General features: G+C 48.4%; 5 protein-coding genes and 1 long non-coding RNA gene across 23 annotated transcripts; 3 read left to right on the plus strand and 3 right to left on the minus strand.

Annotated features, from left to right (window-relative positions):
• Window positions 1-21016: 21016 nt before the first annotated feature.
• On the plus strand, window positions 21017-28638 carry FOXO4 (forkhead box O4). The gene is made up of 3 exons (XM_032255880.1): window positions 21017-22146; window positions 25807-26863; window positions 27197-28638. The coding sequence occupies exons 1-3, from the start codon at window positions 21694-21696 to the stop codon at window positions 27202-27204; spliced, it is 1518 nt and encodes a 505-aa protein (XP_032111771.1). The 5' UTR covers window positions 21017-21693; the 3' UTR covers window positions 27205-28638.
• A 429-nt stretch (window positions 28639-29067) lies between these two features.
• CUNHXorf65 (chromosome unknown CXorf65 homolog) lies at window positions 29068-32314 on the minus strand. Its single transcript, XM_032255881.1, has 6 exons — window positions 31913-32314; window positions 31721-31807; window positions 31381-31518; window positions 30162-30230; window positions 29392-29498; window positions 29068-29207 (listed from the first exon to the last, which is right to left on the minus strand). The coding sequence occupies exons 1-6, from the start codon at window positions 31935-31937 to the stop codon at window positions 29085-29087; spliced, it is 549 nt and encodes a 182-aa protein (XP_032111772.1). The 5' UTR covers window positions 31938-32314; the 3' UTR covers window positions 29068-29084.
• Window positions 32315-32772: 458 nt separating this feature from the next.
• Window positions 32773-39072, minus strand: IL2RG (interleukin 2 receptor subunit gamma). Of its 7 annotated transcripts, none has more exons than XM_032255892.1 (9): window positions 39045-39064; window positions 37156-37225; window positions 36625-36778; window positions 36232-36416; window positions 35554-35693; window positions 34642-34804; window positions 33993-34089; window positions 33671-33740; window positions 32773-33290 (listed from the first exon to the last, which is right to left on the minus strand). In XM_032255892.1, exons 3-9 carry the CDS (start codon window positions 36759-36761, stop codon window positions 33105-33107), a joined length of 978 nt encoding a protein of 325 aa, XP_032111783.1. In that variant the 5' UTR covers window positions 36762-36778; window positions 37156-37225; window positions 39045-39064; the 3' UTR covers window positions 32773-33104. The 7 variants fall into 7 exon arrangements, with proteins under 7 accessions (XP_032111783.1, XP_032111780.1, XP_032111781.1 ...); XM_032255889.1 differs by lacking the exon at window positions 39045-39064 and adding an exon at window positions 37951-38138 and having other exon boundaries at window positions 37132-37225; XM_032255890.1 differs by lacking the exon at window positions 39045-39064 and adding an exon at window positions 37951-38136.
• Window positions 39073-42423: 3351 nt separating this feature from the next.
• Window positions 42424-65625, plus strand: MED12 (mediator complex subunit 12). Of its 10 annotated transcripts, none has more exons than XM_032255886.1 (45): window positions 42424-42738; window positions 43245-43349; window positions 43558-43749; window positions 43886-44045; window positions 44546-44727; window positions 44915-45025; window positions 45148-45402; window positions 45786-45932; window positions 46094-46193; window positions 46325-46461; window positions 46681-46812; window positions 47180-47306; window positions 47729-47958; window positions 48331-48411; window positions 48541-48711; window positions 48918-49062; window positions 49230-49280; window positions 49611-49729; window positions 49919-50062; window positions 50510-50673; window positions 50881-51012; window positions 51431-51658; window positions 51831-51975; window positions 52138-52258; window positions 52656-52757; window positions 52858-52971; window positions 53223-53398; window positions 53578-53757; window positions 55086-55157; window positions 55603-55736; window positions 55907-56068; window positions 56384-56495; window positions 56662-56751; window positions 57582-57691; window positions 57938-58073; window positions 58315-58476; window positions 59499-59873; window positions 60097-60247; window positions 60434-60630; window positions 60805-60882; window positions 60973-61190; window positions 63838-64054; window positions 64425-64547; window positions 65058-65139; window positions 65350-65625. In XM_032255886.1, exons 1-45 carry the CDS (start codon window positions 42640-42642, stop codon window positions 65391-65393), a joined length of 6513 nt encoding a protein of 2170 aa, XP_032111777.1. In that variant the 5' UTR covers window positions 42424-42639; the 3' UTR covers window positions 65394-65625. The 10 variants fall into 10 exon arrangements, 5 of the variants coding, with proteins under 5 accessions (XP_032111777.1, XP_032111775.1, XP_032111776.1 ...); XR_004262033.1 differs by having other exon boundaries at window positions 42640-42738; window positions 60434-60639; window positions 60973-61027; window positions 61103-61190; window positions 63838-64547; XR_004262034.1 differs by having other exon boundaries at window positions 42640-42738; window positions 60973-61027; window positions 61103-61190; window positions 63838-64547.
• A 2306-nt stretch (window positions 65626-67931) lies between these two features.
• Window positions 67932-93247, plus strand: NLGN3 (neuroligin 3). Of its 3 annotated transcripts, XM_032255894.1 has the most exons (8): window positions 67932-68083; window positions 70542-71200; window positions 71842-71901; window positions 76460-76519; window positions 78184-78333; window positions 86664-86849; window positions 89572-90361; window positions 91306-93222. In XM_032255894.1, exons 2-8 carry the CDS (start codon window positions 70744-70746, stop codon window positions 92147-92149), a joined length of 2547 nt encoding a protein of 848 aa, XP_032111785.1. In that variant the 5' UTR covers window positions 67932-68083; window positions 70542-70743; the 3' UTR covers window positions 92150-93222. The 3 variants fall into 3 exon arrangements, with proteins under 3 accessions (XP_032111785.1, XP_032111787.1, XP_032111786.1); XM_032255895.1 differs by lacking the exon at window positions 71842-71901 and having other exon boundaries at window positions 67960-68083; window positions 91306-93247; XM_032255896.1 differs by lacking the exons at window positions 71842-71901; window positions 76460-76519 and having other exon boundaries at window positions 67950-68083; window positions 91306-93247.
• Window positions 87499-121693, minus strand: LOC116535087. The gene is made up of 2 exons (XR_004262036.1): window positions 121401-121693; window positions 87499-87550 (listed from the first exon to the last, which is right to left on the minus strand). It is a non-coding gene; the product is annotated as an uncharacterized LOC116535087 (long non-coding RNA).
• Between the last annotated feature and the right edge of the window lie 6189 nt (window positions 121694-127882).

Below are 127882 nucleotides of genomic sequence, written 5' to 3' on the forward strand. Positions count from 1 at the left end.
AACATATTTTTCTTGCATCTTGCATCCCTATAATTTCTAGCGTGGTGTTTTATAATAATAGGCACTCAGTAAATATTCCTTGGTTGACTGATTGGTTGAAAAAGGTAGGAAACTGCATCAAATCTCGGTTACCCTCCACATCATTTAGTGAAGAACTGTGTACTCAATAAACATGAATAATATTACAAAACCATTCAAAAAGCCTTTATGGAGTTTCTATAGTGTGCAGAGAATGGTGCTATGGGATTATGAATGAAATAAAAGCTTCTACCTTTAAAGAGCTTGGTTTGGTTCTCTTCTTCATAAAGTCTTCTCTTACTACTTCAGTGCATGTTATCTCCTTTCTGTGAATTTCTGCGGCATTCAAAGTCAAGACCAGTTATCACTCAATTGGTTTGTCTCCCTCGGTTCAATTGTGAGCCCCTTGAAGGAAATGGACAGCGCTGTGCTGGGAACATAACAGAATCACAGAACTGGAAAGGACTTTACAGCTTTCCCTATCAGCAAACTTCCTACCCAATGCAAGAATCCCTTTTGCAACACCCCTAATGCAGCTCTTATTTAACTCTATGCTTCCAGTATCAGGAGTTAACTGAAATAGGAATCACAGGAGGAAGAGTGGGTTCAGAGGCAAGATGATGAGTTGGATTTTGACTATTTGCAATTTAATGTGATTGTTAGATAATCAAGCGAGACAAACAGCTGAAATTCAAGTCTCGACCTCAGGAGAGAGGTCAGGGCTGAAGAGAGATTTGAGAGTCTTGGACACGAAAGTGGTAGTTGAAATTCTAAGATCAAGTAAGACTGCCAAGGACAAGAGAAGAAAAGTCTTGGACAAGTAAGACTGCCAAGGACAAAGTCTCTGAGAATTCCCCTGCTTGGAAATTGAGAGGAAAAATCAATGAGATGGGAGAAGACCTGGAAGGCAAAGGAAAAATTTTAAGGAGAGACTGGTCACCAGAGTTAATGGGGAATGACGCAATGAAGTTAAAGAGGATGAGATTGAGAAAAAGTTATTTCATCTGTTGATTAAGAAGCCAGACTTGGCAGGCGCAGTGCCTCACGCCTGTAATCCCAGCAGTTTGGGAGGCCGAGGTGGGCAGATCACCTGGGGTCAGGAGTTCGAGACCAGCCTGGCCAACATGGAGAAACCCTGTCTCTACTAAAACTATAAAAATTAGCCAGGCATGGTGGCAGGCGCCTATAATCCCAGCTACTTAGCCTGAACCTGGGGAAGCAGAGGTTGCAGTAAGCCAAGATCGCACCACTTTACTCCAGCCTGGGCAAAAGAGTGAAACTCTGTCTCAAAAAAAAAAAAAAAAAAGAAGCCAGACTTTTGATACCTAGAAGAGAGCAGTTTCAGTGAAGTAGGGTCTATTTTTGCTTACTCTTGTTAACCCTAACACCTAGCAGAGCGCCTGGCTTGATACATACTTGTTGAGTAAATGAATGAATGGATTGGTGAACTGTAGGTCCTGGGAACAAGTTGGCCTTTTTCTCTGAAGCAAGAGGAAAATATGGGTGATAATATGCAGAAATATTAAGGTGAAAAAGAAAGAAGTTGAGATCTATGATTTTACCCCTAAAATATGAAGTAAGCTCATCTAAGAATCTCTCACAGTTTCCAGTCTCAGTATGATGAAGTAAATTCTCAATAGATAATATCTATAAGCTCTAGACAAAATACACATGCACGGACAGATACACACACACGCGCACACACACACAAATTTGAAGACTCCAGAGAGTGAACAAAAGCAGGCAGGTTTCAGAGGGCAATTGGAAGTTGGAAGAAGAGATCAGCATGGGGCGAGTTTCCCATTTTTTATGGCCTCAGCCTGAGGTCAGGCTGCAATCACCAGCCACATCACTGAAAGTCCATTAGGAAATCCTTATCTTTCTAGCCTGAAGAACCAGAGGACAGAGCCTGGGACAACCTCAGTCTCTGGAAAGTGAGGAAATAGCTAAGAAAGGAGAGATTCTGAGAAAAGGAGCCCTAAATTATCTGTATAAATTCTTCCCCAAGGAGTATTCTGAACCATGCATGCATAGGGCCATCTAAAACTAAAAGAATGGAACTGAGATTTGAACTGTCACTTGCCACAGGCAAGGCAAAGTACAGTTTGAATCTAAACAAGTTAATTGCCTGCTAAAAGAAATACACCTACCCTCTCAGAGAATATAACAGAATCAAGAATCACCACAACATAACATACGCAATGTCCGGGAACCCCTCTAAAATTACTCAATACCATCAGTCCTCCATATTCATGGGTTCTGCATCTGTGGATTCAAGCAACTACAGATCAAAAATATTCAAAAAACAGGCTGGGTGCAGTGGCTCACGCCTGTAATCCCAGCACTCTGGGAGGCTGAGGTGGGCAGATCACTTGATATCAGGAGTTTGTGACCAGCCTGGGCAACATGGAGAAAACCTGTTTCCACCAAAAACTACAAAAATTAGCAAGGCATAGTGGCACGTGCCTGTAGTCCCCAGCTACTTGGAAGGCTGAGGCAGGAGAATTGCTTGAACCTGGGAGGCAGAGGTTGCAGTGAGCTGAGATCGTGCCACTGTACTCCAGCCTGGGTGACAGAGTGAGACTCCATCTCAAAAAAAATTCAAAAACAACAACAAAAATTGCAATACACCAACAAACACATAATAAAAATAAAGTATAAAAACTATATAGCATTTACATTGTATTGGGTATTATAAGTAATCTAAAGATGATTTTAAATATGGGAGGAGGCCAGGCATGGTGGTTCATGTCTGTAATCCTAGCACTTTGGGAGGCTGAGGTGGGTGGACCACCTGAGGTCAGGAGGTCGAAACCAGCCTGGCCAACATGGTGAAACCCTGTCTTACTAAAAATACAAAAAAAAAAAATAGCCAGGTGTAGTGGCAAATGCCTGTAATCCTAGCTACTCGGGAGGCTGAGGCAGGAGTATTGTTTGAACCTAGGAGGCGGAGGTTGCAGTGAGCTGAGATCGTGCCATTGCACTCCAGCCTGGGCAACAAGAGTGAAACTCCATCTCAAATATATGTATATGAGGAGGCTGGGTGTGATGGCTCACACCTGTGATCCCAGCACTTTGGATGGCCAAGGCAGGTGGATCACCTGAGGTCAGGAGAGTGTGAGACTAGCCTGGCCAACATGGTGAAAGCCCATCTCTACCAAAAATATATATGTATAAAATTAGTCAGGTGTGGTGGCACGCACCTGTAATCCCAGCTACTTAAGAGGCTGAGGCAGGAGGATCACTTGAACCTGGGAGGCGGAGGTTGCACTGAGCTGAGTTTGTGCCACTGCACTCCAGCCTAGGTAACAGAGCGAGACTACAGCTCAATAAATAAATTAAATAAATAAATAAATAAAATATATGAGAGGATATGTGTAGATCATATGCAAAAACTACACCATTTTATATAATGGACTTGAGTATCCTCAGATTTGGTATCCATAAGAGGGTTCCTGGAATCAATGCCCCATGAATACCAAGGGACAACTATATGTGAAGAATTAGGAAAATGTAACTCATTCTAAAGGAAAAAGACAATTCAAAGATGATATTGCTTAATGAGGAGAGAAAAATACCATGGTAACAAATGAAAAAAATAGGAAACTTCAGCAGAGAAATAGAAAATATAGAAAAGAACTAAATGGAAATTCCATAACTAAAAAAATACAATATCTGAAATTATAATTTAAGTGTATGGACTTAATAGCAGAATGAAACATAACAGAGGAATCAGTGAACTTGAAGATATCATAATAAAAATTATTCAATCTCGAAAGAGAAAGGATTGAAAAAAAAATGAACAGAGTTTCTCAGACAATATTAGAGGTCTAATATATGTGTGAAGGAGGCTGGGTGTGGTAGCTTACACATGTAATCCCAGCACTTTGGGAGGCCAAGGCAGGCAGATCACTTGAGGCCAGGCATTCAAGACCAGCCTGGCCAACATGGTAAAACCCCGCCTGTACTAAAAATACAAAAAATTAGCCAGGCCTGGTGGTGCATACCTGTAATCCCAGGTACTCAGGTAGCTGAGGCACAAGAATCGCTTGAACCCAGGAAGCAATTACAGTGAACCGAGATTGCACCACTGCACTCCAGCCTGGGCAACAGAGTGAGACCCTATCTCAAATAAAATAAAATATGGGTGAAGGAGGAGAAAGAGAGTATAAGGCAGAAGCATTATTTGAAGAAATAATGGTTGAACACTTCCCAAATTTGGCAAAGGTATACATTTACAGATTCAAGCTCACTAAAGCTCAAACAGAATAAATATGAAGGAAACTGCACCTACTTGAATCACAGTTAAAACTGCTGAGAGAAAAAAAAAATGAAAATCTTGAAAGCAGCCAGAGAAGAGCAACATTGCGTTCAGTGATTCAAATTACCATGGACTTCTCCTCAGGAACTATGGAGACTAGACAGCAGAGGGAAAACATATTTAAATTGGTGAGAAGGAAACAACTGTCAGTCCAGAATACTATATTCTGTAGAAATATCCTTTAAGAATCAAGGCAGGGCCGGGCGCAGTGGCTCACACCTGTAATTCCAGCACTTTGGGAGGCTGAGAAGGGCAGATCATCAGAGGTCCGGAGTTCAAAACCAGCCTGACCAATATGGAGGAACCCCGTCTCTACTAAAGATACAAAATTAGCCAGGCATGCCTGTAATCCCAGCTACTCAGGAGGCTGAGGCAGGAGAATCGCTTGAACCCAGGAGGCAGAGGTTGCAGTGAGCCGAGATTGTGCCACTGCACTCCAGCCTGGGCAACGAGAGCGAAACTCCATCTCAAAAAAAAAAAAAAAAAAAGAAGGCAGGCGCACTGGCTCACGCCTGTAATCCCAGAACTTTGGGAGGCTGAGGTGAACGGATCACGTGAGGCCAGGAGTTCAAGACCAGCCTGACCAGCATGGAAAAACCCCGTCTCTACTAAAAATAGAAAAATTAGCCACGCATGGTGGCACATGCCTGTAATCCCAGCTACTTGGGAGGCTGAGGCAGGAGAATTGCTTGAACCCAGGAGGTGGAGGTTGCGGTGAGCCAAGATCACGCCATTGCACTCCAGCCTAGGCAACAAGAGCGAAAGTCCATCTCAAAAAAAAAAAAAAAAGAATGAAGGCAAAATAATGGCATCTTCAGATAAAAGAGAGTCTCTCACATACTTATAAGACCTTATACTTGCTATTCCCTCTGTCTGGAACACATAGTCTGTTCCCCAGTCCCCTCTGTTTCTTTAGCTTGATAACGCCTACTCATCCTTCACATCTAAGCTCACATGCCACTTTCTCCAGGAAGCCTTCCTGATACCCCAAATTCAAATTAGATATCTTCTTTCATACACGTATAGCCCCTCTTAGCCCTTATTATGCTATATGTGATTGCTTGTTTGATTGCCTATGAACTCCACTAAACTATATGCTCCATGAGGGGAACCACTTGGGTTTTGTTTTTGTTTTTGTTTTTTTAGCTGGAGTCTCACTCTGTAGCCCAGGTTGGAGTGCAGTGGAACGATCTTGGCTCACTGGAACATTTGCCTCCTGAATTCAAGCAATCTATCCACCTCAGCCTCTCGAGTAGCTGGGACTACAGGTGCACACCACCATGCCCGGCTAATCTTTGTATTTTTGGTAGAGACAATGTTTCTCCATGTTGCCCAGGCTTGTCTTGAACTCCTGGACTCAAGCAGCCTGCCTGCCTCAATCTCCTAAAGTGCTGGGATTACAGGCATGAGCCTCTGTGCCCGGCCTGGTTTTTCTTATTAGTGTACTTATAGTCCCTGGCACATAATAGATGCTCAATCAATATTTATTGACTAAAGGAAAAAAATGTCTGATTCCAAAATATTGTTTTTCTTTCTACTACACCAGGATACCATAATAGAGAAGGAGGTCCTGACACTACTATAAAATTCACTACTCTTGGCCAGGTGTGGTGATTCACGCCTGTAATCCCAGCACTTTGGGAGGCTGAGGTGGGAGGATTGCTTGACGTCAGCAGTTCAAGACTAGCCTGGTCAATATATTGAGACCCCGTCTCATTTTTTAAAATTTAAAACAGTCCAGACACAGTGGCTCAAGCCTGTAATCTCAGCACTTTGGGAGGCCGAGGCGGGCAGATCATTTGAGGTCAGGAGTTCAAGCCTAGCCTGACCAACATGGTGAAACCCTGTCTCTACTAAAAATACCAAAAAAAAATTAGCCAGGTGTGCGGTGCATGCCTGTAGTCCCAGCTACTTGTGGGGCTGAGGCAGAAGAATCGCTTGAACCCAGGAGGTGGAGGTTGCAGTGAGCCAAAACTGCACCACTGCACTCCAGTATGGGTGACAGATAGACACTCCATCTCAAAACAAAAAATAAATAAACAAAATCCACTACTTTTAAACTTTATGGAGAAAACAATACCATTCACTAAAAAACTGCTGCTTTCATTGAACTATAATTTTCCAGCGATTACATAGGCAATTACTGTTTTGGGACAATCTATATGTGCTTAACACAGATCCTTGATAATTAATGCTTGCACAAATCCTCATTTTAATACCACTTCAAGATAAATGGGCTGGGTGTAGTGGCTCACCACCTGTAATCCCAGCACTCTGGGAGGCCAAGGTGGAGGATTGCTTGAGGCCAGAAGTTCAGGACCAGCCTGAGCAACAGAGTGAGACCCCATGTCTGTTTTTTCAAAAAAGAAGACAAATGGCTAAAAATTCAGAAATGATTAACCGATGGTATATCCAACTGATAGACTATTATAAAGGCACGAAAATTATATTTATGAAACTGTGTAATCATTTAAATACATGCATATATGTTGAGGAAAAAACCAAGAATACAAAATTGTATGTACAATGTGATTACAATTTTTTAAAATCCATGTAGGAAAAAATAATACTGGAAAGAAATATACTAAAATATTAGCTGTGGTTTTCATTGAGTGATGAGACTATGAGTACTTTGTAAATTTTTTTCTGTACTTTACCATTTTTCTTTAATAAATACATATTGCTCCTATAGTGGGTGGCTTTTTTTTTTTAAGTTAAAGATAGAAAGTCTCAGGGTAGGAAGAAGTCTCTGAGTACACCAAACCACAAGCAAAGTAAAGCAGGACGGTGTTTGGCCAGATGCGGTGGCTCACGCCTGTAATCCCAGCACTTTGGGAGGCCAAGGTGAGTGGATCATGAGATCAGGAGAGTGAGGACCATCCTGGGTAACACAGTGAAACCCCATCTCTACTAAAAATACAAAAAATTGGCCAGGCATGGTGGCACACACTTGTGGTCCCAGCTACTCAGAAGCCTGAGGCAGGAGAATCACTTGAACTCAGTAGGCAGAGGTTGCAGTGAGCTGAGATCGCGCCACTGGACTCCAGCCTGGGCGACAGAGTGAGACTCTGTCTCAAAACAAAAAACCAACAACAACAACAACAAAAACAGGATGGTGTTTAAGCCTCCTTTCTCTTAACTTATATCTTAATGGCCTGATATCATTTATAGATTAACTGAGTCCACGACCTTGTTGAAGGATGCTAAAAGACTGGCACCAGAAAAAGAAGAAAGGAGATCAGCAGTGGAAATTGCCAGAGGCAGAAGGAGAAATAGACTAAGCAAAGAGATCGGAGAAAGTAAACATAAAAGAACAGGAAATGGGAGGGGGAGGGAAAAACCAGAGCATAGGTATACTTTTATACATCGGGGCCCATATGAAAAAGAGGAGCTAGTAATGGATTTTTTTTTTTTTTTTGAAACGGAGTTTCGCTCTTGTTGCCCAGGCTAGAGTGCAATTGTGCGATCTCGGCTCACTGCAACCTCCGACTCCCGAGTTCAAGCGATTCTCCTGCCTCAGCCTCCCGAGTAGCTGGGATTACAGACATGTGCCACCATGCCCGGCTAATTTTGTATTTTTTTAGTAGAGATGGGGTTTCTCCATGTTGGTCAGGCTGCTGTCGAACTCCCGAGCTCAGGTGATCCACCCACCTCAGCTTCCCAAACTGCTGGGATTACAGGCCTGAGCCACCACACCTGGCCAAGTAATGGATTTTTAAGCAGGCATAGCTAGCATGTTTTTCATGTTATTTTACCATTGTCTGTAGAGTGTATGTATTTGTGCCTTTGAGCCTCTAACTATTCCTCCTTTCAGCTCACATGTGCTGTCATATCTGCCTGATACTACCAGGGAAGATCAACTGGACACTAGACCTGGACATTTTGGAGCCTGCTCTAGGAGCAAATTGCATAACCACGTGCCTATCTATGCGAGCTATAGATTTAGCAGGCTATATGGGGCAGTCAGGAACCTTCTGGTTGATAAAGGAGATCTACACGGGGATTCAGAGAGCCCCACAGGCATTTATGGAAAACAAGAAAGTAGATCAGTCCTCTCTGAGTCTAAACCCCATTTATTAGACATAATCCAACTAACTGAACAATACTGGCTCTTAGCCAAGACCATTTTTGTAAGATGTTTATACTCTTCTGTTGATTTTGTGTAATACTTCTGTCATCCTTAAAGCTTTTAGTGGGCTAGTGGGATGACTGATGAGGGATTTTAGTTTATTAAATGTCAAGTGAGGGTGTTGGAATTAGAAATTAATTTCTACATGGTTTGAGGATAGTTATTTCCCAGAAAGACAGACATTTTAGCAACCTTGTCTTTTCTGTATGATAATGAATCTTTTAACCCATCTTGAGGCCAGGAATAATGAGACTTAACCTTAAAACAAAAGCCTGTAAGAGGGCCAAGACAGTATCTCAGCACCACCACTTGACCTTTAGAGAATGGACTCAATTGTCTTGGAGCTTCTGATGATGTAACTTGTAATATTAAAAAAAAATTGTGGCTTTAATGACCATTTGCTAGATTACTGCACCATCCAATTTGATAGCCATTAGCTGCAAGTGACCAAATTTAAGTTAAAAACTAAATCTCAGTTGCACTGTCCATATTTCAATAGCCACATGGGGCTAGTGGCTACTTTCGAGACAGTGTAGATATAGAACAGTTCCATCATTGCAGAAAGTTCAACTTAACAGCACTGTGAATCTAGACTCACAGTATGGTAATGTAGGGACCAGTCATCTCTGCACCTGTATGCGGAGATGCAAAGTGACATATTTCATCTTACTTCAGGTTGTCTCTGCACTGGTGTGCTCAGAGTGACACCAGGGAAATTGAGCCAGTTTAGCAGACTTATTAGCACTCTTTCTCTCGCCACAATTTTTTTTAAAGATAATAATTCTTTTTTGGAGGGGTGGGGTGGAGTCTCTCTTTGTCACCCAGGCTGGAGTGCAGTGGCACGCAATCTGGGCTCACTGCAACCTCCGGGTTCAAGTGATTCTCCCACCTCAGCCTCCCAGGTAGCTGGGACTACAGGCGTGCGCCACCATGCCCAGCTAATTTTTCTGTTTTTAGTAGAGATGGGGTTTCACCATGTTAGCCAGGCTGGTCTCAAACTCCTGACCTCAAGTGATCTGCCCATCTCGGCCTCCCAAAGTGCTGGGATTATAGGGGTGAGCCACTGCACTGGCCAATTTTTGTATTTTTAGTAGAGACAGGGTTTTACCACGTTGCCCAGGTTGGTCTTGAACTCCTGAGCTTAAGCAGTCTGCCCGCCTCAGCCTCCCAAAGGGCTGAGACTACAGATATGAGCCATTGAACCCAGCCAAACATGAGAATTCTTTAGGCAATGGCTAAATCAAATGTGTCCTATTCACTAAATGGATTACAATACAGCAGTTAAAGGGAATGAACTAGATGTGTCAATAACAATAGACCTCAAAAACATTTTTGTGTGAAAAATCCAAGTTGCCAAATGTAATCATTTATGCACAGAAAACAAACACAAAACAATACTATGTATTTCCCATGCAAGAGTTGCTGCTGTTGTTGTTTTGAGACGGTCTCAGCCCAGTGCGGTGGTTCACACCTGCAATCCGAGCACTTTGGGAGGCCAACGTAGGTGGATCACTAGAGGCCAGGATTTTGAGACCAGCCTGGCCAACATGGTGAAACCCCGTCTCTACTAAAAAAAATACAAACATTAGCTGGGTGTGGTGGTGCACACCTGTAATCCCAGCTACTTGGGAGGCTGAGGCACAAGAATCGCTTGAACCTGGGAGGCGGAGGATCCCTTGAGCTCAGGTGTTCAAGGATGCAGTGAGCTATGATCATACCACTGTATTCCAACCTGGGCGATAGAGTGAAAATCTGTCGAGAGAGAGAGAGTCTCACTCTGTCACACAGGCCAGAGTGCAGTGGTACAGTGGTACGATCATAGCTCACTGCAGCCTTGAGCACCTGAGCTCAAGCGATCCTCCTGCCTCAGCCTCCCAAGTAGGTGACACAGGCGTATGCCTCTGCACCTGGCTAATTTTTAAATTTTTTGTAGAGACAGGGTCTTGAGACGTTGCACAGGCTGGACTCAGTTTCAAACTCCTGTCTTCGAGGGATCCTCCTGCCTCAACTGCCTAAAGTGCTGGGATTACAGGTGTGAGCCACCATGCCAGTTATTTTTTTAAAGGATGGGAAGAATGCATATCAAACTCATGACAGTGGTTATTTCAGGGAGTGGGGAAGGTGTGTAGGATAAGGGTCCAAAGGGACTTTTAGCTTTTTCTTTAATGTTCCAGATTTTTAAAGGAAAACATACTAATTTATTATATGTGCAATTATAATTATTAAAATAGGACATGTGTGTATATATATATTATATGAATATAAATATGTAAAATATGGTGGTGAAAAAATAAGAAGACTCAGGAGCATACCAATACTTCTGACCTTCATCTGAGAATAAATGTACTCTGCTTCTGAGGTTGTGTCAAAAGCCTGGCTATGAGAAGAGATATTTATGGAATATATTGTAAGGGACATTCTATCCATCCACACAAAACCCTTTGATAGTTGTGTTAGGATGATGGTATTGTGGCTATTTTCTTCTTTTTCTCTATTTTAAAGAAGTTTTTTTTTTGTTATGTGGTTGTAATGTTTATATATTAAAAATCTTAAAATAGGTCCAGGCACACTGGCTTACGCCTATAATCTGAACACTTTGGGAGGCTGAAGTGGGAGGATTACTTTAGCCTGGGCGTTTGAGACCAGCCTGGGCAATATAGTGAGACTCTCTTTAAAAAAATAAAATCTTAAAATAAAAGTGAAGCTGTTTTTATGCTGCTGACATAGTTTTATTATTGTATATTAGGTATAGTTCTTAAGAAGCAATAGGCTCTGCTATATAATTACTGCCAGAAATAACAGCTTGATATCATTTATGCAAAAAATTTTAATTGTCCTTAGTGACAGTCTCCAAAATTCAATTCGTCGATATAAAACCCCACTCTGCAGCTAATTGATACTGGAAGGCAAACCGGGACCCTATAATTCCTGAAACCCAAGGTTCCATTGGAATATTTTGAGACTCTCTTCTTATGCCCATGCCACCTGACTGATAATGGGCTTTGAAAATTGTTCATGTCGAAAATCCCTCCTTTGTGGTATAGCACTCAGATCCAAAAGCTGCTTCCTAAGAAAAATCTGACTTCACCTGCACCCTACCTCCATGAAGATATGAGGTAAAATTCTATGCAGACAACACTTGCCAGGCTTCTCAACTTTCAAGCCAGAATGGTAACCCTGTCACCCGTCCACCTGTTTATCTGGCTTCCAAAACATATGGATCCTGCCTCAGTCAACAACAGAGCATACCAATACTCCTGACGTTCATCAGAGAATAATACTCTGCCTCTGAGATCGTGTCAAAAGCCTGGCTATGAGAAGAGACATTTATGGAATATATTGTAAGGGACGTTCTATCCATCTACTCCTTTACGTGGCATTTTATGTTGTGTCCTCAGATCAAGTTGGAGCCCCAGAAGGTTATATGCCTGACCCATCTGAGCTCAGCCCCGCAGAAGTGCCTCAATGTTACGTCCTTGGCCTTCAGCCAGGGTAGTTTCAAGAAAGTAATGTGAAAATCTCTTCTGTGTGCATTATAAAACCATTACTGAGGACATTGTCCCTTATGTTAATCCTACATGAGAAATTTCTTATGGAATTCAGTGCCAGCAATAGACCATTATGTAGCTGTTAAAAATTATAATTATGGAAGACTAAATATGAAAACTGGTTTATAATATGTTCATTGAAAAAAGCAGAACACAAAATGGTATACACTCTAATTGCAGCCATGTAAAATTATATGTGTCTGGATAAGGACTAAAACCTGATAGACAACGATGAAAGTTGTATGAGGGCAATGGGATAATAAGTGTTTTGTTTTTTCAAAAAATTTTGTTTACTATAATCCTGTCTTTTCAGTTGGGGGGAAAAGAATTTAGTGACAGAAAAATCTCTGTCTCTCTTGAGGAATTGCTTTGCTTCTTTCTTTCTGATAATAAAAATTGTGTAATTGACTGTGCTTCCCCCTTTCTCCACCCACTGACTACCCAAAAAGGTGAATTTAATTTTCAGTCATCACACATGAGCTTCCTCTTCCTTTAGAGAAAGGAAGAGGAAGAAATAATTTTGTATTTCTATTTTCTATTTCTATAGTCTTATGACATTTGTATTCTTTTGATAAGGTGCTTCAAATCCCTTGTAGAAAGAGGCAAAATATAAAGCATTTCTCTCAGTTTAAAAGGCATACATAATCGGCCAGGCACGGTGGCTCATGCCTGTAATTCCAGCACTTTAGGGGGTCGAGGTGGGTGGATCACGAGGTCAGGAGTTCAAGACCAGACTGGCCAACATGGTGAAATCCTGTCTCTACTAAAAAAAAAATAATAATACAAAAATTAGCTGGGCATGGTGGCTCATGCCTGTAATCCCAGCTACCTGGGAGGCTGAGGCAGGAGAATTGTTTAAACCAGAACCAGGGAGGCAGAGGTTGCAGTGAGCCGAGATCGCACCACTGCACTCCAGCCTGGGCTACCGAGTGAGACTCCATCTCAAAAAAAATAAAAAATGAAAAATAAAAAGCATACACAATCATCGTAAATCAGGAAAATACAAGAAAGGAAAAGGAAAAGAGATAACCACTGTTAACACTTTTGGGCATTTCTTCATCTTTTCTCAACGTACCTTACTAAACAAAATTATGAACATATAGTACAGAAAGTATCACATCCTGCTCTTTTCATTTTAAGCATGTTGATCAGGCATCATCGTATATAAAGTATCACATCTGCGGATAGTATATAAAATATCACATCTACTCTTTTCAGGTAACTTAAAATATAAGCATGTTGACCTGGCCCCCGTGGCTCATGCCTGTAATCCCAGCACCTTGGGAGGCCGAGGAGGGCGGATCGTTTGAGGTCGGGAGTTCGAAACCAGCCTGGCCAACATGGCAAAACCCCATTTCTACCAAAAACACAAAAATTAGCCAGATGTGGTGATGCAAGCCTGTAATCCCAGCTATTTGGGAGGCTGAGGCATGAGAATCACTTGAACCTGTGAGACAGAGGTTACAGTGAGTCAAGATCATGCCACTGAACTCCAGCCTGGCGACAGGGTGAGACCTGTCTCTATATATATACACATAGACATATATATATATATATTATATATATATATGCATCTTTTGTTTATTGAAAATCCTCTGGCATATATCTCTGGTTATAAAAAACTCTTTGCTAAATAACTCTGGTAAATATCATGCCAGTAGGACTGTTTTATTTTTTTCAGGCTGAGAGACGCTGTCTCAAAACAAAACAAAACAAAAACAAAAACAAAACCTGAGGGATGAAGCATTGTGGATGTTATTTATGCAGGGGGCCAGGAACAAATTTACATGAGTGAGAAGTGTAAGCTCAGGGCGGCCTAAGACATAAAGGGCAACCTGGGGTCTTGAACCCAAATTGGAGCACAGGAAGCAGGATTTTGGAGTTCAAAGAGACTTTAGAGACCTTCTCGTGTATCATTCTCATTTTACAGATGAGTAAACCAAAGCCAGAAGAGTGAAATTGACTTGTATAGGCTCTGGAGTCAGACTGCCTGGATTTGTACCTCTGCTCTGCCACTTAGGAATTCTGGACCTTAAGCATGTCTCCTTACCCTAAATCTCATTTTCCCCTGTGAAATGAAAACAGTAATAGCATTGAGTTTATACATTTGTTGTGAGAGTAAATCATATAATCCAGTAAAGCACTTAGCATAGTACCTAACACATTATAAAAACCCAATAAATGTTACTAATTAATATTAGTATAATTAGTATCATTATTCAACTAGTTAGTGACAGAACTATGACAAGGACTCAGATCTCCTGACTCAATCTAGTGCTATTTTCACTGCACCAGACTTACTTCTATGGTCCAAAAAAGTGGTGCCAACTCAAGCCTATGTGGGGTTGGGTGCGGTGGCTCATGTCTATAATCCCAGCACTTTAGGAGGCCAAGGTGGGCAGATTACCTGAAGTCAGGGGTTCGAGACCAGCCTGGCCAACATGGTGAAAACCCGTCTCTACTAAAAATACAAAAATTAGCTGGGCATGGCAGTGGGTGCCTGTAATCCCAGCTACTCAGAAGGTTGTGGCAGGAGAATTGCTTGAACCTGGAAGGTGGAGGTTGCAGTGAGCCGAGATCCCGCCATTGCACTCCAGCCTGAGATCCAGAGGGAGACTCCATCTCAAATAACATTTTTAAAAAAATGTATTTGGGGCTAAAATTTGAGTACTTCACTCTAGGGTGCACTTTACGAGCAAGTACTGACCCTGATGTCTGGAAAATAGTAGACCGTTAAGAAATGTTCACTGGCCAGGTACGGTGGCTCACACCTGTAATCTCAGAACTTCGGGAGGCTGATACGGACAGATTGCTTGAGCTCAGGAGTTTGAGACTAGCCTGGGCAAAATGGTGAAACCATTTTCGTCTCTATAAAATATACAAAAATTAGCCAAGCATGATGGCATGCATCTGCAATCCCAACTACTGAGGAGGCTGAGGCAGGAGAACCATTTGAACCCGGGAGGCAGAGGTTGCAGTGGGCCAAGGTTGCACCACTGCACTCCAGCCTGGAGGACAGAGTGAGACTCTGTCTCAAAAAAAAAAGTCATTAACTGAAAAGATTGTTATTCATTTATTTATTTATTTGAGACAGGGTCTCACTCTGTCTCCCAGACTGGAGAGCAGTGGCACCATCAAGGCTCACTGTGGCATCGACCTCCCAGGCTCAAGCAATCCTCCCATTTCAGCCTCCTGAGTAGCTGGGACTACAGGCATGTGCCACCATGCCCAGCTAATTTTTTATTTTTTGCAGTGATGGGGTCTTACTATGTCGCCTCTGCTGTGAAAAGACTTTTTTTAAACAATAAGAGACAGGATTGGGAGGTGGCTTCTAAAACAAGGACTAGGCTGGGCACAGTGGTTCACATCTGTAATCCCAGCACTTTGGGAGGCCAAAGCAGGTGGATTGCCTGAGTTCAGTAGTTCAAAACCAGCCTGGGCAAAATGGAAAAACCCTGTTTCTACCAAAAAATACAAAAAAATTAGCCAGGCATTGTGGTGTACACCTGAGGTCCCAGCTACTTGAGAGGCTGAGATGGGAGGATCACTTGAGCCTGGGAAACAGAGGTTGCAGTGAGCCGAGATCACGCCACTGCACTCCAGCCTGGCAATAGAGTGAGACCCTGCCTCAAAAAAAGAAAAAAAAAATACAAGGACTAGAAATTATTCACAGAAACACATAAGAAAAGACTTAGGGAAGAGGACAAGCAAATATATGGACAATCTATATACATCTGTGAAGATCAGGGATGAATAGAGGAGGTGACTTCTGAGAGTCCTTGAATTTTTTCATTGTTATTTTTGTTAACCCCTGCATCTTTCCATGTGTTTATTAGCAAAAATCCTATAAAAACTCTATGTGGGAATTGTGAGTTTTTTCAGAGCTGGATAGAGTAAGAAAGAAGTGGGGAAATGTCAACCTCAATTCAAATTAATAGAGCTGGTTTGGCAAAAGGCTCGTGGCGGGGGAGTTTCATCAAGTAGAAGAGTGGGTGGTAGCAGTGAAAGACACAAGAGAGCCAAACTCCTATGACCTTGAAGAGGAAAAAAACAAATGGTGAATGATGGGCGATTTGAGGAAAATAAACTCTGGGGTTTCAACCGGGAGGGAAGCCTGTGTCCTCTAAATCTTGCCATATCTGTTTGTAGCTTACAGCTACAGTGGTTTCTGGGGGCCTCCTATCAATCTTGTTTTCTGCCCAATGTCTTTTTATTTTCCAAGACCATCTTTCTAATTCTGTCTCTTGACTAATGTTATTTTGTAACATTTTCACAGCTGAACAACCCTGACCTCTCCACCTGCATGCTTTAAGTCATGGTGGTGTTTTTACCATCCCACCAATCCTTTAGCTTGTCCTCCTAAATTATCTGGTCCTATGACGTGTGGTCATTTTTATCTGTCCAGGATTTCAAGGTATACTCTCAACAGTAAAGACTCCACAAACATGTGTTGATTGATGGTAGAGTTTATAATCTAGTTGGGAAGACAATATGCCCTCATGAAATGAAATGCCATGTAAGCAGAAGCACAAAGTTAAAGAATACAAACTGAGTTCATAGAGGTTCAGGAGATGCAAATTAGAGAAATGACCTGCCAGGTTGGGCCAGTCAGGGAAAGTTTCCAGGGGCAGGTAAGTTTTGAGCTTTGAATTGGAAGTTTATTCATTTATTTATTTATTTGAGACAGGGTCTTACTCTGTCTCCCAGGCTAGAGTGCAGTGGCACCATCATGGCTCACTGTAGCATCAACCTCCCAGGCTCAAGCAATCCTCCCACGTCAGCCTCCTGAGTAGCTGGAACTACAGGCATGTGCCACCATGCCCGGCTAATTTTTTAATTTTTGAAGTGATGGGGTCTCACTATGTTGCCTAGGCTGTGAAAAGATTTTTTAAAACATGAGTTGGTGGACATGAGTTGTAATTATTTGTTTACTTATCTTTCTCTCCCAATAAACTGTGAGCTCCTATTTATTTTTTTTTTTTTTTTTTGAGACAGAGTCTCACTCTGTCACCCAGGCTGGAGTGCAATGGCATGATCTTGGCTCACTGCAACCTCCACCTCCCAGGTTCAAGTGATTCTCCTGCCTCAGCCTCCTGAGTAGCTGGGATTACAGGCATGCACCACCATGTCCAGCTAATATTTGTATTTTTAGTAGAATACAAATTCAAACAAATGCACAAAGACAATGCAAGATATAACTCAAGCCAGGACAGGTGCCTGCCCCACCCTGCCATTTCCCTGTCTCAGTAACTCTGCATAATCTGCCATCATACTTGTTTCAGTTAGAAGAGAGCTCCTTGTGACCTAGTACCCATCAGGCTCTCTCCTCCACCAAATTCACCACTCATGCAGCATTTATCAGGCACCCTTAGCTGAGGTGAAGGAAAAAGGGACATGTGCAGGAAATGTTTGCAGGCATTGTGAGCAACTATGTCTCATCTCTCTAGTCTGGACCTCAGATAGGAATATATGGCCTTCTATACACCTAGGTGGCAGGTAGAGGGCAAATGCATGTTAGAACAGAAGAAGGCAGGAATATAGAGAACCAATGTGGCTATTTTACCATGATCAGGCTAATATCACTTTGAAGGCCCAGTGTGCTGCCACTGCTGAAAAATCCTGGGTTGCATAGATACCCTTTTGCACAGGAGGAAGGCCTCATCATCGCAGAACATAATAGCAACATTGCAAATGGCAGACAACCCAAACTACAGTCCCTGCCCCTCAGAGGTTGCTGTCTAACAATTGGAACATGGACAGGCAAAAAATGCATAGGACACATTTAAAAGTTGTCAAATGTCCAAGTCTATTTGTGACATTTCATTTAATAAGTGATATTTGCCGAGTGTGGTGGCTCACACCTGTAATCCCAACTCTTTGAGAGGCCAAGGCAGGCGGACCACTAGAGGTCAGCAGTTCAAGACCAGCCTGACCAACATGGTGAAACCCCATCTCTACTAAAAATGCAAAATTAGCTGGGCATGGTGGCAGGTGCTGTAATCCCAGTGACTTGGGAGGTTGAGACAGGAGAATCGCTTGAACCTGGGAGGCAGATGTTGCAGTGAGCAGAGATCCTGCCATTGCACTCCAGCCTGGGCAACAGAGCAAGACTCTGTCTCAAAAAAAAAAAAAAAAAATAGGAGCTCACAGTTTATTGGGAGAGACAGGAAAGTAAACAAATAATTACAATACAATATAGTTTGTGCTATATAACATAAGACTGCACAAAGTGGTTAGGAATGCAGAAAAAAAGGAGAACTAATTGCACCTAAGGGAGACAGGAAAGGCTGATAGGAGTTTTCCAAAACAAGAGATGTGGAGAGGGATGACAAGAGGGATGATATCCCAGGATGCAGAAAGAAAGGTATAAAAAGGCATGGTATTTCCAGGAAACAGTGTGAAACTCTGGTTGTAACTTAGTGTGCAGGAAAAGCATGAAGGGGCCTGAATCTGAGGAGCCCGGCATGCCTTGCTTGGGAATTTGAACTTTATCACACAGGCAATGGGGGAAATAAAAGGAACATTTAACCAGGGAAATTATATGATCAAAAAAACAAAAATTATAGCCAGATGTAGTGGCTCATGCCTGTAATCCCAGCACTTTGGGAGGCCAAGGCAGGCAGGTCACTTGAGGTCAGGAGTTCCAGATCAGCCTGAGCAACATGACAAAACCCTGTCTCTACAGAAAATACAAAAATTAGCCGGGCATGGAGGCACGTGCCTGTAGTCCCAGCTACTCTGAAGGCTGAGGTAGAAGGATTGCTTGAATGCAGCAGGTCAAGGCTGCAGTGAGCCAAGATCACGCCACTGCATTCCAGCGTGAGTGACAGAGCAAGACCTTGTCTCAAAAAAGAAAGACCCTGTCTCCTTTAGGTGCGATTAGTTCAAGGAAACAAGGAAACAAAGAAAGAGAAGAAAGAGAAAGAGAAAGAAAGAACAAAAGAGAGAAAGAAAGAGAAAGAAGAAAGAAAAGAAAGAAAGAGAAAGAAAGAAAGAAGGAAAGAAAAGAAAGAAAGAGAAAGAAAGAAAGAAAGAAGGAAAGAAAGAAAGAAAGAGAAAGAAAAGAGAAAGAAAAAAGTTATATGATCACATATAAGCAATATAATCCCAGTTTTGCCTCCTTGGGCAAGTCAGTCTCTGAGCATTGTTAGTGTCCTCATCTATAAAATGGGGATAATAGTGGTACCTACCTCATGGGGTTGAATTGAGGAGTAAATGATTGAGGAGTAAATGAACTAATGTTCGTAAAGCAATGTGCACAGAGACTGGCACATAGTAAGGGCTCCATAAATTTTAGCCATAGTTTCCAGACATGTTTCTTTTTTCTTATTTGTTTATTTATTTATTTATTTATTTATTAGCGATGGGGTTTCACCATGTTGGCCAGGCTGGTCTTGAACTCTTGACCTCAGGTGATCCGCCCACCTCAGCCTCCCAAAGTGCTGGGATTACAGGCACGAGCCACCTCACCCGGCCAGACATGTTTCTTAGAACGGTAACCTTGTCGGCAGCTCTGAACATGAACTGTAGTGAAGAAAGACCGATGGAAGGAGATCCAATTGAGATGATACTGCAACTTTTTTTTTTTTTTTGAGACAGGGTGTTATTCTGTCACCCAGGCTGGAGCTCAGTGGCACGATCTTGGCTCACTGCAACCTCCACCTCAACCTCCACCTCTTGGGTTCAAGCGACTCTCCTACCTCAGCCTCCTAAGTATCTGGGAATACAGGTGGGTGCCCCACACCAGGCTAATTTTTCTATTTTTAGCATTGATGGGTTTCACCATGTGAGCCAGGCTGGTTTTGAACTCCTGACCTCAAGTGATCTGCCTGCCTCACCTCCCAAAGTGGTGGGATTACAGGAGTGAGCAACTGCACCTGGTTGATCCTACAGTTTAAATACAGTTATAAATAAGGTCTTGAACTGGGATTTGGATGTAGAAAGTTATGGAGATGGGGCCGGGCGCGGTGGCTCACGCCTGTAATCCCAGCACTTTGGGAGGCCGAGGCGGGTGGATCACGAGGTCAAGATATCGAGACCATCCTGGTCAACATGGTAAAACCCCGTCTCTACTAAAAATACAAAACACTGGCTGGGCATGGTGGCACGTGCCTGTAATCCCAGCTACTCAGGAGGCTGAGGCAGGAGAATTGCCTGGACCCAGGAGACGGAGGTTGTGGTGAGCCGAGATCGCGCCATTGTACTCCAGCCTGGGTAACAAGAGCGAAACTCCGCCTCAAAAAAAAAGAAAGTTATGGAGATGAAGAGGTAATGGGTAAGTCTAGCTTGGGAGACTGGGTAGACCAAGACTATCAAAAGCCAAATTCAGAGATAAGGGTAGCCAGAGGATAGGGGTATGGGTGCAGGAACAGATAATGACTTCAGTTTGGGACCTGCTGAATGAGAAGTGAAGCCGTTGGAGCTGTGAAACTGGAGAATATCAGTGTTGAAGGGAAGGCCAGAAGAGCCAGCGGAGGAAACTGATTGATAAGTGAGACCTCACTGTTAGTGAGAACTGCATATGGCGGATGAAGGCAGTGGAGGGAGGGAGGACCACCACCATGGGCTAACCATTTGTTTATGTTACACAGCCCCCTACCCAACTCTCCAATGTGCATACATCCTATTTTCTAGTCAGTTCCTTGCTTCTTGCTTCTCGGTCTCCTGCTTCTTGAAAAAAATATTTTTTCCCTTTTGCCCTCTCCTAAATGAAGGAGGGAAAGGGCTAGCATCTCTCAATCTGGTCACCTAGGCGACCCCGACTCACAAGGGAGGCGATGGAAAGGGGGGAAAGGGCGAAAAACGATTTTTAAGAAAAGAAAGAGTCCGTGACGACTTCTAATAATTAAAGTTCCACCTCCTTATATCCTGCCACGCCGCTCTCCTGCCGCCGTATCGGGCTCCTGGCCGCGAAGCAGGACGGGAGATGTAGTCCTCAAGAGTGACCAGGGTGGCACGACTGAAGAACTCGGTTTCCCGACTGGCTTCCGAGGCGCGTGCGCAGATGGCTGCCCCGGCGAGTGGTAAACAGAGACGTCAGGCGGGGGCTGCTGCTTGGAGCAAAACAAAAGGGAAACCCGGGGGGGGGGGGGGTGGGGGGGGTTGATAGGGGAATCGGTGCGGGAATAAGGGAGGCCGCAGCAGCGGGGACCTGGACCCTATTAAGAGTGGCGAGAAGGGAAGAGGCGGGAGAAGGGGGAGTCAGGGGAGGGGCAAGTGACGCGGGGGAGCGGGGCGTGGGGGAGGGCAGCGATCCGGGAGGAGGCAATTTGGTAGGAGTGTCCGGGGGGCAGCAACTTAAAAGGGGGAGGGAACTGCGGCTAAGGAGACGTTCGGTGATGGGAGCGCAATGTATGAGGGGATACCGTGCCTCTGGTTTAAAAGAGCAGGAAGCTGAGTGAGAGGTTGCAGAAAAAGTGTCTTCGCTCGGCAGAGGTTACAGGTGGCATCTCAGAAAGAGCTGAGGCTGCAGGCTGTAGTCGGAAAGGGGATTGGAGAACTGTGTGAAGGGACAGCTTTGGGGCTAGAGTCCTGGGACTAGGGGGAAGTTCGAGACTTTCTGAGGACTGGCAGGAATGTGCCTCCTGGCCCTCGGTGCTTCCCCCCTGAGGGGAGGCATCGTGAGGGACTGTGGCAGGCTTCACTGAACTCTGAGCCGGGGAGGTCCAACTCCACGTATGGATCCGGGGAATGAGAATTCAGCCACAGAGGCTGCCGCGATCATAGACCTCGATCCCGACTTCGAACCCCAGAGCCGTCCCCGCTCCTGTACCTGGCCCCTTCCCCGACCAGAGCTCTCTACCCAGCCGTCCGAGCCGCCCGAGGTGGAGCCAGGTCTGGGGGAAAAGGTACACACGGAGGGGCACTCAGAGCCGATCCTGTTGCCCTCCCGGCTCCCAGAGCCGGCCGGGGGCCCCCAACCCGGAATCCTGGGGGCTGTAACAGGTCCTCGGAAGGGAGGCTCCCGCCGGAATGCCTGGGGAAATCAATCATATGCAGAACTCATCAGCCAGGCCATTGAAAGCGCCCCAGAGAAGCGACTGACACTCGCCCAGATCTACGAGTGGATGGTCCGTACTGTGCCCTACTTCAAGGACAAGGGTGACAGCAACAGCTCAGCAGGATGGAAGGTAATTATGACCCTCTTACCTCCTTCCCAACACCATCTACCCCCTGGACCCCCAGCCTCCCGTACTTAAACTCTGGGGCCGCTTTGGGAAGCCCAGAGATCCACCTTGAATATCCAGTTAGACAAACATTTACTTAGTACATAGTATATGCCACACTCGGTGCTTGATGCTGGAGGATCACAGATGAATAAGACACTGTCCCTGCCCTGGAGAAAATCGAATTCTCTGCTCACTGCTGAACACTCGCAGCACTTTGGCTTGGGCTGCCCCAAACACTTATTCCCACAGAGAAGTCTTTATCCTATGTACAGCGGGAACTGTGTGGATTCCCCGCACAAACCTAGCCTTGCCTCCTCCCCCACTTCCCACCCCAACACCTTTTCTCCCATTCCTGTGGGATTACTTGGATTCCCTGCTTGCCTCCCAATACCTCAGTGTAGCGGTACTGTTGTTCTACCACTGCTCTACTCAGGAGGAGGGAGTGCAGTGGCAAAAGTAAAAACAATAATATTCATGGGGAAAGGTAGCTGGTCTTATGCACTAAGAAGAAAAAGGACTGTGAGCTGCTACCTGTCTCAGTTTACCTTGTGCTGCCAAGAAACTCTCCCTTGTAAGGGGCTATCCAAGTTTTGGGGGGAAGTGTTCCTTCACTGTTAGGGAATATTAGTCATGAAGAAGGAGGTAGGGCTCTGACTTTAGAGCACAAGATTGGGAGTTCCCTTGGCCTTCCATGAAGAAACTGTGAGGAAAGATCTCAAAAGAGACTGTGAAAAACTTGTCCTGAGAAATATGGGGCTCTAATCACAAAATTGGGGAGCCTCAAGCCTTACTGCTGGCTTGTACCTCTGTAGGTGATGAGGTCAGCATACAATCAAGTACAGAGGGTTGGATGAGCAGAGGAACATCCCCTAGTTCTAGGAGATTGAGTGATCAATCCGCACTATCCCTAGGGGCTGGGCAGAGCAGAAGATGGGACAGCTGACTGAGACCCTTAGCACTATTTCTGGGTAGACTGCCATGCCACAGTCTCAGCTCATAAAGAGCTCCCCTCCTTGGACCCAGCCTACACAGCTGTTTTTCTTTTCCCTTAGGTTCATTTTCCAGGGTAGAGACAATAACAAGTTGTTACTTATATTGTGGGAGTATTATCTACACTTATGTGGGGCTTTAGACTTTGCAAAGTAGTTTTTAAATTTTTATTAATCTTCACAACAATTTTGAGATTCCACATTTCACACATTAGGAAACTAGGTACTGAGAGGTTAGGAAACTCACCTAATAACAGCAGGGTGAGGACTTGAACTCAGGTCTAACTATAAATCATATTATCTAAGAGCATGCTTGCTGTCATTGGAATGATGGCAAAATCAAATCAGGCTGAGCCTGGGATTTCGAGGCCCCCCACCCCTCTCTTTCGGGAAGTCTCCTGCCTGAACTGGCCTCCCTGATGATATGCCAAGGTTATTCCCACCCCACCAGGGGGCGGCACTCACTTAGAACAAGAAAGTTTAGGCTAGGTGGCTTGGGAAGCAATTAGCAGTCACCCCACCCCCACCCCCACCCCACACCACCCTCCAACATGTAAGAGTTTCGGGCTTTTAGGAAACTAACCTCTCCAATTAAGAGGCTGTGTACCACTGGCTAGTTCCAAGGCCTAAAGAAGAGGAGACAAATGGGCCTTGTAGCTATTAAGTAGTAGGGAAAGGAATGGGCCTTCTCAAGTGGATCCAGAATTAGAGGATGAAAAGAGGAGAAATCATAGTGCCAGGTCATGGTCATTGTGGTCCTTAGTTACTACAAGGTGAGGCTGGTTGGACGAGTGCCACTCCTTCAAGGAGTTAGGAACATCAGCACTGTTGAAATGCCATTACATCAGGGTCCAGGAACACAAGGAGTTCTTTGGCTAAAGAGTCCTAGAACAAGAATCATCATTCCCCAGGCAAAGGGTCTCCTTATCTTAAAAGCACCAGAGAAACGAGTAGTTTCTGACTGACCCATGGCCTCAGCCTCCTAGTTGCTCCAAGCACTTCTGGGTTCCTTCAGAGTTTCTAAACTAAAGAACTCCATGTGGGAGGTCAAATGCCCCCAAGGTTGAAGAGTTTATGCACAAATTCCTAAGAAATGGGAGAAAGGCACTGGGAAGGAGGTAGGGAAAAGGAGGCAGGTTTTGGAAAGGGGGGGTGGCCAGGGGAGGGCCAAACCCCTAGTGTAACTAGCCTGCCCCTCGGCAATCAGTAAATATAAGCTGCACTGGGTGCTGAAGAAGCTACCAATCTCAGCTCCCCGGGCCACTGGAAAGCAACGTTTCCCAGATAGGCTGTCACCAGTTAGGGAGGAAGGGAAACAGCTTCCAATACCCAAGGCACTGAAGAGCTGGCAGAGCCTCAAAGGGAGCCTCACCACGGTCAACCCAGGGGCCACCCACCAATCAGGTACAAATATTGATTATGTACTGTGAGCTTGAGTAGGTATTGAGTATGCGCTGTGAGCTTGATGCTCTGGGAGGGCTCTGTTGGGGGATGTGGGACTGGCGGACATTACACTTGGCACTTAACGCGCAATGAGAAGAATTACATGAAACCATAAACCACACAATATAAATTGGGTAAAATTGTGTGGCGCAGATTTTAAAAATACTATACTAGAAATTTGGCTGCGAAAGTCAGGCAGCCGCTTTACGAAAGAGGTCGAACTGAAGCTTGGTCTTGACGGAACTAGTAGAACTTAGAGAAGGGAGATCCTCCTCGGAAAAGAGGGGAAGGGAAGAAGGCACCTCACGTTTTTGAGGCGCAGCAAGAAGCCCGAACCTGAACTGAATGTAGTTGAGGGTGTGTGTTGTGGATTAGAAGAAATAAGGTTGGGATTCAGGGAGGGGGGGGGGGGGGGGGGAAGGAATCTTTAAATTCTGCAGAGAGCTGGGTGGCCCAAATGCTCTGTGGGGAATGGAGCACCTGCTGTGCTGAGATTCCAGCCCTTCAGCCTATTCTGAGAACCGGCTCTGGGCAGTGCGGGTCCATCCTGGGCTGGTGCTGTACCACTATCCCGTAAACTCCACCCAAACCTGCCCTCAAGGAAAGAGGTGGAATGCTATTTCCCACTTGAACCTAGTTCTTGCCAGGTGAGGGGTACATCTCCACGATGCCCACCAGCCCCAGGTACCCCTGCAAAACACACACCGAGCCCTGGGGGAGCACAGTGCCAGGAACTTTTCCAGGGTGGGCACCCCTGTGCCCTCTGCAGTGGGCTATTACACATTATCTCCTACCGCCTGTGCAGAGAAGTCTGGAGCAGAGGCTGTGCAGCTTGTCTCGGAGCGGGAAATGTGTGTGGTCTCCCCTCACACCCCACCCCCATCCCTACTTCTACCAGTTTTCCCTCCTGGATTCAACTTTCTTTGAGTCTCCAGGAATGCCCCTGCTGTGTCCCAGCATCTTTTTACCTTTTATCTTTTTCTCTCTTTTTTTGGAAATCATTTCAAGTTTTTCTTAAACTTTAATGACCTGGGAAGTGAATCCCCGAAATGAACCCCGCTGCTGTGGTGGCACCAAATCCTAACCCCTAGATTAACGGGGACCAGCATCCTCTTAGACTAGACTGCTGGCTGCTGACCTCCCCTACACACACCTCATGCCCCTTTCCTCCCGTCTCTGTCCCCTCCAGAACTCGATCCGCCACAACCTGTCCCTGCACAGCAAGTTCATCAAGGTTCATAACGAGGCCACTGGCAAAAGCTCTTGGTGGATGCTGAACCCCGAGGGAGGCAAGAGCGGCAAAGCCCCCCGCCGCCGGGCCGCTTCCATGGATAGCAGCAGCAAGCTGCTCCGGGGCCGCAGTAAAGCCTCCAAGAAGAAAGCACCCGTGCTGCCAGCTCCACCTGAAGGTGCCACTCCAGCGAGCCCTGCTGGCCACTTTGCCAAGTGGTCAGGCAGCCCTTGCTCTCGAAACCGTGAGGAAGCCGATATGTGGACCGCCTTCCGTCCACGAAGCAGTTCAAATGCCAGCACTGTCAGCACCCGGCTGTCCCCCTTGAGGCCAGAGTCTGAGGTGCTGGCAGAGGAAATACCAGCTTCAGTCAGCAGCTATGCAGGGAGTGTCCCTCCCACCCTCAATGAAGGTCTAGAGCTGTTAGATGGGCTCAATCTCACCTCTTCCCATTCCCTGCTCTCTCGGAGTGGTCTCTCTGGCTTCTCTTTGCAGCATCCTGGGGTTACCGGGCCCTTACACACCTACAGCAGCTCCCTCTTCAGCCCAGCAGAGGGGTCCCTGTCAGCAGGAGAAGGGTGCTTCTCCAGCTCCCAGGCTCTGGAGGCCCTGCTCACCTCTGATACACCACCACCCCCTGCTGATGTCCTCATGACCCAGGTAGATCCCATTCTGTCCCAGGCTCCAACACTTCTGTTGCTGGGGGGGCTTCCTTCCTCCAGTAAGATGGCCACGGGCGTTGGCCTGTGTCCCAAGCCCCTAGAGGCTCCAGGCCCCAGCAGTCTGGCTCCCAACCTTTCTATGATAGCACCGCCTCCAGTCATGGCAAGTGCCCCTATCCCCAAGGCTCTGGGGACTCCTGTGCTCACACCCTCTACTGAAGCTGCAAGCCCAGACAGAATGCCTCAGGATCTAGATCTTGACATGTATATGGAGAACCTGGAGTGTGACATGGATAACATCATCAGTGACCTCATGGATGGGGGCGAGGGACTGGACTTCAACTTTGAGCCAGGTACAGTACCCCCTAATCACCACAGCACCTCATAGCCTATGTCCACTCCTAGGTGCCCAGCTAGTCCCCTCATCTGGGTGAAAGGGAGATTTAGGACAAGTGGTAGCCAGAGCTCCTAGGGAACTGGAGGGAGGATGTCATATTAGAGTAGCATAGTTTCCGGATGGGACCTCCAGGCCCCTCAGCTGTGCCCATCCCTGTAAGGTAGCACAGAAAAGTGTGTGTGGAAGCAGGGGAGGTGCCACCATCTTCTTTGGTGGGCATCTGGATGGTAGAAAGTTAGCAGGTCCCAGATGAGCCTCTTAACTTGTTCTCTGTTTCTTTTTCCCACAGATCCCTGAGTCATGGCTGGAAGCTTTGTCCCCTGCTTCAGAGGTGGAGCCAGGCGTGTCCATATCCATTCTATACCCTTGAGCCCTCCCCAGGAATTTGGGACCCTGCTTTAGAGCTAGGATGGGGTCTGGTCACACGCAGGTGCTGAGGAAATTATAAAGATAAAACTGCCCCATCTGGGGATGATGTGGGGAGGGAGATGGGAGGGGAAAGGGGAGAGGGTTTTTCTCACTGTGCCAATTAGGGGGTAAGGCCCCCTCTCAGGAGCTATCCTCAGCTGTTCCCCCTAGGCTTTCTAGTGAGATGATCAATGCTATTGGAAATGTGAAGTCACCAGTGGCCTTACCCCTGCCTTTGGGAGCAGGATTTTTTGTAGAGAGTCTTATCTGAGCTGAGCCAGGCTAGCTGGAGCCTGGGATTTCTATGCAGTGGCTCCTTAGGCCAGTGGTGTGGGGTGGGTGGGGGGTTTAGAGGATCTGGAAGGGCTAAGATCTGAGCACTGGAGTGGCTCACCAGGCCAAATCACCCTTAGAAGGCTGCAGATAACAGAAAGGCTTTTTATAAACTTTTAAAGAAATATGAAAACAAATATAAAGATTTTTTTTAACCGTGGCAGGGTGCTAGCAGTGGGCAGAATGCTTTTTTTCTTTCTGAAGGCTTTGTGATAGTGACATGATACACTACAGATAGTAAATACTAGGAGAGCACAGGGAAGTGGGGGAGAGGTGGGGAGTAATCATGAGCACAGGGAAGAGCTCCCAGTTGGACCAGGTATAGAGAAAGGTCTATGCAGAAATAGGTTGGAGTTTCCCTAAGAAAAAAGCTAAGCCAGCTCCCCTCATTCCTTCAACTTGTGCCTGGGAGTGTGTGGTGTTGGGGGTGCAGCTACACTCTTCTATGATCCAGCATGGGTTAGTACTACGGTGGGAGAGCACACTGAAGGCCTGGAATTAGCTTGGGGCCAGGGAAGGGAATGGGAGGGGAGAGAAGAGAAGAAGGGAAGGATTTAGGATGGCAAAGTTAGGTACAGAGACCTCCCTGTTCTGGGCCCCTGACAGCTGTCCCTGCCCTTCTTCCCCTTCCCTGACGGCAGGGGTTATGTGGAAGTGTGTGGCGGCAGGCAGCGGGAGGGGAGAAACAGGGAAGGGAAGGGGGGGAGCTTGGCTGAGGGTCTGGGAAATGAGCAGGGATAGTGGGCAATGTGGATCAGGTTTACTAGCACCTGCCAGTGAGGCCATCTGGGGCTCCTTCTCCACCCCAGCCCCCAAAGCAGCCCTTCCCCCAGTACCCTTTGCATCATCCCCTCCCCCACCCCTGCTGTGGGTTCCCATCATTTCCTGTGTCAGTGCCTGGCCTACCCAGATTGTATCATGTGCTAGATTGGAGTGGGGAAGTGTGTCAAATCAATAAATGAATAAATTCAATAAATGCCTATAACCAGCTCTTGTTTCTGCTGTCTTGCCGCTCCCCTTGAATAAGGGAGAGGGAGGGGGAAAGGCAAAGGGCTGGAGGAAGAAACTGCCCAGAGGCAGAGACGTGGAGGGTGGGGGAATTTCAGCCCAGGGAAGTGGTGGAGTGTGGGGGGGGAGGGACACCTAACCCCTGCAGGAGTAGGCGGACTGTGAGATAGGCCTCCCTAGGGGAGGTAGTCTGGTTTGAGAAGACCCCACCCCCTACTCCTTCCCTCAAAGGCTCATTGTACTAGACTTCACAGCCTTCCTCACCCCCACCCATGTGCTTGCCCCAGCCCTCTCCTGCCATTCCCATCCACCCTCAGAGCCTCCTCAGTGCCTGGGGCTTACGTACTCAAGCCTTAGTGCAGATATTGGGAGAAGTATTTCTAGAAACAGAAATTTCACACTAAATTCCAGTAATTTTACACCTTGTATTACTTCTTTTGCTTGGTGAGTTTAGTGGGTGGACGACGTTTATCCTTCCTGAAATCTACTTTGCTCTTAGAAGCCAGAGACTTGCGAGTGGACTTCTTTTCATCTCGTCCTGATAGCTTGGACTAGAAAAAGAAAGTAAGTAAACAAATAGGCCCCTGTAGCGAAAGTTTCTACAACCCAGGGCCAAAGGAAGGAAAAAAGAAATTGGAGGCAGGAAATTCATCTCAGAGGGCTGGGATGGAGGAACATTTGGTTGGCGGTGGGGAGAGCAGGGTGCTAGGGCAGACCACATTTGGTGAGTCTTACCGGGACAATTGCAGAGGGTTCAATTGTAACGACCTTCTTGGCTTCTAGCAGTCTAAGCCTCTCAAGTCGGCTCCTCTCCAGGGCGTCACATTGTGCGCGCAGTGCAACTAAAAACAAGGAAAAGGCACCTGCACCTCTGAGAACTAGAGACCTTACCCTTTCTGATGCTCCCATCCATTGTTCGTATCATCAGCTGGAGACCCACCTGGCCTAAGATGGAAATGATGGGATAGTGATAGGAAGATATGCAGAGAAGATGGCCAAGAAATAGAGAAAGCAGAGCTGGGCGCGGTGCCTCACGCCTGTAATCCCAGCACTTTGGGAGGCCAAGGCGGGTGAATCACCTGAGGTCAGGTGTTCCAGATCAGCCTGACCAGCATGGAGAAACCCCATCTCTACTAAAAATACAAAATTATCTGGGAGTGGTGGCGGGCACCTGTAGTCCCAGCCACTCCAGAGGCTGAGGCAGGAGAATCACTTGAACCCAGGAGGTGGAGGTTGCAGTGCACTCCAGCCTGGGCAACAAGAGCAAAACCCTGTCTCAATTAAAAAAAGAAGAAGAAGAAATGGGAGAAGCAGGGAGTAACACACGCACATTACGCCTGGTGTGAGCTAAACATCCCTCCTAACATGGACCTGGACCCTGCCCCCCTTTTCCTAGGCTCCTATCATCTGACCTACCATATCACATTAGTCCCACCTTACATTCTCCATCACACAGCTATATACTGTACCTTTCGTATTCTTCCCTCCCCCATCTCGCTTCTTACCAAGCAGCAGAGGCTCCGGATTCTTGAGGAGAGGCACAAAACCTTTGTAAGCAGCCTCCATCCTGGTTCCTGTGAATATAGCCGTGTATGAATATAGCCATGTGCTATCTCCAGCCCTTGTCATCCAGTCTTCACCCTCCTGAAGCCCAAGATTCCAGGACCCAACACTAAAGACTACCTGCTGGGTGTGGTGGTTTACGCCAGTAATCCCAGCATTTTGGGAGGCCAAGGTGGGCAGATTACTTGAGGTCAGGAGTTTGAGACCAGCCTGGCCAACATGGTAAAACCCCATCTCTACCAAAAATACAAAAAAAAGAAAAAATTATCCGGGCATGGTGGTGGGTGCCTGTAATCCCAGCTCCTCGGGAGGCTGAGGCAGGAGAATTGCTTGAATCCAGGAGGCAGAGGTTGCAGTGAGCCAAGATCAAACCACTGCACTTCAGCCTGGGCAACAGAGAGAGATTCCATCATAAATAAATTAAGTAAATAAATAGACTACTTTGCCAGGCACAGTGGCTCATGCCTGTAATCCCAGCACTTTGGAAGGCCGAGGTGGGTGGATCCCCTGCGGTCAGGAGTTCAAGACCAGCCTGGCCAACATGGTGAAACCCCGTCTCAACTAAAAATACAAAAAATTAGTAGAGCGTGGTGGCGCGCGCCTGTAGTCCCAGCTACTCGGGAGGCTGAGGCAGGAGAATCACTTGAACCTGGGAGGCAGAGGTTGCAGTGAGCCAAGATTGCACCATTGCACTCCAGCCTGGGCGACAAGAGCAAAACTTCTTCTCAAAAAAAAAAAAATAAATAAAATAAAATAAAATAAAAACTACCTTGAGCTGGTGGATCTTATTTCTTCCCCTTAGGTATGGACCTAGGGAAGCGTATGTGTGAGCCTAATCTATTGTTACAGAGGCAGTGCCCTTCCTTAGGCTGACTAGAGATGGTCAGTTTGGATCTGGTTGAGGGTGTTCCTTTTTTGTTTTAATTTGGTTTTGGTTGTTTTTGGTTTTGTTTTTGTTTTGGAGGCAGGGTCTCATTATGTTGCCCAGGCTGGTCTCAAACTCCTGCCCTCTATCGATCCTCACACCTTGGCCTCTCAAAGTGCTGAGATTACAGGCATGAGTCACTGTGCCCAGCCTTGGATGCCCTGTTTTAAAGATAAGGTTTATAATCTATCTTGAAGGCCTTGTTCTATTTCTGGGGAGCACTCCCAAGACTCTACCTGGTGGCCCACGCTCCACCTTACAAACATAGTAGGTGCTTCGAGCTGTAAGGTATTTGCTGCCATAGTCTGTATGGTTGGGCTTCATCTGGAAAAGCATCTTCATCGTCCCTGCTTCATCACACAAATCGATGGAGCCTGGAGGGAGACCACAGGGTAATTGGGGCAGCTAAGGAAAGAGAGTGGGAGTAAAAGGGGCCAGTGATCCTATACAGAATGGTTTGGAGGAAGCTGTAAGGATATGAGGAACTCCCTTCTTGCCAGGAGGAGGGCTTGGGGATTAGAGACAACCCAGCTACTTCTGACCTTTGGCCATTAGTCTTCTCCCCAATCTCCTCACTTGTTTTAGGCAACTGTAGTTTTTTGCGGATGTAGTACAGCATCACGGTGACAGAGCAGTTGGTATTGACCAGAAACTGCTGATTATCTGAGAAGAGATGGAATGGGACACGTGGGCCCATTTCTGTGATCTCCACTGCCCTCAGATCCCTCCACCCCCATCCACAGACTCTAGTTCTGTGTGGCCCCTCACCTCCATGTTTGATGTAGATGAACATGCCCTCAAGATCGCCTCACTGATGAGTCATGCAGAAGGATGGTGTTCTAGAGGCCTTGTGTGGGGCAAATAGGCCTATAGGATTGGTGGACTGGAGAGGCAGATGGATTTCATAGGCTGAGGATGCCCAGGCTGGGCAGCCAGGAGAGAGCTGTTGGTAGTTGTGGATAACCAGCATCCCCAGGGGTGGGGCCTGAGGCTGCAGTTGAGGGATTATGAGGTCAGAAGTGGCAGGTGTGGCCAAAAAGTAGAGTAAGGATAAGGAGAGAAAAACTTGGGTGGGGTATGTAAAATATTAGTTGGAAAGTGGGCGAAACATGGTAAATATGGTAAGTCTAACTCTTTTTTTTTGTTTGTTTTTTTCAGACAGAGTCTCCCTCTGTCACTCAGGCTGGAGTGCAGTGGCTCAATCTTGGCTCACTGCAACCTCTGCCTCCTAGGTTCAAGCGATTCTCCTGCCTCAGCCTCCCATGTAGCTGGGATTATAGGCACACACCACCACTCCCAGCTAATTTTTGTATTTTTAGTAGAAACAGGGTTTCACCATGTTGGCCAGGCTGGTCTCGATCTCCTGACCTCATTATCCACCTGCCTCAGCCTCCCAAAGTGCTGGGATTATAGCATGAGCCGCCTCACCCAGTGCATTGTAAGTCTAACTCTAAACCCTGGAATGAGTGCAGGACACCTGGAAAAAAGTCAGTTTCCAGAATGGTACTCTTTTTCTAGCAAATTGGTAACACTCCTGCTTCCACAGCATGAATGTACTACTTCTATTTATTCCCCTCCCACCCTCATTGCATCCCATGTTTCCCTGCTCCCCACCCCCATGACAGACATTTTTGACGATTATCAACAGAAACTTTATTTCTCATTGGTTCAAGAACAATCGGAGGGTAGATGGAAAGAGGAAGGGAGGGAAAGAGGGAGGGAGGAAGAATCCTGCAAAAAGGAAGGGTCAGACTGGGGGAGATGAAAAACATGTACAGGGCAAAAGGACAATTCTCAAGTGGGGGATACCAAATGCGGGGGCGCTTACATGGGGGCACAAAATTCCAAATCAGCCACAGGGAGGCGAGATGAGCATGGGACGCAGATGGGTTAAATGAACGGAAGTTAGTTCCACTTAGGGCTACAGGACCCTGGGGTTCTTCTGTCAGAGGATTGGGGTTCAGGTTTCAGGCTTCAGGGTGTAACTTGGTGGGGCCCAGTAGGGGCTATGCTGGTTGCATGGGGAGGCCCCAGCTCCCTCCCCTAGAGCCCCTCCTTTTGGGGGAATCTCACTGACGAGGCAGAGTCGTTCACTGTAGTCTGGCTGCAGACTCTCAGCCAGTCCCTTAGACACACCACTCCAGGCCTAAAGACAGATATGTCCAGGTCAGGGGTCAATTAGGGGCAGGAAATAAAAGACCAAGCTCTGTGCCAAAGGAGTGCTTGTGATGTCTGCAACCACTGTAATTGATTACAGAAGGGAAACACAGACTCCTGGGCCCCTAGTACTCCTGTTTCCATCTGCCTCACTCAATCTATAATCTGCACTTCAGCGTGTGTCTCTCTCTGTATAGTGTGTATAGAGAGACAGTGTGTGTCTCTCCCCCATTTGGTCGGCCACATCCTGACAGTTAGTGCAGGGCCTCCTTCCTTCTTCTCTCTGCCCCCACCCCCACACTTTGTCTGTCTTGCTGGCAGGCAGTTGGCAGTTGATAGACTGCAGCATGCTTATGACGGCGTTCTTACCGAAAAGTTCCCGTGGTATTCAGTAACAAGATCTTCTAGGTTCTTCAGGGTGGGAATTCGGGGCATTGTCCTGACAGAGGAGAAAGAGGGAGCAGGAGCACATAGGTTAAAGCTCTTTTATCACCCTTCTCCCAGTTGTCCCATATGAAATAAAGTGATCCTGTGTTCTCTGTGCCTGTGGCTTCCTTCCATCACCAAACCCTCTTGGCTAATCTCTCATTTCTTACTGTCCTGTCCTTTACTCCTAGAGACCCTGCAAAACCCTCCTCTGCTATTCTCAGCCACCGCCTCCCTCATTTTTCTGGGCTTCTCCAAATCTCACCGTTCCAGCCAGAAATACACACAGAGAAGGCTGATAATCAATCCCATGGAGCCAACAGAGATAACCACAGCTTCCAATGCAAACAGGAAAGGATTCTCTATAGAAACAAGAAAAGCAAAGTGGACCTTATATTTGTTGTGCCCGTACTACATGCCAACCTTTGTGGAGCCCCAACTTGGTGCCAGGCACTGCTCTAAAGACATACTCTCTGTTTAATCCTCACAACAGCTCCTGTGAGGCAGGAACACTTATTATCTCCATCTCACATCTCAGGAAACAGAATCAAAGAGTTTAGTGATGTGCCCAAGGCCAAAGAGGTAGTATGCGGCGGAGTCTAGATCCAGCTGGTTCCAAAGCCATCTTCAACCTTGCAGGCTCTCTAGGAATGCTTCAGGGAAATCCTATACATTCTATAGCCCCCTTGAATACCCCTCAGCCTCCTTCTCATACCACCCCCTACTCTAACAACACACTAACCCAACTCTACACAGAAAAACCTTAATTTCTAGAGGTTGGGGTTGGACAGTGTGGGGACATGAGGCACCAAGTTTGGGGGCTTTAATGATAGGGAAGTGGAGCAAAAGACAGTGGTGTTAGAAAGGCTGGGGTGTTGGGCTTATGGATCGGGGTCATGTGGGCCCCATTTTACCCTTTGAAGTGTTGCTACCCCAGTGGATCAGGTGGCTCCATTCACTCCAATGCTGAGTACTTCCACAGAGTGGGTTAAAGCGGCTCCGAACACGAAACGTGTAGCGTTTCTGCCCATCCACACTAGGCAGGGAGAAGCTATGACTGTGACCTACTGATTGTTCCTTGAGGAGAAAGAGGATAAGGGAAAGTGGGTGTCTATGAAAGAAGAGAGAATTAAAATATACGCCTGAACACCCACCAGTATCATCTCTGCTACTTCCCAGTTTCTCTCTTCTCTCTTGACTACTCAAGCCACATTGCTCCCTTCACTGACTTGAATCTAAAGCCTCCCCTCCAGATCCCCTTAATGGCTTCCTTTTGTTTACTTGTCTATCTGGTATCAGGAAGAGTATGGGTAGGGAATCCCTAATGAAAACTCATTGGTATCAGGTACGGTGGCTCACGCCTGTAATCCCAGCACTTTGGGAGGCCGAGGCGGGCAGATCACCTGAGGTCAGGAGTTCGAGACCAGCCTGGCCAATATGGCAAAACACAGTCTCTACTAAAAATACAAAAATTAGCCAGCTGTGGTGGTACATGCTCATAGCCCCAGCTACTCGGGAGGCTGAAGGAGGAGAATCACTTGAACCCGGTAGGCAGAGGTTGCAGTGAGCCGAGATCGCACCACTGCACTCCAGACTGGGCAACAGAGTGAGGCTCCGTCTCAAAAAAAAAAAAAAAGAAAGAAAGAAAGAAAACTCACTGGTGATGATAGGGAAAGGAGTTGGAGGAGGGAGGGTAAGGGGTAAGCAGAGGAGCTGTGAGGCAGAGAACAGGAGCTTGATAATTAGGTCCTCCTATCTGGCTGGTTGAATCCTTCAGCCCTACTTGCTTGGCCTTAGCTGCTACATTCACATCCCTAATCACTCACAGTCCAGCTGTGGTCCCAGTCAGTCCGGTACTGCACCAAGTGCTCCAAACAGTGGTTCAAGAATCTGTTGTTCCAGTTCAGTTCTAGCTGGGATTCACTCAGTTTGCGAAGTGTTAGGTTCTCTGGAGCCCAGGGGATCACTGGAGATATGTGTGCGTATATGGTCATTCCCCTGCCCTAGACAAGTCAGGATGCTGAAGGTAGTGCCTCTAATACCTCCTCCCTTTCCATCCCGATCCCCTACCTCCACTTTTCTGCCCACATACTCTTATTTTTTTCTTTTTATTTATTTATTTATTTATTTTGAGATGAAGTCTCGATCTGTAGCACAGGCTGTAGTGCAGTGTCGTGACCTCGGCTCACTGCAACCTCTGCCTCCTGGGTCCCAGTTCAATCAATTCTCCTACCTCAGCCTCCCAAGTAGCTGGGATGACAGGCACAAGCCACCACGTCCAGCTAATTTTTGTATTTTTTGGTAGAGACAGGGTTTCACCATGTTGGCCAGTCTGGCCTTGAACTCTTGTCCTCGCGATCTGCCTGCCTCGGCCTCCCAAAGTGCTGGGATTACAGGCGTGAGCCACCGCACCCGGCCCCCTGTATCCCTATGATAAAAGAACACTACTCCATAGACTCCAATGCCCCACAGTAGCCCTGGTCTGTTGACCCTTTCCAAATTACCCAGATTCTGCAGTTTTAGCATCTGTGTGGCCTGTCTCCTGGGTTCCCGTGGGTCCTGGAGCTGAACAACAAATGTTTGGTAGAGGTGGATCTCCTTTTTTTGCAGCTGACAGCCAGAAGTGATTTCTTCAGCAAATAGATAGTGGCTGCACTTCTGGACTTTATCATCATCCGAGTTCTTGTACCTAGAGGAGAAGGGTTGGAAGGAAGAGGAACACTGGGGCCAATCTGGGTACTTCAGATATCCAGAGCCCAGCCTCATCTCCCCTCAACTGACTTATGACTTACCCAGGAGAAAACAGTGGGGCACCTGGGAGACTTGCTACCCTCTTTCTTGGTCTCTGATCCAACCCACCTCTTGTTCCTCCCCTCCCCCCTTTTCCCTTCTCATACCAATAGTGCAGAGTAAGGTTGGTAGGCTGGGGCTCAGAGCTGCTGTTCCAAGTGCAATTCATGTACTCGACATTGAACACAAAACACTGAACTTCTGGGAGGGGCAGAGTGGAAACACTGAAGGAGTCAGTGGGCATAGAGGTCAGGAAGAAATCTAGATTGGGGAGAAAATGAAGGCAGGGAGGGAAAGAGAAGAAATGATGGTCAGAAGGAGGCTGAGCATGGTGGCTCATGTCTGTAATCCTGGTGCTTTGAAAGGCCGAGGCAGGAGGATCACTAGAGGCCAGGAGTTTGAGACCAGCCTGGGCAACGTAGTGAGACCCTGCCTCAAAAAAAAAAAAAAAAAAAAAAAGAAACGAAAAACAAAGAAGAAGTAGCATGAGGCAGGGAATCCTCCCCCTTTCCGTTCCCACTCTACTTTTAAATTCTGCCCACATGATTGTAATGGCCAGTGGCAGTTTCCAGATTTCTGTACGGCCCCTTCCCACAGCCACCCTTCTCACCAACCCTCTCCAGTCCCAGATTTCCCACCAGCTGTGGTGTCTTCATTCCCATTGGGTGTCAGAATCGTCGTGTTAAGCCCCACTCCTAGCAGGGGCAGCTGCAGGAATAAGAGAGATATGAATGGTAATAATGGCTTCAACATGGCGCTTGCTCTTCATTCCCTGGGTGTCGTCTGTCTGTGTCAGGAACCTGGGTCCCTCACCCACTACCCCTCCCCACCCACACATTTCCTCTGTCATAGCTTCCGGTGGAAAGAACCTCATAAACCAGGGCTATAAAGAGGGTGTGGCAAATGTGTGCTGTGTAACACAGGCTAAGTTATCTGGGAGATTAGGTGCTGCTGTAAGGTGTTAAATAGAAACTAAGGCTGGGTATACAATAGCGTCACAGAGTCAAAAATCCTCAGCCTACCTAGATCCTGGGAAGGATCTGCTCACTAGCACTAGCACCATTCTCAACCACCTTCTCCTCTAAATCATTATCTTCTATAATGGAGGTTCTGAATCCCTACCCCCAACAACCATCCTATGCTATGCTTCTTCCTTGACTCAGTCACCCTTAAATCTCTGTCAAAGCTGTACTGTCTTGGGAGGATGGAAAATACTGTCTTGGCTCCTGTGGGCACATATACAACTGTCTGTCCTCTGATCTAATCCAAACCAGAATACCCACCCTTAGCCGCTGCCTGAGCTGGGTCCCTGTTGAAACCGGTAAGGAGGTGTGACTTATAATAGAAAAAGATTCTAGAAATGGAGGAACAACAATCCTAGCTTCAAGCTTCCCATCTTCCCCCAACTCTGCTTCTCTTCTTGCCTTCCTTACCTTGGTCAATGGTATCATCACCCTCTCATTCACCCAGACTTGAAACCTCAAGAATTAGCTTCAATTTCTCCCTCTCTCCCACCCAGAGAATATAATCTACTCTGCTTCTGTGGTGTTTCTCCCAACAGTTTCCTCCTTTCCATTACCACAGCCACTCTGCTAAATCAGTCTTTCATTAGCTCTAGTGATGACTACTAGACTCCACCAATCGGCCTCCCTTTCTAAAGGCCCTCTGCTTTCTAATCCATTCTTCATCCTGTTGCCAGATTTACCTTCCCCCAAAACTCAGAGCTGATTGGAGAAACTACTTACAGAAACTATTTATTCAGGAAACACTTATTAAGTTTTTAACACGTGCAAGGCACTGTGCTTATGTTCTGGAAATAGACCAACAAGACATCCTCATATTTCTAGATGCTCATAGAAAAGTGGGGAAGACATAAACAAGTAATACAATTAGGGTAACAAGTCCTATAGCATAAATGTAGAGATACTACAAAGTATGTGCGTACAGAAGAGGAAGTAACTAAATTTACCAAGATAGAGAGGGGAGTAACTTAGTGAAGTCCGTGCTGAAGCGGTGCTATTTACAGTGGCATCTTAAAGAACAAGCATAATTTTATCAGACAGAAAATGGGGTAGGATATCAAGCAAAGAAAAAGAGCACTCGCCTAGGAGTCTCAGGAAAACTGGACTATAAGGCCTAGGATATATTAGTTTGCCAGGGCTGCCATAAGTTATCTCCAAACTGAGTGGCTTAAATCAACAGAAATTTATACTCTTGGCTGGGCGTGGTGGCTCACGCCTGTAATCCCAGCACTTTGGGAGGCCAAGGAGGGCAGACTGCTTGAGGCCAGGAGTTCAAGACCAGCCTGGCCAACCTGGTGAAACCTCATCTCTACTAAAAATACAAATATTAGCCAGGCAGTAGTGGTGCATGCCTGTAATCCCAGCTACTCGGGAGGCTGAGACATGAGAATCGCTTAAATCTGGGAGGCGGAGGTTGCAGTGAGCCAAAATTGTGCCACTGCACTCTAGCCTGGGCAACAGAGTGAGACTCCATCTCAAAAAAAAAAAGAAATTTATTCTCTCACAGTTCTGGAGCCCAGAAGTCTGAAATCAGTGTGGCCAGTGTTGGTTCCTTCTGGAGGTGCTGAGGAAGAAGTTCCATGCCTCTTTTCTAGCTTCTAGCGGCTGCTGATATTCCTTGGTGCTCCTTGGCTTGTATACATATCATTCCAGTCTCTGCCTCCATCTTTGCATTACCTCTTCTTCTCTGCATCTCCTTTATCCTTCTCTCCTCTTACAAAGACACCTGTCATTGAACTTATGGCCCACTCTAATCCAGGATGTTCTCTCCTAGAGAGCCTTACCTTAATTACAGCTGCTAAAAGCCTTTTGTCAAAGAAGGTGACATCCACAGGTTCCAAGTGAACATATCTTTTTGGAGGCCACATTCAACCCACTACAGGGGACATTCTCCAACTTAAAAGTCTTCAAAAGCTACTCATGGCCTTCAGAATAAAGTCCAAGCTCCAACAATCAATTCCAGCCACATTGGATATCTCATGCGCATTTACTTTTTCTGGAATGAGGCTCTTCCTAACTTTCTGTGGGGTAAAATCCTTCATAGGGCGAAACCCCATCCTACTAAAAATACAAAAATTAGCTGCATTTGGTGGCACTCACCTGCAGTCCCACCTACTCAGGTGGCTGAGGCACAAGAATCACTAGAACCCAGGAGTTAGAGGTTGCAGTGAACTGAGACTGCACAATGCCCTCCAGCCAGAGTGACAGACCAAGACTCTGTCTCAAAAAAAAAAAAAAAAAAAAAAAATCCTTCAGGGTTACACACCTGTTAGAATAGCCAAAATTGGGGCCAGGCGCAGTGGCTCACGCCTGTAATCCCAACACTTTGGGAGGCTGAGGCGGGCAGATCATGAGGTCAGGAGATGGAGACCATCCTGGCCATGGTGAAACCCGGTCTCTACTAAAATACAAAAAAATAAAAATAAAAATTAGCTGGGCGTGGTGGCGTGTGCCTGTAGTCCCAGCTACTCAGGAGGCTGAGGCAGGGGAATCGCTTGAATCCAGGAGATGGAGGTTGCAGTGAACCGAGATTGTGCCACTTCACTCCAGCTTGGCAAAAAAGCAAGACTCTGTCTCAAAAAAAAAAAAAAAAAAAAAAAAAAAAAAAAAAAAAAAAAGGCCAGGCGCAGTGGCTCACACCTGTAATCCCAGCACTTTGGAAGGCCAAGGCGGGCGGATCATTTGAGGTCAGGAGTTCAGGGCCAGACTGGCCTACATGGTGAAACCCCATCTTTACTAAAAATACAAAAATTAGCCAGGCAGTGGTGGTGCATGCTTGTCATCCCAGCTACTCGAGAGGCTGAGGGAGAATTGCTTGAGCCTGGGAGGCGGAGGTTGCAGTGAGCTGAGATCACGCCGCTGCACTCCAGTCTGGGCGACAGAGTGAGACCCTCTCTCTCTCAAAAAAAAAAAAATAAATAAATAAACAAAATAAAAGCCAGAATCCAGAACACTGAGAACACCAAATGCTGGCAAGGATGTGGAGCAGCAGGAACAACTCTCATTCATTGCTGGTGGAAATGCAAAAATGGTACAGCCACTTTGGAATAGAGTTTGGCAGTTTATCATAAAACTAAACATACTCTCAGCAATCAGGTTCCTTGGTATTAATAAAGGAGTGGAAGACTTGTGTTCACATAAAAACCTGAAGACACATGTTTATAGCAGTTTTATTCATGATTGCCCAAACTTGGAAGCAACCAAGGTGTCTTTCAGTAGGTGAGTGGATAAACTGTGGTACATCCTGAAAATGAAATATTATTCAATGCAAAAAGAAATGAGCTACTGGCTGAGAGCGGTAGCTCACACCTGTAATCCCAGCACTTTTGGAGGCTGAGGCAGACAGATCACTTGAGCTCATGAGTTTGAGACCAGCCTGGCCAACATGGCAACACCTCGTCTCTACTAAAAATACCAAAATTAGCCGGGTATGATGGTGCGGGTCTGTAATCCCAGCTACTGGGGAGGCTGAGGCAGGAGAATCACTTGAACCCAGGAAGTGGAAGTTGCAGTAAGCCGAGATCACGCCACTGCATTTCTCCTGGGTAACAAGAGCAAGACTCCATCTCAAAAAAATAAATTAAATAAATAAAAATAAAAATATCCTTCAGTTAGTTCAAATGTTACCTCAGCCTCGCGAGCAGCTGGGATTACAGGCACCTGCCGCCATGCCAGCTAATTTTTGTATTTTTAGTAGAGATGGGGTTTCACCGCTGGCCTTGAAGTCCTGACCTCAGGTGATCCGCCTTCCTCGGCCTCCCAAAGTGTTGGGGTTACAGACCTGAACCACTGCTCCCGGCCTTGAATTAACTTTTCTTTCCATTGTGATTCAACAGCATTTTGTTATTTTTGTTACTGCTGTTGTTTTTGTTTCTTGTTATTTGTTACTTTTGTTACAGTATACTGCTGTCTTTTCTCTAAAAGGCTCGCCTGTAGTCCCGGCTACTTCGGGAGGCTGAGGCGAAAGGATGGCTGGAGTCCAGGAGGTTGAGCCTGGGCAACAGAGGGAGAACGTGCCTCAAAATAAATAAATAAATTGCAATACGATAATAGGATATTGGCTCTGGAATCGAGAATCTTAGTGCCAGCTCTGTTACTCAGTAGCTGTATAATATTGGGTAAGTGAATTTTCACACTTTGAAAACCAGCTTCCTCATCCGCAAAATGGAGCCAATAATAATCCCTAACTCCTGAGGCCGTGAGCAGATTAAAAGAGATAATGTCTGAAAAGCACGTGACACAGTAGGTGCCTCTTTCGCTAGACCAAGGGTTCTTAACCTGGAGTTCACGGACCCTTAGGGGATACATGGATGAGTTTCAGGGGATCTAAGAATCTCCTTGGAAAGTAACATTTTGCATGTCAATATATGCATTCTGAGAAGGTCCATAGCTTTCATCAGCACCTTTAAGGGTTTGTGAATCAAAAAAGTTAGCCTGTGGTACCCTTGGGCAGAAAATACAAAAAAAGGTTAGGCAACTCGATTGTAGACCTTGAGGGATTAGAGCCAACCTTTCAGGGTTTAATAGGTTCTTTCTTATGCATACATAGTTTCTAATGTTCACAATAGCACCTTGAAGGAGGTGTTAGCGCACCTATTTTTCAGATGCCGGAACTAAGAAACGAAGTAATCTGTAATAGATGGAGTTCCTAACCAGCGCAAATATTATTTAAGTCTTGTCTAGGCCACAACTGAGCTAGGCTCTGGGAACCGAATTCCAGTCAGAACTCAGCACCACAGAGGCCTCCCTTTTCCCTGGTTTGCATCCCCAGCTCACTCCGCGCCTCCGGAACGTTTCATAGATTTTTGCTGAGTGAAATCGGCTTGCCGCCGCCACCGCCGAAAAACTCCCGGGGCACAGAGCTCCGCCCCCACCGCGCCAGGCCCCACCCCCTCTGCGGTCGGTATTGTCCGATGGTTCCCGGCGTCCCTCGGCTTCCCTCGGTAGTTTCCGGCAATGGTCGAGAGTTTCTAACGTGCCCCTTGTCTCTCGGCCGCCGTCCTCCCAACCGCCGCCCCCCTTTTCGACTCCCTCTCCCCCTTCCCGCTCCCCCAGTCAGCCTGGCCCTGCTGGCGCCTCCGGCGCTAAGGGCTGGTCAAGATGGCGGCCTTCGGGATCTTGAGCTACGAACACCGGCCCCTGAAGCGGCCGCGACTGGGGCCTCCCGATGTTTACCCTCAAGACCCCAAACAGAAGGAGGTGCGTTCGATAATCGGGGCTCTGGAGGGGCCGGGGGCACGCGATCAGCCTAGGAGGAGGCATTGACGACTGGGAAGGGGGGGCGGGGCGGTTCGGTGGGAGCCAAAGTCCCTAAAGGGGGAAGAGTAAAGTGGGCTGGCGTGGGAGGGCAGGACAGGGGGCGATGGGGGGGTTCCAAGGTATGAATAGGGGGTGGTGTAGGGGCCGCAGCAGAGGCACCCTCCTTCACACACACCTCAGAAAGTTGTCTGAGGCAGCTTGGTGGGGTACGGCTGCTCGCAAGAAAAGAGTGATTTTTGAGGGTGCGCTGGGTGGCTGGGAATCATAGTGACCATAGGGGTGAGGGTGGGGTCCAAGTGAATGTACGGGCCCAGCTGTAAGTAACAATCTGTTCTACACGGAACCCTCCTCCTCCCCTGTCCCCTTGTTCCTTCGCTTCTCCTGCCCTCCTCTCCCACTACCTCCCACTAAGGAAAACAAAACTAAATGACGCTTTCCTGCCTCAGGATGAACTGACGGCTTTGAATGTAAAACAAGGTTTCAATAACCAGCCTGCTGTCTCTGGGGATGAACATGGCAGTGCCAAGAACATCAACTTCAATCCTGCCAAGGTGAGACAACTCTGCCAGGCTGAAGGAAAAGGCTGGAAGAATCTGAGAAGGAGCAAAGGCCCTGGGTTGGGAAGACTTAAAGGGACAACCTAAGTGGCTGAGTTCACCTTCATGACTTAATGATATCTCATTGGCATTTGCCCATCAAAAGGCAGGACCACCTGTCTGCCCCTTCTTCCCACCCTGAGGTACAGTTTTCTTCCCTCAGATCAGTTCCAACTTCAGCAGCATTATTGCAGAGAAGTTACGTTGTAATACCCTCCCTGACACTGGTCGCAGGAAGCCCCAAGTGAACCAGAAGGACAACTTCTGGCTGGTGACTGCACGATCCCAGAGTGCCATTAACACTTGGTTCACTGACTTGGCTGGCACCAAGCCACTCACGCAACTAGCCAAAAAGGTGAGGTACTGTTTCCTGTCCTTCAGGCCAAGGAGGGAACATGAGGTACCAAGTACCCTCCTATTCCCATATTAAGCTACATGGGTATCAGCTCATGGGGTTAATAGAGACCTCACTATTTGCAATGTCCATCCAGGTCCCCATTTTCAGTAAGAAGGAAGAAGTGTTTGGGTACTTAGCCAAATACACAGTGCCTGTGATGCGAGCCGCCTGGCTCATTAAGATGACCTGTGCGTACTATGCAGCCATCTCTGAGACCAAGGTTAAGAAGAGAAATGTCGTTGACCCTTTCACGGGTGAGTAACTCCTAACACCAGGTGTACTGCTAATGGCTTCAAGGAGTGATAGAGACACCCTTGGAACCATCCTCCTTCTTAATCTAGATTCCTTGTTTCTGATTGTTTCTTGCATTCCCTTGATCAGTAAACACCAAGAAATTTGAGTATCTACTTTGTGCATATACTGGGCTACAAAGATGTCCAGTGCATAATCTCTGCCCCCAGGATACTGGTAGTCTAGTAGGGCTGCTAAGGTATATGTACAAATAACATAATCAAATATAGAAAGTGGTGAATGGCAAGCCAGGAGGCAGAAGTTTCTTTGAGTGGACAGAAAAATTACTTTCTTATGGGGATACCCGGGAAGGCTTTAGGAAGGTGGAATTTGACTAGAGACTAAAAGGATGAATCACATGTACAAAAACAGTGATTGGGGGTGGGGGTAAGGTATTCTAAGTAGAAGGATATTCTAAGCAGAAGGATAGTATCAAATAGCCCTTTTCTCTTCTTTCCTCCAGAATGGACTCAGATCATCACCAAGTACTTATGGGAGCAGCTACAGAAGATGGCTGAATACTACCGGCCAGGACCTGCAGGAAGTGGGGGCTGCGGTTCCACGATAGGGCCCTTGCCCCATGATGTAGAGGTGGCGATCCGGCAGTGGGATTACAACGAGAGGCTGGCCATGTTCATGTTTCAGGTAGGGAGTAGGGCATGTTGTATGGGGCATTGGGTTGAGCCTGAACTTGTACTCTGCCAGCAGAGAACAGAATCTGCCTGCCACCTTGCCCCAGTTGTGGTTCTCTTCATCTTTTCATTTACTTTATCTGCCTCATTTCTAATAGTCCCGTGTTGAGCTAATACTCTTCCCTCCCTGGTACCCATAGGATGGAATGCTGGACAGACATGAGTTCCTGACCTGGGTGCTTGAGTGTTTTGAGAAAATCCGCCCTGGAGAGGATGAATTGCTTAAACTGCTGCTGCCCCTGCTTCTCCGAGTAAGGCTTGGAATTTTGGTGGGGGGGGCAGGGGGAGTCTAGGAAGGATTTGAGGAAGAATAAAATGTTAGAGCAGGGTCCCCTGGGGAGAACTAGGGGCTCTGATGGTCCTGTCTTTGCAGTACTCTGGGGAATTCGTTCAGTCTGCGTACCTATCCCGCCGCCTTGCCTACTTCTGTACTCGGAGACTGGCCCTGCAGCTGGATGGTGTGAGCAGTCACTCATCTCATGTTATATCTGCTCAGTCAACAAGCACTCTACCCACCACCCCTGCTCCTCAGCCCCCAACTAGCAACACACCCTCGACTCCCTTTAGTGACCTGCTTATGTGCCCTCAGCACCGGCCCCTGGTTTTTGGCCTCAGCTGTATCCTACAGGTAGGTACTAGGCAGGCCCAAGAAAGCATTGAGAGATAACTTGAGAAGAATCAGGTTCCCATTCCAGAGAATAGGGGTAATTTCAAATTGGATATGGGAGTAGGTGCTGAGTGCTTGTTTTGAGGTGGTTGTTTCTTGGTAATGGGGTATTAGTTCCCTTTGGGGATTTTGACCAGCCTCTCTCTGCCTTCCAGGGCTAAATAGTGGGCCCAAAGCCTTTTAGGAAAGTGAGTGAAGGGAGGGAATCAGGGGTAGAGTGATGCCTGTCTTGGGGAACCAGTCAGAAAACTTTGGATCTGAAATCTATGGGTTGGGTCTTAGCCTGGGATTCCAGAGAGGCAGCCATGGTGAATGAGTTGGACTTAGCTGTTTCTGTCTGGCAGACCATCCTCCTGTGTTGTCCTAGTGCCTTGGTTTGGCACTACTCGCTGACTGATAGCAGAATTAAGACCGGCTCACCACTTGACCACTTGCCTATTGCCCCCTCCAACCTGCCCATGCCAGAGGGTAACAGTGCCTTCACTCAGCAGGTATGTCTGGCCACTAGCCTGGTACTCTCAGATTGGGCTATGAGGCTAAATTACTCTTTCAGAAATAGTGATTTGGAGTCTGGTACTATTCTTCTAGCCTGGGACTCTGGCCTTTTGTATGCCTTGGTACATCCTTATAGCCTTCCTTTTGAATATTGCAGGTCCGTGCAAAGTTGCGGGAGATCGAGCAGCAGATCAAGGAGCGGGGACAGGCAGTTGAAGTTCGCTGGTCTTTTGATAAGTGCCAGGAAGCTACTGCAGGTATGTGTCAGAAAACAGATAATAGGAAGTATATTTGAAGAAAGGATAGGGGATAGTAAGGACATGTAGATCTGAGAGCCAGAATGCATTGGGCCTCTGGTTCAGTCCCCTTTACCACTTTTCCTCCTTAGGCTTCACCATTGGACGGGTACTGCATACTTTGGAAGTGCTGGATAGCCATAGTTTTGAGCGCTCTGACTTCAGCAACTCTCTTGACTCCCTTTGTAACCGAATCTTTGGATTGGGGCCTAGCAAGGACGGGCATGAGGTAAGCAAGAAGCAGAATAGATGGAGCAAAAAACATCGCAAGACCAATAACACGTATGAGGGGAAGTCATGGTGAGGCACTGCAACCAGAGCATTTGTGCAGAAATGATCTCACTGGGTCCAGGATGTTTTATGATGGGGCACAGTCTTTGGGAAATTGGAACTCAGTTCTTCGTCCCTATCCCTACCTTACTCCTCCCTATCTTCCTTTGGTCTCCAGATCTCCTCAGATGATGATGCTGTGGTGTCATTGCTATGTGAATGGGCTGTCAGCTGCAAGCGTTCTGGTCGGCATCGTGCTATGGTGGTAGCCAAGCTCCTGGAGAAGAGACAGGCAGAGATTGAGGCTGAGGTTAGAGGGCAGAGATGAGAGAGCAAGATTGGCCAGTGGGAAGGAATTTAACTGGGGTTGGAGACTGAGAGATTGAGGTGGTAGAGGGACCAGAGTTGAAGGTACGAGAACAGAGTAAAGAAGTGGAAGAGAACCTAAAGGTGAAGTTAGGACGTGAGGCAAAAGTAAAGAGGAGCAGATTGTTGTAAAAGTTAGAGATGACATCAAGGCTTCAGTTAGGAGGTGGAAAAGAAAATGGAGGTCAGCGGGAGGGTGAAAGTGAAAAGCGTGGGGTAGAGGTCAAGCAGGTGATCGTTTAAGGCTTACACATTGAGGAGTGAAGAAGAAGGTAAAAGTCAGTTCTATGATTTGTTCTGCCGTCTTGCAGCGTTGTGGAGAATCAGAAGCAGCAGATGAGAAAGGTTCCATCGCCTCTGGCTCCCTTTCTGCTCCCAGTGCTCCCATCTTCCAGGATGTCCTCCTGCAGTTTCTGGATACACAGGCTCCCATGCTGAGTACGGAACCCTGCCGCCCCTAGTTACATCTGTCTAGACTCAGTTACCCACAACTGTCATCAGAAAGCATAATTCATGGCCCTTTGGTCTGTATTTCTCTCTTGGGCTCTATGCAGAATGACTTTTAGATGTAGTTCTAATTATTCTCTTTAACTGACCATCTTACATTTAAACAGAATAGAGAAATACAGAGAAGGATAAAAACAAGAGCTTGTGATTGAAGCATTTTCACTGCGTAAATCGCAGCAAAGATGATACATTCCTTTCTGAGATGGTGTGTGGGGTAACCAACCACACTTCGTCCGTCGACGGTTTCTGGGATTTTTATTTGGCCACTCCTGTTTTTGCCTTAGGTGTGTTCTCTCTTTTGGCCCACCTTTTTGTGTTCTCCTAACTCATGTTTCCTCATTCCCTTCCTCCAGCGGACCCCCGAAGTGAGAGTGAGCGGGTGGAATTCTTTAACTTAGTACTGCTGTTCTGTGAACTGATTCGACATGATGTTTTCTCCCACAACATGTATACTTGCACTCTCATCTCCCGAGGGGACCTTGCCTTTGGAGCCCCTGGTCCCCGGCCTCCCTCTCCCTTTGACGATCCTGCCGATGACCCAGAGCGCAAGGAGGCTGAAGGCAGCAGCAGCAGCAAGCTGGAGGTGAATGGGCTTTTCCCTGCCCTAGGTTGTTTCTTCTGATATTTCCATCTTCATGGTCCCCAGAGGCCTCTGAGAGCCTCTTTTGCCTGGGGGTGGAGGCAGTATTTTCTTAGGACTTGGTGATTGAGCAAGCACTCTCACATCGGTTGTTGCATCGGCTCCTCCCATCAGCCCTGTGAGGTACTCTTATCACTATTTTCAAGCTGAAGGAAACGGAGGCCTATACCGGTTAAGTGATTGCATGAGGCTTGACTCCAGATCCTGTGATTTCCCCAATCTGGTCTTCTCTCCAATTCCCTCATGAAGTTGTCTAGATGGTGGGAGCCACTTCCTAAGGGTTAAAGCAACTTCGCATATGTTCTATGCCCTCAGGATCCAGGGCTCTCAGAATCTATGGACATTGACCCTAGTTCCAGTGTGCTCTTTGAGGACATGGAGAAGCCTGATTTCTCAGTAAGTTCAATCCTGAGCGTGGCGGAATCTGGCTCCTTGGATCTTCCATTATGTCTGCTTTTGGCATTTCTTTATGCCCCTCATCCCCTTTCCTCCTTCTCATGTTCTGCCTTTTTACCTTTCTCTCAGTTGTTTTCCCCCACTATGCCCTGTGAAGGGAAGGGCAGTCCGTCCCCTGAGAAGCCAGATATTGAGAAGGAGGTCAAGCCCCCACCCAAGGAGAAGATCGAAGGGACCCTTGGGGTTCTTTATGACCAGCCACGACATGTGCAGTATGCCACCCACTTTCCCATCCCCCAGGTACTGTTCCCCAGCACGTTGTGATGATCTGTTTTGAACCCAGATTTCTGTCCAAGGAATTTGCTGAGGGGTTGGAGCTGTTCCTGAGGATGTCGGTTGGGAAAGGAAAGGGGCTTGAGCATGTGGATGCTGAGGGATGTGGAGCATGATTTCAAGAGGCGGGAAGGAGATGAGTGCTGGAGTCTGATGGTGCTGCTGGGATGCAGGAGGAGTCATGCAGCCATGAGTGCAACCAGCGGTTGGTCGTACTGTTTGGGGTGGGAAAGCAGCGAGATGATGCCCGCCATGCCATCAAGAAAATCACCAAGGATATCCTGAAGGTTCTGAACCGCAAGGGGACAGCAGAAACTGGTGGGTTTTAGGCTCCTTAAACAGATCTCCCCCAGAGAGTGCCCTAGTCAGTCTTCCCTTTCCCAGCATAGGGAACTCCCCAGTCATGTCCCAATGTCCTGTCTCTTGGAGTCTCCTGAGAGCTCTAGTCCTTTTGAAACTTCCCCCCTCATTCCCCCCCTCTACAGACCAGCTTGCTCCTATTGTGCCTCTGAATCCTGGAGACCTGACATTCTTAGGTACCTCACAGTAAGCCCCATACTGCCCTCCCTCCCTCTCCCTTCCCTCCCTCAACCTAGCACCTCCCTGTACATATTCCTCTAAGGTCCACATAGTCTGTGGTCCTCTAAACCTTTGCTTCACTGTCCCCTTCCCTTCATCCCTCCCCCATCCCTTCCTTGACCCTCCCTTCCCGGCTTCCCTCTTCTTTCCCTCCCTCCCTCCCTCCTTCCCTGTCTCCCTCCCTCCCTCCCTCCCTCCCATAGCCTTCTCTCCATCCCCTCCTCCCCACCCCTAGTCAACTAGTTATCTTCCCTGTCTTGACTGATCCCCTTCAACTGTCCCCTCAGGTGGGGAGGATGGGCAGAAGCGGCGACGCAACCGGCCTGAAGCCTTCCCTACTGCTGAAGATATCTTTGCTAAGTTCCAGCACCTTTCACATTATGACCAACACCAGGTCACGGCTCAGGTGTGGGCCTAAGCCCAGCCCCTTTCCCACATTCTGGCCTCCTGTCCTGTTTTCCTTTTCTTCCCTATCTTCTCCCCGCTAGGCAGGCTAAGCCTCCTGGTCTCATCCCCCTCCACTGTCATCCTTTCCTGCTTCCCTGGTTCTTCCTTCCTCTCTCCACTCCCGTCTCACTCCTACTGCCCTTATCAGGTCTCTCGGAATGTTCTGGAGCAGATCACGAGCTTTGCCCTTGGCATGTCATACCACTTGCCTCTGGTTCAGCATGTGCAGTTCATCTTCGACCTCATGGAATATTCACTCAGCATCAGTGGCCTCATCGACTTTGCCATTCAGGTGGGGAAGTTGGGGAGATGAGGGTGGAAGAAGGAGTTCATGCCATGTAGGGGCTACAGAGGGTCATAAGGACAGGGGTAGAGGCTCCAGCCAGTTTCCCAGGCTCTTTGGAGGGGGAGAACGACTAGCACGGGGGGAGTGGAACATGAGCTAAGACTGCAGGAGTAGAGACGTAAGTGCTCCCTGGGGAGGCCAAGAGGCAGATTAGAGCATTGGGGACAGATCATCCTTCCACTGTGGAGTTCATAGAACTGTATCCTGGATGCTGGTTAGCGGAGGTGTTGATAGAATAAAGGACTGTGGCACAGGGTAACGGGCCCTTCTATCCTGAGGTGGCTCCAGCAGGAAGGGGCTCAGGCCCAGCCTTGCCAGTGTCCCTACAAGAAGGTGGGTTCTATGTAACATGAGGGACCTGTTTGCATTTCTCACCCCCGTTCACCCTGCTAGCTGCTGAATGAACTGAGTGTAGTCGAGGCTGAGCTGCTTCTTAAATCCTCGGATCTGGTGGGCAGCTACACTACCAGCCTGTGCCTGTGCATTGTGGCTGTCCTGCGGCATTATCATGCCTGCCTCATCCTCAACCAGGACCAGATGGCACAGGTCTTTGAGGGGTAAGCAGGGCTTTGGAATGACTGAAACACACAAGGCGCTGGCAAATGCCGGTGGAAGTGGCCTAGGAAGAGCATGCACTTCCTCCCACTCTGGGGAAGTGCCTGCTGCTCAGGTGGGAAAGGAATGGTATTTCCCAGACGCTTGAATCTGTTTCAGGGGGCCTGCATACCATCTGCTGACCCTCCCAACCTTGCTTCTTCATGCAGGCTGTGTGGTGTCGTAAAGCATGGGATGAACCGGTCCGATGGCTCCTCTGCAGAGCGCTGTATCCTTGCTTATCTCTATGATCTGTACACCTCCTGTAGCCATTTAAAGAACAAATTTGGGGAGCTCTTCAGGTAAGAGAGGTGGAAGGTAAGGGGTAGTGAGTGGGACCTACTCCCTTTTTCCCATGACCACCCAACTCAGAAGGAGAGCATGGCCCGGGACCCTGCTGCCTGTTCAGGGTCATTTATGGACTGTGTTCTCCACGTACTGTTATGTTACTGAGAGTGGGTCCTCTTCCTCAGCATGCTTGCCCCCCCATCTCTGTGGGGCCCACCCTCTTCCCTCTCCTTCTCATTGCCTTCAGCGGCCCCTGTTCCTTATTCCCATGTGGTTCCTTTCCCGCCCGGTCTGTTTTGTCCTATCTCCCTTTTCTTGTCCCAAGATCCTTCATCCCTCACTTTCTCCTTTTTTCTTTTCCCCCCTTTCCTAACCATCTCTCAACCTCAGCAGACCTTCAACACTACTGTTTCCTTTCCTCCATCCCTGCAGTGACTTTTGCTCAAAGGTGAAGAACACCATCTACTGCAACGTGGAGCCATCAGAATCAAATATGCGCTGGGCACCCGAGTTCATGATTGACACTCTAGAGAACCCTGCAGCTCACACTTTCACCTACACGGGGCTAGGCAAGAGTCTTAGTGAGAACCCTGCTAACCGCTACAGCTTTGTCTGCAATGCCCTTATGCACGTCTGTGTGGGGCACCATGATCCCGATAGGTATGGGGCATACTGAGTGAGCAAGGGCACCATGCCCCCACCTGAGATAGGGAGGGCTGAGGTACCCGGGAGGTACTACAACCTTGATTTACTGGGGCAGAGATGAGAAGTTAATGGGTCTGAGGTTTTGTGGAGCAAGGTTTTTCCTGAGGGCATTTGTACTTTTCCCTAGGGTGAATGACATCGCAATCCTGTGTGCAGAGCTGACCGGCTATTGCAAGTCACTGAGTGCAGAATGGCTAGGAGTGCTTAAGGCCTTGTGCTGCTCCTCTAACAACGGCACTTGTGGTTTCAACGACCTCCTTTGCAATGTCGATGTGAGACTTGGGGTGGGGTCTTGCTAGTGGGGCAGTGACCAGGGCAGGGGTCTGGTCATGATCGTCTGACCAGGGACAGAGTTCCATAGAGTGGAGGCACACGGCTTTGAATGGGTGCCCCTCTCCACACTGAGTCGTGGTGTCTGTCTGCTTTTTCTCCAGGTCAGTGACCTGTCTTTTCATGACTCGTTGGCTACTTTTGTTGCCATCCTCATCGCTCGGCAGTGTTTGCTCCTGGAGGATCTGATTCGCTGTGCTGCCATCCCTTCACTCCTTAATGCTGGTGAACTACCAATCTGTAACCCCTAGCATTTCTAGGCCTCAAATTTCAATACATACTGGACGGCCATCCTCTCATTGTTCACTGTGGGAGACCTTGCAGCGGCTCCCTGGCCTTCCCGAGAAGGCCAGTGCTTTGGTATGCTGAAGGCTAGAAGGAACCTGTTTTTTTAAACCCTGGATTTGCAGCCCTGACCTTTCCAATTTCTGACCCTTCAACTGCGTAACAGTTCTCTGCTCTACCTCGCTTTCACTGTTATCTTGCTTTTTCTCCTTTCACTTTACCTCATCTTCTCTCCTGTGCCCCTGCCATACACTTGCATGCATGCAGGCATGCACACACATAAACCCACATACAGTTCAGCTTCATCCGTCCCAGATCTCTTTTGTCTTCCTTTTAGCTTGTAGTGAACAGGACTCTGAACCAGGTGCCCGGCTTACCTGCCGCATCCTCCTTCACCTTTTCAAGACACCGCAGCTCAATCCTTGCCAGTCTGATGGAAGTAAGTGACCCTGATCTGAACCAGCCAACAGTTGAAAGTGTGGCTCCCTTGCCCCTGTGGATTCTGCTTCTGCTTCCCCTGACTTCATCGCCTTCCCCAGACAAGCCTACAGTAGGAATCCGCTCCTCCTGTGACCGCCACCTGCTGGCTGCCTCCCAGAACCGCATCGTGGATGGAGCTGTGTTTGCTGTTCTCAAGGCTGTGTTTGTACTTGGTATGGGGGTAGGAAGGGAGTGGTGCCAGAAGTGTGTATAGGGTGGAGTGCCAGCTAAACTACAAGGGACAGTCTTTCTCCCTCCCGAAGGTGGTCTCTCTGACCTTTTGGGAGGAGGGGAGGGAAAGAAGTATATTTCTGTCCCATAGGGCAGGATTTGGGATGTTTCTGCCTCTGTGGGCCCAGGGTGGGTCTCCACACAGTGTTCCAATCTCACTCTGCCCTCCCTATCTCCCACCCGTGAACCACAGGGGATGCAGAACTGAAGGGTTCAGGCTTCACTGTGACAGGAGGAACAGAAGAACTTCCAGAGGAGGAGGGAGGAGGTGGCAGTGGCGGTCGGAGGCAGGGTGGCCGCAACATCTCTGTGGAGACAGCCAGTCTGGATGTCTATGCCAAGTACGTGCTGCGCAGCATCTGCCAACAGGTCAGTCTCACCTTCCTCCCACACCTCCTAAATGCCTCTGTGTAATATAGTCCTGTTTGCAGCCCGTGATCACACCACCTCCCTACTATACATTGTGTCCCTTACCAATTCCAGCCCATCCCCCATACTGCTAACCCCCTCACTGGTTGCTCCCAGTCCCTGATTGTCAGCTTTCTCAGGAATGGGTAGGAGAACGTTGCCTTAAGTCACTGTGTGAGGACAGCAATGACCTGCAAGACCCAGTATTGAGTAGTGCCCAGGCACAGCGCCTCATGCAGCTCATCTGCTACCCACATCGACTCCTGGACAATGAGGATGGGGAAAACCCCCAGCGACAGCGCATAAAGCGTATTCTCCAGGTAGACCAAGGCCATGGGGGCCGTGGAGGAAGCAATGGGCCCAATCTGGGGAGAAACAATAGGAACCTTGAGAAAAGGAGAGGGAGAGTTAAGTAGAGAGGAAGACGAACAAGGATGTAGGGGAGGGGGAGGGGTAGTGAGAGAAACAGCTCCAGCATGGGCTGAGGAGTAAGTCCAATATGGTCTAGACTCCAGAGTAAGAGTGTTATGTGAGGGCACAGCTATCTGGAGTGAATCTAGCTTATCAGCGGGAAGCATAGTATCTGGGGGGCCTAGGTGTGGGCCTTGTATATTTGGCATTTTGGCCATGGCTCGGGAACTGAATAGTAGTAGCTACTAATTGCTGAGCACATGCTTTGTGCCAGGTACTGTGCTAGGCACCTGCACATATTTCCTCATTTAATCTTTATGACCCTATGAAGTAGGTGAGCCTCCCTGTTTGACCGATGAGGAAACTGAGGCTTGAAGAGGTTAAGTAACTTGTCCAAGGTCACATAGCTGATAGGTTTAGAGTTATTATGTGAGCCCAGACATGTCTGTGCACTTTCCACTTCACATTGCTCCACATCTTCAGATGACTGGAGAGTGGTAAAATAAAGCCGTTGAGGAAAAGCTGAAGGAATAAGGTGCCTTCGGCCCAGAACAGATAGGGCTGAAGAGAGATTAGCTAACAGTAGCCTTCTAGTCTCTACAGGACTTTGAGAGATTGTCTTATAAAGGTCCTGTCAGGGACTTTCAGCAGCTGGTCTAAAATAAGAGGAGCAGGCTTCAACTTTAGCATCAAGGGTTTCAAGGTTAAGCATTAAGCAGAACTTCCTGATATAAAGGGATGGGAAAGATGCGAAATCTTTCTTGAACCATTTTAAAAATTGGAAAGATTTTCAACTAGTTTGGACTATTTTAATGTATTCTTTCTTTTTTTTTTTTGAGACGAGTCTTGTTCTTGTCGCCCAGGCTGGAGTGCAGTGGCACAATCTCAGCTCACTGCAACCTCCACGTCCCAGGTGCAAGTGATTCTTCTGCCTCAGCCTCCTGAGTAGCTGGGATTACAGGCACCCGCCACAATGCCTGGCTAATTTTTGTATTTTTAGTAGAGATGGGGTTTCACCATGTTGGCCAGGCTGGTCTTGAACTCCTGAGCTCAGGCAATCCACCCACCTCAGCCTCCCTAAATGTAGTTGTTCTTAAAGATGGGGACATAGAGGTCTCTTTCAGACCTCCAGGAGTCTGTGATTCAATGTTGCGGGAGATCGGGAATTGGCCTCAGGTTGGTGGGTAGCTGGGGGTAACAGATGATGACTAGTCTGGATGTGGGGCCTCTATCACAGAACTTGGACCAGTGGACCATGCGCCAGTCTTCCTTGGAGCTGCAGCTCATGATCAAGCAGACCCCCAACAATGTAAGTACTACCTGGAGCCTCCCTTTCCTGTGCTCATATTCAACTCCTTGTGTCAGGGAGGCAGTCCACCACAGAACGTAGATCTTACCCTTGGGCTCTTGAGCTGAGAGATAAGAGGGGATGGGAAAATGATGAACAAGTGGAGCTGTTGATAAGGGAAATAGGTTGAGAGTGTTGGAGCTCTGAGCTAAGGGGAAGCTTGGTGGTGGTGGTAGAGCCTGTTTCTGTGGCCACAGATGTAAGGATGTATGTAAAGGAGAAGACAGTGAGGAATTGGAGAAATACGGAGGTACCAGATGGCATGATTCCCAACAGATTTGGGTTCCTACCTCCCCATCAACCTCCACCAGTGCTATCCTCCCTCATCTCCCATCTCTCCTACCATCTGCTTTCCTTCATCCCTAGCTACCTACTTTAGCACTTCTGTGCCTTTCATCCTCCCCAGGAGATGAACTCCCTCTTGGAGAATATCGCCAAGGCCACAATCGAGGTTTTCCAACAGTCAGCAGAGACAGGGTCATCTTCTGGAAACACTGCAAGCAACATGCCCAGCAGCAGCAAGGCCAAGCCTGTGCTCAGGTCAGATAGAAACATGTTGGGACCCATCCCCTTAGGAGTTTCTCTGCTGGTAGCATGAGTGATGTCAGCTGCATGGAGATGCCGGCATGTCTATCAGGGAAAGGAGAGGGTGGATTGTTCCAGCCTTGCCTGGCTCCCCTGTGACCCTGTGTCCTCTGTCTGTTCTCCAGCTCTCTAGAGCGCTCTGGTGTATGGCTGGTGGCCCCTCTCATTGCTAAACTGCCCACCTCAGTCCAGGGACATGTGTTAAAGGCTGCTGGGGAGGAATTGGAGAAGGGTCAGCACCTGGGTTCCTCTTCACGCAAAGAACGTGATCGACAAAAGCAGAAGAGGTAAAGGGGCTTAGGGAGTGGGCCAAGATAGAGGGGTAGAAAGGAGAGGAGGCAGGCCCAGGGAAGAATAAAATTGGGACGGAGGAGAAACATAATAGGAAAGTGGAAAATCAGAGGATAAAAGTGGGTATGGCTGAGCAAGTGGCTAGATCTTAAGAGAGGAGAGTCTGGGGCTTAGAGGAATGAGGTTGGAAGTTGTCTGACTCCCAACCCACAGTCTTCTCTTCCCTTCTCTTTTCTCTTCTCTCCCCTCCCCTCCCCTCCCCTCCCCTCCCCTCCCCTCCCTTCTCTCCTCTTTTCTCCTCCTGTCTCTAGCATGTCCCTGTTGAGCCAGCAGCCCTTCTTATCGCTGGTGCTGACATGTCTGAAAGGGCAGGATGAACAACGCGAGGGACTCCTTACCTCCCTCTACAGCCAGGTGCACCAGGTACAGATCTCTGGGCCATGGAGGTGGGCAGGAGGGCAGGGAAAGATGCACCTAAGGGGCTACTCTGTACTTGGAAACTTCAGTACTTTCTGATGAACATATTGGCTGCTTTGGGATGGAAGCACAAAGATCCCTGAACTGCATGTTTTATTTGTTTCTATTCTAGATTGTGAATAATTGGCGAGATGACCAGTACTTAGATGATTGCAAACCAAAGCAGCTCATGCATGAGGCACTCAAACTGCGGCTCAACCTGGTGAGAAGGCCAGCTGGGGAAAAGAAGGAAGAGGGTAGGGCTGGAAATGTGGAATACAAAAGCCTCAGGTTGTAGAGAACAGAGGTGAGGATAGAGACTCCAGGCTCCAGGTTATTTTTTATTTTTTATTTTTTTAGAGACGGAGGCTCACTCTGTCACCCAAGCTGGAGCACAGTGGCGCCATCTCAGCTCACTGCAACCTCCACCTCCCGGGTTCAAGCAATTCTTGTGCCTCAGCCTCCCGAGTAGCTGGGATTACAGGCATGCGCCACCATGCCCAGCTATTTTTTGTATATTTAGTAGAGATGGGGTTTCACCATGCTGGCCAGGCTGGTCATGAAATACTGACCTCAGGTGATCCATCCCCACCTCGGCCTCCCAAAGTGCTGGGATTATAGGCGTGAGCCACCGCGCCCAGGCTGAGTCTTGAAGTATTAACCCTGTTCTCCGAAAGGATGCAGGGACTGAAAGTACTTAAGGGGGCTGGATCACTGTGGTCATGGTCCAATAGGTTACGTACCCTGGATCCTTGCAGGGACTCTGCCTCAGTATCCTAGATTCTGACTGGGCCCTAGAAGCACTGGAAACCCATTGTGGAATATTGAGTGGAATCCTGGAAATCATTCAGTCCAACTCCCATCACTTTCTAAGTATGAAAACACAGGCCCAGAGATGTCAAGAATTCCCTCATTGTCTTGAGATCATGTAGCAAAGCATAGGTTCAACTTGAGCATGAACTCAGGCATCCCAACTGAGATTCGAACTAAGCTTCCCTTACACACTGGCCTTTGTCCCTGAGCCATCTGACTGACTTGTTGTGGCCTTGGCAGGTGGGGGGCATGTTTGACACGGTGCAGCGCAGCACCCAGCAGACCACAGAGTGGGCCGTGCTCCTCCTAGAGATCATCATCAGCGGCACTGTCGACATGCAGTCCAACAAGTAAAGCATCCCCACCTGCTCCCTGCAGTTTCAAACCCAAGAAGGTCCCCCTACCTCTACACCAAGTGGACCCACTGAGATTGGTGTGGCTGTTACTGTGGACTCCATGGCCTTGGGCTCCCCGTACGGTTTTGGTGCCCTCAGGGTGACATATTAAGCACCTCTCCCTGCTTGTGTCCTCTGCTGACACCTTTTTCTGTCTTCACCTCTTTCTTCTCTGGCTTTCTCCCTGGCTTCCTGTCTCAGTGAGCTCTTCACTACTGTGTTGGACATGCTAAGCGTGCTCATCAACGGGACATTGGCTGCAGACATGTCTAGCATCTCCCAAGGTAGCATGGAGGAAAACAAGCGTGCATACATGAACTTGGCGAAGAAGCTGCAGGTGAGCAGAGGAGGCAGGGGCAAGGTTCGCAGGTACCGGAATATGCTGTCCAGCCTCAGGAACTTGGTTCTAGCTGGAGCCCTCTATCTTTCCTTCTCACATCTGTCTCCTTTGTTACTCATGCCATGAGCATTTACTGAGTGGGGGTCTTCTCTGTGCCAGGTTCTGTGCTGTCCCCGAGACTTCCCATCCTTGTTTTTCTGTATCTCTGAACTCTTGTCCCATCTTCCTGTACCTGCAGAAGGAGTTGGGGGAGCGCCAGTCAGACAGTCTGGAAAAGGTTCGCCAGCTGCTGCCACTGCCCAAGCAGACCCGAGATGTCATCACGTGTGAGCCACAGGGCTCCCTTATCGATACCAAGGGCAACAAGATTGCTGGCTTTGATTCCATCTTCAAGAAGGAGGCATGTTCCATTGTCTGCCCATGTCCCCTGCCTTTTTTCCCCTTTGGGCAAGAACCTTCCCTGCATCAGCTTTGTAGCTCCAACAGACTCATCAGATTCAGGAGCCCATCAGGCTCTGCCGGTGAACACCATCTCTGAGGTTTTGAGCAAATCACTTAACTTTGCTTACATTTCATCTCCATCTTTGGACTCCCACCCTCTTTCCTTCATCTTGCCCTCACCTTTTAACATACCACCCATTTCTCAATACCCTACCCTCCTCTTTTCTCTGCCCCACCTGCCCCATGTCCTACCCCACCCATCTGTCTGGCCGACAGCCCATATCTCTTTTTATTTCTGTTTCTCTCCCTACACCCACCCATCTCTGCACAGTTTTATCTTTTCCCTCTCTGTCAGTTGCAGTATTTGTTGAGTAACCATAATTATTGTGTATAGTTGAAAACCCAAAGTCTAACTCCTTCATGTATACATTCTCTTCATTTGTCTTCCTAGTCCATCTGTCTCTTTTCCTCTGTCTCTCTCTCCCTCCATGTCTGATTCGTTTGCCTTTCTTTGTCTCTCCACCTTTTTGTCTCTCTCTTCCTGTTTCTTTCTGACTCTATCTTTCTCTGCTTGCCTAAAGGCAGAGTCTCTCCCTACCTTTCTGTCTCTTTCTCTGCCTTCCTTTTTCTGTCTTCCTCTGAATGTCAATCCCTCTCCCTCCCTACTCCCTCTCTGGCTTTCTCCCCCACCCCTTTCTCTCTCAGTCTCAGCTTCTCTCCCTCCCAAGCCCCCCACCCCCATTTGTTCATCTCCTCTCCTGGTCCCGGGTGGCTTCGTCTTGCCCCTCCACACCTCTCCCTGTCCCCCACCCATCACTCTCCCCGCATAACTCTCTTCTGCATGTGCATGTATGTCTGTCTTCTTACCATTGCCCTTGAATCTACCTATGACTTTCTTTCTACCTTCTCCTACAAGTGCTTGCAGTCTCTCTACTGTTTTCTAAGTCCCAACAGCTTATTGTTTTTCATTTTCTGGAGCAGGGTCTACAGGTTTCCACCAAACAGAAGCTCTCGCCCTGGGACCTTTTTGAGGGGTTGAAGCCGTCAGCACCACTGTCTTGGGGCTGGTTTGGAACAGTCCGGGTGGACCGGCGAGTGGCTCGAGGAGAGGAACAGCAGCGGTTGCTGCTCTACCACACACACCTGAGGCCCCGGCCCCGCGCCTATTACCTGGAGCCACTGCCACTGCCCCCAGAAGATGAGGAGCCCCCTGCTCCTACCCTGCTAGAGCCTGAGAAAAAGGCTCCAGAGCCCCCTAAAACTGACAAACCGGGGGCTGCTCCACCCAGTACTGAGGAACGCAAGAAGAAGTCCACTAAGGGCAAGAAACGCAGCCAGCCAGCTACCAAGACAGAGGTGAGCGTCTCCCCGATGACAGTTCTCCCACTGCCTCTCACTTCATGATGCTCCGGTTTCTGGTTTGTGGGAGGGGTGGGGGCGCATAAAGAAGGGGTGCCATTAGAATCATAATAAAAATTAACCATGTACGAATCCAGCTTCTCTTTACCTCATCCTACCCCAGCTCCCCAACCCCACTCAGCTACAACCCACTCACCCTCTTCCTCTGCCACTCACACAGGACTATGGAATGGGCCCGGGTCGGAGCGGCCCTTATGGTGTGACAGTGCCTCCAGACCTCCTGCACCATCCAAACCCTGGTTCCATAACCCACCTTAACTACAGGCAAGGCTCCATAGGCCTCTACACCCAGAACCAGCCACTACCTGCAGGTGAGTGCCAGCCACTAGGAATGCTGAAGGGACCTACCAGCCACTAGGAATGCTGGAGGGACCTACATCATTCCTCCCTCAGGGGAATGGATGATGCTATTCCCCTGAGGAGCTGTGGATGTCAAGGACACTGAGCAAGAGACGGAGGGATGAGGAGCCTAGAGGTCAGCCTGCCCTCCTTTCCAGGTGGCCCTCGTGTGGACCCATACCGCCCTGTACGCTTACCAATGCAGAAGCTGCCCACCCGACCAACTTACCCTGGAGTGCTGCCCACAACCATGACTGGCGTCATGGGCCTAGAACCCTCCTCTTACAAGACCTCTGTGTACCGGCAGCAGCAACCTGCAGTGCCCCAAGGACAGCGCCTTCGCCAACAGCTCCAGGCAAAGATAGTGAGAGGGGCAGTAGGGTGGGCTGTCAGGGAGAGGGGCTTTTGAGGGTCACAGGACTGAGGAGACACTTGGGATCTTCACAAGGACACTCAGGGTGGGAGACACAAGAGATGAGATGGCAGCAAGCATTTCCTGAGTTTGAGTTGTTCTTTTTTCTCCCTTTAGCAGAGTCAGGGCATGTTGGGACAATCATCTGTCCATCAGATGACTCCCAGCTCTTCCTACGGTCTGCAGACTTCCCAGGTAAGAGGCTGGGATTGTGAGACTCTGGGAATGAGGCAAGCTGCTCTGCATACTCTCGGCCCTGATTGCATCTCTCCTCCTTCCCTCCAGGGCTATACTCCTTATGTTTCTCATGTGGGATTGCAGCAACACACAGGCCCTGCAGGTACCATGGTGCCCCCCAGCTACTCCAGCCAGCCTTACCAGAGTACCCACCCTTCTACCAATCCTACTCTTGTAGATCCTACCCGCCACCTGCAACAGCGGCCCAGTGGCTATGTGCACCAGCAGGCCCCCACCTATGGACATGGACTGACCTCCACTCAAAGGTACCCAAAGTAGCGGAGAGCATTTGACTTGGGAAAGCCCACGCCTGAAGGTGATGGGACTTGTCAGAACTTTTGGAGACATCAAGAATACTTATCTGGCCACATAGGCCATAACCACAGAAGTCTCAAGCTGGAAGGGACCCTGAAGACTAATAGTTTCATGTCTACTTCCTTAACAGTTCTTTGAGGCCCAGAGAGGAGAAATTGTTTATCTGACTCAAGAAAAGATCTGGGCTGGGTGTGGTGGCTCATACCAGTAGTCCTAGCACTTGGGGGCCAAAGTGGGAGAATCAGTTGAGTCCAGGAGTTTGAGACCAGCCTGGGCAACATAGGGAGATCCCATCTCTACCAAAAAAATAATTTTTTTTTTGAAACAGAGTCTCACTCCAGTTGCCCAGGCTGGAGTGCCGTAGCACGATCATGGCTCACTGCAGCCTCAACCCCCCGGGCTCAGGTGACCTTCCTACCTCAGCCTCACAAGTAGCTGGAACTACAGACACACACCACCACACCCAGCTAATTTTTTGGATTTTTGGTTGAGATGGGGTTTCGACATGCTGCCCAGGCTGGTCTTGAACTGAGCCACCACACCTGGCCCGAAAAGTTTTTTTTTAATTAGCCAGGCATGGTGGTGCATGCCTGTAGTCCCAGCTACTCAGGAGGCTGAGGTGGGAAGATCTTTTGAGCCTGGGAGTTTGAAGCTGCAGTGAGCTGTAATCGCACAATGAGCTGAGATTGTGCCACTGCACTCCAACCTGGGTGACAGAGTAAGACCCTGTAAGAAAAAAATATCTGGAGTTCATAGATTAACTACATGATAAGGAGTCAAAAAGCCAGTACAGGTAGTGAACAGTTGAATACCAGGAAGGACTAATGAACAAATCTTCCCACCGTTGTTAATGTTAGTCAAGCCTTAGTTGAGGCCTCGTAACCATGTTCAGAGACTCTGAAGCTTAGGATTTAGAACACCGGGGAGTGGGCTAACTGCCCATTGTGTGGCCAGCACTATGCCAGGATTAGGTGAAGTGAGGAAAGATAGCAAAAAAAAACCCCAAAATACATGGTTTCTCACTACAAAGTATTTTTACTATAGCTGGGGAGATGAGACTTACAGAACACTGAGAGAACACTCTGAGCAAAGATATAATCAGGCAGGCAGCTGTATGCTGTGAGGTAAAATGCAGATGGAGAAAAAGTACGAGGTAATACCTGTGGGCCTGACTCATCAGAGCAAGTTTCATGAAGAAGGTCAGACTTGAGTTGGCCTTTGAAGGATAGCTGTGATTGGGATTTATGGAGAAGAGAAGAAAGGGTATTCCAGGTAGAGGATGTAATGTGAACAAAGACATGGGGACCAGAATGAGTATGGCGTCTGGGGAGAAGGGCTTGGATGGAGTGTAAAATCTATGCTGGGTAAGACACTGGGGCAGTCACTGGGGCTAGGCTAGGAGCGGGCAGGCTGAGAGATGGCCTTGAATGCTCAGCTGAAGAATTGAGACACAGTCCCAGAAAGGGCTCTTTTGATCAGAAGAGTGATAAGAGGAGTTGGGCGTATTGCAAGGCACCTGTGGAATGAGTGGATAGGATGCATACTGGAAGGTGCAAGAAGAAAACTTCTGGCACGGGGCTTATGCTTGTAATCCCAGTACTTTCGGAGGCCAAGGTGAGCAGATCACCCACCACTAAGGTCAGAAGTTCGAGACCAGCCTGGCCAACATGGCAAAATCCCATCTCCACTAAAAATACAAAAATTATCTGGGTGTGGTGGTGTGTGCCTGTAATCCCAGCTACTCATGAGGCTGAGGCAGGAGAATCACTTGAACCTGGGAGATGGAGGTTGCAATGAGCTGAGATCATGCCACTACACTCCAGCCTGGGTAACAAGAGCGAAACTCAGTCTCAAACAAAAAAAAAAAAACAAACAACAAAAAAAAGACTGATCCAGCCAATAGACTCTTGCACTGATATACAGGTGTAGTAGAACAACTTGAAATGTTACTGGGGAACAGCAGCAGCAGCAACAACAGCAAAAAACCTCAATGAATATTTATAGAATGCCTATCTACTGCTAAGACTGTTTTTCTTTTCTTTCTTTTTTTTTTTTTTTTTTGAGACGGAGTCTTGCTCTGTCACCCAGGCTAGAGTCCAGTGGTGCAATCTCGGCTCACTGCAACCTCCACCTCCCAGACTCAAGAGATTCTCCTGCCTGAGCCTTCCAAGTAGCTGGGTTTACAGGCATGCGCCACCATGCCTGGCTAATTTTTTTGTATTTTTGCTAGAGACGGGGTTTCACCTTGTTGGTCAGGCTGGTCTCGAACTCGTGACCTCAAGTGATCCACCTGCCTCAGCCTCCCAAAGTGCTGGGATTACAAATGTGAGCCACCGCACCCAGCCCTGTTTTTCATTTTTGTAAGAGAAAAATAGCTAACGCAGAATTGAAAATTCCTAACCATTAAGGTTATGAGACACTAAAATAGAATATCATCTTATGCAACTTATTCCCCAGACTGGAAGTCTGGTTAGTGACAAGAGGAATGAATGAAATAACTTGCTAATGTTTCTTTCAGGTCAGGGACCCAGGGTTTATACTGACCCCCTATCCCCCACGTCCCGCACGCCTTGACCTCTGGTCCTCTTGTCTTTGGAGGTTTTCACACCAGACACTGCAGCAGACACCCATGATAAGTACCATGACTCCAATGAGTGCCCAGGGTGTCCAGACAGGTGTCCGCTCAACAGCCATCCTACCTGAACAGCAGCAGCAGCAGCAGCAACAGCAGCAGCAGCAGCAGCAGCAGCAGCAGCAGCAGCAGCAGCAGCAGCAGTACCACATCCGACAGCAGCAGCAGCAGCAGATCCTGCGGGTAAGGCACTGGGATGGCATCTGGGACGCGGGAACCTGGGGACGGGGAGAGGCACAAGTTCTTCCCACGCAGTTACCGAGACTAAACAAGGCAGTGTACCCAAATGCCCAGCAGAGCGGCTGGCCTCTAGTGGTGCTGGAGGTTTCCTACCCTCCCCCCTTTTGTTTTCTGGGGATCATAGAGGGACAGACTTGGACATTGTCCGCTGGGTACCCTAGATTTGGTTTCTTTCTGGGCAGCTGTCTGAGAAGGGAAGGCAGTAGACCCCAGGCTCCCTCCCTGCTTCCTCATCCCCTGCCCTCAGCCCTCCAGTTCTGAGTCTTAGCTTCTTCCCTCTGCTCCTTCTGAAGTATCTTTTATGTTCTCATAGCAGCAGCAGCAGCAGCAGCAGCAGCAGCAGCAGCAGCAGCAACAGCAACAGCAGCAGCAACACCAGCAGCAACAGCAGCAACAGGCGGCTCCTCCCCAACCCCAGCCCCAGTCCCAGCCCCAGGTAGCTGCTGGACTACAGCCCCAGGCTCAGGGGCAGCTGCCCACGTTGGGCACACAGCCACTGAACTGGGTTGGGGACAGTATGGAATGGGGTAGAGGTGGAAAGCAGGGCATGGCACCCTAAAAAGGGATTGGGAGGCCAGGCGTGGTGGCTCACGCCTGTAATCCCAGCGTTTTGGGAGGCCGAGGTGGGTGGATCACTTGAGGTCAGGAGTTCGAGACCCGCCTGGCCAAGATGGTAAAACCCCATCTCTACTAAAAATACAAAAAAAAAAAAAAAAAAAAAAAAAATAGCCGGGCATGGTGAAAGGCACCTGTAATCCCAGCTACTCAGGAGGCTGAGGCAGAGAATTGCTTGAACCCAGGAGGCGGAGGTTGCAGTGATCAGAGATAGCATCACTGCACTTCAGCCTGGGTGACAGAGCAAGATTCTGTCTCAAAGAAAAAGGGAGAGGAGGTTGAAGAAGGAGAAAAGTTCGAGTTCAGTCTTCCACTTCCCATTTCCACCCAGTTCCAGCGCCAGGGGCTTCAGCAGACCCAGCAGCAGCAACAGACAGCAGCTTTGGTCCGGCAACTGCAACAACAGCTCTCCAGTAAGCCTGCCTGCCTTCCCCAAGAGAACCCCATGGAATAAATTTAGGGGGCGGGGTGGGCCAAAGTAGCTGAAACGATGGCTTCAGGCCCAGGTTATGAGAAGAGGCATTCCATTCCATCCCCCTCCCTTGATACCTGAACAGCTTTCCTCATGCGTACCCATAGCCCTGCCTGGTCTTCCATCCCTGATAATCTCTGGTTTTTCACAGATACCCAGCCACAGCCCAGTACCAACATATTTGGACGCTACTGAGCCACCTGGAGGAACTGCTTGTGCACTGGATGTGGCCCCACCCTTTCCTCTTAATTCCCAATCCCTTTCCTGGGCTAGCACCAGTAGTGGTTGGGGCCCTTCCCTCAGGCTCCATTTTTAATAAGTTTTTAGTATTTTTGTTAATGTGAGGCATTGAGCTGTTGGGTTTTGTATATTATTTATATAGAGACCCCAGAGCTGTTGCACCCAATACACAGAGCTTCTTTGCAAAGGGAGTGTGTGAGTTCTGCGTGTCTGGGAAGGGTGGTCTCTTGGGACAATTCTGGGGGCTGGACCAACAAGTCAGAGTCTTCATTCTATTCCAGTCATCTCCCCTGTTTACCTTACACTCTAAATTTCTTAATTCTAATTGGATTGCTACCCCCTCTTTCTCATCTCCAACATGGCAACATATTAAGGTATAGACCCTTAGTCTCTTCTTATTTATTTTTGAGACAAAATTTTGCTCTTGTTACCCAGGCTAGAGTGCAGTGGCACGATCCCAGCTCACTACAACCCCTGCCTCCTGGGTTCCAGTGATTCTCCTGGCTCAGCTTCCCGAGTAGCTGGGATTACAGGCATGCTCCACCACGCCTAGCTAATTTTTTTTTTTTTTGAGACAGAGTCTTGCTTTGTCACCAAGCTGGAGTGTAGTGGCACGAGCTTGGCTCACCACAGCCTCCACCCCTCAGGTTCAAGCAATTCTCCTGCCTCAGCCTCCCGAGTAGCTGGGACTATAGGCACGTGCCACCATGCCCAGCTAATTTTTTGTATTTTTAGTAGAGATGGGGTTTCACCACATTGGCCAGGATGGTCTCGATCTTTTGGCCTCGTGATCCAACCACCTCTGCCTCCCAAAGTGCTAGAATTACAGGCATGAGCCCTTTTGTATCTTTAGTAGAGACGGGGTTTCACCATGTTGACCAGGCTGATCTCGAACTCCTGACCTTAGGTGATCTGCCCACCTCGACCTCCCAAAGTGCTGGGATTACAGGCATGAGCCACCACATCAGGCCCCTTAGTCTCTTAAGAAGGAGCAGTGAATCTTCTCAACTAAATGTTACAGCTACTTTATAGCTTTCCTCCATGGGGGATATACCACTGGGATTGAGGAGAGGCCATTAGGCCAGGGGAATCGTCAATAGAGCCTGATTATTCTTTCACAACACTCCAGATGCTGGGCCTCAAACAAGCTGGGGAGGGTGGAGATGACAGACACTGCCTACCCTTCTTGTCATCTGTGTGGTCCCTATCATACACCAAGTGGCATACCTTTCATAGGACAGAACTTCTCTGAGAGTCACATTCCTGGATGAAAAATGGCCCTCCATTGACATGTGCCATCATAGAATAGGTGGTGGAAGGACCGTTTGGTTCTAGGAGGAAGAGACCAGTAAAAATAAGCATGCTTTCTCTTTGCCCTGCTGCCAGAACTGCCTGTTCTCACATGACCCACCTTGGCAGTTACCCAGGATGACTGTTGCTCGCTCCCATTTTACAGTAGAGAAAACTCAAAACTGTTGCCCCAGAGTCACATTTGAAGCTGTGGTAGGGCCATCCTCGCCCTGTTGCTTTCTGGTTTGAGCTTTAGATCCAAGGCTGTCCAGGAGAGCCAACTCGTTTACTACAATGGAATCTTCTGCCCTGCCTAGCTAGGGTTGGAAGAGGATCAGCCTCAGCCTTGTGAGTGGGTGGTACAAGATGATTTGACAACTTAAGGATAACATGCAAGCCATAGTTGCACCCTATTACTGGGAAGTGTCCAGTGTGCTGGCAAAACGAGGAGCACCAATCAATACCCAAGTTATAAAAAATAAAATAAAAGCCCTCTTTAAGGCCCACGAAGCCCTTGCTTATATGGGACTTACCAAATTTAAGAGTTGCGTGCACAAGGAGTGGAACTCCCTGACAGTGTAAAGGCAAACATGACTGAAGCTTTCTTCTCACTTACTCTATCCTGACATCAACATTCTGAGGAGCCACAGGAGTACAGGCTTGGCTGGGATGAGGGGCATTAAGAGGGGCTTGGGTGCACCATATACAAAACCACAAGACACAAAGACACTGAGCCTGGAGGGGAGAGTCTGAAATGGGCAGATAACTGGCATGCTGACAGTCTGAGTCTGACATGTCCCAGCAGAAGCAGCAGAAGGGAACAGCATTGACCTTTGGGAGAGTGACAGGATGAGAGCAGAGTGGCTCCATTGGTTGCTGTCTGGGTAGTGCTGGTGCTGAAAGATGAGGGATGCTGATTGAGGTGGGGTGTGTTTTTGTGTAGTATGACTGAGGGTTCCTGCAGGCAGTGCCTCAGTTTCTCCCTTTGGGTCAAGGTCTCAAGCTTTGCAGGTAGTTTTGGCAAGCTGCCCTGGAAGATCACCTGTCTGATAGCTTGCAATCTGGGGGGTGTGTGTGCGCGCGTGAGAGAGAAAGAGGGAGCGGAATGTGTCTGAGCATGGGGGGAATTGGGCCATGCCCCAGGACTTGAGCCATCTCTGGCACAAAAGGAGTTAATGGCAGGGACCGCGCCCCCCCGTGTCCGGGCACGCGCAGCGCGCCCCCTCGGTGCGCGGGCACAGCAGCCAGGCTGCCGGAGAGCTGATCTCGGGGATTCGGGTGCGGAGCCCTTGGCCTGGAGGCGATATGGGTGGTCCGTGGCCCGGTTCAGTCGCTTGCAGCAGCCCGGGGAACAGGTGAGGCCGCCTGCCCCGGTCTCTCATCTTCTAGCTGCCCATACCTTGCCCCCATCCTAACCCCTCCCAATCCCAGGCTCCTCCACTTCCCAGCCAGTGGCCCCCATCCTTCTCAAACCCATGTTCTCCGTTGGCACCCCTGACCCCCCAATCCTCCCCCGCTTCTGTTCTGTCCTCTACCTCCTCCCTAAATCCTGCATCCCTCTCATCCTCCCGCCCATGGTCCCTCTATTTCCACAGCCCATCCCGCATGCTCATCAAAATACCCCTATCAAGGGCCCCCAGCCCCATCCCGGGATTGAACATTGCCAGTCCCCCCTCCCCTGCAGTGCAGCCCCATCCCCCTTCCATCATCGCATCTCATAGCCTGGCTCCCTCCCCCACCCTCTGCAGCCCCCCCACCCAATGGAGGCCTTTATCCTATCCTCTCCCATTCCAGTGCAACTCCATCCCCCAATCCATTCCAAACCCTCTTAGCCCCCAATACTGCAGTTCTCAATATTGGTCCATTCCTGCACAATGCCCGGCGCCCAACACCGCTGCAGCCCCAAAAGTACCCCCAGATGCCATTCTCATCCCTGGCATTGCTGCCTCCCCTTGTCTTCTCCCAAATTGCAAGTTGGACCAGGATGGAGATATTGGTACAGAGGGCGTTTGGGGGTCGGTCCGATTGTCCAGGTGTTCACGGAGGAGGGGCTGCAGGGAATTGACTCAAAGGAGAATTTGGCATTTGGCGCCGAAGGGTTACTGGAGGTATCCCCAAAGGGTTAATGGAATTTGTGGGGTGGGGGCGGCACCGAGGGGGTTAATGGGGGGGTTGCTGGCGGAGAAGCCGTGTGAATGAGCGGTCTGTGCCCCGGAGTTGCCATGGAGACGGTGAATGGGGGGATTGTGTGAACTCAGCTGCGGACTATCCCCCCCCATACACACACCCACCCACTCCCTCCTGCCCCACCTCCCTACTCCTACCCCTTCCTTCCCCTTCCCCTCCTCCCCCGACCCGGGTGCATTCTGGGCAGTGTCTGGGATCTTCCCCCCCATACTTTGCTCCCCATTTCCTCATTTCCTCTGAGCCCCCACCCCTTTAGCCACTTTACCCGCCCTCCCTCCTCTTCCTTTTTCTTCTCTCTCTCTCTGTCTCTTTCACACACACACACACACACACACATTCTCATTCCCCTCTCGTGGTGGCCGATTGCCGGGCGTTCCCGATCTCCCTCCCCCACCCCTCCAGCCAGTTCTTAAAGGAGCAGGCCTGCAATCTCAGAAGGCGGGAGAAATGGAGGAAAACTAAATGTGCATGTGGTGTGTGTGTGTGTGCAGGAGCATGCGGGAGTATCTGTGTGCCTGTGTCTATGTGTTGACTGTGTAACTGTGTCAGAAGGCCTGTGTGTGTCTGAGTGTGTTGCTATTTCTGTTTCTGTCTCCACCTATGTGTCACCATTATGCTGCATGTGTCTGGATATTTACCTATGCGGGTATGTGTGATTATATTTCAGTAAGTCTCTGTGTGTGTCTGAATGTATCACTCTGTGAGGCTCTGGCTGTGTGAGGCATTCTGTCTCAGAATGTGGAACTATATGAGGGGATCTCTGTGGGTTTGGAATGTGTGTCTCTGTGAGTGAATATCACCCTGTCTATGATCCTGGCTTGGTCTCTCTCATTCCCTCTTTGAATCTTTGTGAGTTTATTTCAATGAGTCTCTGAATATGTATCCCCCACACTCCGTTGTTTATTTTATAATACACCGGACGAGTATCCACAATGTCTAGGGTGCTAGGCAGAACTCTTTCTGCCTCACTTATGGAATTCAGTGTGAATTAAGAGAGACCCAGCTGAAAGGACCAAGGCTTAAGGGTTTGGGAGCAATGAGGGCTGAGGAGAAATGTACAGAAGGGTCGCTGGAGGGCCTGGGGACTCTGGTGAATGGCTTTCCTGCCCTCTGCCCTGCCTGAGGGTGAGGGAATCTCTCTGTGGGACTCTGCCAATTTGCTGCTTTCGGTTCTTGTGTCCTGGAGTGAGGTTAACAATCCCACCGTCTCCGGAAGTGGAGGTCCCTGTGTGGGCTTACCAGGTCCCAGGGGCTACACAGCTCTGTTCAAGCAGCATGCCGGGGACCTGGGCTGCATCTCTGTTTCTCCCCACCCCCTGGCTGTCACATGCTACTCTGGCTCCAGCTGACCCTGACGAAGCCCTTTGGCTGTGGAGTTGAAGTTGGGCATCGGGAACTTGCAGTGGCAACAATGTCACTGCCAGTCCCGTTGGATTTTCCAACTGTGGCCAGGCACATAGAATGGTTCTGACTGGGAGTGGATCATCTGTGAGTCCCTGGGCCCCTGGGCATGTGAAACCTCTCCTACCTGTAAGAAAATAACCCAAGCCCAGTGGGGCCCCCAAAGACCAACTCTGCGGCCCTCCCAGACTGTCTTAGATGACGCATACTTCCATCTTTCCACAGGCCTGTCTGGCCCTGAGGAAGTGTCCCCTTTCTGAAGCTGTGGTGCTTGGACGACCTGCTCTCTACGTTGCTGGGCACCTATAGGTGTCCCTCGAGAGCTCAGTTTTGAGGTTCAAGTCAGTGTGGCCATGAAGGGGCTGCCAATCGGGCTGATGCTGTGACCCTGGAGTCTGCCTTTCCTGCCAGTCCCCCTGCCCGGAACATGTGGCTGCGGCTTGGCCCGCCCTCGCTGTCCCTGAGCCCCAAGCCCACGGTTGGCCGGAGCCTGTGCTTCACCCTGTGGTTCCTCAGTTTGGCACTGAGGGCCAGTACCCAGGCCCCCGCACCCACAGTCAACACTCACTTTGGGAAGCTAAGGGGTGCCCGGGTACCACTGCCCAGTGAGATCCTGGGGCCTGTGGACCAATACCTAGGGGTGCCCTACGCAGCTCCCCCGATCGGCGAGAAACGCTTCCTGCCCCCTGAACCACCCCCATCCTGGTCGGGCATCCGGAACGCCACACACTTTCCCCCAGTGTGCCCCCAGAACATCCACACAGCTGTGCCCGAAGTCATGCTGCCAGTCTGGTTCACTGCCAACTTGGATATCGTCGCTACTTACATCCAGGAGCCCAACGAAGACTGTCTCTACCTGAACGTCTATGTGCCAACAGAGGATGGTGAGTGCTGCGGCCAGGCACTGTGCCCTCCCTGCCTCCCGCCTGCCCTGTTGTGTTTGTGGCTTGCACGTGGTTGTGTGCCCTGCAGCATGCGTCTGTCTGTCTGTGAAAATGCTTCTAACCATCATTCTGCTTGGCCTCCCGCCCCCCTCCCTGTTCTTCCCTCTCCAAGCATTGTCCGAGCTCCCATGTGTGAGTGACACTGTTGCCAGGAGGGGCCTGGCCCAGCCTGAGAGCGCTGATGGGTCTAGGTCCAGTGCTGGATGGGGGTCCCCTGGGGGAGTATGGGTCACGGCTGGCAGCTGCCCGCGGGAGGATGCTGGCTCCACCAGGCCCCCCTGTTGCCATTCCACCTGCTTCAAAAGGTGGTAGGTGTGTGTGGCCAAGAGAGCTGGGTGTGTGGGGGGCGGGGGGCAAGCCTGGTGGGCGATGCTTAGGTGCCACCTCTTTCACTAGCTGATGCCTCCTCCCGCGGGGGTCACACTAAGGTAAGTGACAGAAACACAAGGAGATGGTGGGACAGGCTCTCTGCCATGTGCCGCCTGCAGAGCAGCTCAGCTCTTGGGGCCTGGGAGGGTGGGGGGTGCATGCCCCTGGGCAGAGGCCTCCTGTTATTTTTTAGTTTTTTATTCATTTTACAGTAAAGCGGATTTCCAAGGAATGCGCCCGAAAGCCCAACAAGAAAATTTGTAGGAAAGGAGGTAGGTAGCGAGCCGGCGGGGAGGGAGAGAGAGAGAGAGGGAGGGCTGCCTGCCCACCTGCCCTTGCCCCCAGGACCCAGCATTCCTCCAAGTAGCCCAGGCTCAGGGGGCGGTGAGCAGGCATAAGCGCCACCTCATCCGAGGGCCCTGGCTGCTTTGCAAGGAGGATTTGGTGGCCTAAGGCAGGCTCAGAGCAGAAGCAGCAACCCCATTTCTTCCAATCTTCCCAGCCCCAAATTCCACCCTAAAGTGTGTGCCAAAGGCAGAGCCAGTGGCTCTCTCGGTGACACCTCAGGAGAAACTCTAGGAAGCCAAGATGGAGCCAGAGGCTCCACTCTTTTCCTAGTGGGTGGAGCCAGAAGACCACCCCTTCTGTGTTCTTTCTCCCTGATTGAAAGTCTAGACTCAATTCTCCCACCCTGAAACTTAGATCAAACACGTGTACACAGGTTTAGTAACTCCTGCCACACACACCTCTGCCTCCCACCCACCACCTCTGGCCAGAGTGTAGCTGATAGACCCAGGCTGCTGTGGGGGCAGAACTTGTGGGTCTCTGGGAACGATGCACTCCAAAGGAGGCACAAGATCCTGAATTTTAAATTTATCCTCATGCTGAGAGGAGTTTCTCCCCCTGTATACGAATTCTTCCTGTTGGAATACCACTTTATGTTTTCTGTGAAGTGCCTTGGCATTTACCTTATAGAATCCTCCCTACATCTCTGGAAGCGTCTAAGGCAGGAATCAGTATCCCAATTTTACAGATGAGGAAACAGGCCCAGGGGAGTGACTTGCTGCTGCTCAAGGCCCCCGTCGCTGATCTGTGGCAGAGCTGGGACCAAAACCTGGGTCTCTTGACCCTCAGGGCGTGTTCTTTCCACTGTAGCACAGGGAAGCAGCTCCCATCTGCTCATTCCCATCTCCCCAACTCAAAACAATGGTGAGATGTGGCTGGGCTGGGGTGAGTTGGAACAGTAACAGCCTAAGGAACAGGTGGAAAATCACAGCTTGGTCCCTACAACCCTCTGGCAAGCTGGGAGTTTGTTTTCCTTTGATGTCCTAGGGCAGGGTTTCTCAGAATGGGGTTGTCAGGATCCCTGGTATGCGGTGCTCCTTACTGAAAAAGAATTTCTGGGGGCAGAGCCCTGGAACCTACAGGTTGAACAGGAGCCCTGAGTGCTTCTAATGCACACCAGGGTGTGGAGTGAGACCTGCTGCTCTAGGGATAGTATTTCACCACCCAGGACCTCACATACTGTAGGCAATTGACGTTTCTCGCGTGAATTCGGAAGCATCATGGTGCTGCAGAAAGAGTACAGGTCTGGGAAGCACAAGCCCTGAGTCCCAGCTCTGCTGCCAACTCACAGTGAGATTTTAGGCAAGTCTTTTCCTTCAAGAACCTCTGTTTCCACATCCGAGGGTGGTAGGGGACAGTTCTGGCCTTAGCACCCCATTAGCCTGTAAATGAATTCAGGAAGAAGGTCTCTTAAACCTGCAGGAGAGGAGAAAACATGCACATTGACCGTTTCTTAGGAAGAATGATCTCCCAGTAAGAGCCTTGGGCTGTCCAGTCCAGCCCTGAGAGTTTGGCCAAAGAGCAGACTGGAAGCCCCCGCTCAAACACGCACATTTACAATCTTGATTGTTAACTGTGAGCAAGGCCATGTGCTAGGTGTTGTTGGCATGTGGCGGGGTGTGAGGTAGAGGAAAGACTTAAAATGACTGAACGCCTAATCACTGCTCTGAAGAAGCTCCTAGCCTTGTATTAAAACTCAGCTGGTTTGGCCAGGCGCGGTAGCTCACGTCTATAATCCCAGCACTCTGGGAGGCCGAGGCGGGTGGATCACTTGAGTTCAGGAATTTGAGACCAGCCTGGCCAATATGGTGAAACCCTGTCCCTACTAAAAATACAAAAAAAGAAAAATCAGCCAAGCTTGGTGGTATGCACCTGTAGTCCCAGCTACTCGGGAGGCTGGGGCAGGAGAACCGCTTGAACCCGGAGGCGGAGGTTGCAGGGAGCCGAGATCACACCATTGCACTCCAGCCTGGGCAACAAGAGCAAAACTTCGTCTGAAAAAAAAAACCTCAGCTGGTTTCCCTAAGTCCCAGGGGCCCGTCAGGAAGTGGGTTCCAGACAGTGTGAGGGAGGGCATTTGGTTATTTCGCTGTTCAAATTAGTTCCCTACCCAGGACCTGGCGGCCATTTGGAAGAGCGACAAATCCCACCTCTTGAGGGAGACCCATCCCCGAGGGTGGTTAGGATTGTGGTGTGCAAAGGTCTGAGGGCTGGCCTGTCTGGGATCCCAAAGCGGTGCAGGGTCTGGGAATGGTGGTCAGCAGTCAGGCTGGCCTGGGTGAGAGGCATGACATCTAGGAGCTGCTCAGCAAGTGCCAGGCTGAAGGAGCAGAGGCATCTGTGCAAAGGAGGCTGGGACAATGCAGCAACCCAGGGACACTCTCAGAGGGGTTCACAAGGGACCTGTCTTCTAAGTCAGGGATGATGGAAAATGAAAGGTTTCCTGGGGAAGACCTGCCCCATCTCCCCCATTTGGAAGGAATTTGTGTCTGAGGGTGAGCCATTCCTTTCTGTTTGGTAGGCTGTCAACGGTGTGAGGGATGATACCCATGTTCCCTTGGGTTTCTGACGACAGCACTGGCAGGTGTTGAGCTAGTGTGTTAAGACGGTAGGTGCCACTGGAAGTTCAGGGAGCCAGAGGCAATTTCTTCCTAGGGCTGGGCTCTGGTCCTAGTTGAAAAACCATTTTGTAGGATGAGGGCAGTTCCTGTTTTGATGAATGGCTATAAGAAAATCTAGTCGTCAGCCGGGCGCAGTGGCTCACGCCTGTAATCCTAACACTTTGGGAGGCTGACGCAGGTGAATCACAAGGTCAAGAGATCGAGACCGTCCTGGCCAACATAGTGAAACCCCGTCTCTACTAAAAATATAAAAATCATCTGGGTGTGGTGGTACACACCTGTAGTCCCAGCTACTCAGGAGGCTGAGGCAGGAGAATCGCTTGAATCTGGGAGGTGGAGGTTGCAGTGAGCCGAGATTGCACCACTGCACTCCAGCCTGGTGACAGAGTGAGACTTCATCTCAAAAAGAAAAAAAAAAAAAAAAAGAACGAAAATCTAGTCATCAGAGTCCAGACTGGCTGGGAAAAAGGGCTCTTTGCTCCCTTCAGGCTGAGGGTATCTGATGTCATAGATGCAAGAGGGCAAGCCCTGGGATGGCAGCACAGTCCCCTCTGTTTCCACACACTGACCAGCATCCAGGCAGCCGGGCCTCTCCCTCCACAGCCATCGCCAGGATGCACTTCTAGCCTCCTTAGAACAGGAAGGAGAATTTATGCCAACTTAGCCCCAGATCCTAAATGTCTCCCTTCTCACCTCTAGTCTCTTCTTTTTCTCTCCCCTCCTTTCTCCTTCTCTCCCCTCCCCTCCATGCTCCACTGCTTTTCTCATCTATTTCCTCCCTCCCCTCCCCTTTCCCTGCCCCCAGAAAGGTGGCATGGTGCAGTGGAAAGACCATGGGCTTTGGAGTCAAGCAGACCTGGGTTTGAATCGCACCTCTAGCTGTGTGATCTTGAGCAAGTCACTTTACCTCTCTGAACCTCAGTTTCCCCATCAGTGAAACAGGAATAAGGATAGAACGTATCTCACTGGGGTGTAAGGCTCAAACAATATGGCAGAAGTAGAGTGCCTGGCACATGGTAAATATTCAGTACATGATTGGAGCTGTGACCATTATTCCTATCTCTTTGTTTCTCTTCTCTCTCTCTCTCTCTGTCTCTCTCTGTCTCTCTCTCTCTCTCTCTTTCTCTCACCATCCCTTTCTCCTCTTCCCCTTTCTTCTCTTCCTCTCTGGCTCTCTACATCTCAGAGCAATGCTTGCTGCTCTCAACACTGGTTCCTGTGGGCAGGAACCCCATTTGTCATTAACCAGAGCAGGGGCTCCAACAAGGAAGGCCAGAGGGAAAGCTTCATCTCCCATTTTCTCCTGTGGGAATCAGGGTCAGCTGAGGCCCAGCTTGAGCCTGCCCACTGGGCCCCAGGAGCTCAGGCCTGGGGTCCCTGTACGCATTTCTGCCCTAAGTACCTCGTATCCACAGCCTCCACACTTGCTGGCAGTGTCACCCCTCACCCTCAGTACCTGACCCTGCTCTCCAGCTCAACCTGCCTGTGTACACCCGAGCAGCCCCTTCCACCCAGGATGAATCCTTCCCCCGAGCGGGTCTCTGGCTCTGTGCCCTGGCCCACCTGCTGCTACCTCCTTCCTCACTGGAAAGGTAGTTGGTTGAGATGGGCTGTTGGGGACAAGGAAGTGGGGCAGGGCAGTGCAGAGAGGCCAGCACAGCAGGGGTCTGCAACACCATCATCCTGATGAAGGTCTGGGCCTCAGCCCACCCATTCCCTCAGTTCTTGCCATCCCTCCTGCCTGTCCTGGGCCCAGGCCCGGAGCTGGCTTGCTGGGCCACACTGCAGTCATGCTGTTTTTGAATTCTCTCTCTGTTTTGTTCTCTGTTCTGTGCTGTTGTGTCTCCCCGTGTCTGGTCCCCAGGATCCGGCGCTAAGAAACAGGGCGAGGACTTAGCGGATAATGACGGGGATGAAGATGAAGGTATTTGGGGGCTGCAGGGCGCGGAGGCTGGTGCATGGCACAGAGCCCCTCCCCTTCTCGATGGGGAGAAGCCCCGTCTGTCTGTCTGTCCGTCCGTTGGTGTGTTTCTGTTCCTGTATAAGGCCGTTGGGCTGTTCATCTGTCTTTGGCCCCGTTGGCCACTGGGAGTTCCGGGGTGATGGACATGGCTGGCAGGAGCAGGCGACCACAAACAGAGCCATGGGGAGGACATCCTCCCTGCCTGGGTCCCCTGCCCCTTCCCAATCTTCTGTGGTTCAGAGGCACCTGCCCCGTCTGAGCAGCAGGGAGTGGAGAGAAAGCAGGACCCCTGAGGGCAGGGAGAGAACAAAGGCAATGAGACGGCAAGGAGATACCTGTGTTTCGGTGAAGAGACCCCTGTGTCTCACGGGGAGCCTGGCTCTGGGAGAGGGGCCCCACAGGATGGTGAACTGAGGAGTGAGGCAGTCACAACCAAAGGGGCTGGAAAAGCAGCACCAGAACCTCCCCAGCCTTCTCCTAGAAAGAGAGAGTGTCTTGGGGCCCGGGCCTGTAGTAGGTTCAAGACAGGGCCAGAAAGACTGGGCTCAAATGCCAGGCTGAGGCCAGGACACCACAGCCATCAGTAGATGGCATAAGATCCTTGGGCGATGATCGGATCAGCCTTCCTCTTTAAAGAAACAAGTTCTGTTTGCTCAGCAGCAGAGAGCATTCCCTTCCTCCTCCATGCCGTGGCCCTGCCCTTCTGCCCTGGAGGGGCCAGGCAGCTTAGGGGGGCCCAGTGGTGATGGGTAGGGCTGTGCTGGTGTGGCGGGGAGTATTGATCTAGTTCACAGACTGACAGGCTACAGGCAGAGGGGATCAGGCCTGGAGCCTTCTCTTGACCGCCCAGCCCTGATGCCGTGCTGCCTGGGCTCGGGAGCAGCCACTTGGTGAATGGCCTCTGGGGAGGCTCCATCTTCATCTTGGCACTGACTGGGAGCAGGCTCCGTCATTCTTAGTTCTGCCCCATCCCCAGTGCTTCTGGTTAAGTCTGCCCGGGGAGAATGGGGAAATGGGCACATGGCTGAGAAACCATGTCAACAAGGTTCCCCCCACCCTATCTCTGCCATTCACTCCCCTTTCCCCACATCCTTCCTTGTTCTCTCCCTGTGCCACCCTTTATTCCCACACCTCTTGTCTCTGTCTGCACTGGGGGGCCAGCTGCTGCCAATGGCCGTTTTTCCATGTAACTGGTCTAGTCTTGGGGGTTTCAGGGCTCCCCAGCCCCTGCTCTCTAAAGCCATGTCAGGTCCCAGGACTCCTGGGTGCCCAGGGCAGCGACTCACCTGATGTGGCTAAAGGACCAGCCCTTCCTCTTTCTGCTGCCCCCGGCCCCCAGGGCCCAGCCATGGCCCACCGAGGCCTGGCTGTGTCACATGCCTGGCTGCCTTCAGCTGGGAGGCGCTTGAAACCAGAGTCTTTAAAAACATTACTGAAGTCCCACTGTCTCCGGCTGATGCTTGAGCTCCAGGATGAGCAGCCCCATGAGTCCTGCCCTCAGGGATGGCGGTGGTGTCCTGGCACCTGGGATAGCTTTGCTGCCCGCACCCCATTCCCCCAGGCTGCCGGGGGTGGGGGAGATAGGTCATCCCACCCAGCCTGTGTCTCACCCCTTCTCCTTGCAGACATCCGGGACAGTGGTGCTAAACCCGTCATGGTCTACATCCACGGAGGCTCTTACATGGAAGGGACAGGCAACATGATTGATGGCAGCGTCCTCGCCAGTTATGGCAATGTCATCGTCATCACCCTCAACTATCGGGTTGGAGTGCTAGGTATGACTCCCTGCCTGGTGCCTGGAAGGAAGACTGGCTTCTCAAGGGAGGAGGAAAGAATGCTGGGGAATTTAAAAACAGACAGCCTTGCTTCTCTAGCTGGTGCTAATAACCACAGTCAAAATGGTGTTATCTTCTGGCCCCTACTCAAATGCTGGGGGCTTCCCCCTATCCCCAGGCCCTTTCTTGGAAGGTCTAGATGCCACTGGAAATTCAATTCAAACTTCACACCTTCTCTCAGATCCCAAGCCAGTTCTTTGCTCCCAGATTTTCATTTGGTTGAGTTTTGTAGGATGCTCCAATTTTTCGCTGTCCTGTCTTCACCTCTACCCACTCACCCCACATCCCCAAACACCCCACACATGCACGGATATTCTTCCAGTCCACTCCATGGCCACATACCTATTTATTTATCTTCTCGTGTCTACACATCCACCCCGCCCATGCACCTGCAGGCAGACAGTGATTTCTCACTCACCCCCACAAAGCACACACACCTAGCCCCACATTCACATCTCCAGGCCCCTCACACATAAACACGTTCTCCCGGCACTCTAGATAACTCCATGCACATAGTCTCTCCCGAACACATATCCACATACCCACCTACCCACATACCCGCACAGTCTAAGTACTCCACGACTGCACCCCACAGATGGCTCTCACCCTCTGCATATAATATACACACATACATGCTCATATACTTCTCCCCACATCTCCACATCTACACCCATACACATGACAAGTATACACCCACACTCACACTTTCCTCTACCCCCATATTTACAGCTCACACAAAATCCTACACCCTGCACATCCACATCCACACCCAAAGTCCACACGTATACACTTTAAATGGACATAAATATTCCTTCCGCCCACCTCCCACATGTACCCACACACGCCCATATCCCCTGCACACCCCACTTCCGCATCCACTTCACATACCTACTACACACACACACACACACACACACACACATACACCTGTCCCTCACTATCTCCTCAGAAACACAAACCAGCATTCCCCCTCCCTACACACATATGCTCTTACCTGTTTGCCCACACTGTCCCACCCCACACATACACAAATAGCACACACACACCACATCCACATCTACACACATCCCACACACTGCCCTTATGTCATTCCCCTACACATACACCCCACACACACATGTATGCATGCATAGACATGCGCACACTCCTCCATACACAGCCTGCGTATGTACACCCAGCACATACCCGTGTACTTCCCCCTCACCACCCCACAAATACCTATGCATCTGTGTACATGGGGCTGCACCCATATCCATACTTGCACACACCTCTACCCACATCCAACCGCATCCTGCCAGTCCCTGCACACTTCCATACCCCATATATGTGCATTTACACACTCCTTGGACTTTCTCTATGCATGTCCCCCTGCACACTCCCACCCATCACACATATATGCCTGTGCATATGCACTCATTGGCCAAATTCCTCCTTATATGTACCCATACACCTCCCCCCCACATTCTCTGCTGTGCACAAGCTTGTGTTAGTCATTTAGGTCACCCCTGAACTCTGTACCTTCCTTGGTGACCGACCACACCTATCTATGGCCAAGGTCTTGAGGTAAATGAGTGCCTCAGACAGGGTGACTAAGCACACAGGGCCCCGCTCATGCTCCCCCAAGGCCTGCAGCCCTGTAACGGTATGAAGAAACCAACTTCTTCCTGGAGGAAGAGTTTCAGTGGGAGTGTAGGCCGTTCATCAGGTCTGTAGGCGTGGGCGCTAAACCAGCAGTTAGGCATGGCTTATTCCATGGCTAGTTAGGGGACATGACCTTTTATTTTATTTCATTTTTATTTAATTTTTGAGACAGGGTCTCACTCTTGCCCAGGCCAGTCTTGAACTCCTGGACTCAAGTGATCCTCCCACCTCAAGGGCCTTATTTTTATTTGCTTTTTTTTTTTTTTGAGACAAAGTCTTACTCTGTTGCCCAGGCTGGAGTACAGTGGCGGGATCTCGGCTCACTGCAACCTCTGCCTCCCGAGTTCAAGTGACTCTCCTGCCTCAGCCTCCCAAGTAGCTGGGATTACAGGTGCCTGCCACCACACCCAGCTAATTTTTGTATTTTTAGTAGAGACGGGGTTTGACGATGCTGGTCAGGCTGGTCTCGAAAATTCCTGACCTCAGGTGATCCACCCGCCTCAGCCTCCCAAAGTGCTGGGATTACAGGCGTGAGCCACTGTGCCCGGCCTTAATTTTCTCTTGACTATATTGCTTTGTCAGTTCAAATCCCAGAGGCCCCAGGGCTGCATTTCACTTCTGGGTGCAGTTCTGTGTTCAGAATGGCAGTCTCCTCTTAGCTTACAATTAATACTGTGTGAGATAGGAAGATACCTTTTTGGGGTTCAAACTGCAGAAATGATATTCCTTGAAAACAGCGAAGTCTGTGTCCCCTTCAGTGGCACTGGGACACTGGATATGGAGCATGTAGGCCATTGACCCTGGTCTCCCTATGGTCTGGAAGGCTTGAGATGTCACGATTCTGCCCCTGCCCCTCTGTCTTTCTGCATCACCTCAAATACCATGATGAGGTGTTCTGTTCTGTTGAATCTCATGGTACCATGAAGATGGCTGGAAACCCACACACTAGGACTTCACACTTTCTTTTTTTAATTAATTATTATTTTTTGAGACAGAGTCTCACTCTGTCACCCAGGCTGGAGTGCAGTGGCACGATTATGGCTCACTGCAGCCTCGACCTCCCCAGTTCAAATAATCCTCCCACCTCAGCCTTCCGAGCAGCTGGGATTGCAGCCGTGCGCCACCACACCCAGCTAATTTTTGTATTTTTAGTAGAGACAAGGTTTCACTATGTTGGCCAGGCTGGTCTGGAACTCCTAACCTCAAGTGATCCACCCTCGCCTCAGCCTTCCAAAGTGCTGGGATTACAGGTGTGAGCCACCGTGCCTGGCTGGGCTGCACAGTTTCTAAAGAGGAATGAATGTGCAAATGTAATCACACACAGATATACAGACACATGTACATGGTAGTTGAAAGCCAAAAGTAATTTTGCTACTTTCTTTTCTTAGAGTGACAGAAAACACTCAACTCAGCTGCTTAAAAAAATATGAACAACAGTGCTCCATTTTATAAGGTTTATTGGAAAGTACAAAGAATACTAAAAATGTGCTTCAACAGCAGCTAGGAATAAAGAAAGAGACTACGGAAAACAGGGTGAGAGAGAGGAGAAAGCAAGGAAGAGGAGAGGACAAGAGAGATTCAGGGAAAGGAAGCATAGAGGAGACAGAAGGAGAGACTTAGGATTTGGGGAGAGACTTGGCATTTCACATAGGATATGAAGTCTCCACAGTGTCAGTTGGGAGCTGTGGGCCACACAGAAGACTGTCCCTGGTGAGCACTCCGTATGATATCCTGATTTGCTGATTACTTCACAATATTTCAGCTGCTCTAATACTTAAGCTTCTATACCAGAAGTTCTTAACCTTTTGGAGGGTCTTGAACCCTTTTGAGATTCTGATGAAAGCTGTGGACTGTCCCCCAGAATGATGCACACATGGGCACATGCACACACACTTAAGAAAACAATTTTACAGGCCCAGGCACGGTGGCTCACTCCTGTAATCCCAGCACTGGGACAATGAGGCAGGCGGATCACCTGAAGTCAGGAGTTCAAGACCAGCCTGGCCAACATGGTGAAACCTCATCTCTACTAAAAATACAAAAATGAGCCTGTAGTCCCAGCTACTCGGGAGGCTGAGGCAGGACAATCGCTTGAACCTGGGAGGTGGAAGTTGCAGTGAGCCAGGATCACGCCACTGCACTCCAGGCTGAACAACAAAGTCAGGCTCTGTCTCAAAAAAAAAAAAAAAAGAAAGAAAGAAAGAAAAAATAATTTTACAGATCCCCCTGAAGCTCATCCATGAAAGTCAGGTTAAGAACTCCCACTTCAGCCAGGTGTGGTGGCTCACACCTGTATTCCCAGCACTTTGGGAGGCCGAGGCAGGCAGATCACCTGAGATCAGGGGTTCAAGACCAGCCTGGCCAGCATGGTGAAACCCCATCTCTACTAAAAATACAAAAATTAGCCAGGTGTGGTGGTGGGCACCTGTAATCCTAGCTACTTGGGAGGCTGAGGCAGGAAATCGCTGTAACCTGGGAGGTGGAGGTTGCAGTGAGCCAAGATCCCGCCACTGTACTCCAGCCTGGGGGACAAGAGCGAGACTTTGTCTCAAAAAAAAAAATAAAAATAAAAAACTCCCACTTGACAGCTCCCTCTCATTTGGATAACCAGAACAGCACATCAAAGAGCCAGGAACATTCTTCCTTGGCCTTAAGCAGTTGATGATCAAATATTACTGAAAACTCAGAAGGCGTTCTACACTGAGATTTGGTCAGAAGTTCCTCACCATTTCCTGCGTACACTTCAGTTCCTATTCTGGAACACAAATATAATCAATAAGCTCCTATTGGATCCTGGGCAAATGTAAGGTGTTCTTGTCTCTTGGCACCAGATGTAGAACATGGGTTTGTCCCTGATGCTTGGGGATTTTGCTGTGTAGTGGAGCCTTTGTTGTTTTGTTTCCCAAAGCATCCCAGAACAGGTGGCTGGTTTTGGACCCCAGTCATAGGCACTTACTCACTCTCCTTCCCATCAGCTTTCCTGAACACTGAACCCATCAGGCTCTAAGGTGATGATTTTCTCTTTCTTTTCTTTTTTTCTTTTTTCTTTTTTTTTTTTTTTTTTTTTTTGAGACAAAGTCTCACTCTGTTGCCCAGGCTGGAGTGCAATGGTGCAATCTCGGCTCACTGCAACCTCCACCTCCCGGGTTGAAGTAATTCTCCTGCCCCAGGCTCCCAAGTAGCTGGAATTACAGGTGCCCACCAACACTCCCGGCTAATTTTTGTATTTTTAGTAGAGACGGGGTTTCACCATGTTGGCCAGGCTGGTCTCAAACTCCTTACCTCAGGTGATCCGCCCGACTCAGCCTCCCAAAGTGCTGGATTACAGGCATGAGCCACCGTGCCCGGCCTCTAAGGTGATTTTCTAGATGACTTGGGTGATTCATGTATGTTGAGAATGTCACAGGCTAATCCATGGATCCTCTCCAAGGCAGAGGGATAGATATTATTTGAGAAGGCCCCACTGGGCTTAGGCCAACGAAAGAGTCTCCAGCAAGATACAGGATGTGGATATCACTGAGGCTTAGGAAGCAGGAACTTGCCAAATTTGACTCCAGGTTCCAGAACTGAATCCTACATGCTTGCTCAGGTACCCTCCAGGCAAACTGAAAACACAGTAAACATCAAGCCTTGAGTGACACAAGTATCTGGCTTTGTTACAATCTGCCAGATTCCCCCATCTTCTGTTGACAAGCAGTTTACCATGTACTGCAGTATAAACTTGGGCCCAGGGAGACTGGCTCCGATTTACTCTGTTATGGAGTTTGTTATTTCAGCCTTCATTCTCACATGATTTCTGTGGATAATTGAGTTACTGGGGAAATAGCAGTCAGTGACCTCTCCCAGAATGCCAGATTTTGTGTGCTTCTGGTTGGGCAGGTTGCTGTCATCTGCCTGAGCCTGTTGGAGATAGTATTTCAAGCACTCTTCTTGGAATAGGGATCATTGGCATGGCATCATCCACATGCTTCAGAGCCCCTTATCTAGAGGCTCACAGGATCTGAAGGAGCAGGGAGTGATGGTCAAATCCTCCATCCAATACCCTTAAGTCAGGAGTTCGAGACCAACCTGGCCAACATGGCAAAGCACTGTCTCTACTAAAAATACAAAAATTAGCCAGGTGTGCTGACAGGCGCCTGTAATCCCAGCTACTCGGAAGGCTGAGACAGGAGAATAACTTGAACCTGGGAGATCTCAGTGAGGCTAGGTCTCAGTGAGCCGAGATCGTGCCATTGCACTCCAGCCTGAGTGACAAGAGTGAAACTCTGACTCAAAAAAAAAAAAAAATCAAAAACAAAATCCTCCATCCAGCTCTTTCAGGCCTTTGTTTCTAATCCAGGAAATCGGTACATGTTGAAAAAATCCGCTCTACTATATCCAAATGCAGGCTTTGCCTGCTGATTAGGGCAGACAAAGTTTGATACATTTTAGTACATGATGCCTTGTCAAAGGCTGAAGCCAAGTCCACTATTGCCTAAATCAAAGAAAAGGAAAAGAGAATACAGGGGAGGGAGAGAGGAGGGAGGGAGGACTAACAGAAGGACAGAGTGATTTCTGCCGGAGGGTCCCAAGGCTTGGGCAGTTGGATTGGAGCTTGGTCAACAGAGTTGGAGTTTGGGGATTTTTTGTTTTTTAGAGATGGAGTCTCGTTCTATCCCCCAGGCTGGAGTGCAGTGGGGTAATCACAGCTCACAGCAGCCTTGACTCCTAGGCTCAAATGGTCCTCCAGCCTCAGCCATCTGAGTAGCTGGGACTACAGGCATGCACCACCACAACTGGCTAATTTATTTTGTTTTAAAAATAAAAGGAGACAGGGCCTTGCTACATTGCCCAGGTTGGTCTCAAACTTCTGACCTCATGTGATCCTCCCGCCTCAGCCTCCCAAAGTGCTGGGATTACACGCGTGAGCCACCATGCCCGGCCAAGTTTTTAAGACTCAAAGGAGCAGCTTCAATTTCTGAATGGGCCACACAAAGGAGAATCTGGTTTCCTTGTCTGGAGGAGCAAGGGTTCCTTTGTTCATCCTCATTCAGGCTTTGTCTAATTCATTCTCATTTCCTCATCTGGAACCTGGGGCTACAAAGGACTTGTGACTAGGGCCTGGGAGGAATAACTAAGTACTTTACATACTTAATTGTACCAGAGGTAAATTAATAATACACTTGAAGAGGATGAGATGAGCTCTTTGCAGAAGCTAGGTACAGAAGGACTTGAGAAAGGCAGCGGTGCGGTCTTGTGACTGCTTGAGTCTATTTGAATTCAGCCTCTGCCTGTAGACTGCAAGGACTGCCAGAGAGCTCTCTGGGAGCTCTGGGAGCCTCCTTCAACATGGCTGCTCGCAAAGTTGATTCCAGGTGCTGTGAATGAGCTTTTAACTGGGGAGTCAAAAATACTGATCCAAGTGTGGGTTTCCAATACGTAGGAGCTCCACAATTACCCACCTGCAAAGATCTCTTCCAAAAGCCTAGGGCAGAAGACAGAGCCTTCCAAGGAACCCAAGGATTCAGGGAAGAGAGATGAAATAAGGCCGCCGGATCAGTCTAAAATGGAAGCAGAGTAGGGGGGAATATAGGACATCTCTGTGGGATAGCCAGCAGGTGGGCAGGAAGGTAGTCTCCATGGCAACAAGTCTCCACAGCAGCAAATCCCAGCAGGTGGGTGGGAAGGTAGTCTCCATGGTGACATGTCTCCTCAGCAGCAAATCCCAATGGGGGGGCGGGAAGACCTGTTTCTGTGGTAACGTACTGCACTGACTTCCCCATTTCTCCATCAGATGAAAAAGATGGTCTGACCCGGTGGTTTCTCAACTTTAGCAGGTATCAGCATCACCTGGAGAGCTTGTTAAAAACACAGATTGCTGCCCCCCCCCCAGAGTTTCTGATCCATTTGGCCTCCAAGGAAGGGAAATGAGGACCTGCCCCGAAAATGAGGGGAAGGGCACCATTAAGGCCCTGGAAAGAAGTGAAGAGGGGCTGATTTATACAGGAAGGGCAAGGAGAGCTTAGGGATTGTTGCCTCTTGGGATCATCTACACTTCCTTTGGAGAGAGAAGAAAAGGGAAAGAGCAGTAACTATAGCGCTACAATGTGGCGAGCATGTTATAGATGCTTATGTTCCTTTTATCGTTGTTACAAGCCTGTGAGGTATTTTTATCCCCATTTTACAGAAAAGGAAACTGTGGCCCAGAGATTTTAAATAAAGTGTCCAAAGCTACGTGGCTAAGATGTGATACAGGCAGGATTCAAATCAAGGGCTGACTCCAAGATTGCTGCTCTTTGCATTCTATCTTGCCAGACGTTAGGGTAAGGTCCCCAGTAGTACATCAGGGCAGAGAATGCTGAGTTCTGGACATTTGTAGTTTCTGCAGTTTGTCTCCCACCTAGAGGCATCCACTTCAAATGGTCTGCAGACCCCTCCTTCCAAACTGGATAACAGGTGGGAGGCAAGGAGCCAACCTCTCCTCTGTTGACCTTGCAGAAAGGAGCAGTGGTTTAAGTTAGTCAGGTGGGAAGAACTACGTTGTGTGCTCATTCTCTATCCCCACCTCCCCTGATGACCGTACCTGCCATCATCACCCAAATCGTCCATCCCTCTGCCTTCACTGCCCTCATGCCCTTTGTCAAATCCAGGTTTCCTGAGTACTGGAGATCAGGCTGCCAAGGGCAACTATGGGCTCCTTGACCAGATCCAGGCCCTCCGCTGGGTGAGCGAGAATATTGCCTTCTTTGGGGGAGACCCCCGCCGGATCACCGTCTTTGGCTCAGGCATTGGAGCATCCTGCGTCAGCCTCCTCACGTTGTCACATCACTCTGAGGGTGAGTAACTCATGGGGCAAAACATGAACTAGCCAAGTGCCAGCTGCCCAATGTGCCCCATCCATGCCCCAAGGCATCTAAGGGAATCAGCCAGTTCTCTTCTACCAGCTTGGTATCCCTTTGGCAAGAAGTGGAAGAGAAATATTTCTCTGAGAGAAGTAGTACTTCTCTTGAAGTGGGAGAGGGAAGAAAAAGAATTTCATTTATGTCCCAGGAAAGTAGGATTCTCCTTCTGATGTGGGAATCTTATTTGGGGCAGTGGAAATAGAACAATTGTCCCCTCAGAGGACAATAGTTTGGCAGGGGTTGTGGGGGATCTTTCAGTATGGGAAGGACATGTTACTTCACAGTAGAGATATAGGGTGGAAATTGATTTCTAGGTGTAAGAAACACTCATTCTCTGCCTTTCTCTCTGAAGAGCAAGTCTGTACAAAAGGGGAAATGTCCTTGAGGGGAAGTGGGTCTGAAATGAGAGTCCCTTACCCATGAGGTGGGCTCCTTCCACGGGACGATGGTTTATTATCGCACTCCGGACCTCCTCCTGGGCTGTGCATGCCACCAGGGAGATTCGCGGTCTTGGCCTCTCTCCTTGTGGTGGGTCCCTTTGCCAGTGACCGACCCTTCCAAGAGAGCAGAATAGGTCCTTTTCGCTCGGCAGGAAATGTTCTCTCCACCTCTGGATGACAGGGAACATTCTATCTCTGAGAGGCAAAGCTGAGCTTCTCATGAAGACAAGATCTTCCTGAAATAGTTGCCCTTTTCTGAAGTAAGGAAATCTGTGAGCAAGGACGCTTTTTTTCTTTTTTCATTGAACACTAACCCTCTAAGTTAGTGACATTCTCACACGAAGACTTTCCATCTCTCTGAAGAAGTTCTGTCTCTCTGAGAGAGAAGAACTACCTTCTTTGACCTAGAAATTCTGTCTTTGCCCCTCCAGGGACTACCCTGGTGAGGGAAGACTTAGATAGGATCTGCATCTCTAAAGAGGAGAATGTGTTCCTAGGTGACCATAGTGGGAACCAGAATTTCCCCTTTTTCCCCAAAGGAGGGTGAAATGACATGCTGTAAGTGTGCCTCGGTCCGAAAAGACGTTCAGTGCCTCCTCTGACTGGGGACTCCCCCCACAGGAGAAGAAAGCTTTTCCCGGACTGGTGCTATGATTTGTCTCATAGCGGGGCCTGTGTCTCTGGAGGTTTGACTTCTTTTTTTTTTTTTTGAGACAAGGTCTCACTCTGTCACCCAGGCCGTAGTGCAGTGGTGCAATCATAGCTCACTGCAACCCCTGCCTCCCAGGCTCAAGTGATACTCCTGCCTCAGCCTCCAGAGTAGCTGGGGACTACAGGTGCATGCCACCATGCCAAGCTAATTTTGGGCAGAAATTTTTTTTTGTAGAGATGGGGTTTCGCCATGTTGCCCATGCTAGTCTCGAACTCCTAAGCTCAAGCGATCCACCTACCTCTGCCTCTCAAAGTGTTGGGATTACAGGCGTGAGCCACTGTGCCTGGCCGAGGTTTGACTTCTTTAAAGATCTGTTCTCTGTTTTTCTGTAATTGATGCGTGGATAATAATCTTTGGAAAAATGAGACTCGTTTAAGTAGTAATGTATCATTTTCTTTCCCTCTCTTTCCACTCATACAAACTGCCACTGATGCAAACTCCCTTTCTCTTAAAGGAATGAAGTTGTGTGCCTGAGGGACAAATTTTCCCTTGGGAATGTTGGGGCCAGGGAGAGAATTATACCATTTTTTTTTTTCTAGAGAAGGAAAAATTATCTTCTTTTTGAGTTTGGGGGACTGGCTCCCTCTCAGCTAGGGGAAAATCTGAATTTGAAGTATCAGTAGCTTCAGATAAAAAGAAAGTCTTGGCTAGGCACAGTGGCTCATGTCTGTAATCCCAGCACTTTGGAAGGCCGAGGCAAGAGGATCACCTGAGGTCAGGAGTTCGAGACCAGCCTGACCAACATGGTGAAACCCTGTCTCCACTAAAAATACAAAATTAGCTTGGCGGGGTGGTGCATGCCTGTAATCTCAGCTACTGGGGAGGCTGAGGCAGGAGAATCACTTGAACCTGGGAGGCAGAGGTTGCGGTAAGCCGAGATTGCACCACTGCACTCCAGACTGGGCACCACTGCACTCCAGACTGGGCAACAAGAGCAAAACTGTGTCTCAGAAAAAAAAAAAAAGGAAAATCTTAGTTAGAGACCACAGATGGGGAGCACAGGTTCCCTGGAGACTTTCAGACCCCAAGGCCTTTGCCCTTGTGCTCCTTCCCCAAACCCTCAGAATGTGGGGCTCTTGCCTGCCTGCATTTCTCATCTCTCATGAAAAAGACTCCTTTGTGGTGCAAGCGCCAGCTCCCTGGTGGTGTGCTGGCACAGAGCTGGGCCCAGCTGGGCAGGAAGCAAGAAGGGAAGACAAGGAGAGATAAAGAGAGGCGGCATAAGGAGGCTGATGTCTGGGATTTAAGGGGTTAATTCTTTCTGACATTGCCTTAACCCCTAAGTTACCAGCCATGGTACCAGGACAGGGAAGGGATGGAGGAAGCAGTCAGGCAAGGGGCTCAGCAACTCCTCCTTTGGCCCCACATCATCCCCTGCCAAAAGAGTTGTTCCCCCTTTCTAGCCCATTGAAACCGTGAGGCAGCCTCAATGGCAGAGGAATGAGGGGACTTATGGCTGTGGATGACATGATAGATCTGACCTGGTGCTGTCTGTCTTCTGTAGGACTTTTCCAGAGAGCCATCATCCAAAGTGGGTCTGCTCTGTCCAGCTGGGCTGTGAACTACCAACCAGTGAAGTACACCAGCCTGCTGGCAGACAAAGTGGGCTGTAATGTGCTAGACACCGTGGATATGGTGGACTGTCTTCGGCAAAAGAGTGCCAAGGAGCTGGTAGAGCAGGACATCCAGCCAGCCCGCTACCACGTGGCCTTTGGCCCTGTGATTGATGGTGATGTCATTCCTGATGACCCTGAGATCCTCATGGAGCAGGGCGAGTTCCTCAACTATGACATCATGCTAGGTGTCAACCAGGGCGAGGGTCTCAAGTTTGTGGAAGGGGTGGTGGACCCTGAGGATGGTGTCTCTGGCACTGACTTTGACTATTCTGTCTCCAATTTTGTGGACAATCTATATGGCTATCCTGAGGGTAAGGATACCCTTCGAGAGACCATCAAGTTCATGTATACAGACTGGGCAGACCGTGACAACCCTGAGACCCGCCGTAAAACACTGGTGGCACTCTTCACTGACCACCAGTGGGTGGAGCCCTCAGTGGTGACAGCCGATCTGCACGCCCGCTACGGCTCACCTACCTACTTCTACGCCTTCTATCATCACTGCCAGAGCCTCATGAAGCCTGCTTGGTCAGATGCAGCTCATGGGGATGAAGTACCCTATGTTTTTGGGGTTCCTATGGTAGGCCCCACTGACCTTTTCCCCTGCAACTTCTCCAAGAATGATGTTATGCTCAGTGCTGTCGTCATGACCTATTGGACCAACTTTGCCAAGACTGGGTAAGGAGAAAACAGGGGTTTTTTCTTCTTTGGGACCCCAGCATGCCCTCCCCTCTGCTCCTCTAGCTAAACCTCTTCCATCATCTCCCTTCTTAAGATATTCCCAAAATCTTACTTGGTACCACTTCACTCATCCTCCTATCTCCCCTTCCTGAGTCTCTCATGCCATTTTTCCTTCCTTCAAAAATGTTGTTGAGGCTCAAAACTCAGTTAGCATCGGGACTGGGAAGAAATGAGAGTTACTGGAAGAATTATGGGATTTAGCCAAGCCCAGTGGCTCACAGCTGATATGCTCAAGGCAGATCACTTGAGCTTAGGAGTTTAAGACGAGCCAGCACAACATAGAAAGACTCTCTCTAAAAGAAAAAGCATTAGCTGGGCATGGTGGTGGGTGCCTGTAGTCCCAGCTACTTGGGAGGCTGCAGTGGGAGGATCACTTGAGCCCTGGCGATTGGGGCTACAGTGAGCTGTGATCACGCCACTGCACTCAAGCCTGGGTGACAGAGCGAGACCTTATCTCAAAACAAAAAACTATGGGATTCAAGGTTAGCTGGTCAGAGGCCATGCGAAGTAGGAATGCAGTACATTCAGAAAGAGCCTTCAGGTTCAGCAACTTCTGCTTGCTTAATAAAAAAGAAAGGGCCTTTGAGCACTCCTGGCAAAACTGGGCAGCTGAAAAGATTGATTATGCTCAGTAACATGTGCAAAGAAAAAGCGTCTATGGCCTTAATCTTAAAGGATGAGCACCAGGAAGGAGGAGATAGGAGTTCAAACCTTGGGGAAGAAGCAGGAGTGGACAGAGCAGGGGGACCCTGGAAAAGATGGAAATGGTGGGAAGTTCTGAACTGGGAAAGAGGTTTAGGGGTGGCTGTGAGAGGAAAAATGCTGGACCTTTTCCTCATCCAGATAGAGTGGTGACCCCAGATTTCCATGTGGTATTTCAGGGATCCCAACAAGCCGGTCCCCCAGGACACCAAGTTCATTCACACCAAGGCCAACCGCTTTGAGGAAGTGGCCTGGTCCAAATACAATCCCCGAGACCAGCTCTACCTTCACATCGGGCTGAAACCAAGGGTCCGAGATCATTACCGGGCCACTAAGGTGGCCTTTTGGAAACATCTGGTGCCCCACCTATACAACCTGCATGACATGTTCCACTATACGTCCACCACCACCAAAGTGCCGCCTCCGGATACCACCCACAGCTCCCACATCACCCGCAGGCCCAATGGCAAGACCTGGAGCACCAAGCGGCCAGCCATCTCACCTGCCTACAGCAACGAGAACGCCCAGGGGTCCTGGAATGGGGACCAGGATGCAGGGCCACTCCTGGTGGAGAACCCTCGTGACTACTCCACTGAATTAAGTGTCACCATCGCCGTGGGGGCCTCCCTCCTGTTCCTTAACGTTCTGGCCTTTGCTGCCCTCTACTACCGTAAGGACAAACGGCGCCAGGAGCCCCTGCGGCAGCCTAGCCCTCAGCGGGGAGCCGGGGCCCCTGAATTGGGAGCTGCTCCAGAGGAGGAGCTGGCAGCATTACAGCTGGGCCCTGCCCACCACGAGTGTGAGGCCGGTACCCCCCATGACACACTGCACCTCACTGCATTGCCCGACTACACCCTGACCCTGCGGCGGTCCCCAGATGACATCCCACTCATGACCCCCAACACCATCACTATGATCCCCAACTCCCTGGTAGGGCTGCAGACATTGCACCCCTATAACACCTTTGCCGCAGGGTTCAACAGTACCGGGCTGCCCCACTCACACTCCACTACCCGGGTATAGCTCCAGCTCAGAGCACAGCCTGTCTCCCGGCTCCCTCCCTCCCAGATCCAGGAACACATGCACACACAGACACACACACACAGACACACACACACACACATATAGATGTATACGCACGCACCCACACCCTACAGCAGACCCACCTGCACAAACATAGACAGATATGGACATGCACCCGCATGTACAAAAACACAGATACAGAAGTAAACCTGAACAAACCCTTCAAATGGGGACGCAGATGAGTCCTTGGTAAACTGAGGACCCATGAAACAGCAGCTGAAGCCAGCTCCCCGAGCCTGACCACAGACACTCCCGGGGGGCCTGAAAGCAACAGCTGGACACCCCCTTGGTGCTCGCCTTCGGCCTCTCTTGGAACTGCACCACCGACCAACTCCAGACTTGGGAGCTTTAAAGAGCAGAATAGCTCTTCCTCCCTGAGACTTGGTCTTTTTTCTGGGTCTTGTTTTGTTGATTTTTCTTTTTTAATTTTGGAACAAATGCTTTTCCAACCCATGAGTAATAAGAGGCTCTGCAAGGGAGGGCTCCAGGCCCGAAGGTCTCTCTGGCCCTGGGACCCCCAGTGCTCACACAATCAGACCAAGGAACAGGACCCCCAGGAAAGAAACAGATTCAAGCAAGACCATGGGGTGGAAGGAGAAAGGGGCTAGTGCTGGATGGGGCTAGAGGGATGTAGGGGAGAGATCTCCAACTCTGTGTCTGTGTGGAGGCCTGCAGAGCCTGAAGGTTGACCTGCTTCCCCAAAGGCCAGCACCATTGGCCTGGCCAGACCAGGGGACCTTAGATTTGGTGAACAAGGTACGGTGGCCAGGCCACGTCATTATTGGACCCCTGGGTCTGATCTGGATTTTGCCTCTGCCCTTGGGGAAATGCTATCAGAAATTCGCCCAATTTTCTTTACAGTCTCTTTTGTGTCTGTCATTTCTCTTTCAAAAAGGCGGTGTTTTTTGTTGTTGTTGGCTTTTTTTTTTTTAAAGAAAAGTTCTTAAAACACTAACGGAAACCCATGGAGTTTGTCCTTTGTAAAAATTTTAAACAGTGTCTTGATATAAAAATAAAAAATCCAGTTAGCACTCCCAACCTGCCTCCCTTGCACAGGCCTTGCCCCAACAGACCTCTGAGCAGGATGCCCCTGTGGGCTGGGAATCCGTCAATCAGGCAGCCTCCCCCTGCCTCCTGTATCTTTAAGCTGATACATGTCTGGGCTGCACTGTGTGGAGAGAAGGGGGGCCCTGCACGAAGGCCTCTCCAATCTTAATCAGGTTGCTGTTCCCATCTCCCTGCCCCCAGCACGCTGGGTTCCTGCAGCTGAAGCCTCCTCTCAGCATCTCAGGCCTCCTAACAAAACGGCAAAAATAATACTTCCTTCCTCCTCTGCCACCGCTGCAGCCTCCTCCTCCTCCTCCTCCTCCTCGGCTGCAACCACCATGCCCTCACCTTGGACTGGGGGCTGGGAGGAGGTTTGACCTCTAGCATGCCGAAATTCTTTCTTCTATCTGAATCCATTGCAGTGTCAGACGTGGACTCCCTGGCCTTGAGTGACTGACAGAGCAGGGGCCCTCTCCTTCCCCAGGGATACTTGCTTGCTGCTCTGTGAATTAGAACTGGAGAAGTCCTTGGGGGCCTGGAGCAATTTCTCCACAGGATTGTGATTAGTGACTCCCTGTCAACCCTGGAGCGTGGATTCAGCGGGGCCCCACAGGGTTAGCATTATGAGATTTCATATTATTCTCAGACTTGAAAGACTGAACTGGGAGTGGGCTCGACAAGTATGACAGTTGGATGGGGTTGCTGATGCCTGAGAAAGCAGGAATAGAATTCTTCAAATGACCCTGGCAAAATGAGGCAGATGAACCATCACAAGCAGGACCATGTTGAGAGAGGACGAACACGGGTAGTGTGTACAAAGACCAAAACCCAGAATGAATACACTAATACGGTACACTGGACAAGGGAGACGGGCAGTAATTGACTTGACACAAGTATAGTTAAAAACAAGAACTGGGGAGATGGTGTCAGGGTGCAACACAAGGGAGTCCATGCTGTAAAACTGGTTTTCTCCCTCCTTTCCTCCCACCTATCTTTCTTTTTTCCAAAACTAATGTGAATACTAGCATATAGTAACAAAAACACAGCATGGAGGAGCTGAGAAGTCATCCAAGTGTGAGTTTTAGAGCCAAAAGTCACCCGAGAGTCATCTAGTCCAACCCATTTATTTTATAGTTGGGGATCTGGGCCCAGAAAAGCCTGTCGCAGTTAGTTTTAGAAACAGATCCAGAATGCCACCCAGCACTACATGACCCTTGCCATGGTCCCATTCAATTGTTCCACTCTACCTGCCATTGGTCATACCTTTCAAAGCATGATGGGTCTACCCTTGGTCAACACATTTTTAGCATATGTGGAAAGCTAGAGAGGGTCTGGAGAAGAGCATAAATAATGCCACAGGACCAGGTAGGATGTGTGTGTGTGTGTGTGTGTGTGTGTGTGTGTGTGTGTGTGTGTTTCAGAAAGGAAAAAGCTGATGAGGTAGCATTCAATGGTTGTAGAGCACCTACCATGTGACAAGTGTGCTATACCTGTCTTCAAAATTTAACTGCTAAATAAGGATAGAGCTGATGACCTGTTCTCCGTTTCTTTTGAGAATGATACAGGGGAAAATGAGATCTAGTGAAATACAAGGAAGAATTTTGCTATGAACAGGAAATGATCACAAGCACCTAGTGAGTCCTCAATAACAGTTGCCAAATTGAGTGAATGGCTACTAAGGGAAGCACTGGCATTTCTCATCTTCCTGAGAGCAGAGGGCTAGATTACATGACCTTTTTCTTTCTTTAATAGAGACGGGGTTACACCATGTTGCCCAGGCTGGTCTTGAACTCCTGGGCTCAAGCAATCCTCCTGCCTCGGGCTCCCAAAGTGCTACATTACTTTTCGAGGTCAATTCAGAGTCTTTGTTCTTACGTTCCATCCTTTGATTGTTCCATTTGAGATACTGTGGTCTCCTATTTGAGAGCATACCTGGCCTTCTGTTCTGGAGTGGGGAGTGTACCTCCGAGTTAGGAGGGCTCTCTATTCTGGGAAGATCTAGACACAGACTCTCCACTAAGAAGTCAAGGCGCCGTAGCAAAACCAGCCCCAATCCTATTAGGGACCCATCGGTGAGAGATTACAATTGGTCTTCACACCTTTGAAAGGCCTAGGTGGAAAATGTGACCTCCAAGACAGGCAGGATTTCAATCTAATTGACAGTTCTGTGCCCATGTAGCTTCAGGTTCTCAGCCCTGTTGCTGACTGACAGCCCCAGGCCCAGCTAAAAAGCCCAGCTCCTTGTTTGAAGAGAAGCTGAGGATATACTTGGATTTTATTTCACATTGCAAAAAGCATTAGTGCCTACTCCGCATCCCTAGATTTATCTGGTTTCTATTTTAGTCCTTAAGGAGCTGGACATAGCTGTCATATGATCTGAATTTGTAGTGTGTGTGAAGGGTCAGAGGTTGGTCGTTGTGGAAATCTCCATAGCTTGAAGTATGGTTACCAGGACTGTAGGCGTGGCCCTGTGCTGGTTTACATGCTATGGGGGATGGAAGACACCCATTTTGGGTTGCATACTGTCAAGAAGGAAAAACAGAACCATGATCAAATGAATGAAATGTATGTGCTTCAATTGTATGGCTAAAGGGATTGGAGAATAAGAAAGGCTATGGTGGGATTGGGGTGGGTGAATGGGTAGAGTAGCAGGAATTCCAAATTGGGGAGAAACCTCAGCCAAATCACAGAGATGAGAAGGTCTACGTATGCTTAAGGGGACCGACCAAAATGGTGGGAAATCAGCTTGGCAAGGCAGCTCATGAAGATCTTCACAGCAGAAGAGTTTGGCTATTATTGGATGAGCAACTGGACACACTGACTGAACTCTTTTGTGAATGGTGTTATGGTGAAAAAACAAAACCTCCTCAGCTCCTCTTTCATTCCTTCTCTTCTGCAAGGAAAAGGATTTTCAGACTAGAAAGGACAAGGTGAACACCAGAGAGAAGCTCCTGAAGGCCGTCTAGTCTAAGAGAGCCGTCAGCTGCCCTGAGTAACTCCATCTCATTGTCTAAGTCTGTAACATCCTAGGGCACTTCAAGGACTTGCAGCTCAAGTTGCAGGACATCTGGTGGTGGCCCTGAAAACCCCATGGAGAAGGGAAGAGACATGCGCTGCTGTCTAGAGATGGGCAAACATGGCCCCGCTTTTAGAGATGGGAAAAGGTAAACTCCACAAATTATGGATCAATACAATTGATATTGATTGAGGGTAAGATTCTACAACAAATGATTAAAAGGATGGCTGGTAAGCACTTACAAAAGGAAGTGACAACCACTCAATCCCCACATGGATTCAGGAAAAACAAATCATGCCCCACTGAGTTCATTTCCTTTGACAGAGTGACTAGACAGGTAGAGGAGGGAAAGTTATCATCCACAGTGCATCTGGAGTTTAACCAAACATTCTCTCAATGCTTTGGGGACAACATGGATACATGTGGAGTAGGTAAAGGTAAACCTAGGCGAATTCTTAACTGGTTGAATGACTACACACAAAATAGTTCTGTTTTAATGTCACTAGATCGAATTTACAAGTTACACAAAGTTGGTAAAGTCCCTTATTTGAACTTCTAAATGTGGCGGTACAAATATAAGATGTGAGTGATATGGCTTAGAGGGGTTTTAGAATGAATGAAAGCTCATGAGTTGAAAGTGTGGTTTTGGTAGCTGTAAAAAGCACTGTGACCTTGGGCCATATTACCAAGAGTACAACTTTCAGAACAAAGGAGGTGATCATCTTGTGCTATTCTGCACTGATCAGATCACATCTGATGTCCGGTGTTCAGTTATAAGCACCAGACTTCAAGGAAGATGTTAACAAAAGTATATCCAGAGAAGAGTGAGAAGACCGAAGAATCCCAGGAGAAATTTGTCTACTGTCAGCAAATCATTACCGGGCTCACAGTAGATTTGTTCTGCATGACTTCAAGGGCTCCAAGATCTAATGGATGGAAATTACAGGAAAGCGAGTTTGGGTTCAACATAAGGAAGATGCTCCTTTTCCTCTTTTTTTAGTGAAAAATTATAATAAAAGTTTCAGCTCCTGATTCCAGCCTCTTGAAGTCCTTTAAAATGTATTACCAACAGTTTCAAAAACAGAAGAAAAATGTCCCAACCCCAACATCTAAACATAAGCCTTTTGCTGTATTTGGGAAGAAATTTCTAGTGTTGGTAGTCCTCTCTGCAATTAAAATGGACTGCCCCTAAAAGCAGGCAGCTCTCCATCACTAGAAATATTCAAGCAGGGACTCCGTGTGTGTGATGCAAAGACAATGAAAGCATCTGATAAAGGACTGAACCAGAGGACCTTTATGGTTACTGAGATTCTATCATACTTGAGCTGAAAGGTCTCATGGTAGAGTATTTAAGAAAATATTTCTGGAGCCTACGTGCAGAGTGGGCTGGAGGAGGAAAGACTGGAAGCAAAGATAATAACTAGCTCAGAGGTACCTACTCTGAGGGCTACAACTATTTTCGCCTCCATCCCCCCCACCACTTGAATTTCAAAATTATAGTGTCAGAAGTAGCTTTAGGCCAGGTATGGTGGCTCACACCTATAATCTCAGCACTTTGGAAGGCCGAGGTGGGAGGATCTCAAGCCCAGGTGTTTGAGACCCGCATGGGCAAGATAGGAACACTCTTGTCTCTAGAAAAAAACAAAACAATTAACCAGGCATGGTGGTACATGCCTGTGGTCCCAGCTACTCAGGAGGCTGAGGTGGGAGGATCACTTGAACCCAGGAGGTCGAGGCTACAGTGAGCTGTGATTTAGTTGCTACACTCCAACCTGGGTGACAGAGAGAGACCCTGACTCAAAAAAAAAAAAAAAAAGAAGAAGCCTTAATGGTTACCTAGTTCCCCTCCCTTATGATCTGGTGCTTGATTCCCTTCTGCAATCTCTTTGCCAAGTAGTTATTTTGCCTCTGCTTAAATACTTCCATTGAAGGGAAATTCTTGTCCTCCCGAAAAAGACTATTGCATATTTTAGTATCTCAAACCATTATAAAGTTCTACCTCATGTTGATTCAAAATCAGCTTTCCCACAGCACCCACCCATTGTTCCTGTTGCATGCTCTTACAAAGCAAAACAAGGTGAATCCCCCTTCTATGTGATGAATATTCTAGTACTTGTACTTCTTTTCTCTTTTTAAAATTAAAAAAAAAACTTTTTTAGACAGAGTCTTGCTCTGTTGCCCAGGCTGGAGTACAGTGGCATGATCTCAGCTCACTGCAACCTTCATCTCCTGGGTTCAAGTGATTCTCTTGCCTCAGCCTCCCAAGTAGCTGGGACTACAGGCGCGAATCACCACACCCAGCTAATTTTTGTATTTTTAACAGAGATGGGGTTTCACCATGTTGGCCAGGATGGTCTTGATCTCTTGACCTTGTGATCCGCCCACCTTGGCCTCCCAAAGTGCTGGGATTACAGGCGTGAGCCACCGTGTCCGGCCCAAATTTTTTAAAAATATTTTTATAGAGAAGGAGTCTCACTATGTTGCCCAGGCTGGTCTCCAACTCCTGGGCTCTTGTGATCCTCCCACCTCAGCCTCCCAAAGTGCTGGAACTATAGGCATGAACCACCTAGCCCTGCCCCAATACCTGTATTTGAAAACTGGATCCTGAACCATCATCATCACCCTGTTGATCCCTACTCCAGGTTAAAGAGCTCCAGTCGTTCATACACAATGATTTTCAAGTCTTCCCACACTCCTGGTCTCTTGCTTTTGTACGTGCTCCAGGTTGCTAACATCCCTGTTCATACATGGTGATCCAAGGCTAAAGACAATCATCCACTGTGGTCTAATAAGCAGAGAGGAAAGCAGAACTGGGATCTCCCCCATTCCAGACTCTAACATATTAGCATTTAGGGGAGCTAGTGTCAAAAATAATGAGCTTACAATCATTTCAAACACTTAAAATCTTTCCACACACGGTCTCTCCTACCTTGCACTTAGCATTTGGTTTTAAAAACTTGATTATGAAGCTTTACATTTCATCTTCCTGGTTCGTTATGGTCTCTTGGAATCTTTCTGAAGCCAGCGTCATGTCATTTGCAGATTTGATCAGCGTGCCATCAATGTCCTCATCCAAGTCATTAATTAAATTATTGGCTAGGCACAGGACCTCCCTCCAGGCTGACAAAGATCCATTAGTCACCAGCTGTGAATACACCCAACTGTCCCGTCTTCACCCCTCATATTTCCTTCTTATCTACAAGGACATCTCACACCAGGGCACTCTTAAACAAAACAACATTGCATTCTGAAATTCTTTTTGGAAACAGGGAGTGGGGAGGAGAAGGGAGTGGGAACGAAAGGAGCAGAGTTTGACCTTTAGATCTTCTCCTCCCTTCTCCCCAGCCCCCAGGATGAGCCCTGTGGCTCCAGGCTCCAAGAAGGAATTTTCCAACAACAGCTCAGATGTGGAAAGTTGAAATAACTGGACTTAGGGTCAGAAAACCTGCATTCAGATCCATCTCTACCTCTTCCTAACTGGGTGACCTTGGTTGAAGTGTTTAACATCTCTGAGTCTGTTTGCTCATCTGTAAAATAGGGACAGGATGATTACACCTAACTCACAGGGTCGTTGTGAGGATTAAATGAGAAAATGTATGTGAATGTGCTTCAGAAACTGTAAGCATTATACAAATGTAAGTTATTATTATTATGACTGAATGCCTACTGCGTTCCTCAGCATAGGCTATAAAAAGATAAATACGACATAGTCTTTGCCCTCAGGGAGCTCACAGTTCTATAGGGGAGATAAGTTCACAAATAGCCATGGTATAAACTATAACAGGGCAAATGGTCCAAGTCGTTAGGGTAGTTCAGATGAGGGAGCAGGCCCTTCAGGCTGGGGGAAACCAAAAGAGAGGCTTCAAAGAATTTGATCTGTGCCCTGACAAATGGGATGGATCTGACAGATGGACACAGCTGAGAGAGGACAGCATTGGCCGGGCGCGGTGGCTCAAGCCTGTAATCCCAGCACTTTGGGAGGCCGAGGCGGGTGGATCACGAGGTCAAGAGATCGAGACCATCCTGGTCAACATGGTGAAACCCCGTCTCTACTAAAAAAATACAAAAAATCAGCTGGGCATGGTGGCACGTGCCTGTAATCCCAGCTACTCGGGAGGCTGAGGCAGGAGAATTGCCTGAACCCAGGAGGCGGAGGTTGCGGTGAGCCGAGATCGCGCCATTGCACTCCAGCCTGGGTAACATGAGTGAAACTCCGTCTCAAAAAAAAAAAGAGAGGACAGCATTCCAGGTGGAGGAGTCTAGGAATGGGTATTTATGGAACATATCTGAGGTGCTGGAAGCAGGCCTATTTGATCGTGAGAGGTAATGAGGCTGCTCAGCCACATCACAACTTTTTTAGACACGGTCATTCTCAACATGCCCAGGGTAGAGCATTCAGTCCTTCAGTAGGAGAACCAGAATTTATGCAGAGCCCCCAAGGTCTCATGTCTGTTGTTCTTCAACTGATGTCCTTGGAAAAAAACAACTCTTCTGGAGGGTGGAGGCATCCAGAAAGATTCTAGGAAAATCACCTTTTTCCTTTTCTAAAGCTGAAAAATAGGTCTCTGGAAAGAGCAGGGACTAAGGCCACGTTTAAATCCGGAAAATCGGCCAGGTGCAGTGGCTCATGCCTGTAATCCCAGCACTTTGGGAGGCTGAGCAGGGCGGATCACCTGAGGTCAAGGGTTCAAAACCAGCCTTGCCAACATGGTGAAACTCCATCTCTACTAAAAATACAAAAATTAGCCAGGCGTGGTGGCAGGCGCCTGTAATCCCAGCTACTCGGGAGGCTGAAGCAGGAGAATCGCTTGAACACGGGGAGGTGGAGATTGCAGTGAGACGAGATCACGCCATTGCACTCCAGCCCGGGTGACAAAGAGTGAAACTCCGTCGGAAAATAATAATAATAATAATAATAATAAATCCTAAAAATCTTCAGCTGTAAGTGGCTCTGGCTTAAGAATTCAAGAGTTTTCATTGAAGGAGGGTCATCCACCATATCTGAAAGGCTTCATATTCTTCAATTCCACGTAGGGAGCGGGGAGGGAGAGGAAAATAGTTCAAGGGCTCTCAAGGTCCGTATCCTGATCAGGAGCTTTGGAGCTATGGTTATGATTTGGTGACACCTGGTGTCAGAAACAGAATATAGCACCCTCTTGTAGAAGCAGCCTTCTCCCTCCTTCCTAAATCGAGAGCATTGAACTGCTGCCCAGCATCTGGGGATGGGGCTATCTTCCTTCCAGTAGGATAGAGCCAGCCATTCAAAGGCACTCTGGGGTCCGGGTGTAAATGGAAAAGAAGAGGAGGAAAGGGAAAGTCCTGCACCAGGCCTCATGGCCATCCTTTCCTATGTTACCAAAGTTTCTATTTTTCCCAAGTACCCCTGGGGTAAACAGAATATCTTCCCCCAGAGTACTTTCCCTACAATACTACAGGATCGGGTTTGCATGTCCGTTTCTCTCCACCCACACACATTCTCTTATGATGGCTCGAGGATCTACAAGAGATGATTACAACACCTCTCTTTCAGACGTGACCAAGAGAAATTGTCATGACTGTCTAGGGTTGTCAAGGGAGAAATAGTAAATGAGTCTTGTTCCCCCCTGAGCTGAAGGTTAAGTGTTGCTTCTTCCTGAGTGGGCTATACTATTCTAGAATGACTGAGCTAGAATAGCTCTTCCATAAGAAACCTGTTCCTTTGAAGCTACAGCCCCTCGTAAAGGTTAGGGGAGGGAGAAACAGTGACTCAGATATTAGAACAGATGGTGGCCCCCTTTTCCTCTCAAGCCCCATTCCTGAATAGATTCAAAAGGATCAATAAAACTGACACTGAGGCTTGGCACAGTGGGCCACACCTGTAATCCCAGCACTTTGGGAAGCCGAGGTGGGCGGATCATTTGAGGTCAGGAATTTTCTAGACCAGCCTGGCCAACATGGTGAAAACCTGTCCGTACAAAAAATACAAAATATTAGCCAGGCATGGTGGCGGATGCCTGTAATCCCAGCTACTCTGGAGGTTGAATCAGGAGAATTGCTTGAATTTGGGAGGCAGAGGTTGCAGTGAACCGAGACTGAGCCACTGCACTCCAGCCTGGGTGACAGCATGAGACTCTGTCTCAGAAATGACAACAACAAACAAACAACAGAAACTGGAGTGGTGAGTGGTCTGATGATGCCTTATAAAGCAGTATTAGTAGAGCATAGCTTGAGGGTATGGCTTGAACTGGGATGACCAGAGTTGAGTAAGGATAAGACTGAGCTAATGAAAAGGTTAATCCTTCTGCCACTACTTCCATTCCTAGGTACCCTTAAAGTCTGAGTTTCTGTTGTGCCCACTCAGACTCTTTGGATGCTGGAGAATCCTGGACCAGCTCTCAGTTTGGATTGTCAATTGCAGGTGAGGGGAATGAAAATGGCAGAAGTGCAAAAGAAACCATCAGCTAGTTTAGAAGTCTTCAATTCATGGATCATTATTTTTAACTGCCTCAGTTCTTCCCTGGTCCCTATATTACACGGCTGCCAGAGTGCAGGCTCTCTAACTGTACCGGCTAAGAAGTAAATAAACTCTTCTTTATCTTTTAGTTAAGACAAAGCTGCAATTTTTGAAAAGTAACATTTGCTAGGACACTAACGGATAAGAAAGTAACCAAAAAAGGTCACAAGAGAACACACAAACAAATGGGCTTACAATGTTCACATTTCTTATCCTGTATCAAATAAAGTTTAACCATAGTTGGCTGGGCCTGATGGCTCCCACCTGTAAAGCACTGTGGGAGGCCAAGGTGGGGGAATCACTTGAGGTCAGGAGTTTGAGACCAGCCTGGCCAACATGGTGAAACCCCATCTCTACTAAAAAAAAAAAAAAGAAAAAAAAAAAGAAAAGAAAAGAAAAAAAATTAGCCGGGCATGATGGCACACTCCTGTAATTCCAGCTACTCAGCAGGCTGAGGCTGGAGAATCGCTTGAACCCAGGAGGTGGAGGTTGCACTGAGCTGAGCCACTGCACTCCAGCCTGGATGACAGAGTGAGATTCCATCTCAATAATAAATAAAGTTTAACCATAGAGGAGGCCAGGCCTGGTGGCTCGCGCCTGTAATCCTAGCACTTTGGGAAGCTGAGGCAGGTCAGGAGTTCGAGACCAGCCTGGCCAACATGGTGAAACCCCATCTGCACTAAAATACAAAAAAATTAGCCAGGCATGGTGGCAGGCACCTGTAATCCCATCTACTCGGGAGGCTGAGGCAGGAGAATCATTTGAACCCGGGAGGCGGAAGTTGCAGTGAGCCGAGATCCTGCCAATTGAACTCCAGCCTGGGCAACAAGAGTGAAACTGCGTCTCAATTTAAAAATAATAATAATAGGCCGGGCGCGGTGGCTCAAGCCTGTAATCCCAGCACTGTGGGAGGCCGAGGCGGGTGGATCACGAGGTCAAGAGATCGAGACCATCCTGGTCAACATGGTGAAACCCCGTCTCTACTAAAAATACAAAAAACTAGCTGGGCATGGTGGGGCGTGCCTGTAATCCCAGCTACTCGGCAGGCTGAGGCAGGATAATTGCCTGAACCCAGGAGGCGGAGGTTGCGATGAGCCGAGATCGCGCCATTGCACTCCAGCCTGGGTAAGGGGGAGCGAAACTCCGTCTCAAAAAAAAAAAAATAAATAAAAATAATAATAATAATAATAAGGCCGGGCATAGTGGCTCATGCCTGTAATCACAGCACTTTGGGAGGCCGAGGCGGGCGGATCACCTGAGGTCAGGGGTTCAAGACTAGCCTGGCCAACATGGTGAAACCCTGTCTTAAAAAAATTAATAAAGGTTAAAAAAAAAAAAACACACATAGAGGGTTATCTCGTACTTACAGGCACCTAAGCAAATCCTTTTTTGCCAGGGCAACCTTTCCCAATTCACGAGAAGTCAGAGGTTAGACCAAGCTGCCTAGACGTGAACCTGAAGTTTGGTGCAAAAGTAATTGCGGTTTTTGCAATTACGTTTAACGGCAAAAACCGCAATTATTTTTGCACCAGCCTAATAGATTTAGTGAGTTTCACAGTCCGTGGTGGAAACGGTTTCCCATGCTGCTCTCAGCGAAGAGACTCTAGTGGGCGCCTTCTGTCCTGGCACGTGCCACTTTCCGGTTCTGCAGTCACCCTGGCCCTTGGGTTTCCCCCACCCTCCTCCCACCCTTTTCAGGCTCCCGGAAAGAGAAGACCCCCGGTGAAACTCCACCCCTTCACATAGTTTTGATGACTTAGGACATGTGTTCTGACAAATACAAATAAATGTGCTTACTATTCTAATTGGAAAAAGACACTTAGAATTGAGACTACTTCTGAAAATCTGATCCTGTGCTGGCAGTTCCTGTTGTTCTCAGCTAGTATTTTGCTTTAGTCCCCTAAAGTGGCCATGTGACCTTGATGGCAAACGCCATCTTTCTGCGGAGCCCGCCTGTGCTGCATCTGGCTGCTCTGACCGTTCGCTCGCGCTCTGCCTTTTCCGATTTCAAAAGCTTTGGACCGCCCACCAATACCCTTTTTCCGGTCGGAGAAGCCTGGCAGGCGCTCTCTGGTCATTTGCGGAGCAACCGTGATTGACACGATCTTCGTCTAATGAATGTTCGTCTCCTTCCCACCTCGGATTACCAGTTCCGTTCCGTTTCCCTGCTTCTTTTTGATGACTCATCCCTCAAAATCTTCACACCCTCTCCTGATTCCCGCCCCCCTCTTCTCTCCCCTCGCTCACACTTGACACCCACCCCCCATCTCCGCCGCCTTGCTCTAGGGAAGTGGATTTGGTGAATCCTATCGGGGATCGTTTTTTACAGTGTATTTTGAACATATAGAAGCAAAAAGCACAATTTCCGCACAGGAAAGAGGAGGTTCATTTCCTTATAAGGAGCTTAACCCCTCACTGTTCTTTGAGCTTTTTCCCTTCCACAAAATCGGGGTGGGGGCAGGGGCGGGAGAAACAACCGCGGGCTCCTGCCTCTCAGTTTCCAGTTCAATTCCAGACCCCCCGCAGCTCTGCGTCCCTAGCAAAGGTCAGCTGCCCTGCCCCAACAGCCGGCCCCACTGAGGAGGAGTCCGGGGAAGTACAGTCAGGCTTGAAAGTTTACAAACATTTCTGTGGGTCTAGGGGCATCTGCCCTAGTGGGCATGTATGACAATTTTGCTGGGGACTGCAAATGCAAAATTGCAGCCCTGAAGGGAAACAGACCTTCAGTCCTTAATAGGGGGAGGGGGAAAGGAAGAGGGAATAAGAAAAATAGGGAGCTGAGACTGAACGAACAAGCTGTTCTGAACCCAGACCCCGGAAACAGGCGAATGAATGGACTTCCACCTTCACAAGGGATCCTGGCTTTCCTGGATAGGATCATATGACGCCAATAGAAGATCCATAGTAGGAAGTTGGCAAGAGACTGGCTAAATTCTCCCCCTTTGGGCTGCTTCTTGTAGTTTCATTTGCTCTTTGATGCTCATACAACCATCACCACTTCTTTGCATACAACCATCACCACTTCTTTGCTATGTCTCTTATCCCACAGCCAAAGCATGTGATTTAAAACTTCCAGTTTGACCTAGGTTTAACAATGCCTTGTATAGGCCTTTGTAAATAATGGGTGCAGGATCAATTCCCCAGAGCCTGAGTATCATAACAAAGGCTAGAGACTCGGGCTACCCAGTCTGCAAAGTGCTCTCAGACTCAGGCACACATTCTGAGGGAGGGTTTGCATTTTGGTATGGAGTCTCCAGGAGAGAAGAAGAGTTTGCCGCTTGGGAAAACAAAGAACGTGCTAAGAAATACGTGACCACCTTATTTTTCAATTCCTTCCTAAGCAGCCCCACTGCTCTCCCTCTGGAGGCCCCTTGGCTAAGTTTCATCCAAAGTTCATTTGCATTGTCCAGCTTGCCCCTCTGGCCTCAGAGAGGAATGTAGCCAATGAACAGGAAAGAGGAGGAATGCTTTCTGTCCCTGCTGGGGTGAAGAGTAAGTGGAGACCCAAATCCTACCCCCTCCCCAGCTTCTGCTTCCAGCTCCTCTCCTTCATCTTCATCACAAAACATTTCTGAGGCATTTCTCTCTCCAAGACTCTGTTCACATTAGTTAACGCGCAGTCGTTGCCTTGACAATCAGAGACAACAAGGGCTGAGTGACTCTGAAAATACAGAAAGTGGCCAGGCGCGGTGGCTCATGCCTATAATCCCAGCACTTTAGGAGGCTGAGGCAGGCGGATCACTTGGGGTCTGGAGTTCCAGACCAGCCTGGTCAACATGGCGAAGCCCTGTCTCTACTAAAAATACAAAAATTATCTGGGCATGGTGGTGCATACCTGTAATCCCAGCTACTCGGGAGGCTGATGGAGAATTGCTCAGACCTGAGAGGCAGAGGTTGCAGTGAGCCAAGATCGCACCGCTGCACTCAGTGAGACCCTGTCTCAAAAAAAATAAAAATAAAAAAAGAAGGCCGGGCGTGGTGGCTCACGCCTGTAATCCAAGCACTTTGGAGGCCAAGGCGGGCAGATCACCTGAGGTTGGGAGTTCAAGACCAGCCTGACCAACATGGTGAAACCTCATCTTAAAAAAAGAAAAAAAGAAAGAAAATGCAGAAAGCACATACATGTGGGGTGTAGGAGAAGTAGGCTCATGTGTAAAATATGTAATCCACAAATGTTCACACCAGCCACACATCTGGGGTCAGTGCAATTTAGGGCAGAAGGAGTGAAGGAATCAAGATAAATGCATGTAACAGAGATGAAAAGTGGGAGTGGGCAATTGTGAGAGTTTTTGATTAATCTAGGCAGACTGAGACCAGGAAAGCTATTGGCTCTGGACTGCAAAGGATTCCTAGAGGAATTCCTACAGGGATTGCAGAAATAGCTGAGTGACAGAACCAAATGGTGATAAGGTATTTGCCTCCTGAGGTGGGAGTGGAATTAGCAGATGGAATAGACTTTGATCAGGAAATGGAATAACCAGTGATTAGTATTTCTTTTCCTCCTCCCCCTCAACACACATTTGTTGAGTGCCAGTTTTGTCCTAGATACTGGAAACATAAAAACAATAACGAGAGAAAATAGTTCTTGGATATTTACTTGGGTCCCAGGTACTATATTAAGCATGCTAATCTTCTTTAAATCTCACAGTGACCTTCTGACATTGGTATCATTATCATGCCCATTTTGCAGATGAGCCAGCTGTGGTTCAAAGAGATGAAGTGACTTGCCCCAAGATCACACAACTAGCTGTAAGTGAAAGAAGTGGAATTTGAATCTAGGAAATCAGAGTCTAGAGCCTGTGTCTCTACCTATGCTCTACCTAATCTTTTAGCTGGACAGTGATAGAAATTGGACTCCTTTGGTGACAGGGGATGCTAGAACAGGGAGAGTCAGGACTTTGAGAGCAGACAGATGGGCCAGGGTAAAGCTGAAGATCCCAGAAGTAGAAGCAGAGCCCCACCCAGCTATTTAGACAGGCAGGTAGAGCAAGCATCTGGGTAACCAGGATGCAGCAGAAGCCAGGAGGAAGCCCAGACAGGCAGGTGGTTGGCAGCCAGAGTGTCTGGCAGCCAGCGACAGAGGCCCTGCCATGGGGCCTGGACTTCCAGGGCAGGATGCCAGGTGTCAAAAAGGCTGGCAAGAGCTAGACAAGCACTGTCCTTGTGAAGATGAAGCTGCCAGATAGGGCACTAATGTAGGACTCGGGAGCTGAGGGCACCAGAACAGGTGCTTCGGGTCGGGGCTTCTGTACAACTAAACAGGAAACAGTCTATGAGAGCAGGGACCAACTCCACTCATTCACCCTTCCGTCTACTCTTTCAACAGCATTTTTTGAGCTCTTGCCATGTTCCAAGTACTATACTAGGCTCTGAGGTAACACACAGTCTGGTAGGGGAGCCAGACCTGTTTTACAGGTATCTCCAATACTGTGTGATAAGTTCTATATTAGAGACACAGACAGACTTTGTGGGGGTGGGGGTGGGGAATACTAACTTTTCCTGCAACAGTTCACAAAGAATTTTTTTTTAATGGAGTCTCTGTTGCCCAGGCTGGAGTGCAGTGGCACAATCTCGGCTCACTGCAACCTTTGCCTCCCAGGTTCAAGCGATTCTCCTGCCTCAGCCTCCCGAGTAGCTGGGATTACAGGCATGAGCCACTATGCCCACCTAATTTTTATATTTTTAGCAGAGACAGAGACAGTAAGCAATTCATACAGGACAATTGGGTATATGATAGGAAGGGATGGGGAACATGGATCTGAAGAAGACCTAAGGCCAGATGATAAAAGCTTTTCTGAGAGCTGCTGAAGATCCTGGATACTCTCCCACAGGTAACGGAGAGCCAACTGTGGTCTTTATGTCAGCAAGTGCCTGGATTGTACTGGGGTGTTTTAGAAAGACCACATGGGACAGTACCCAGATACAGTGGATGCAGGCAGATCACTCAAGAGGTTCTTGCAATTGTGCAGGCAAAAAAAAAAAAAAAAAATTGATAGGAGCTTGAACTAAGATAGTGACAGAGAGGATTAGTTCGGGAAAACATTTCTAAAGGAAAATTGACAAGGCTCAGTGATTGATGTGGTCGGTGAGGGGAAGAAAGGAGTCATAAACAACTCAAAAAATTTCTTTCTTGAGAAACTGGGTCTGTGGTGACATCATTTACATAGGGACTGAGAATCTAGGATGGGGAGCAGGTTTTATAGAGGGAGATAAGTGATTCATTTTAGCATATGTTGAGTTGGAGGTACCCAGTGGTGTGCTGGAAGATGTTTAACTACTGGCTCTAGATGGTGGGAAAAGCCTTCATGAACCAATTCCTGTGGTAAATACACCCACTATGGTCAATTTCAAGCCACCCCGAATGTGACATCAATCACTCACAAAATTCCTGAAATTTTAACAATTGGTCTCAGAGACCGATGGAAAGGACTATACCAGGTACTTTGAGAGCACAGGCTTCTGATGGCATTGCTTAAATGACTTTGAGACTGTACCACTGGAATAAATCGAGATTCCCAGACATCCAGTAGAGAAGCCGACAGGATCACAAAACTGCTAACCCAATATCAAACAGAATAAGAATTAACTACATAGGACCAAATAAACTGATGAAAGATTATTATAATTTTTATTTAGAATATTGCTGCTGGATTTAAGAAAGCCCTTTTCTCCTTTCAGTTAACTATACTCATAAAACTAGTAGATTATACTTTTATTTTACTTTATTTTTATTTTTGAGACAGAGTCTCACCCAGGCTGGAGTGCAGTGGCATGATCTTGGCTCACTGCAACCTCTGCCTCCTGGGTTCAAGTGATTCTCCTGCTTCACCCTCCAGAGTAGCTGGGATTACAGGTGGTGCCACCATGCCTGGCTAACTTTTCTATTTTTCAGTAGAGATGGGGTTTTGCTATGTTGGCCAGACTGGTCTCGAACTCCTGACCTCAGGTGACCCGCTCACCTCAGCCTCCCAAAGTGCTGGAATTACAGACATGAGCCACTGTGCCCGGCTTTTATAAACAGAAACGACACATTTATCATCTTCTCTCCCTGACTGATTCCTATGGAATTTGGGAACTCTTACTGAGTATTCTTATTTTCATGGCAATAAAATTATTCACATAAATTCAATAAGAATCTGTCTTCCTTCTAACAAGACATATTGAAAACATTGGTTCTATAACCAAGACTTTGACTGGAATGTCATATTCAAGAATAGTATACATAGAATCAGATATGACCAAACAGTTTTAAGGAGCTAAGGTTGACTTTATGGACCAAATGCTTACAAAGCCCTCATGAGTAAACTGGCTTAGTACCTGGCTTACAGGGATCCCAGCCTTATTCTTGTTTACAAAACAAGCCTGGTCTCATTTAGATTCAGTGTTATTGACCAGGCACGGTGGCTCATGCCTGTAATCCCAGCACTTTGGGAGGCCGAGGGGAGCTGATCACTTCCCCAGGTAAGTCACAAGGTCACTTCCTGGCAGGCAGGCTCAGGAACCTTAGGATATTTATGGGACTTTGAGAAGAGAGGAATTCACCCAAATTTATAGGTACTGCGGGGAAAATCCAGTCGCAAGTTATTGGCTTGGCTTCCTAGCCTCCAGAAGGGTTTTAAAAATCTAATATGAGGCCAGGCGTAGTGCCTTACACCTGTAATCTGAGCACTTTGGGAGGCCGAGGCAGGCGGATCACGAGGTCAGGAAATTGAGATCATCCAGGCCATAGTGAAACCCCATCTCTACTAAAATACAAAAAAAAAAAAAAAATTAGCTGGGCGTGGTGGCGTGCACCTGTAGTCCCACTACTCAGGAGGCTGAGGCAGGGGAATGACTTGAACCCGGGAAACGGAGATTGCAGTGAGCCAAGATCGCACCACTGCACTCCAGCTGACGACAGAGCAAGACTCCGTCTTAAAAAAACTAATAATAATCTAACATGAGACTCCAAGCTGGGCACCGTGGCTCATGCCTATGATCCCAGCACTGTGGGAGGCCAAGGTGAATGGATTGCTTGAGCCCATGTGTTCGAGACCAGCCTGGGCAACATGACAAAACCCCATCTCTACTAAAAATATAAACAATTAGCCAGGCATGGATCATGCCTGTAATCCCAGCACTTTGGGAGGTCAAAGTGGGCAGATCACGAGGTCAAGAGATCGAGACCAAGCTGGCCAACATGGTGAAACCCTGTCTCTACTAAAAATACAAAAATTAGCTGGGCATGGTGGCATGCGCCTGTAGTCCCAGCTACTTAGGAGGCTGAAGCAGGAGAATTGTTTGAACCTGGGAGGTGGAGCAAGACTCCATTTCAAAAAAAAAAAAAATTAGCCAGGCGTGGTGGCATGCACCTGTAGTCCCAGCTACTAGGGAAGCTGAGGTGGGAGGATCACCTGAGTCCAGGAATTCGAGGCTGCGGTGAGCTGCGATTATGCCACTACACTGCAACCAGGGCAACAGTGCAAGACCCTATCTCATATAAAAAGAAAATAAAAGAAAAAGCTAATATGAGTTTCCTTATTAAAAATTCCAGCAAAGCAAACTATAAAGGGCCTATGTGGCCACGTACCATTCTTGCTGCTCTTATGTAAACAATAACACCGAGTTTTTTGTTTTTGTTTTTGTTTTTTTGACAGGATCTCACTCTGTCACCCAGGCTGCAGTACAGTGGTGCGATCGTGGCTCATTGCCACCTCTGCTTCCCGGGTTCAAACAATTCTCCTGCCTCAGCCTCTGGAGTAGCTGGGATTACAGGCATGCACTACCACGCCCAGCTAACTTTTGTGTATTTTAATAGAGATGGGGTTCACAGTGTTGGCTGGGCTGGTCTTGAACTCCTGACCTCAAGTGATCCACCTGGCCTTGGCCTACCAAAGTTCTGGGATTACATGCAAGAGCCATCATGCCCATCCAATAACACCAAATCAATGAAACCAGACTTGTTTTGTAATCAAGAATAACTTTACTGGCCAGGCACAGTGGCTCATGCCTGTAATCCCAGCACTTTGGGAAGCCGAGGCTGGCCGATCACCTGAGATTGGGAGTTTCAGACCAGCCTGACCAACACGGAGAAACCCTGTCTCTACTAAAAATACAAAATTAGCCAGGCGTGGTGGCATGTGCCTGTAATCCCAGCTACTCAGTAGGCTGAGGAAGAAGAATCGCTTGAACCCAGGAGGTAGAGGTAGTAGTGAGCTGAGATCTCACCATTGCACTCCAGCCTGGGCAACAAGAGCAACACTCCATCTCAAAAAAAAAAAAAAAAAGAATAACCTTACTTTGGTTATCTTTTCTGTTTGTTCATTTTTGTTTTTGTTTTTAATTGAGACAGAGTCTTGCTCTGTCACCCAGGCTGGAGTGCAGTGGCGCGATCTCGGCTCACTGCAACCTCTGCCTCCTGAGTTCAAGCGATTCTCCTGCCTCAGCCTCCGGAGTAGCTGAGATTACAGGCGCTCACCACCAGGCCCGGCTAATTTTTGTATTTTTAGTAGAGATGAGGTTTCACCATGCTGGCCAGGCTGTTCTCGAATTCCTGACCTCAGGTGATCCCCCTGTCTCGGCCTCCCAAAGTGCTGGGCCTTGTTTGTTTGTTTTTGAGAAGGAGTCTCGCTCTGTTGCCCAGGCTGGAGTGCAGTGGCAAGATCTCAGCTCACTGCAACTTCTGCCTCCCAGGTTCAAGTAATTCTCCTGCCTTAGCCTCCCAAGTAGCTGAGATTACAGGTGCTCACCACCATGCCCAGCTAATTTTTGTATTTTTAGTAGAGACAGGGTTTCACCATGCTAGCCAGGCTGGTCTCGAACCCCTGACCTCAGGTGATCCCCCCACCCCCGCCTCCCAAAGGCTGGGATTATAGGCTTGAACCACCGTGCCTGGCTTCTGTTTGTTTTTAATCCACCCATCTGCACACCAGTTTTGGTTGTCATTGATCAAAAAGGGGGGTGACTGTAGAAAGAAATTTTATTTTTCAATGGAAAACTTTAGCACACCCTTGTGGGTTATTATATTCTAGTTCATTGTCTTTGAGGTATTTTTCACCACTTGGCAAACTACATTTTACATTCTACTTTGTTATCTACCTGTAAATTCAGCTGTTTTGCACATTTTGTCAGTCCTCAACAAATTCTCAATTATTCCAGTCTCCTTCAGTATCTAGCTACAACTCTCTAAATTCATCTTTCCAATTTTTTTCCCACCCTCCTGACTTGGTGACACTGAGAACTAAAACCTGACTGCCTAGATCCTTATTGGGACTCTAGGTTGTCTTGTAGCAGACCTTCTCCCAAGGATCTAAAGAAGCCTTGTAAGCTATGGCTGGGTGCAGTGGCTCACGCCTGTAATCCCAACATTTTGGGAGGCCAAGACAGGTAGATTACCCAAGGTCAGGAGTTCGAGACCAGCCTGGCCAACATGGTGAAACCCTGTCTCTACTAAAAATACAAAAAATTAGCCAGGCTTGGTGGCAGGCGCCTGTAATCCCAGCTACTCAGGAGGCTGAGGCAGGAGAATCGCCTGAACCCAGGAGGCGGAGGTTGCAGTGAGCCAAGATCACACCGTTGCACTCTAGCCCGGGAAACAGTGCGAGACACCGTCTCAAAAAAATATAAAATGCCCTGCAAGCTAAAGCAAGACACCTTGACATAAACCTTCAAAGGAATCATCACCAAAGCTGATCATGCATGAAAAACCTTCATGCCTGCTGCTGTGTGCACCACTCAGGAAGTTCAACGTAACTTCCATCCTCTTTCCATGCTTTGCTCCAGGAAATAACCAAGCAAACTGCAAACCGGAAAATCCCTTGGCTTGCCACTGCTGTCCTCACTCTACCCTTTAAAGATGCTTCAACCTCAGCATACAGAAATCTTCCCAACTGGTTTCCCTCTGGACTCACGAGTTTATAGTCTGCCGCAACCAACAGTCTTTTTTTTTTTCTTTTGTTTTCACAGAAATCCCCCTCATTAAATACCTGATGGCAAACATCCTCTACTACCAAGTGTCAACACATGGCTGGTCCTTAATGAACAGAAGGCTACTGAATGAGAAATGACTTCAATTGTTCAGAGGAAAAATGAATATTTCTCCCTGCCTTGAACAAGAGTAGGGACTGATCAAAATAAAGTTTGGTCTCTCCTTGACCAAACTTTATTTAGGCTCCTCTGGGCTCTCTTTTTGACCAGACTTCTACCTTGGCCCTTGTCCTGTCCTTGGCCTGCCCAGTCAAGTCTTAGCAGGGAATACTGCGAAGTCATCCCCCTACCATTGATATCTGATCAAGTTCTTCATCCCCCCCCCACCTTTTTTTTTTTTTTTTGAGACAGAGTCTCGAACTGTCTCCCAGGCTGGAGTGCAGTGGCGCTCTGTTGGCTCACAGAAACCTCCACCTCCTGGGTTCAAGCGATTCTCCTGCCTCAGCCTCCTGAGTAGCTGGGATTACAGGCATGCACGACCATGCCCAGCTAAGTTTTGTATTTTTAGTAGAGACGGGGTTTCCCCATGTTGGGAGCTTGGTTTTGAACTCCTGACCTCCAGTAATCCACCCTCCTCTACCTCCCAAATTTCTGGGAATACAGATGTGACCCACCACGTCCGGCCACTTTTATTTTAATTTTAATTTTATTTTATTTTATTTTACATTTGTGGAGACAGTCTCACTCTATCCCCCAGGCTCAGCTCACTACAGCCTCCGCCTCCTGGGTTCAAGCAATTCTCCTACCTCAGCCGCCCAAGCAGCTGGGACTACAGGTGCCTGCCACCATGCTTGGCTACTATTTTTGTATTTTTAGTAGAGATGGGGTTTTACCATGTTGGCCACGCTGGTCTCGAACTCCTGACCTCGTGATCCATCTGCCTCAGCCTCCCAAAGTTCTGGGATTACAGTCGTGAGCCACCACACCTGGCAATTCCCCTACTTTTGATGTCTAAATCCTTGGCCTGCCTTTAGCAAGACTGTTAAGTTGGTTTAGAAAGAATCCCTCTATACTTGGTGTCTCCTCTCAGTAATTGTCCATCCACTGACTCCTCACCCTACTCTTTGGATATAAATAAATCCCCTTGTGTCCTTGCTGTATTTGTGTTGTATTTGGAATTGAACTCCATCTTTCTCCCCTATTGCAATAGTCTTTTCTTTCTCTCTCTCTTTCTTTCTTTCTTTCTTTTTCTTTCTTTCTTTCTTTCTTTCTTTTTTAGAGACAGGGTCTCACTCTGTCACCAAGCTGGAGTGCAGTGATGTGATCATAGCTCACTGGAGCCTTGAACTCCTGGCTGGGCCTAAATGATCCTCCTGCCCCAGCCTCCCAAGTAGCTAGGACCACAACACCAGGCTAATTTTTTATTTTTTAATTTTTATTTATTTTTATTAATTAAAAAAAAATTGTAGAGATGAGGACTCGCTGTGTTGTCCAGGATGGTCTCAAACAGTATTCCCACTGCAGCCTGCAAAAGTGCTGTGATTACAGATGTGAGCCACCACTCCTGGCCTTGCAATAGTCTTGCATACAAACAATCTCCCTTTCCATTAAAAAAATTAACAGCTCAGTGGCTGATGCTAGTAATCCCAGCATTTTGGGAGGTGGGGGTGGGTGGATCACCTGAGGTCAGGGGTTCGAGGCCAGCCTGGCCAACATGGAGAAATCCTATCTCTACTAAAAATACAAGAATTGGCAGGGCACAATGGCTCGCATCTGTAATCCCAGCACTTTGGGAGGCCGAGGCAGGTGGATCACCTGAGGTCAGGATTTTGAGACCAGCCTGACCAACAAGGTGAAACCCCGTCTCTACTAAAAATACAAAAATTAGCCAGGCATGATGGCAGCCACCCGTAATCCCAGCTACTCAGGAGGCTGGGGTGGGAGAATCGCTTGAACCCGGGAGGCGGAGGTTCCAGTGAGCCGAGATCATACCACTGCACTCCAGCCTGGGCGACAGAGCATGACTCCATCCAAAAAAAAAAAAATACAAAAATTAGCCGGGTGTGGTGGCAAATGCCTGTAATCCTGGCTACTCAGGAGGCTGAGGCAGGAGAATTGCTTGAGCCTGGGAGGCGGAGGTTCCAGTGAGCCGAGATCACACCACTGCACTCCAGTCTGGGCGGCAGAGCTCAAGACTCTGTCACCAAAAATAAAAATAAAAAATTAACAATTGGCTGCAAGTACAAGCTGAGTTCAGCACATCAGTAGAGGTGCCTGAGGGACATTCAAGAGATGTTTAGAAGACCACTGGAAACACAGCTAGCAAGTTTGGGGCTGCTCTGCCTTTGCCCTCATCCTTGCCCTGCCCCAGCTGTTCCTGATGAGCCTGCCCATGCACCTATACCCTTAGGATATGCTCCGCTCAGCCTTGCCTTAGAGTCCAGCAGGTCGGGACAATGAATCTGCCCCCTGCATACCAGCTGGATTGGTAATTTAATCTTTTTCGCAATTAAATGCAAGCGTGTCTTGCTAGACTCTCCCAGGACACCGTTTAGCTTAGTTCTCACCTGAATATTCTGGCAATATCTCCCAAACTTTAGTTATTCAAGTATCGCACTCACAATTTTTGCTCTATTTGCGTGATTACTTGTACTATTATTTACTTAACATTTTTCTTTAAATTGCCTTTAAATCAACTCCTTCCCTGTTTTCGTAATTTTGCTTCTTCTGAAGCAACAATAATCAAACTCACCCTAAAAAAAAATCCAGGAGGAATATGTCACACTAGAGACCAACATTTTTTTCTCTCAAGAAATCCAACACAATCATCTTGAGACAGATTTCTGTTTCTTGAGTTGAACCCCTGATGCAGTTAAAGGCCATATTGTTGAAATATCTGTAAATTCAAATCCCACTTGGTGTCATTAGATTCCCATGAGGCTGGAGATCAATTAAGAAAAAAGAGCAGATCCACATTTCCTGTAGTAACTCACTATAGGAAACGCGTATTGATTGAAATAGTGAAGGAGCTGGTAGAAGAACATGGACTGTGTAAACATTTTTTTCTCTCTTTCTCAAAATTTTTTTTTTTTTGAGACAGAGTCTCCCCCTGTTGCCCAGGCTGGAGTGCAGTGGTGCCATCTCGGCTCACTGTAACCTCCGACTCCTGGGTTCAAGCAATTCTGCCTGCCTCAGTCTCCTGAATAGCTGGGATTACAGGTGCCTGCCACCACGCCCGGCTAATTTTTGTATGAATTTTATATTAATGAATTCACCTAAAGATTTTGAGACGAGCAAGGTGGCTCACACCTGTAATCCCAGCACCCTGGGAGGCTGAGGCCGGCGGATCACAAGGTCAAGAGATCAAGACCATCCTGGCCAATATTGTGAAACCCTGTCTCTACTAACAATACAAAAATTAGCTGTGTGTACTGGCGCACTCCTGTAGTCCCAGCTATTCAGGAGATTGAGGCAGGAGAATTGCTTGAACCCAGCAGGCAGAGGTTGTAGTGAGCTGAGATCACGCCACTGCACTACAGCCTGGGTAACAGAGTGAGACTCCGTCTCAAAAAAAAAAAAAAAAAAGAACAAGCTCGAGGTGGCTCACGCCTGTAATCTCAGCACTTTGGGAGGCCAAGGCCGGCGGATCACCAAGTCAGGAGATCGAGACCATCCTGGCCAACATGGTGAAACCCCGTCTCTAATAAAAATACAAAAATCAGCTGGGCATGGTGGCATGTGCCTGTAGGCCTAGCTACTCAGGAGGCTAAGGCAGGAGAATCGCTTGAACCCAGGAGGTGGAGGTTGCAGTGAGCCGATATCACGCCACTGCACTCCATCCTGGAGACAGAACTAGACTCCGTCTCAAAAAAAAAAAAAAATAGCCATAGGTGGTGGCGGGTGCCTGTAACCCCAGCTACTTGGGAGGCTGAGGCAGGGAGAATTGCTTGAACCCAGGAGGCAGAGGTTGCAGTGAGCAGAGATTGCACCACTGCATTCTGGCCTGGGCAACAGAGTGAGACTCCATCTCAAAAAAAAAAGGGCAGCAAGAATGGTACGTGGCCACATAGGCCTTTTTCAGTTTGCTTTGCTGGAATTTTTTTATTTATTATTATTATTTTTTTAGTGACGGAGTTTCACTCTTGTCGTCCTGGCTGGAGTGCAATGGCAAGATCTCACCTCACGGCAACCTCCACATCCTGGGTTCAAGTGATTCTCCTGCCTCAACCTCCCGAGTACCTGGGATTACAAGTGCCTGCCACCACACCCAGCTAATTTTTGTATTATTAGTAGAGGCAGGGTTTCACCACATTGGCCAGGATTGTCTCAAGCTCCTGACCTGAGGTGATTCACCTGCCTCGGCCTCCCAAAGCACTGGAATTACAGGTGTGAGCCACCATGCCCATCCGCTTTGCTGGAACTTTTAATAAGGAGTCTCATATTAGTTTGTTTTCTTTTGTTTTGTTTTGAGATGGAGATTTGCTCTTGTTGCCCAGGCTGGAGTGCAGTGTCGTGATCTAGGCTCACCACAACCTCCCCTCCCCGGGATCGAGCTATTCTCCTGCCTCCGCCTCCCATGTAGCTGGGATTACAGGCATGTGCCACCAAGCCTGGCTAAGTTTGTATTTTTAGTAGAAACAGGGTTTCACCACATTGGTCAGGCTGGTCTCGAACTTCTGACCTCAAGTGATCCACCCACCTTGGCCTCCCAAAGTGCTGGGTTACAGGCGTGAGCCACAGTGCCTGGCCTTGTTTTTTTTTTTTTTTCCTTTTTTCTTTTTTTTCCTTTTTTTTTTTTTTTTTTTTTGAGACAGAGTCTCTCTCTGTGGCCAGGCTGAAGTGCTGGAGTGCAGTGGTGCGATCTTGGCTCACTGCAATCTCCATCTCATGGGTTCAAGCAATTCTCTTGCCTCAGCCTCCTGAGTAGCTGGGACTACAGGCACGCGCCACTATGCTCAGCTAATTTTTGTATTTTTGGTAGAGATAGGGTTTCACCATGTCAGCCAGGATAGTCTTGATCTCCTGACCTCGTGATCCACCCACCTTGGCCTCCCAAAGTGCTGGTATTACAGGCGTGAGCCACTGCACCCGGCCTGTTTTCTTTTTTTTGAGATGGGGTGTCGTTCTGTCGCCCTCGCTATAGTGTAGTGGTACGATCTCAGCTTACTGCAGCCTCGACCTCCCAGACTCAGGTGATCCTCCCACCTCAGCCTCCCTAGTAGCTGGGACTACAAGTGCTTGCCGTCACGCTACCTAATTTTTTATATTTTTAGTAGAGATGGAGTTTTGTCATGTTGCCCAGGCTGGTCTCAAACTTCTTTGCTCAAGCAATCCTCTTACCTTGGCCTCCCACCGTGGTGAGATCATAAGCATAAGCCATGGTGCCTGGCCTGGAATCTCATATTAGATTTTTAAAAGCCTTCTGGGGACCGGGCGTGGTGGCTCACGCCTGTAATCCAAGCACTTTGGAGGCCAAGGCGGGCGGATCACCTGAGGTCGGGAGTTCAAGACCAGCCTGACCAACATGGTGAAACCCCGTCTTAAAAAAAAAAAAAAAAAAAAATTAAAAAGCCTTCTGGAGGCTAGGAAGCCAAGCCAACAACTTGCAACCAGATTTCACCTGCAGTATCTATAAATTTGAGTGCATTTCTCTCTTCTCAAGGTCCCATAAATATCCTAAGGTTTCTGCCAGGAAGTGACCTTGTGATTTACCTGGGGAAGTGATCAGCTCCCCTCGGCCTCCCAAAGTGCTGGGATTACAGGCATGAGCCACTATTCCTGGCCAATAACACTGAATCTAAATGAGACCAGGCTTGTTTTGTAAACAAGAATAAGGCTGGGATCCCTGGAAGCCAGGTACTAAGCCAGTTAACTCATGAGGGCTTTGTAAGCATTTGGTCCATAAAGTCAACCTTAGCTCCTTAAAACTGTTTGGTCATATCTAATTCTCTGTCTAAAAAAAAAAAAAAAAAAAAAAAAAGAAAAGAAAAAGAAAGAAAAAAATTAAATAAAAAAAAGGAAAAGAAAGAACAGGATGTGATCATCCCCAAGGTGTCACAGTGTAGTAAGAGACATCCAGCAGCACAAGGAGGGAATGTAATTTCTATCAGACGAAGGGGTTGGGAATCTGAGAAGTCTTCACAGGAGATGACATTAGAGCTGGGATTTGAAAGATGAGTAGAAGTTATCTCAGTGAAGAGTGGGGAGGGCATTCCAGGTAGAGGGACGCATGAGTAAAGGCATTCAGATGTAAATGTCCACACCATGCTTGGGGATGACTAATAGGTCAGTGCAGCTAAACTGCAGGATGCTGGGGGCTAGACTGTGAAGGGACTCCTTTAGCCATGGTCAGGAGTTGCGACTTTATTTTGTAAAGTAGATAATGGGAGTCTTCAGAGATTTTTTTAAGCCGGATTGGTCACATGTCCAGAATTGGAAGGGTAAAACTGCAAGTGGGGAGACCCTTTGAGACACTTTCATAATTGTCTGAGAGGGAGGGGATGAGGACCTGTTCTAAGCCAGTGACAAGGTGCTGGGGGAGAGTGAAGTAGAAGTAGAAATAGAGAAGTAAGGGAGGTGATCTGATTTACGAAATAAAGATAGTGACTTGATTTTAGATTGATCATAGTGAAACCATTAAGCTCTCAGGCTGTGGAATCAGGAAGAATCTTGACTACACAACATCCCAGTTATGTGACCTTAGACATTATTTAACATCTCTGGGCCAGGGCTATGGCTCATGCCTATAATCCCAGCATTCTGGGAGGCTAAGGCAGGTGGATCACTTGAGCCCAGAAGATCAAGACCAGCCACAGGCAACATGGCAAAACCCTGTCTCTACAAACAATACAAAAATTAGCCATGCATGGTGGCCCGGACCTGTAGTCCCAGCTACTCAGAAAGCTAAAATGAGTAGATCACTTGAGTCCAGGAGGCAGAGGTTGCAGTGAGCCAAGCTCACGCCACTGCACTCTAGCCTGGGCAACAGAGCAAGACTCTGTTTCGAAAAAAGAAAAAATCTCTGATCCTCAGTTACCTCATCAACAAAGTGGGGATAATAAAATACCTGCCTTGTAGGATTATTACAGGATGTAAAGGAGATAACATGTGATATGCTTATTACAGGACCCAAAACAAAGTTAAGCCCTGTTAGCTATTATCATTAGTATTATTAATTTTACTGCAAGCTAAATTTCAGTGACTGATGGAAATGTCCAATAGACAGTTGGAAATGCGATTGAGGTGCAAAAGGAAGATATGAACCAGAGATTTCTGACCCACCTTGTAGAGATAACCGTTGCTATGGGAGAGTGGCTACGCCTCTGTGGAGGGCAGAGAATGGAATTTTTTTTTTTTTTTTTGAGACGGAGTTTCGCTCTTGTTGCCCAGGCTGGAGTGTAATGGTTCGATATCGGCTCACCGCAACCCCTGCCTCCTGGGTTCAGGCGATTCTCCTGCCTCAGCCTCCCGAGTAGCTGTGATTACAGGCATGCGCCACGCCTGAGTAATTTTGTATTTTTTGTAGAGACGGGGTTTCTCCATGTTGGTCAGGATGGTCTGGAACTCCTGACCTCAGGTCATCCGCCCACCTCGGCCTCCCAGAGTGCTGGGATTACAGGCATGAGTCACTGCGCCTGGCCAGAGAACAGAATTTTACAGAATGTTCACATTTAGAGATGGTAGGAGAAAGGTTATAGACAATTAGTGGCTTGCGAGGAAGGGGTCCTTACCTTGGAAAGGATCTTTAAATTGCTAATCAGTGGCTTCATTTAAGTCCTCAGTCTCTGACACCTCTGCAACATTGGATGCGCATGACCTCTTAAAGCCTCCTTTCAAAATCTCTCTTCAGTTTCCATGGTGTTCTGTACACTTCGATCTTCTGTGATTATGCATAGATGTCACAGCTGAGAGCCTTATAGAGCTTACTTACTCCAGCCCCCTCATTTTACAAATGAGGAGACTAAAGAGCCAGAAAATGGGAGTAGCTTGTTGAAGGCTCACAGTCAGTTGCTCCTTCCTTGTCTTCCCCCCACCAGCTTTTCTCACTTCCCATGGTTCTTCGCTCTTTGCTCTCATATACTCATTTCCTCTTTCGATAAACTCATCTGTCTGCACAGCTTCTAGTGTTGCTTTCAGGCTTTTGGTTGCCAAATCGAAATCTCACCCACCCTTGCCTCTCTTCAGAGCTGCCGTCCCACCCTTCGTACAGTCAGCTAGATGTTCCGCTAACACCTCACACCCAGCATGTCTGTACATCATCTTTCCCCATACAACTAGCTTCCGTCTTTGACTCCACTATCCTATTAACGGCACCTCCATTCTCCCAGTTAGTTAATCCTTGACCAAGTCTGGTCAGTTAGTCCTACTAAAGGCCCATGCAGCACAGTGATTAAGCACATTCCAGTTGTAGGAAACAAAGGTATTTATTTCTCCCAGCTTCGCCTTTTTCTTTTTTCTTTTCTTTTTTTGGGGGGTGGGGGACAGAGTTTTGCTCTTGTTGCCCAGGCTGGAGTACAATGGCATCGTCTCAGCTCACCGCAACTTCCACCTCCCGGGTTCAAGCGATTCTCCCGCCTCAGCCTCCCAAGTAGCTGGGATTATAGTTGCGTGCCACTACACCTACCTAATTTTTGTATTTCTAGTAGACACGAGGTTTCTCCATGTTGGTCAGGCTGGTCTTGAACTCCTGACCTCAGGTGATCCACCTGCCTTGGCCTCCCGAAGTGCTGGGATTACAGGCCAGCTTCGTCCTTTTCAAAAGAAAAAATTGAGTCTGTGGAAGATAAGGCAACACAGCCTGTGAATGGAAGTCAAGACTAGAACCCAGGGGCCAGGCACGGTGGCTCACGTCTGTAATCCCAGTGCTTTGGGAGGCCGAGGCAGGTGGATCACCTGAGATCAGGAGTTTGAGACCAGCCTGGCCAACATGGCGAAACCCCGGCTCCACTAAAATTATGAAAATTAGCTGAGTGTGGTGGCATGCAGCTTTAATCCCAGCTGCTCAGGAGGCTGAGGCAGGAGAATCAGTTCAACCCGAGAGACAGAGGTTGCAGTGAGCTGAGATTTAGTCACTGCACTCCAGCCTGGGCAACAGACTGAGACTCTGTCTCAAAAAAAAAGACTAAGGGCCAGGCACAATGACTCACATCTGTAATCCCAGCACTTTGGGAGGCGGAGGGCAGTGGATCACGAGGTCAGGATATATCAACACCATCCTAGCCAAAATGGTGAAACCCCATCTCTACTAAAAATACAAAAACTAGCTGGGCATGGTGGTGTGTGCCTGTAATCCCAGCTACTCAGGAGGGTGAGGCAGGAGAATTGCTTGAACCCGGGAGGCAGAGGTTGCAGTGAGCTGAGATTGCACCACTGCACACCAGCCTGGGTGACAGAGAGAGACTCTTTCTCAAACAAACAAACAAAAAGACTAGAACCCAGGGATATCGGAAATCCTATCCAATGTACTTTGTACCACACCACATTGCCTCTTGCAATCTTATTAGATTTGTCACTTCCTTTTCATCACTATTGCCACCTCCCTAGATTAAACCTTCGTCATCTCACGCCTGCATTGTTGATGCAGCATCCTACCTCCCTTTGCAGGCTCCGGTCTACCCAGTCCCCAGTGCATCCTGCCAAGTTAATCACCCTAAACCATTGTTTCCACCTTGTCATTCTCACTGAAAAGCTTTTAGTGGTTCCTCACTGCCCACAAAATAAAATTCGAATTTCCAAGCCAGGCACTAAAACGCCTCCAAAATCTGGTGCCAGCCCACCTTTCCATGCCTCATTACCCACACTACCCTTTGATACCCTATGGCCCAGCCACACCCAATACTCTGTGTTCCTTGAACAGCTTATGCACTTTCATGCCCTGTTGCCTTTTTACACACTGTCCTCCCAACTTCAAGTGTTCTTCCTTTGATTTTCTCCTGATCCAGTGCTACTACTCACCTTCAAAGTCTCAACTCAAATGTCCTACTGCATGAAATCTTTTCAGATTCCCCTAGTCAGAATTAACCTCTGTGAAAACATGTGTGACAGGACTTGCTGTTTTAGGTCTTTAGTAAACGTGATTTCCCGTCCCCCTGCCCCTTTTCACCTGTGTTCCCACAGAATATTGCTAATACCTCTGTTTAACACTGATTTCACTTACCTTGTTACTTATTTAAACAACCAGTGAGACTCATCTCATTCATTTTGCATCCTCCACAGCCCCTAACAGAGTTCCTGGTACACAATAGGTACCAGGAACATAACATAACAAACATTTATTGAAATGAAAATTGTGGTGCCAAGACTCATTAGCAATTCAGCAGTACCCACTCCTGTTGCCGAACATAGAGTGTTATGTTGAGAGAAGAGAATCTGGGAAACCTTATTGGCAAATCGCTAACAATTTGCTTCAGAGCAGCCTTGGTAACTTTCACCCTGACAGTTTGCTTGAGGGTGACGAGGTAGGAAGGGTGACAGCTCAGATAAGGTTCTTGTCCACGAATTCTTTAAAATCAGCTGAGGTCAATGCAGGTCCATCACCGCGAGCCAATGAGTTACAAGTAGTTGGAGAGAGCAGTGACTGGCGCTGAAGAGGTGAGGAAGTGGAAGCAGAAGCTCTTTGGAGCCATTTGGAAAAAGAGGCTATCACAATCCAGAAGTTAATCTTTCCCCGGAAAGGGGTTCTTGACCTTGGAAGAGTGGGTAACCATGATGGATGTTGCAGGTCAAGTAGGTTGGCATGTGTGACACACCTTTCTGGTCTCTCCAGGCCATTCTGGACACAGCTTTTATAATGCCAAGGCTGCTGTGCAGATCATTCCAGTTCTGGAAGTGCTGCCTGGGATGTGGCCAAGATAAAAAGACAACCGGATTCTCATGCTGACAGCTGAAGGACAGCTTGAAGGCCTCAAGTCATTTCTTTGTTGATCACTTTCATTCGTTCATTCAATTATTATCAGACATATTCTAAATACCTACTATGTGCCAGGCACATAAGTGCTGATACAGAGATGAATGGTGCCCTGCCCTTAAAAAGAATTTCGTCTAGGCCAGGTGCAGGAGCTCACGCCTGTAATCCCAGCGCTTTGGGAGGCCAAGGCAGATGAATCACTTGAGGTCAGGAGTTCGAGACCAACCTGGCCAACGTGGTGAAACCCCGTCTCTACTAAAAATACAAAAATCAGCCAGGCTTGCTGGCACATGCCTGTAATCCCACCTACTGGGGATGCTGAGGCAAGAGAATTGCTGGAACCAGGGAGGTGAAGGTTGCAGTGAGCCAAGACTGTGCCGCTGCACTCCCGCTTGGGCCACAGAGCCAGAACCTGAAAAAAAAAAAAAAAAAAAAAAAAGAAGGAAAGAAAGAGAAAGAAAAGTAAGAACAGAGGATGGAACTCTGAGTAACATCAACATTTAAGGGGCACAGTAAGAAGAAAGCATGGAGCAGTCACAGATATAAGAGAGAGACCAGTAGAGAAAATTGTAACAAAAGTCAAAGGAGAGCTGGGGGCAGCACTACTGTAGTCCCTGTAGTCTCAGCTACTCGTGAGGCTGAGGCAGGAGGATCACTTGAGCCCAGGAATTCAAGACTGCAGTGAGCTATGCTCGTGCCTGTGAAAAGTCACTGCACTCCAGCCTGGACAAGATAGAAAAACCTCATCTCAAAAAAAAAAAAAAAAAAAAAAAAATCAAAGGATTGGGAGGCTGAGGCAGGTGGATCACCTGAGGTCAGGAGTTTGAGACCAGTCTAGCCAACATGGTGAAACCCCGTCTCTACTAAAAATACAAAAATTAGCCAGGTGTATTGGTAGGTGCCTGTAATCCCAGCTACTGGGGGAGCTGAGGTAGGAGAATCGCTTGAGCCCGGGAGGCAGAGGTTGCAGTGAGTGGAGATGCTGCCACTGCTCTCCAGCCTGGGACAGAGCAAGACTCCATCTCAAAAACAAACAAACAAACAAACAAACAAACAAACATCTCATATGATGACAATTTTATTTTAAAAGCATATGAAGGCCGGGCGCGGTGGCTCAAGCCTGTAATCCCAGCACTTTGGGAGGCCGAGGCGGGTGGATCACGAGGTCAAGAGATCGAGACCATCCTGGTCAACATGGTGAAACCCCGTCTCTACTAAAAATACAAAAAATTAGCTGGGCGTGGTGGTGCGTGCCTGTAATCCCAGCGACTCAGGAGGCTGAGGCAGGAGAATTGCCTGAACCCAGGAGGCGGAGGTTGCGGTGAGCCGAGATCGCGCCATTGCACTCCAGCCTGGGTAACAAGAGTGAAACTCCATCTCAAAAAATAAAATAAAATAAAATAAAAAAATAAAAGCATATGAATATATTTATTATTGAAAAATGAATTTAAGGGGCTGGGAGCAGTGGCTCACTCGTGTAATTACCAACATTTTGGGAGGCCAAAGTGGAAGAATTGCTTGAGCCCAGGAATTTGAGACCAGCCTGGGCAACAAGGTGAGACCTTAACTCCACAAAAAATTAAAAAGTTAGCTGGCATGGTGGTGCATGCCTCTAGGCTCAGGTACTCAGGAGGCTGAGATAGGAGGATCACTGGAGCCAGGAAAGTCGAGGCTGTAGTGAGCTGTGATCATGCCACTGCACTCCAGCCTGGGAGACAGAATGAGACTCTGTCTAACAAAAAAAAAAAAGAAAGAAAAGAAAAAAGCCAGGCACAGTGGCTCAAGCCTGTAATCCCAGAACTTTGGGAGGCTGAGGGATCACAAGGTCAGGCCTTCGAGACCAGCCTGGCCAACATGGTGAAACCCCGTCTCTACTAAAAATACAACAATTAGCAGGGTGTGGTGGCGTGCAGCTGTACTCCCAGCTACTCAGGAGGCTGAGGCAGGAGAATCGCTTGAACTTGGGCAGTGGAGGTTGCAGTGAGTTGAGATCACACCACTGCACTCCAGCCCGGGCGACAGCATGAGACTCCATTTCAAAAAGAAAAAAAAGAAAAAAGACTTTAAGGTTTCACATCTGTTAGTAATGTTGTTTTCTGTTTATTGGGGGTTTTTGTTTGTTTGTTTGTTTGTTCTTTTTTTTTTTTTTTTTTGCTGTCTCTCAGGCTGGAGTGCAGTGGCGTGATCTTGGCTCACTGCAACCTCCGTCTCCCGGGTTCAAGTGATTCTTGCGCCTCAGCCTCTGGAGTAGCTGGGATTATATGCATGCACCACCATGCCCAGCTAATTTCTATATTTTTAATGGAGACAGGGTTTCACCATGTTGCCCGGCTGGTCTCAAACTCCTGGCCTCAAGTGATCCGCCTGCCTCAGCCTCCCAAAAGGTAGGGATTATAGGCGCGAGCCACTGCACCCAGCAACTATTTTTATTTTCATCCTTATGATTTTCTTTTTTCTTTTTTTCTTTTTTTTTTTTTTTTCTGAGACAGTCTCACTCTGTCGCCCAAGCTGGAGTGTAGCGACACAATCTGATCTCACTGCAACCTCCACTTCCGGGGTTCAAGCGATTCTCCTGTCTCAGCCTCCAGGGTAGCTAGAATTACAGATGGGCGCCACCATGCCCAGCTAATTTTTTGTATTTTTAGTAGAGATGGGGTTTCACATGTTGGCCAGGCTGATCTCAAACTCCTGACCTCAGGTGATCCACCCACCTCAGCCTCCCAAAGTGCTGGGATTACAGGCATGAGCCACCATGCCCTGTTCATTTTCCTTTTTTTATTTTCAATTTCTTATTTTATTATAAACCATTTTAAGTTCTTTATTTTTCAACTTTTATTTTAAGTTCAGGGATACATGTGAAGGTTTGTTACATAGGTAAACTTGTGTTGTGGGGTTTGTTGTACACATTAAACCCAGTACCCATTAGTTATTGCTCCTGATCCTCTCCCTCCTCTCACTCTCTGCCCTCCAACAGGCCCTTCTCTGTGTCCATGTGATTTTCTTTGTACTTCCCAGTTTTTCTGTAAAGAACAGGCATTACGGCCAGGCAAGGTGGCTCACGCCTATAATCCTAGCACTTTGGGAGGCCGAGGCAGGCGGATTGCCTGAGTTTAGGAGTTTGAGACCAGCCTGGGCAGCATGGTGAAACCTCGTCTCTACCACAAACCCAAAAACTTAGGCAGGCATGCTGGCATGGGCCTGTAGCCTCAGCTACTGGGGAGGCTGAGGCACGAGAATCACTTGAACCCAGGAGGCAGAGGTTGCAGTGAGCCGAGATTGTACCACTGCATTCCAGCCTGGGCAACA

Source organism: Sapajus apella, unplaced genomic scaffold (assembly GCF_009761245.1).
Source record: "Sapajus apella isolate SASKATOON/1434 unplaced genomic scaffold, GSC_monkey_1.0 scaffold91, whole genome shotgun sequence".
NCBI lineage: Eukaryota > Metazoa > Chordata > Mammalia > Primates > Cebidae > Sapajus > Sapajus apella.

What these genes read in the sequence shown, in the direction of transcription:
- MED12 (XM_032255886.1), top strand. Translation starts at nt 42,640, where the DNA reads ATGGCGGCCTTCGGGATCTTGAGCTACGAACACCGGCCCCTGAAGCGG. An exon ending in CAAGGGGACAGCAGAAACTG is followed by an intron (nt 49,063 to 49,229) that starts GTGGGTTTTAGG and finishes CCCCCTCTACAG; the next exon opens with ACCAGCTTGCTCCTATTGTG. An exon ending in GATCGACAAAAGCAGAAGAG is followed by an intron (nt 56,069 to 56,383) that starts GTAAAGGGGCTT and finishes TCCTGTCTCTAG; the next exon opens with CATGTCCCTGTTGAGCCAGC.
- NLGN3 (XM_032255894.1), top strand. Translation starts at nt 70,744, where the DNA reads ATGTGGCTGCGGCTTGGCCCGCCCTCGCTGTCCCTGAGCCCCAAGCCC. An exon ending in TGACGGGGATGAAGATGAAG is followed by an intron (nt 76,520 to 78,183) that starts GTATTTGGGGGC and finishes TTCTCCTTGCAG; the next exon opens with ACATCCGGGACAGTGGTGCT. An exon ending in CTATCGGGTTGGAGTGCTAG is followed by an intron (nt 78,334 to 86,663) that starts GTATGACTCCCT and finishes TGTCAAATCCAG; the next exon opens with GTTTCCTGAGTACTGGAGAT.
- IL2RG (XM_032255887.1), bottom strand. Translation starts at nt 37,270, where the DNA reads ATGTTGAAGCCATTATTACCATTCATATCTCTCTTATTCCTGCAGCTG. An exon ending in GGGTAGCAACACTTCAAAGG is followed by an intron (nt 34,090 to 34,641) that starts GTAAAATGGGGC and finishes TTGTTTCTATAG; the next exon opens with AGAATCCTTTCCTGTTTGCA. An exon ending in GTGTATTTCTGGCTGGAACG is followed by an intron (nt 33,741 to 33,992) that starts GTGAGATTTGGA and finishes CTCCTCTGTCAG; the next exon opens with GACAATGCCCCGAATTCCCA.
- FOXO4 (XM_032255880.1), top strand. Translation starts at nt 21,694, where the DNA reads ATGGATCCGGGGAATGAGAATTCAGCCACAGAGGCTGCCGCGATCATA. An exon ending in ACAGCTCAGCAGGATGGAAG is followed by an intron (nt 22,147 to 25,806) that starts GTAATTATGACC and finishes TGTCCCCTCCAG; the next exon opens with AACTCGATCCGCCACAACCT.
- CUNHXorf65 (XM_032255881.1), bottom strand. Translation starts at nt 31,937, where the DNA reads ATGTTCATCTACATCAAACATGGAG. An exon ending in GGTGGAGCGTGGGCCACCAG is followed by an intron (nt 30,231 to 31,380) that starts GTAGAGTCTTGG and finishes CTATATTCACAG; the next exon opens with GAACCAGGATGGAGGCTGCT. An exon ending in AACCCTCTGCAATTGTCCCG is followed by an intron (nt 29,208 to 29,391) that starts GTAAGACTCACC and finishes TTCTTTTTCTAG; the next exon opens with TCCAAGCTATCAGGACGAGA.